This window comes from Abramis brama (genome assembly GCF_963993115.1).
Source record: "Abramis brama genome assembly, chromosome: 2".
Taxonomy (NCBI): domain Eukaryota; kingdom Metazoa; phylum Chordata; class Actinopteri; order Cypriniformes; family Leuciscidae; genus Abramis; species Abramis brama.
In genome coordinates, this window is record NC_139964.1 from 37,825,329 (window position 1) to 37,969,507 (window position 144,179).

Genomic DNA, 144,179 nt, shown 5'->3' on the forward strand with positions numbered 1-144,179 from the left:
GAACAACATGAATAATGGATACAGAAGCCTTTAAATGATACTTTAAATGAGAATGATAGGCTTCTTCCAAGTGCTACCTCACGCACTTTGAGTTTCTGTAGACATTGAGAATATTGAGATGTTGTCAATGTAATTAATTTTCTGATTAGTGGCATCAAAGAGTTCACCAGCATTTTGGAGCTGATCTGTGAATGGAATCTTAACTGTAAAATGATGGAAAGCTGTTACTTGTTTTCTGTGAATAGCAAGTATGATGTTTTTACCAGAAAAATCTACCCCGATCTCACAGGAATGCTATTTCACAAGGTGGAGATTTCTTTTGAATTTGTATGATTTCTAGAAAGAAAGAAAGAAAAAAACGATTTCCTTCTATGTTCCAAATAGAACAATAAAATGACATTTTATGTGTACATGGAATCACATGCAGAAACCACCCACTGTTTAGGAAAACTATTTAGGAAAAGCTGTCAAAAGATTAGACTTCCCAATAACTTCTCAATTTTGCTCAATTTTTGTTTGTCTTACAGTTTTTTACAATCACTTTACAATACAGTTACTATTTTCAGAACCTTGATGTCATTTTCCACAACTCTAGACACAAAACTCACAACCAATGATCAAAATGCAAATTTTTCAAAACTCTAACCCTTTTCTCAATTGCTTGATAAAATGATAAGTAACTGTTGCATTACTCTTAATGCCCAAAGGTTTTTTCCAAGATGTTTGGCTAATGAAAACATCCATTGTGATGTAGATGAGAACCTGTGGCCAAATCCACAACATAGAGTTGATGACAATGTAGAAGTACAGTAATCACTCCTGTTTTGTTTCTTACGGTACAAGCAAGCAAGTTGAGGAACACTGCATTTGATGTTTTACAGTACTGTCTTTTCTTTTCTATTTCATAGCTAATTATTTTTGCTTTGATTCAAATAAACCTATGTTGTGATTGTACTGTAGTGTTTTGCATCAATATATTACAAACTTTGTTCAATGATTCCACTGTGTCTGTAGTATTCTCTCTACTACTGCAGTACTCTTACAGAGATGTATTTACTGTACATGTAGTACCATAATGAAACCTGTATCACCTATTTTGTTCTACAATATTTAATGATTGTACGAACAATGACACAGTGAAACTATCGGTTGCTTGTGTGTGAGTGATCTATAGTTATGTTTCAATGGTATTTCACAGTAAATTTGTTTTTTGAACCAATGATTGTGAATGTGTGTTACACATTAAAGATGTGAATGCACAATGCAATGTTTTGAACATTAGACAGCCTGCGTTACAAGTGATAACCGTTTTGAGTTTTGTGTCTAGAGTTTTGAAAAATGACATCAAGGTTCTGGAAATAGTAGCAAAGTGATTGTAAAAAACTGTAACTTCAGGAATGTGTGCTGACCATTTCAGGTCTTCAATCCTATCATTATTTTTTTATCATAGTGAAATAGAAGTTTTATTTTTGCCAGGGCAATATAGGAGTGTGTGTGTGTGTGTGTGTGTGTGTGTGTATTGTAGATTGTCTTCTAATCTGGACATTACATGTGTGCAGCAGTGCATGCCAGTTTGCATGAGAAGAGCCTACATGAGCAATACAGCACATCCTTTCAATTTAAAAAAATCAGATCATATCATGTTAGCCATAGTAGGGAGGTGAGATTATTGCTGCTGGACAAATGCATGATTAAATTGAAAGCCACTCACCGAAGAATTGCCTCTATTCTAATATCATTTCCACATCCCATTGTTGAACTGCATGAGTGTGTGACAGAAGGTTGGCCTTCAAATATAGTTCTTACTCAAAGCTTTGATATTGATACGTGGATACACTTTGATCATTATTGGATGCTCTGTATAGGGTTTGACAGGTCAGCACTTGCATGCTTCTATATATCCATCAGGGACCTTCATTGGTGTGAATTATGAATGTGGTTAATTGATATCAGGCCATAACATGCATGAGGTGCTGGTAATCAATGAATTTATCTCTGCAGCATGATGGAGTAAGAAAAGAACAATTATATTTGTGTTTCTGACTGCTCTATGGCATTCCAGCTATCCTTTTTTTTTTTTTTTTATAACATTACATAATAGTACTCACAGTCCCATGCCGTATCTAACTATACTCACATGCACGCATCACTGAATTAAACAGACACAGAAATAATCTCTGTAACATCATAATGTGTGTAATCAAGTGTTTTGCTAACTCTGCACTCCAAGGAATCCAACTCTATTCTAACTGAAAACAAACAGCAGTGATTTAAAACAGTATACTTTTTTTCTTATCATAGAATTATAAGATACAGTCCTCAGTGCCTTAAAAAAAACATGCACTTGGATTTTGTACAAACTGTGTAAATCCCAATGAACATACGGTTTGTTAGACTTTGCACCATTTTATTCCTCCCCTTTGAGAAACAGATGTTGCTTGATTGACATTTATCTTATTCCTTGTTTGTGCATGATTAGAAGTGCTTGCATGTTCCACGTACAGTATGCATTCTGGTGATCATGCAACATACAACTGTTATCTGTAACTCATTAAAACTGTGGCCGTGTCAGGGTGTTAGAAAAGCCATGGCATCCAGGGAAATATTTACATGAATAGAGAATAAAGGGATTAGCATCCAGTGGGAGACAGCTGAATCAAACATGTCATTTAATACTGCTCTCTTGGTATTGCATCATTAATTTGCCATCATTTTGGTGCAACATCTCCAATACTAGAACTATCTCATAGTTTTAGTGAGTCAGTGCCTTGTCTGGACATATGTTATTCAAGAATTCTGTGACCATCGTAAACCTCAATGGAGCTCGGGCAGCTGAGTGAAGCGTAAAGACTTTCTCAACTGGAAGGAAATGTTCTATGTGCCGTTAGGCCCTATAATCCACACAGGAAAGCACAACAAAATTTAATAATTCTCAAGAAAGAGAAAAAATATTTGTAGTAAAAGCACACGTTTCGGAATTCCTCCCAGTTTTAGCATCGGTTTATGGCATTTAATAAGGTCACATTTCAAAGCAAAGCTATGAAGCTTGTAGTGTGTAGTTCAGTGTGCTTCTTACCAATATTCCTCTTGACCAAACAAATGTAAGATTAACAGCTTTCATCATGAACTTGTAATCATTTAACAGCAAAAGAAGGCAGTAATGCTTTGAGATTGAGTCAGAACACAACTCTCTTCAATCCTGATTACTAAGGCTTTGTTAATGTCTAAACGTGTCATAGCAGAGTGCATTTCTAATTATCTGCTCAGAACTATTACTGCAGTCATGGCTAAAGTCCCTTTTGATGGATCCACCAGACAGATTGGAACATTTCAGTGATGTGCAGCCCATTGGCTGAAAATAACTAAACCATTAGCTCTGAGAATATACTTATTTTAGCATTGACTCAAAGGGTTTTAATATGGCACCAACTATGTGGAGTGTGGTGTGCCGTGGTCATGGTCTGTTCTCACGTGAGCAAAGTGCATGCTAAATGGATATAGAAGGAAGAGGTGAGCAATACATTTGGACAGAGATGGTGTCCCACATTCGTTGTAAATTTGATTTGATTTAAATATTCTGGTTAGAATGATGCAGATTAACAATTTTATTTATGAAATAGGTGCACTAGCAAGGAATCATTTTGCTTAGGCATTGAACTAAAGTAACTTATAGTACACTTATTAAGGGGGACAGTCTCCTTAAGAAACATCTTTACGTCTTCTTAAACAAGGACAGAGGAGTGATAGCTCATGAATTGCACTAGAGCACTAGATCTCCCACTAAAATATTTATAAAAAAAATATTTCACAACTGTAACGTCACCAGCTGGAGTGCCCTTGAGAGCCACCAGAGGGCACTCCACACTATTATCACTCCTTCACAAACTACATTTCCCATAACTCACTGCCCGGACTCATCATCACTGATTGCATTCACCTGTGTCTCATCACCCTGTTAGTCTCAGCCTATTTATACCATGTTCACTCATTCACTCACTGTGAAGTTTTGTATGTTGTTGCACTGCATTTCCGAGTGTTTTCCCTGGTTTCAGGTCTCTTGGTTTTTGGATGTTTTGCCTGTTTTGTTTGTTTGTTTGTTTGTTTGTTTGTTTGTTTGTTTGGATGGCCTACCTGTGTTTTGACCTATTGCTTGTATATTGGATTACGTGTCTGGATTGCCCCTTAATTAAAGCTGCATTTGGATCTCAACCTTCGTGTCTCGGAGCAGTTCGTAACAACAACAAAGTTCAATCCTAATGTGATGTGATCTTACATCTTTTTTTTTACTCATAGATACTCTTATAATGAGAAGTTGTTAGTGCTTTTCTATGGCAACGGCCTTCCTTTGAGACTAAACTGTCCACCCAAGTCTCTATGTCTTCCAAATAGGGCCCTTTAATATGCAGCGTGCCGGGTCGAAATTTATAACGATTCGCCACACACCAGTAATTGAGCAATTCGTCTTTTTCCCAGCCAATAGAGTGCAATAATCTCTCCATATATAACTGATTCAGTAAATGCCATGTGTATCTTTGGCTGCCGAGTAAATGCATTTGCATTATAATGTGATGAGCACCTACAGAGCAGAGCGGGTATTGAAATATACCTCATTGCTCAGTGAGTCTGTTGATTGTGAATATCTTTTTTGCATTTGCTTGATGTTTTCTGAGACAAACTAGTTAAGTGAAGCATAATGAGGTTTGATCATTATAGTATTGATTAGGCAGACTCTATTATGCATGAAACAGAAGGTTTCAGAGAAGGGGAGGGTAGAGGCAAAGCTGGTGATGAAACTACTCTGCGAATGCAGCATACCATGAAATGCCATCATAATTAAAATCATTGTTGGTTACTTTCTGATATAAAATAAGAACAGATTGGCACTGTTTGCCTATGCATTGATTAAAAGCATTGCTGCAGTCACAGCTTTAGATCATTGCCTTCTTTGTTCTGAAATCTGACCTAAATCCACTCAACATGAAGTTGTCAAGATGAGCCGAGTTAAAGTTGTCATGCTTGTCTAAGAAAAAGGGTAGCACATCCTGACAGACAGAAAATACTAGAGGCGGAAAATACTACTATGTAATAAGATAAACAAGTGTGAAATTTTCCTTTAGTAGGGCACAGAATACCTTAACATAAACTCTAACTGCAGCAGAGCATACCTTTGTACAAAGAAGAAGTGTGACACTGGATCACAAAACCAGTCACAAGTCGCACGGGTATATTTGCGGCAATAGCCAACAATACATTGTATGGGTCAAAATGATCGATTTTTCTTTTATGCCAAAAATCATTAGGATATTAAGTAAAGATCATGTTCCATGAAAATATTTTGTTTATTTCCTACCTAAATATCTAAAACATTTATTTTTGTGAGTGAATGCAGCACAATCGCGAACATAAATGGACAACTTTAAAGGCGATTTTCTCAATGTTTTGATTTTTTTGCACCCTCAGATTCCAGATCTTCAAATAGTTGTATCTCAGCCAAACATTGTAATATCATAACAAACCATACATCAATGGAAAGCTTTCAGATGATAAATCTCAATTTCAAAATATTGACCCATGTGACTGGTTTTGTGGTCCAGGGTCACATTTCGTGAACCAAATAACTTTTTTTGAGTGTCTTGGGTGAGTGTTCAAACATTACAGGCTACTTTCAGGCTGACAATGATTAGTCTACAAAAGAGCTCTACCTCAAACAATTATTTTACATGACAGAAGTGTTCATTCAACGAAGGCAGGGGAAATTATCTGAGGGCACACATTGACCTTTGTAATTGACACAGTACACATTAGGCTATCATCAGTGCTCTTCCCATCCATCTGCCCTTCATCCACCCACACACAGCGCCTGCCTGCTCACACTTCAGCTGAAATAAGCAATTAGATCACCTGCCAGTAATATGTGTTCAAAACCTATAGCTAAAAATGCTCTAGTATGCAGTTGAATATGAAGGGGGGAAAGCTATTGCTATTCTTAATGCATTTTAATGTGTTCTACTGTGGGAAAAAGTTTAAAGAAATGGTTCTAAACTGGGGCCTACTTGGAGGCCAAGGTTGCCGCAAACGTAGCTATAAGAGATTTATCGGGACATTTCCTTTGGAAAAATACATTTACTACGATGTCCTCAGTGACTCAGATGGCAGAAGTCTAAAGAGAGTCTTATGTTGGTACATCCCAAAACACAACTCTTGTAATGCCTCTTTGGCGCAAACATCAACTCCAGCTAAATCAGCTAGTTTGAAGAGACTGGAAATGAGTGAGTGGATTTTTATCAATATAGGATGGTTGTTCTCACACGCTGCATACACACATCAGTGTTCAAACATCTTATAAAAGTGAATTTTGCATAATAGGTCCCATTTTAGGATGGAAACCACTGGTTTAGACACATAAATAATAAGAGTAGGCCTAACACTTTTTATTATAAGGCTTTTCCAATGAGTTAGCGGATAACATCAGGGGACACTTATATATAAGAATGGACATAATATTCAAGTCTTTGTTGTCTTTTAAAGCACAATAAAAGTAACTTTTAAATAAGAGAATGAATGAAAAGTGAAAAAGCAGACCAAAGCTCCCTGATGCCAAACTTTGGCAGCAGAGAGCTTTTGAGCTTATCGCCCAGTTCCAGAGCAATGGCATAAAGCTGGGAACAGGGTCAACGTGGCACAATAAACAGGAGTGGGCGCACACATGCACATGCACATGCTGCGCAGATGCACCCAGTCTCAGCTGTGCCATACACGCTGCCTACGGCAGCCCATGCCAGACACTGTCACTCACTGTAACACAGCGATGATTTCATGGGTAAATCAAAAACAGGCAGTATAAGCTCAGTGCGTTAGGCCTATACCTAAATACAGCATGCGTTCTAGCATTTGCCATCATGTATGACTTACGAGTTACATTGCACTTAGTTTTGACATTGCTTACTGATGCAGTCAGCTTGCAATGAGTGTATTATTACCCACAAATATTAAATATAACATCATGTCATGATATACTGAATATTAGCCATAATTAGACAAGTTTAATTACTCAAGTTGTTTCAAACCTGTATGAATTTCTTTCTTCTGCTGAACTCAAAAGAAGATATTTTGAAGAATGTCGGTAACCAAGCAGTTGATGTACCTCACTGACTACAATAGTATATTTTTTTTCCTACTATGGAAGTCAGTGGGGTTCCATCAACTGCTTGCTTACCGACATTCTTCAAAATATCCTCTTTTGTGGAAAGAAACCAGAGGTTTGAAACACCGTGAAGGTGAGTAAATGATCACAGAATCTTCATTGTGAAGTTAATTAATCCTTTAAGGTCATGACACAGGTGTTTATTAGAAAGATAACTAATGCTGATATTTCTAGAAATATATATTTTTCTGTAATCATCTGCTCACTGTTACAGGGTTGAATAGTAGTCAGTCATCCTCAACTGACATGTCCTGACCTGGACACATAACTTCCAGTCTTTTTAATAAACACTATGTCCATAAAATGTACATCTTTGCTAATAAAGCAAGTTGGAATCACATGGATGGAGATTGGCCAAAGAGGAATCCTCATAGAAAAGGGATGAATGAATGAATGAATGAATGAATGAATGAATGAATGAATGAATGAATTCGTTGAGTATATACATGCACATGCATATACAATTATTAAATCAAATATATTTTACAATTTTATTAATATAAACATATATCACTGTATTACAAATATAAATATCATAGTACTACTAACGACAATAATGCTATAATCTGGTATCCTGTTATACTCGATGCTGGGTTTTTAATCACGTGAGCAGCTCGCATAGTCAAAGGGCTGGCACGAGTAAGGGGAAGTATTCAAATTCAGATCTCTCTAATTGTAAGTAAGCGTTGCTCATGCCTGTGTGCGGTGAGAGTGGAGAAGCGCACTGTCAGTCAAGCGCGCTGTGTGGGGCGGTCTCTGCTCAGATATGTCTGAATTTGTCAAGAATCACTTCAGCTACCGCACGCTTTTAAACAGCACTCCATCTCTTCCAGTGCCGATACGAGGGAAGTGTTTCATATATGCTGTTTAGCTTTATAAGATTATGAGGGATTCCTTTGCGATTGCCGTGCGCAACGAGCCTACAGTGCATAGGAGTGAAGGAAGAACCGCTGGAGCGCTGTCCAGCGTCCTGAAGTCAAGAAGCCAGAAGTGCTGAAGAGAGCACAGGCATTCACAGAGGACTGTATGTCTATGCCGATCAAGTCTTGAGATGACTCGGAAAAGGCTGCGTTCTGTGGCTGTTTGGGGATTCATTGCGTGGGAAATAGGAATTCTTTTGAGGTAAGAGCAAATATTTTCCCTGGTGGAGGAGAGAGTAAAGATAGTATTTATTTATTTATTTATTTATTTATTTATTTATTTGTACAGTTTAATGTACAAGAATATATCTCGTCACCGCCGCATTCATAATGGCTATTGTAGGCACAGATAAAGTTTTTAAGCAGCTTGTTCTCAGTGTAACAGGTGATATCTTGTCATTTTCACAGAGTAACTTGGAGCTCTGGGATCCTAATGAAAAGTATTGTTCTTCTGAAGTAAAATACTTTTAATTATTTCTATAATTCTAAATGTTGCTATTAGGAAACATGTTAATGACGGTTTTGTGCAATAATATTAGAAATTTGAAAATATTAAAGGGAACATAAAACAAAATATAAAATGATGCAAAGTAAAGAAAAGGAAATAGGTATTTGTTTCATAGTAGTCTCTTCCTTTATATAGAAATAATTAATTGATTTGAATCTGAAAGGAGTAAATGGATTTTTCAAAACAGTTTAATTTTATGGTAATTTATTTTTGTACTCCTGATACTACACCCTAGTGGAACTTCTTATGAGTCCCAAATTATATTCATTTAAGCCCATCATATATCTATTAGTTTAGGTGATTATTTTTACTCTGCCGTACACTTTTTTCCATAACCCTTTCTGTCTAGTCTTGCAAGTAGCTTCAAAATATGAAATTGGCGTTCTGGGTCCCTTTGAACTGTACTGAATTCTCGCAATTCTTTTGGCTGATGATGCTATGAATTTTTAATGTTTCATTTGTCTACGATCCTTGGGCTCACGCAAGCGTAAAGTCTTGCATTATTGATACGTTGGCACTTGCAGTGTCTGTTCCGCCTTTGTATTGGGTGCCATTCTGTGCACCCATGAGGGAGAGTTTTTACTTATAGCCATCTAAGAGGAAGTTGTTTTCAAAGAAAAGCTGGATGTGCCTCATTCCACCACTCATAATTAATTACAATGTACAGGAAATATTCATCCTTGCTACCAGTCTTACTTTAGAATGCGTTATGTAAAACGTTGAGAAGAACTTTTTGCAAGAGCTACTCACCAATAAGATTTATCTTCAGAGAGGGCAAAGACTAGTGAATAGCTCGAAATGATGTGGAAAAGGATAATTTCTTTTTGATATCAGTCAACAGTGGCTCAGAATCACTCCACAACAGGTTCATTGCCAGCAAGGTGCTCAGAAGTAGTGGTCTCAGTGTGCTTATATCTTAATCAAGATCTTTGTGCAAAGATTGAATCTGCAGGCTCTGTATAGACTTCTCTTTGACTCTTTCTGATTTTCAAAGTTGATGGAATCTTGTTCAGTCTTATTAATGTGTTAATAGTGATGTGTATCCTAGCATAGCAGCACATTTGTCATTTTATTTGATTATTTTCTTTGATCTATTTGAATTAAAACACTTAAATCATTTAAATGAAAAAAATAATAATAATCCACTATTATATGCAAAGCATTATATACAGACTTTGTTGTACCATAAATCCTCTCAGCATATAACTCACTAAGATCTTCTTCAAAATTCAGATAATTTAATAGGGGATATTTTGATAAATTATCCGTCAACACCAGTGTGGCAGTGACAGTTTCCTGTGAAACAATAGTGAAAAGTTTCAAAATTAGCCTGATTAAGAAAACTCCAGTCCATAAGTTATTTTAATCCTTTACATTGGTCTACCATCATTTTACATTATTACTTTCACTGTCCTGAATTTTAATCTGATTTTTATGGGTTAAAACTAAAGCATAGTACAAATGAAACTGTTATTGACTATATGTGACCCCTGGATCACAAAACCAGTCACAAGTTGCATGCGTATATTTGTGGCAATAGCCAACAATACATTGGATGGGTCAAAATTATCGATTTTTCTTTCATGCCAAAAATCATTAGGTTTAAGATATTTTTTACATTTCCTGCCGTAAATATATAAAAAATATATTTTTGTGAGTGAATGCAGCAAAATCACGAACAAAAATGGACAACTTTAAAGGTGATTTTCTCAATGTTTCGATTATTTTGCACCCTCAGATTCCAGATTTTCAAATAGTTGTATCTCTGCCAAATATTGTCCTATCCTAACAAAACATACATCAACGGAAAGCTTATTTTTTCAGTATATATCTCAGTATAAATCTCAATTTAAAAAAAAATGACCCTTGTGAATGGTTTTGTGGTCCAGGGTCACATATTAAGAAGTTATATATATGGTTGAGTTATATATTAAACAGCCTAATATTTTGATTTCAATAACCAATTTTTTTTTATTTTTTTTTTTAGAATATACTTTTAAAAAAAATACAAATGTACAGGTGTAAATATAGGTGTAAACCAGAGATGATATTTACAAAACAACTATGGAGAAATTTGGCTACAATTTTACATGTGGACTACATATTTTGAGTGTGTTTTTGAAAGTAAAAATGATTTTCATGAGCGCTTTCCACAACTTTCTAAAAGAAAAAGAAAAAGGAAAAATTGTTTACATGCAAACTCCCAAAGCCACGTAGCACATCCTCAAACACATCAAAACATAAAGTCCTCACCACATTGCCACAGATGACAACACACATACATCAACAACTACAATCAAAAAACGGCCCCCAGCACGCATACGCTCAGGCATTCACACACTGTGAATGAGTACAGACAGATAGCTGTCAGTCTATCCTCAGAGAGGATAATGGAAAATGGCACAGTACAGTGTTGTGTTCTACACCACTCAGCACAGGTTTACATGCCTCTGCTTCATACTACAGTAGCTAGTCATTATGTGCCTCTGGGTTAACGAATTTTAATGTGTTGTTTTCTTCAAGAACATAAAGGATCAAAATGCTGTTTAGTACCCCAGAGTCTTTATGTCGTACCCTGTTTTGTTGGACGTTGAATATTGTCACAGTTTCTAACTTGTTGGTGGCTTCACGAATGACTAATACGATTTCTCAATAGCTTTAGGGACCCAAATAAGGGTCACGGACGTTAGCTGTCACACAGGAAATTTGTCACAAGAGCTATATTTCAGTATAAGGTTTTGAGTAAAAGTTAAATTATTCAAATGCTTTTTATGCACATGTTGGTTTCAACTGAATAATAAGCTAAAATGTAATTGCTGGCTAAAGTTGTTGGGTAAAAAATAAAAAACACATCAGCATACAATTAGGCAAGGGTCAACTGTATAATAAAGGCACATTAAAATAGTTATTTTCGTATATGTCAGATTGTATTGATTTTTAATGTGAGGATTTTAAATACAGTGTGACAACTGTTATTGGGTCATGTTGTCACAAAAGGTCAGCATGTGCATTTTTTCCCCTGAGCAAACACCATGAAAATGTTTGGGAGCTTTTTTTTTCTGTAGCCCAGACTTTTTAAGATATGTGCCTTTCTAAATATTAACTTTCAAAAAAAAAAAAAAAGAAAAAAAAAAAAACTTTCAATCACACTTTATTTCGATAGGTCACTTAAGACATTCTACTACAACTTTGCTAATACATGTTAACTATAGCAATCATAGAGTATTAATAGACTTTATCCTTAATATCTGCTAACACTTTATTTTGATCCTCCGTTCACAGGCATTCTACTAACTATAAGTAACTTTTCAATTATATGTCAACTTATTCTACTAACCCTAACCATAACCTAACAGTCTAACCTATCAGTCTGATATATTAGAGTTAGTTGACATGTAGTTGCAAATTAATGAGAGTTAGTTGTAACGTTATAGTAGCAAAGTTACTTAGAATGTCTAAAATGGACAAAAGGATACCTTTATCTGAGAAATATTCACTGCTGTACTAAAAAATACTTTATTGCAAATATTAACTTTGATGTGGATTGGTAAAGAGAGAACACTTCATCAATCAGAACTTGATATAGAGAGACAGGACAGAAGCAATTAGCATTTAGACGGACGATTTGAATTAATCTGCACTGACAATTCACAAAGACTGACTGTTGGAAGGATTGAAAAGTGTGTTATTATTAAAACTGACATTTCCATTACAGTTTCATGGTTTGAAGACTTGGATTTAATTATGTACAGCTATGTAATAGAAAACAAAAAGATGTTTCCTGTGGTATGTCTGTGTCTGTGATGTTTATTCATAAGTACTATTCAGAGTGGGGAAATACTGCATACGTAATTAATTAGAGAAAGACAGAGATTGTCGCTTTGTCAGACCTGTCTGTTTATTTAGGGACTTTTTGTGGCAGCAGTTCTGCCAGTGCCAACTCAAATAACTTGAATAGACAAGGACAGGCTAATGTCAGCACTGGACCAAAGACAGTGTAGGACACTGTGTCATCTGCTCCAAGAGAGTCTCACAATACACCCACCAAAAATATTTTGTATTTCGTATGTCATTATTTTTAAGTGTTATATGCCTAAAAATTCAGCTATAAAATTCTGTCACTAAGAGTGGGAGGGAATCAGATAACTAATACCTTTAAAAAAAAACTAATATGATCTTTAATGTGTCTGATGTTCTCTCAATGGTAGGATGTACTAGGCAGTTAGTAGTGTTAAAAAGGAGTGATGTGGACAATGTACAGTAGTACACTGTGGTTTTATATTAAAAACTACTAAACCTACATAAATGGTAACATTTTACAATAAAGTCCCAGGTAACATTAGTTAATGCATTAATTAACATTACCTAATAATGAGCAATACATTTGTTTCATTTATAAAAAATTCAAATGTCCATTGTTAGTTCATATTAGCTCAGGTATATTAAATAAAATGAACAGGTACAACTTTTAATTTGAATAATACATAAAATCACTTTCTGTGACATGACACATTAACAAGAGAGTGACACACACACACACACACACACACACACACACACACACACACACACACAAAAGCCATGTGTTTGTTCATATTTGCACTGCTCTTGGTTTCATTGTCATCTGCTGAAACGCTCATTGGAGCGGAATGTTCCAAAAGATGAGAGCGACCCCCCAGCGGGAAGAGAACCTCATCGTTTCTGTTTTCCTCCGGTGTACCTTTCACCGTGTGCATTAGGACCAACCGGCTCTTGTTCTTTAACAAACCGCTTGGCTTCCAAAAGCACTAATGCTCTCTTTTTCTCTGCCTTCAAGGGATATTTTAGTCTTTTTCTTTGAGCCCGTTTCACTCCTCTGCCTCCTGTGCCAGTTTGCGTATTGTAAAAGGCAGATTAGGTAGCTCCTGTTGCATTATTGATAAGATTTTGTCACAAAGCATTGATTGCACTTTGAGTTATTCTGCCAGCCCTGTTTCTCTTGAATACTTTCGTCAGAGTTTTTGAAAGATAAAGAAAGACAGAGGAACAGAGAAACAGAGGGAGGCCTCTGTAAGCAGCTTAAAAAGTTTAAGTTTTCAAAAAGCTTTTATCTATGAGGAAAATGTCGAGGAGTAAGATCCAAGAATGTTGATATCAAAAATGATTGAAAAGATAAAACATCTTCATTATCTGAAAGGCAACAGGGAACACTAAGATAAATACAAGAGTACTCAACAAGAGTTCTCTTTCAAGCATTTGAAAAAATAAGTTAGTAAGTTTTTTAATGTTTTGAAAGAAGTCTCTGATGCTCACCATGTCTGTTCTGCATTTGTTCAAAAATACAGTAACAACAGTGATATTGAGAAATGTTATTGCAATTTAAAATAACTGTTTTCCATTTTAATATGTTTTAAAATGTAATTTAATCCTGTGATAGCAACACTGAATTTTCAACATCATTACTCCAGTCTTCAGAGTCACATGATCCTTCAGAAATCATTTCAATAGGCTGATTTTGTGCTCTAGCAACATTTCTTATAATCACAGTTATGAAAACAGCTATATTATAATATTATATATGAATTGAATGCATCCTTGCGGAGTAAAAGCATTAATTTCTTTAATTTCTTTAAATCTTACTTACCTCAAAGTTTTGAACAGTAGTTTACAAAAAAAAGCTATGCTTACTCTTAAAATCCCTATATGATTCCTCATAAACGTCACAACAAACACTATTAATATGATCTCTCAGCAGTTATGCCTCTTACTAAGTGATGAGGCAGTGGTGCGGTGGTGACGTACAGCAAAAACAGCTTCCAGGTTACCTGAGTTATGCATGCTGGTCACAGTTTGCATATAGTGGCGAAAATAAGCTATAACTGTGACATTTAAGTTACCACCGTGGCAGCTGATGCGCGAAACGCAAATCTCTGTCACACATCAGTGTCACTGCTGTCACATACTGTGGAGTGTAAGTTCCTGTTTTTCTCAGCTCATGCTTAGTAAAGCTGCATCTACTCCCATCAATAAAAATACCTCTCGGCTGGGCTTGCAGGAGAGCTCTTCCCTGTCCACTTAACTTGTTTCCTGTTTCCACTTGGCTTGACAACACACACTAACAGACTAAACTGGGTGAAGTGTACATCTTGTAAGTCGGTATACAAACTAGAAGTACGGAACCGTGTTAATTTGATAAGAGCTATTCTAGGCTTGGGAACATGCTGTAGGTTTGAAGACCACTGTGAAATTTCAGGGACAATTTTTATAAATATTGTGCCGCGGTGATGCAACACTATGAGCAGCTAAACCCACAATCCACAGACATTGAATGGAGAATTGTGCATGTATCTACACCAGCCTGAGCAGATTAGAGCTTGAGCCACTGTGGCTGTCCTGATATAGTGTCAAGCCAACACATGTATTGCTGCTAGTAATATTTACAGTATATATAGCAATTTGGTATCAGAACATATTTTGATAAGGTTTTTTTTTTTAAATAAAGGTCTATGAGTGCTGTGTGACCGTACTTACTTTCTTACTTACTTACCATACTTTTTTATAAAGACCCAACAAACTATTTATTGTGTCATCTCAAGACATTTCATCTGGTGGGGGAACAATTTTTGGTAACACTTTAGTTAAGTGTCCAATTCTCACTATTGACTTGTTGTTTATTAGCATGCATATTACTAGGATATTGTCTGTTTATTAGTACTTATAAAAGCACATTTTAATGCCTTATTCTGCATGACCATATTCTACATCCCTTAATCCTACCCACTACCTAAACTTAACAACTATCTTACTAACTATTAATAATCAGTTATTAGGAGTTTATTGAGGCAAAAGTCATAGTAAATAGTTAGTTAATAGTGAGAATTGTGGAGGGCTGTGTAAAAATGTTTTGCGTTTTTATCTGTCCGTTGTGTGTGTGTGTGTGTGTGTGTGTGTGTGTGTATGTGTGTGTGTGTGTGTGTGTGTGTGTGTGTGCGTGCGTGTGCGTGTGTGTGCGTGTGTGTGCGTGTGTGTGTTTGTCTGTCTGTGTATGTGCACATAAAGGATGTTACATTAGAAGATGGAGATGAAAGGTGCAGATCTTTCTAGAGAGAGATCTCTGTGGTTGCATTGATCTGAGTATTGATGCAGTGTTTCCTCAGTCCAGCCTTTGTGCTACGGACAATCAGTCTGTTGTAAGTGATGGAAACAGAATGTTAAGTACTGTATGTGTGTGTGTTTAATGTAATATAAGTTAGGCTATGAGACCATGCAGACACAAGAGCTCAGTTCCAGAACAGAGTGGGCTTCCTTCAACACAATCTCATGACAATTCATAACTATTTTACATTTTGGAAAATTAGTTGCTAATTTGTATATTGTACAATCTCATTCATGTTTTTACATGATGGTTATTGGGGTTGATCTTAATGCTTAATGCTTAATGCTTAAAAAGGACAGTTCAATGTTCTGCAGAATGACAAATTTATGCAGTCGGCATATTAAGGTGAAAAGGAAATGAGGGTCTTACATAAAATATGGAGAATGAGACTGAGGATCCCAGGGTACTCTGGTCATTTCAGTTAGTGATGTAAAATTAAAGTACATCGAGGAGTGGTGAGCATATGCAATTACTTAAAAACAGAGTTTAAAATTGAATAACAGCTGTGTATGGACTTATCTTTACTAAACAACAGTCTCCTGTCACCATAAAAAAATAAATACACACAAGTGCTAAAGATTGAGAGCATGTAGAAAATCACCATGTGGAACACAAATGATTACTGTTAGCACTTGTCTCATAATAATAAGCTAGACAAAGGATTTGGACAGAGACACAGTAATCTGAAGCACAGAAAACCTTCACTGTCAACATAAGTGAAGCATCTTACAATTGTCATGTATGTGTAAGGTTAAGAAGAGAAAGAGTGTTTCTGTCACCTAATCAGACATGTAACATATTTGGGTTCTGGCTGATGGTGTACTCCAGTTCTGTAGATCTCTCCTGCTGTGGCGCTCCCATAGGACAAACATAGAAGGGAGCTTTCACACCTGTTTAGCACTAAAACCAGGATTTTTCATATTTCAATAAACCCAGACTCCACAGGGTGACTCTTGGAAAAAATAGGACAGTCTTCTAAATTTGGCAGCTGCTTTGAAACTGTAGCGTGCCAAGTCTCAAGCTACTCATCATAATTTAAAGGAGCTAACGACATTGAAGCTATTTAAGGAGAACATTTCTTTTAAGTATATATGATAATTTAAAAAATAATTACAGCCGTTTTTTATGACACAAAACAATGAGGGTTTTTGAAGGAGCAAACAATAAGAATTAGATTGACATCATATTTAACAGATAATCTTAAACTGAAAAAAACATATATATACACACTGATTTATATAATTGAGCTGATGACAGTGATTTAAAACAGCAGAATTTAACTAACTTTTTAGTTATGTTAAAGTGCCCCATTATGCTTTTTCAGAGATTATCTATCATGTAGTGTGTAATAGAGCTATTTGTGAATGATCAGAGTGCATAATAAATGGAATTTTTGTGTCCCAAAAGAAATAACCGATTCTGAACTGCCTGAAATGAGTCATCAGTAATTACAATCTTACTTCCTCAATGAACCTACATAGGTCTGTAACAAACAACATCTACTTTACCCGCCCTCAAACACTACAGTAGCTGAGGCCTGTAGAGTTTGGTCTGTGTTGAAAACACATTGAAAAGACTCAACATGGATGCTTTTTTACCTTGGATGCATGTAGACCTATTGTAGGAGGCCTCCAAAACAAAATTAGGAGCCTTTACAATACCGTAATAGGGGCACTTTAAAATGGTGGATTTTTTTTATTTTTTTTTATTTTTGTTGTCTGTTAATGTCTGGACTTTCTAATGCTACATATATAAGAGAGAAGGCAGTTGATGTTTAGCTTCACTACTTACAGTGAGGAAAATAAGTATTTGAACACCCTGCTATTTTGCAAGTTCTCCCACTTAGAAATCATGGAGGGGTCTGAAATTGTCATCGTAGGTGCATGTCCACTGTGAGAGACATAATCAAAACAAAAAAAAATCCAGAAATCACAATGTATGATTTTTTAACTATTTATTTGTATGATACAGCTGCAAATAAGTATTTGAACACCTGAGAAAATCAATGTTAATATTTGTTACAGTAGCCTTTGTTACAGTAGCCAAACACGGAGTTTGAGCTCCCTCCAAAGATTCTCTATTGGGTTTAGGTCTGGAGACTGGCTAGGCCACGCCAGAACCTTGATATGCTTCTTACAGAGCCACTCCTTGGTTATCCTGGCTGTGTGCTTCAGGTCATTGTCATATTGGAAGACCCAGCCTCGACCCATCTTCAATGCTCTAACTGAGGGAAGGAGGTTGTTGGCTAAGATCTCGCAATACATGGCCCCGGTCATCCTCTCCTTAATACAGTGCAGTCGCCCTGTCCCATGTGCAGAAAAACACCCCCAAAGCATGATGCTACCACCCCCATGCTTCACAGTAGGGATGGTGTTCTTGGAATGGTACTCATCATTCTTCTTCCTCCAAACACGTTTAGTGGAATTATGACCAAAAAGTTCTATTTTGGTCTCATCTGACCACATGACTTTCTCCCATGACTCCTCTGGATCATCCAAATGGTCATTGGCAAACTTAAGACGGGCCTTGACATGTGCTGGTTTAAGCAGGGGAACCTTCCGTGCCATGCATGATTTCAATCCATGACGTCTTAGTGTATTACCAACAGTAACCTTGGAAACGGTGGTCCCAGCTCTTTTCAGGTCATTGACCAGCTCCTCCCGTGTAGTTCTGGGCTGATTTCTCACCTTTCTTAGGATCATTGAGACCCCACGAGGTGAGATCTTGCATGGAGCCCCAGTCCGAGGGAGATTGACAGTCATGTTTAGCTTCTTCCATTTTCTAATGATTGCTCCAACAGTGGACCTTTTTTCACCAAGCTGCTTGGCAATTTCCCCGTAGCCCTTTCCAGCCTTGTGGAGGTGTACAATTTTGTCTCTAGTGTCTTTGGACAGCTCTTTGGTCTTGGCCATGTTAGTAGTTGGATTCTTACTGATTGTATGGGGTGGACAGATGTCTTTATGCAGCTAACGACCTCAAACAGGTGCATCTAATTTAGGATAATAAATGGAGTGGAGGTGGACATTTTAAAGGCAGACTAACAGGTCTTTGAGGGTCAGAATTCTAGCTGATAGACAGGTGTTCAAATACTTATTTGCAGCTGTATCATACAAATAAATAGTTAAAAAATCATATATTGTGATTTCTGGATTTTTTTTATTTATATTATGTCTCTCACAGTGGACATGCACCTACGATGACAATTTCAGACCCCTCCATGATTTCCAAGTGGGAGAACTTGCAAAATAGCAGGGTGTTCAAATACTTATTTTCCTCACTGTAGTTATAGCTACTCTCCAACACTGACAGTTATAGCAAACTGACTCTCTTCCCTGCTTATGGAGAGCATGTTCTGCCTGGCTGGAATTACATTTAGTGTTTGTGATGGACACCATCCAGAGAATCATATAGTGTCTATCTGATCCCGATTAAAATGATAATCTCTGCCCTCACATGTCTCTCTGCACTTACTCCTGGGGAGTGTTTTGGAAGCACCTTCATGTTACATTCATTTCAGTTGGAAAGCCAAAGTGGGGGAGGGTGAAATAATCACTAGAAGAAAGGCTCAAAGACTTTTCTTTTTCAGATTCTATCAAAGCAACCATGAATAAAAGGAATTCAGAATCAGAATCATTATATGAGCTGTATTGTCCATGTGTGCACAAACACACAAGGAAATGTGGTGGTTTCCAAGAGCTCTGATATATGCACTACTTGTCATAAGTTCATGGTCAGTAATATTTTTTTATTACTATTAAATAAATTAATACTGTTATTCAGCAAGGATGCATTCAGTTAATTAAAAGTGACTGTAAAGACATTGATAATGTCAAGATAAACATTTCAGATAAATGCTGTTCTTTTGAACTTCCTATTCATTAAAGAATCCTGAAATATATGTATCACGAAAATATTAATAAAACAACAACATTGATAATAATAGGAGATGTTTCTTGAGCACCGAATCAGCATATTAGAAGGATCATGTGACAATGAGGACTGGAATAATGGCTGCTTAAAATTCAGGGCCTATAATAAAATAGAAAACAGTTGTTTGATATTGTAATAATATTTCAAAAATATGACTGTATTTTTGATCAAATAAATGGTGAGCATAAAAGACATTTCAAAACATAAAAAAAAAAAAGACCTGGGTCTGAAATGAAGTACAAGGTGTCACAGTATGTTCAGTGTGTTTAGTTTTCATGGACTTTTTAATTTGTTTTCATTCATCTTCAGTGTTCCGTGTTCAGATTCCCGCCACTCGTTTGTCTCTGTGGTCACTGTCATTATGAGTTCATTTGCATCATCTGTGTGTCAATAATCATCTTGTTTGAGTCACTATTTATATGTCATTGTTTGGTCTATCGTTCGTTCACGTTAAATGTGTGTCTCTGCCCTTTATTGGATTATTGCCTGTTTGGATTAAACTTCGTAAAATTGGAATTATATTCTTCTGAATCTTCGTCTGTCTGTTTGCTACGCACACACGCTAAACAAACCAGAAGTATTCTTAATTTTAGAAATAAAGGATTTGGTTATTCATTTGTACTACCATCTGTTCCAGTTACTGCTGGAAACCCTCAGGCGATCATGTCTTCTGATCATTGTTTGAATCCATATGCTCTGGATTTCTGCTTCATTTTTATTTACTCGGTTTATTTGTTTGTTTATTTGTATCTACCGATCTACTGAACTGACGAGATTTCTTTTTCAAGTTCTTATCTGGTGTACAGTTAATTAAGTCTATAGGGGAGTCAACAAATTATGCATTGCATGTGCAGAACCATACACTGTAAAATAATCTAGTTTCTTATGAATATAGCTAAGAACAAAAAATCACTGTGATTAACATGATGGTTATATTGGCATTTATGTTGAATTCAAGCATGGTGGTTTCTTGTCTGTGTTCGTTATAATTTTCATTCTGTTAGACTATAATGACAGATTGAGATGTGCCACTGCCTTCAAGCAATGGAAGCCATTTCACCCAAATGGCAGTTATCTTTACTACCAATTTTGTGGTTGACCCCACACACGAGCACACCCTTTTGATTATTTTGGCAAGGGTGCGCATGCTTAATATCAGAGAGCAATGGGGGAGGAGAAGGTCTCTGATTGCTTCCAGTCTTGATCCAATTTAGCAGAAAAGTCAACCAATCAGTTGATGTGCACTCACAATTGCGAGAAAAAAGTCAGAATTGTGTGATAAAAAGTTGCAATTACCTTTTTTATTCAGTGGTGGAAACCGTTACGATCAGGTGACACTGATGGTGAGGATGAAGAAAAAGGTTCCAATACACAAAAGGTTCCAATACACAAAAGGTTCTTTAATAAAACAAACTCAAGAAGTAATCCATAAGGCTAATGACTTCGCAACAGCATTTATGGCATAAACAAATGAGCATACATTTACACATTCACATGATCAAAACCAGACACCAACTCAAAATGAGGAAATTAAATACACAAGGTGATAGAACTCAAATGACGAACAGGTGATGGCGAGTTAAATATGGAGACAAATGAGGAGCAGGAAACTGGAACAAAGGAAAACAGGTAACTGAGAGAAACAAAAGCAAAGTACCTAATAAATAATTTGTATAAATACGGAAATATCACATCCCAGTTAATCAATAGATTTATTTATTTATTTATTTATAAGAGTCAATTATTTTTATTTGATCATTTTTTACTTTTTTGACTCCATGGTTTGGAACCAGTCAGTCGTATCACTCTCTGAGTGAGGTATTATTTCGGCTGGCTGATGTCACTGGATTTTTAATTTAGATAAATAGCAGCTGTCACGGTAATACTCTGGGACAGGGTGGCAACACATTCCCATACAAATTCACTCATTACTCACTGACTATAAAAAACTAACTAGCACCTTAATAAGGAAAGACATATTAGCCATCAGTTCAGCACACTTCAGGCTGATGGCCAGTCTATGCCCGTCAGCTAAACAACACAAGTTCCATCAGCATCTCACACAGTATGCAACACAAATATGACAGTGGGCAACATTCAGAGAAGATGAACCACTAGAAAACAAAGGAGCCAAATTGTGTCCAGCCTCCTCGCATTAGCAAAGCAAGACAACACAGCGAGCACCATGCTGACAGGACAGGTCACACCGATCCAGCAGTTTAGCTGTGGTTTCACGTTAAGGGAAGCAGACGAGGGGTGGGGGAGCGGGTTGTTTGTCCCACAGCAATGACAACCCAATGAGACTGAAGCCTACAGGGGGTGACAACAAAACTGCAGCCATACTCCCCTTATACTAACTGGATGCATTTCACAGATTTGTTAGGCGTAATGAGATGGAAGATATGCTGTATATGGTTGTATAGTTATTGTGATGCAAGTTACTCTATGATAAAACAAGCTGATTGTTTGAAATTAAAATTAAAAACTCTTAATTTTGTGAATGCTTTTGTTAATGCTTAACAAAAAAGTCCTTCTGTACATATCATTGCAGTTTCCAACAGAAATGAACACTAGAGGCAGTAAAACAGTAAAAAAAATCACTTTTAATTGTTTTCATACATAATTATGATTACAGGGTAGATAATAGATTAATAAAGACTTGTTTTCACACGGCTCCTTGTACAGTATTGTGTGTTCTAACCTCAAAACACTTTTTACCATATTGCATGATTTGTAAGCAAATACATTTTGGAGTTTGCATCACTTGACCAGCTCCATATGTTCGGTTTTAATACTAAGCTTGCTCGGTAGCTGGTACAGAATTGTACTTGCGATGTGGAGAGTTCGGGTACAAATCCCGTGAAAGTAGAGTCACGTTAAAAGAGCTCAAAATACAGCTAAATTGCAAATGCAATAAAAACAACGTAATACAATTGCGTTTTTATGTCATATTTGCTTTTTGTTAACACTATTGGGTAGGTTTAGGGTTTAGTGTGTACGTTATTTTAAACCGTGATGGAGCATTGAGATTTTAGCGCCACTCACTGGACATTTCAATTCAGAACTGCGGTGATACGTACAAACACCAACGTAATAAAACATAAAAAACTAAATGTGCTTTTAGCGTGACTCAGTAGACATTTCAGTTTGAAACTGTTGCGAAATGTGCACGACGCAGCGTATTTTGCGTTTTGTAAAAATGTTTTCTAATGAGCCTGGGCTGGGTTTTTAACATTACATTGATAATAATAAGAAATGTTTCTTGAGCACAAAATCAAAATATTAGAATGATTTCTAAAGGATCATGTGACACTGAAGACTGGAGTAATGATGCTGAAAATTCAGCTTTGTCATCACAGTAATAATTTATATTTCTGTAATGACAACTCTGTTAGTGTTTGACATGGTAATGGATATGACAATGTCGAAATGTTTGTTCTTGGCAGAATAGATCTGCTATGCCGCTGGTTTTGCTGCTGCAGTTGGTTATTGCTGCTGCTGCAGAGCAAAACGGGACTTGCTACTGCCAATACACACACCACACGCTGCTGAGAGCAAGCAAGACATGCTTCTGCTGTACAATATAGCATACATGCATTACCCGTAGCAGATCAATACAGGTGGAGCTGGGGAAGGTGGAGGGTTTCTGAAAGCGCTCTGCACTGCTACAACTAATGCTGACAAAGTATTGAAGGCTGAGCAGTGAGCTCATTGGCTACTGAACCAATCAGCTGTGCTCTAGAGAATGATGTGAGTGCAAGCAGACTGAGTTAAGGACCAATCAGCCTTCACCATCTAGAAATTCATGACAGAACTTTGAATTTAACAATAAGCCCATATTAAAATAGAAAACATCTATTTTAAATTGTAATACTATTTTTACAATATGACTGATTTTATTTTATTTATTTTTTGTCTTTTTTTTTTTTTACAAAAAAATGCTGCCTTGGTGAGCATAAGCGATTTAAAAAACTTTCAAAAAATCTTACTAACTCCAAACTTTTAAATGGTAGTGTACATATACATAATTATACACATATACTGTATAAACATGTCTATAATTGGTAATATATACCTATACAATATTAATTAGTATATTTTGGTTATTCACATTAATTACAGTAAGAGTACACAGAGTGCATGCGGATGCCTGGTGCCAGTGAATAAGCAGAGCACAACCGAAAATAATAAATGTGTGCAACACATGCAAGCAATCTTATAATGCTGCTGTAACCTATGTAAATGAACAATACAAAACTATTAAATTACATATTTCAGATACAATCTATGTGGATGAATGTTGCGTGTGAATTTGAGCATAGTGTCTGCTGGCATTTATTCTTGCCTGAGACTGAATGTGAAGTGAACCGTGTGTGAATTGTAAGTGCTTTTGATTAAGTCAGAGCTGTCACAGTGTAAAGGTGAAGCTATAACTCTTCTTTTATAATGACTGAACTGTGAGCTGGTGTTTACAGTTAATTGTCTTAGCTATCCTGTTTCTTTCTATCATTGATATGCTCCGACAATCTGTCTCTTTCATTCTTTCCCTCTCTTCCCCTTCATCTCCCAATCTTTCATGTGGCCATGTGAAGACTTTGAAGTACTACTCTGTCCTTCTCTCGACTTATCTGTCATTCTGAACCTGTATCTGTCATTTCTACACTGTAAAAAAAAAGAAATTAGTGTAGAAATTACAGTATTACTGGCAGCTGCCTGCCAGTAACTTACTGTAGATTTAAATTGATGTTATTTACTGGCAACAGTTTGTTCAAAGTTAAATGCACATTAAACATTAACAAGTCTTTATCTTTACAGAATAAAACTAAAATAACAGCCTCATGCAAAGCATTCTGGGAACCAAAATCTGAAGGAAAAAAAACAGAAAAAGGTTGATGAAGATTTCTGGTTCCCAGAATGCTTTGCATTAGATTGTTATTTTATAGTTTTATTCTGTAAAGATAAAGACTTGTTAATGTTTAATGTTCATTTAACTTTGAACAAACTGTTGCCAGTAAATAACATCAATTTAAATCTACAGTAAGTTACTGGCAAACAGCTGCATAACTACAGCAATTTTTTTTACAGTGTATCTATTTTAACCAGTTAAAACCTTTTTTCAAAAGTCATATTCTGATGCTATGATAGCCATTGAGCTCACCCTTAATGAGAGTTTTAACCAAAGCAATTTTTTCAGCAATGAATACAACATCCTCACACACAGTCAAATCTATTCAGTAAATTTACAATGTATGTATGTGTGTGAGAGAGTAGGCCCTAACTTTAACCATATGCTATTTCTGTCAATGATTCATTTGTGCACTGAGGCAGAATGCAATCTACGGATGTCGGTATTCTCCCTTCTGGCTCCACACATGCACATTCACGCCATCTCCTCAATCCTCTTCGATCGGCTCCAACGTGAGCATCCTCTGTGACTGCCTCGCTCTGTTGACCACCATTGACGCTTCATTGGCCTGTGGTTTCCATGGTAACTGTCTCTAGGCCTCCTTTGGTATTGGTGGGAGGGAATGGGAGAGTGTCAAGGACAATATATCTGGGACTGCAGGAAACCAGTAAGACATTTGGACCCAGAGGTGACTCCTTCTAGGGGTTGTAAGAGCAAATCCATGGCTGGTGGCCTTCTCTGGTAGGGATGTTTCTGCCTAGACCAGGGAGAGAGAGAGAGCTGTTGCTGGAGGCTTGGCTTTTTCTGCTGAGAAGGAGCTTGGTAATTTGAGATTTGCACTTTCCTTACTGCTCCTGGGAGCAAAGGTGGGATGTGCACTGTTGACTTCACAATTCTGCATAGTCAGGAAGGCCCAACACGATGACACAATTCTCATAGCCAGAGGCTTTTACACAGATGCGGTTTCTGTCAGCTTCAGAAGCAACATCAGTGCTTGTTAAGTATGTGACACACCAAGCCAACATAAAAATAAAATAAAACAAAAAAACCTACCCAGCAAAATCGCCTTGCTGTGCTTGAATACACCACAAAGATAGCCAACGGCCAACTAGCGCATACATTCTGCGGTTGAGGAAATACCTTTCCATACCTGCTGGTGGCAGTAGACTGTATTTGTAATTCAAAAACGAAATTAGGACTGTGGTTATACAAACCATAAACAAAGCAGTGCTTACTTACCATTTTGAATTGAATTCATGTTTATCAGTTCTTCACTTTCTTCATTCCAGACAGCCATGTCATTATGAAAATATTTGTGTTTTGGAATACTCAGTTAAAATGAAGTTGTAAAATTAGAAGAGTATTCTGTGTATACCGTCTTGACTTTGGCATTTGCTTGCTTTCATCACTTTAGTTTTTCTACTCGTGCACTGGTTTGCTTTCACCATTAAGGGTACATTTACATGACAATGATGTACTAAAATAGGAAAAGTTTTCTTTGCACTTTTGAAAGGTTTCGTACAGACGACAGCATTGTCAAATCAGCGAAAATGACTAAAAACCTCTATAGTATGCATGCCAAGCCAGTTGACAATTTCACTTTGTAAAGAAACACTACGCGCCTATAGACTGAACACGTAATACGCAATGGATATTCAACATTGTCATATCCATTACCATGTCAAACACGTAATGTGCGCATTCGCATTAAAGTAGTTTACACGGAGATGGTAATATCGTTTTCAAAAACGTGCATTTTGAAATGTGTTTTCAAACGTTAGTGTTTTCATGCCATATCTAATTATTGGGTTGGACTTGTCGCCCTCAGTGTTCCTCGATATACTCGTGGTTATCGTGGTTACGCCCTAAACGAGTGAAAACAGACAACTGTGTGACAAAAACCAGTACATTGGTCCCAGATGTGGAAAGATATTAAAGGTGATTATTCTCTGCAGTTGGCATTGGAATAAAGGTAGAGAGTAAAATCATCATCCTCTATGCTGCTCCAGCCAAATGTGGAGAAACACTAAAGCCCTCTCAAGTCACTTCTTTGCTCTAAAACTGATTTAGTTTAGCTTAGTCTCAGAGCTTTGAAACTAAAACAACAGAACTCAAAGCCTTAGAAAAATGAGAAAGAGGAAACTGGTGAAGAATAAATGGCAACAGAACGCTCAGAGGGATGTCAGTGTCAACAGTGGTGAGCAAAGCTGATCTGTGCTGAGCAAAGCAGCCCCAGAGTTGTGAATGTGTGTGTTTGCCTCACAGGATGATTTTGCGTGACGGAGCAGCGAGTGTCAGTAATTTTGCGTCACAAGCTTTTAATCCTAATCTTACTGTCTGACCTTTGACCTATGTTCATCAGAAACTTAACGAGGTGCTTCAGTAGCCAGAAAGAAGCATTTCTGTACATATAATCTTGTCAAATTGCTTAATACATGAATCATGACACAGATTACACATGAAGCCAGATCATGGTTCGTGCTCAGTTCATTTCACTGGCATTATGTGAACAACCACACGCTGAATGTTACTTGTGTTTTATTTATTTTCTATTTATTAGTTTATATTTATATTTAAATGTTATTAATATTTTTCATTATATTTCTTATATTTTTCACTCAAAATTTTAACATTTATTTTAACACTCATTTTTTGCCAGCCTGTTGACAAATGATTGATTTTTGTGATTAATATTCCCTTCAGATGCTATTTCTGTATTTCATTCTGCTGTATTCTACATTACAACTATACTACAGTACTACAGATTATTGTTGAATTTCCTCATTTAATTCCAGATTTCCTCATATTTTGCAAAAAGTGGCCTGTGGTGCTCTATGTTTCAGATCGCCAGTGTCCTCATTTCCATATGATAATTGATAATGATTGTGTCAAAGGGATTTACATGACTAATAAATTATCCTGGATAATTATACCAGCAAAACTGACTGGATATGCTTAAGCTTGACTGGAAAGAGTTTAGGGAGTGAGGGGAACATACTTGAAGATATAAGCATATTACATTCAACATTTAGAAAATTTTGAACAATAGGGGCATCTTGTGCTTCTCTCACCACCTTAGATATATTGTGTCCACTACAGTGGACAGATGTGTAACTTTCACAAAATATATATTTTGTAAAAAGTATGAAAAAGACAGGTATGAAAAAGAAAATTTAAAGTATTTAATTTGTGATTTCATAATCTGTGCATTATGCTTATGCAACAAGAAGGTTTAAATATTTAAAAGCATGGATGTTCCTCATGGATATTTGTCCATATCTTTTCCCAGCTCCCTAGTGAGTATCCCTCACCTGATTAATTTAGGAAAAAAAGATCAATGAAATGTCAAGTCCACAAATTCCTGAAAATATACCTTGTGTTTTCATTAAGCCAAATCGATCAATAACATGTCCTTCCCACTCTTCAAAATGAGATTCACTGGCAAGCATTTGTAGGTTTCCTTACTTCTAACCACAGCCTATCACTGCTTGCCGTATGTGAACTTCTCTTTGAGGAACAGAGAGGTGCAACTGCATAAAATCCAGCATACACATATAAAAGCCAATCACTAAGAATAGCACCTTTCAACACTGGGGTAATAATCAAGACATAAATTATCACTTATCTGCAGCTGCCAATAGAACTTCCTTTTACCCCTGATCAGTATCAAGAGAAAGAATGCCTGACAAAATTATTCTCTTTCAGTCATTACTAAAAGGAAATATGGCAGCACAATTTTCCATTGTGCATCACAATACAGAGTTCTGTCTAGGGAGTTTGGCAGCATTACTTGTACACCAGCTGTTTATGTTGCATGTTAGCCATGTATGATCATATGCAATAAGTCTCAGATAAGCATATGCCATGTATTTCAAAATGAAATGAAGCTGAATGCTATTATTATTGTAATGCAACATATTACTCTTATAATATCTCTTTTTTTCAGCTGGGTATTATAGTGGTGGCATTAATGCAGTGCAATAACAAATCTTATCCACAGACATCTGTATACATTGCTAAATCCAAGATGGTAAATTTGTTATATATGTACCAATTTGAATGCAAATATATTTGTCTGTGTTTTTTTGTATTTATCTTGAAGTGAATAAAAGCTGCTTATTATACAGCCTTATCTAATGCCCCAAATGCAAAACCTGAGTATTTGATGTCAGATGACATTAGTATAGCCCCTTAAATTTGTAGCCTTGTTGACTGTCGTGGTTGATCTGCTAAAATCTCTCTCTCTCTCTCTCTCTCTCTCTCTCTCTCTCTCTCTCTCTCTCTCTCTCTCTCTCTCTCTCTCTCTCTCTCTCTCTCTCTTTAAGTTTGGTAACATCAAAAGAACAAGAAAACCCTCGAAGAAAAGCGGAATCCATGTCACCCTCTGTCTTCCTTGACAAGCTCATGGGAAGAATCTCAGGTTACGATGCCAGAATAAGGCCCAACTTTAAAGGTAGTTGTTCTTTTTCTCATTGAAAGGAATACATTTTGGTATCCACCATTTCTTGTTTTTGATTTGATATATTTAAAACCATTAGTTATAATGATCATTGGTGTCTATACGAGATTTATCTTTCATGTGGTAAAAAGCTGAAGCAGATGTGACTATATTCCGTTTCATGCTATGAAATGATTATGTAATAATACTGAGCAGCTCCTGGTTTCTTATTGCTTCTAGATGTTTCTGCTGTGACCCTGAATACATTCTTCCATGTTGTTACAGAATGGCCATGAACCCAAACGATCTCAAACCATAAATCAGCCTGAGCTTTCTTAAATTATTAAACTGGCAAAAGACTTCCCCTCAGAAGCTCATTTACAGAAGCCACTAATTCATAAATGTCAAGTAAAGGGAGTTTGAAAAGTAAAAAAAAAAAAAGAGAGGCAACGCTCAAACACAGGAACCTGACTTCGCTGTGTTTCAAACAGATGCATAATAAAGCAGTAAATGTATCCCCTGAGTTCATTGTACACATCAAGATATCAACTGTGTAATTATAGATGTAATTACAGAAATTAATTACATCTGTAATTACATGCAGGTATTTGTTAAAGCTACACTTTGTAATTTTTTAAGTTGATTCTTAGCAAAAAACACTTTGTTCTTTCAAAATGATATGTGCTCATTAATGTGTAATTACTTCTACCAACTAATCAAGTATTCTCGTAAGCGTAGAATCTGCCATTTAGAATACATACGAGCGAGTCGCTCGAATGGCGGCAGCCATGTTGCGCCTCCATCTTGAAAATACATTAGCCAAAGAGGGACATACCTGGAAATTCAAGCTTCGCCTTTCGGGTTTGTACACTCAGTGGCACCGTGACGAATGTGAGGGGGAGATTACTCGCAACTGCCGGCCAATACGGCCACCGTAGGAGTTAAAACGCCCTCGGATTGGGAGGGGCTAGAAAGTAATATTCAGTTGGTAGTCATAAACAATTTCACCGCTAGATGGGAGAAAATCCTACACAGTGTAGCTTTAAATATATGTACACCGTAAAAACATGATTAATTTAATTGTCAGTACATAAAGTGGAACCAAATGTTTTCTTCTCTTGTTTTTCTTGATCTTGAATTAACAATTATTCTCTGGAGCAAAGAATATGCAAAAGAGATAAAGCTGGATAATACCATTTAATAAGAAATTGAAAAAACAAAAACAAAAGTATAAACAGTTATATTAATTGAAGTATTAAATACTTGCATATGTATAACAACCTTGGTTAACCAATGACACTTAAAAGTCTTTTTAGAGGTTGTGGTGTATCATGACTGATTTCACTTTACTTTTTTACAGGTCCGCCTGTGAATGTATCATGCAACATATTCATTAACAGTTTTGGCTCCATTGCAGAGACAACTATGGTATGTATTCACAATCCAGCGATCATGCATGAGTTTTCATGCACAAATGCCCCATGGTGGTGTTTACACATTATAAATCAAAGCAATTATATTAGCACTGTGATGATTGTTTCTACAGGGTGTAATTAATGCACTAATAGTCACTAAAAGAGTGTGTTTTGTATGGAGGAAACGTTTCCTGCTTGCGTTCATGTTGTATTACATCTAAATCCAGATTGTGAGAAAGACTATAGGACACTGTCAGGAAGTGTCCAGTGGCTGAATGTCAGAGGGGACACAAACTTGCTTCCATCACCAGGCTCCTAGGAAGTAACCCTTTGTCTTTTGTTTCAGCCCTTGAAATCCTCCCCTTAAAGTGGCTAAATGTAGAATTCAGAAACCCTTGTTATTAGCGACACCAGTGGCCGTTACATGTGGAACTCTCTTGAAAACTTTTAGCACATTTTTACTATTACAGTTCTCAAGGTTTACTAATCATGAAAATTGTTGATTATAGCATTATATTTAGATCTATAGCATCATATTTAGATTGTGGTATGAAAGGTTGCAGCGGATGAGCATTGTAGTCGATCACAGACATGTTTAGCGCATGAATGCAGTGATCTCGTCATTGTAACTCGATTTCTGCACACTAACGAATGCTTAAATCATAACTAACAGTGCAAACACGATGTAAATATCAAATCAAATCAAATCAAATCAAGTATATTTGTATAGCGCTTTTCACAATACAGATTGTATCAAAGCAGCTTCACAGTATTAAATTAAAATAAAATAATACAACAAGGTTTGTTTCTAGTGGAATTTATTGATTGATAAAATAAAATAAAATATCCCCAAAATATCCCCAACTGAGCAAGCCAAAGGCAACAGTGGCAAGGAACCGAAAAAACTCCATCAAGTGACCTAATGGTGTCCTAAAACTCCATCAGGTGACCTAATGGAGAAAAAAAACCTTGGGAGAACCCAGGCTCAGTCGGGGCCAGTTCTCCTCTGGCATTTATGAACTAGAGGCCGGATTGTAGTTTGAACTGTAAGATTAAAAATATTATATGAATGCCTGGCCGAAAAGATGCGTCTTTAATCTAGTTTTAAACTGGGAGAGCGAGTCCGAGCAACGAACAGTATCAGGAAGACTATTCCAGAGTTTCGGAGCCAAATGTGAAAATGCTCTCCCTCCTTTGGTTGATCTGGATATCCTAGGTATGACCAAAAGCCTCGAATTTATTGATCTTAAAGAGCGCGATGGATTATAGGGCGATAGAAGATCCGTTAAATAGACTGGAGCTAAGCCGTTTAGGGCTTTATAAGTCAGTAGCAATACCTTGTAATTAATACGGAACTTTATAGGTAACCAATGCAGTGATGATAAAATCGGTGTTATATGATCATATTTTCTTGATCTAGTAAGAACTCTAGCGGCTGCATTTTGGACTAACTGTAGCTTGTTTATTGAGGATGCAGGACAACCAGCTAATAAAGCATTACAGTAATCTAGTCTCGAGGTCATGAATGCATGAATTAACTTTTCTGCATCAAAAACTGATAGCATATTACATAGCTTAGCAATGTTAATTACGCGTCATCCAATCTTTTATATCTTTAACACACTCTGTCAATTTGGATAATTTAGCATTTTCATCCGGCTGTGATGAAATATATATTTGAGTGTCATCAGCATAACAATGGAAACTAATTCCATGTTTCCTTATAATATTTCCAAGTGGCATCATATATATTGAGAATAATAGAAGGCCCAACACAGATCCCTGCGGCACTCCATAGTTTACTGGAGTTATGATCGATTTTTCTCCATTCAAATAGACAAAATGGTAGCGGTCAGATAAGTATGATCTAAACCAGCTTAATGCTTGTCCTTGAACACCAGTATAATTTTGTAGTCGATCTAAGAGTATTGTGTGATCTATAGTATCGAACGCAGCACTTAGATCAAGTAAAACTAGTATTGAGATACAGCCTTGGTCAGAAGCTAAAAGTAAATCATTTGTGATTTTAACGAGCGCAGTTTCAGTGCTATGATGCAGCCTGAATCCAGACTGAAACTTTTCATAGATATCATTTTCTTGCAAGAAAGAGCCCAGTTGAGCGGACACAACTTTTTCTAGTATTTTAGACATAAATGGAAGATTTGAAATGGGTCTATAATTTGCTAGATTATTATGATCTAATTATGGTTTCTTAATGAGAGGTTTTATAACTGCCAGTTTAAATGTTCTTGGAACATGACCTAAAGATAAAGATAATAATAGTTAATAATATTGAGGAGAGGCTCTTCCACTACAGGTAACACTTCTTTCAGTAGTTTAGTTGGTATAGGAATATATATTTTTTTTCAGTGAAGAAGTTCATGAAATCATTACTACTAAACTGTAACGGGATATTTTGTTCGGGTGACGTCTGTTTATTTGTTAGTCTAGCCACGGTGTTAAATAAAAACCTTGGATTGTTTTGGTTATTTTCTATTAGTTTGCGGAGGTGCTCAGCCCTGGCCGCTTTTAGGGCCTTTTTATAACGTGACATACTGTCTTTCCACGCGATTCTAAAGACCTCTAAATTAGTTTGTTTCCATTTACGCTCTAAATTACGGGTTTCTCTCTTTAGAACATGCGTAGTATTGTTGTACCATGGTGCTTTAATTTTCTCTCTGACCTTTTTTAATTTAATGGGTGCAACAACATCCAATGTTCTAGAGAAAATGGTGCTCATAGTGCTAGTTAGTTCTTCTAGTTCATCTGTTTGTTTGGGTTCAGGCAGCAGACAGATTAGATAAGCAATTTGAGAAATTATCTATGGTGGATGGAAGGATTGATCTGCTTGGTCGATAACGCGGCGCAGCATGACATATTACAGCAGTACGTAATATGCAAGTTACCAAGTAATGGTCAGTGACATCATCACTTTGTGGAATGATATCTACATCGGTTGGATCGGTTCCATATGATATAATTAAATCGAGTGTATGATTAAGACGATGAGTTGGTCCGGTGACGTTTTGCTTGACCCCAAAGGAATTTAATAAATCTATAAACGCAGCCCCTAACGCATCATTTGAATTATCTACGTGTATGTTAAAATCTCCAACAATTAATGCTTTATCGACATTGACCAATAGATCTGAGAGAAAATCTGCAAACTCTTTTAGGAAATCTGCGTAAGGCCCAGGCGGTCTATATACAGTAGCCAATGCTAGAGATAATATGGATTTTTTTCTAACATCTAAGAGCGTAACATTTAGTACAAGTACTTCAAACGAAATAAACTTATAACCCGTTTTCTGAGTAACATTGAGAATATCTCTATAGATTGTTGCAACACCGCCGCCACGACCAATCAGACGGGGCTCATGCTTATAGGAGTATCCAGATGGAGTAGACTCATTTAGACAGAAATAATCATTTGGTTTAAGCCAGGTTTCAGTAAGGCAAAGTACATCGAAGCTATTATCTGTGACTATTTCATTTACAATAACTGCCTTAGGTGTGAGTGATCTAATGTTTAGAAGACCTAGCTTTAAAAATTGTTTTTGTTTACTAATAGCAACATTTTCTGTTTTAATAACAATTAGATTTTTCCTAGATCCTGCAGTAGAATTATTATTTGATCTCATTAAACGAGGAATAGACACGGTTTCTATGCAATGTTCTACACTAGTATTTATATCATTTAAATTGGTGCATGAGAGACTATGATTTGGACTTTTGGTTACTAGTCATCTAATGGTATTTAACATTTTGGAGATGTTATCCAACAGAAGATCCACTCCGAATCTGCTTGGGTGTAAGCCATCAGCACGGTAAAGCCTAGGACGCTCCCAAAACAGATTTCAATTATTTACAAAGAGCAGTTTCTGCTCATTGCACCATGACATTAACCATTCATTTAGCGCAAATAGTCTACTAAACTTTTCATGTCCTAGTCGGTACGTGGGAAGCGGTCCTGACACAATGATCGTTATTTCAGGCGATGTGCTGCGTACCGTATCGATCAGATTCCTGAAGTCTTTCTTCAGAACCTCCGTCTGGCGCAGCCTGATGTCGTTCACTCCCGCGTGCAGGACCACAGTTCCGACGCGCTCGTCACCGTTCAGAATCTCGGGAACGCGAGCAGCGATTTCAGAAACACGAGCACCAGGAAAGCAGTGACTGTGCACCTTACTTTTACCTTTAAATAAGAGATTTGATAATTATAACGGCAGTTTTGGCAAGAGTCCATCACACTGTTTGATTGACAGCTCCAGCAATAGTAAAAGGAAGCGCTCTTTGATCACTTTCTATATAATTTAATCACAGATTAAATAACAAGTTATTTTCATCCTACTAAGAGAAACAATGTGAAGTTTGATTTACTGACAATAAATGATTTTGAGACAAAAACATCTTGACTGTATGCCTACATGAATCATTAGATATCAGAAGTCACTGGCGATTTTGGTTAGACATGTACACATAACCCATACATATCAAACGATCTGTAACAAAGCAATGTTGACACAGTAAAAACTTTACTCACTTAAGTAAGTGTGTTGCGCCGTTCCTGTCGGATCCAATATAGAAGGCACAGCATCGTTTTTTATTTTTTTATTTCAGGCTGTCTGCAAATCTAATGTAGTGTTTTTCCACAACCTGGCACTGCACAACATTTTGCACTCTTTAAAGGCATGTTTATCACTTAGTTGCACGATCCATTGTTAGCATCACGTCTGTTATTTACCTACTACTACTTGTAATCCTCGAATGAGTGGGCAGGGCTACTGAACTTTAGGGTTCGTGATGTCACCAACCCAAGAAGAAGCTTGTTGTAGTCCCTACCAGCCGTTTGTTGTAAAATAAAACATCTCCCTTTGCACTGAACTTTGAGCGTTGTAACTTTGCAGATGTTGTTTATACTCAAACAGCAACATTACACATTAACTAAAGTTAAAAAAGTGAAATCATATCAAGGACCCTTTTAATTCCTTAAATCGTTTTTGAGCACCATGAAATTTCACAACCTGAATTAACCTACCTTTGGCAGACAAATGTTATTCATATATTACGAAGCAGTGAAGACATTATGTATATTGACAAAATGTCTTCACTGCTTTGATCTGCTGATTTGATACTAATATTTCAAGACTTTTCTACATCAGAAGAACAGTATCAGCATGACAGACAGAGTAAGTGAGCGAGCGAGCAAGCGATCAGGTTACCTCCAGTGGTTCACAAGTTGAGCTGGAGACAGCAGTGTGGGTTAACAACAACCACTGGGGTGAATCACATCAGGAGTAGAGAAGAGACAATTCAAACAGCTGTTCATGCAGAAGAAAGCATCCAAGCCTTTAGATGCACTTGGGTCTGGATTGCTTGTATACAGGTTGCCATATATTTAATCCTCCAGGGAATCAGCAAATGAGTAGCAGAAAGGAGTTATTGTACTTACTTGAGCAGTTCATTACGTTTGTACATTATATGCCACCACGGTTGAATAGAAACAGGCTCCAGGTGTGGAACTCTGTGTATGTTGCGCTTTATTTATTTATTATTATTTTTTGTCTTTTTGAATATTTGGTCATGCCATACTCTGCAGACAGCCACATTTGGCATTTCACCCCATTACAACACAGATCTACACACAGGAACAAGGAAATGTGCTTTTATCTTACACAAGTGTCCCAACATTCCTGTCTGTGAATGCTCATGCTCATCACACACACATATACTGAGAGTGCCTTATCACCTTCATCCCTCTGCTTGCTCTGAATAAGTTATACACTGTGAGATGGCATACTCACGCTGAAATAATTATGTCTGAAGAGAATGTGCTTTTGCCAAAGCCTTTCCCTCACTCAGAGTGGACTTCTCTTCATAAATATCCAGATGCCTTAAGTTGTTAAAAAATACATTTAAAATGTAACTCATATAGCTAAAATTTTTCTCATACAGATTCCACTCCATTAGGATGGATAGACAATAGCTCTGTGGACTTATTGTGGCTATTTTTTTAACAGTCATTAAATATGTTTGTCCGACCAAATTTCAGTTTCAAATTTTCACTTTGTCTTTGTTCCGTTGGGTCGGATTGCTTTCTCACCACAAGCAAACCACTCCAGAGTTTGTTTTCAAGTGGGCCGAGACCACCTCATTCAGGCGATTTCAGATAGATTATTTTGGTGCTAATCCAAACATGATTTCCATGTTCATATGTGCCTAAATTAACCGAACTAAAGGAGAAAACGTGCAGAGTTCTGAAACAAATCCTCCAAACGATACAGGTGTGAAAACTAGAAACTAGATTTCTAAAGATTTTTCTTTTTTTCATTTAAAAATAAATAAATAATAATAATCAGTTCACAAATTTTTCAAAGAACACATTGTTGAGGTCTATCAAGAAAATATATTTCAAATAATATCTGTATAAATATCTGGATATGTTCAAAACTTTCTGGTATATTACACATCTTCAGGAGAGTTTCAATGTGCAGTAATAAACAACATCCTTTATGGTTGTCCTTGTCTATAAGCTTAACTAGGAGAGGGTGAAGAAGAGGGTGAAATGTCATGGAAAGGAATTCTCTCTAGATATCCCATATGTTACATGTGGATTAACCCTTCTTAGATTCACTGCCCATACCATCTGGCCCTTGGAGATCGCCTTCCCTCAGCATTAGGGCCATGGGATAATCCTAACATCCAGGAACAAAGACACTGCCATAACAGAACATTATTCTGGACAATCCTCAGTTCCCATTCAGACTGACAGCTGATATTCATAATGACAAGTGACACCATTTATATTTCTTCATATGCCACTTAGATTGTTCGCTAAAATGAAAGAAAATTAAAGGACAAGAGCATCTAAACATCTAAGGGATTCTCAGATGATCCACTGCTTTAATCTATTATTTCTTTATTGTTCGATTATGAGGTTATGAAGGTCTAACCTCAAGTAGTTGCTGTTTCAAAACAACATATTAAGGGATTGTTGTTGAACATGTCTCCATACAGATAGATTACCCTTTGTTTTTTCAGAATCCGGGCACATCTGCCAGTCCATGTGCTGATCTGATGAGCCCAGTTCTGTTTACCAGCTGATAAGAACAATAATCTCAAGATTATCGACAGTTTCATTTAGTGGAGTTAAGATGGTTAACCAAAATAAGGTTTTCAATTACATCCCCACATCGTGAAGATGTTTTGCACGTCTGGACTGATGTGAAACTTGATTTTTGCTTGTAAGTGCCACATTTTTATTTTTTGCCATTGCTCCTTTTGGCATATGCTTACAACATGCAGGCTTAGAGTTGCCAACAGTTATGCTGACAACATGCAGGTTGAGTGTTTCAATAGTCACCACCAAAGCAGGACTATCTGACTGTTACAGAAGCCGCAGACATAGGGAGATGTGATAAATCGCTGGCTTGTTGGCACGGGTGCAGATTCCCCCCTCAATGCCATTGAGTCCCGCTTGAGTAGGCAATCATAGAGCAGATGTGTGGAGATTGCCATGGAGCCACTGAAGGCCTGCAGCGGGTTGAGCATTCGCAGATGCGCTGCACGGGTTCAATTAAGCTCCTCCACACAAACCGCAAAGAAATGTGCAGAGGACAGAATTAGCTGCTAAGTTGATGACAAAGTGGGCAAGAAATTGACAAAGAAGTGGTGTGACATCTATAATGAAATTAAGGCATGCTTCATCAGCTGATGTTGGCCAATTCAGTGATCTGTAATCTGTGAGTATCAGCTATGTTTCTGTCAACAAACCACTACAATTAGATGTTTTGGGAAGTGGAGCAGAACACAGATGCTTTCCTGTTTGTGGTAATCACCACGCTCCATCCTCAGCCTTGAGACGTTTGCATGACTGCTGACAAGTTGCGGATCTGACACAGTTAACTGTGTTGCACCTATTCCCCATATGGAACTACATGAGCAGAACCTCCTTTCAATATCCCACCACTCATGCACTCAGACGCACAGACCTTCTAATGAAGTTCTTCGAGTTTTTTAGAAATACAGAGATAAGATATGAAAACCGCCCGATTCTCTATCCGCCTTGCTGCCTAACTAATTATATCACCCACGCGCCGTCATCTTCCATTCATTATTAGTGACTGCTCGTCTTATCACTTTCAGGCAAATTCAGTCTGACTATAGTATATTCTAAAAATTCTGAACAAAATAACTATTGTTGTCAAAAAGCACAAGTTTCACTCTCTACTTGGATGCATTTTTTAACATTTTCTTTCTGCTTTTATTAGTTTCAAATTACTGTAACTCTGTCTGCAAGCTTATTGTTGAGGTTCATTAAGGTTTTTTTTCTTCATTACTCATGCAATTCCGCCAGGCCTCTAGGCAAATATCATGAAAATTATGGCATATATAAACTGTATAACATTTTCCCCTCAGTACTTTAATTTAATATGGGATGTGGGCTGTGTCTCAAGACAAATAATAGCATGTCTGTGATATGTCTCTTCGTCAAATTGACAGAGAGAAAAAAGATCCTGTTTCTCAGACATGCACACATATAGTTTTAATATATTTTAACAGATTTTTACATATTCAACAAAGCATGACAGCATCTTTAAAAAAACAAAAACATTTAGCTTCCTTGTCTGTTACGTTTCACACCATATACAGCAGGACAGGACAGAACAGATCTGGGGTGCGTTTCCCAAAAGCATCGTTAGCCAACTATGGTCGCAAGTTCCCTCGTTACCAATAGAGTTCAATGGACATTGCGATGAACTTGCGACCATAGTTGCCCAACGATGCTTTCGGGAAACGCACCCCTGGGCTGCATTTCCCAAAAGCATCGTAAGTCTAAGTTGATCGTAAAAACGATCGTACGACTGATCTTAATATTATGGTCTGTTTCCCAAAAGCATCGTAGCTTAAGTAGCACTTGAAAATCTTTGTAGATCTAGGAGTGCTCTGGAGTAATCGTACATCCCCAAGTGCATCGTAAGAAGACAGATTTATGAGGACACATGCAGGACAACCGGCAGATTACACCTTTAACTTTATTCAAATGCAATGTGATTATAATATAAGGTTTTGATTGTACTTTATTGAACACTTTATTACTCTTTTTTTGTTGTTGGTTAAATTAATGTATAAATTAAATAATTAAAAAGGTCAGAAAACAAAACAAAAAATAGAAATAATTTAATCTAATAATTTTTATCAAAATTAAATGAATGAAACAAAAAAAAATCCTTTAAATTTGTTAAAAATAACATCTTTGTTTCGCTCTATCTCCTCTAAAAGGACATTAATTTCATCTTTTTGAAAGGTATCTTTTCTTTTCTTTCTTTTTTTTTTTTTTTTTTGTTCAGCCATTTTGTCAGTGCCTCCGCCTGTAGGTGTTTTATATAGACTTGTCTTGATTGCTAATCCACAACAGATGACAATTATTAGGTTAAACGTTCAGAATACGATTCCATATAAGGTTATATTTCAGCACTTCGCGAATGGACAGCGACTCTTAAGTAGCACGTACAGCGCGTTCTCGCGCGTTCATGTTAAGTACATTTTTGGGAAACGCTCGTGGAATTGCTGCGAGCGTTCGTAACCTTGCACGTAGAAAGCGCTCTTAATAGCTAAGATACATCGTTATCGGGAAACCCGGCCCTGGTTGATGTTTGAGTTTTGACATGCCCAATGATTGGATTGGAGAAGTAACCTCTTGGAGGCATAACCTTTGCTAAACTGCTAAAGATAAGATAAAGAAAAGATATTTTATCTAATCTAACTGTTGGCAATAACAGTTGGCTAAACTCACAACATCAAACTGATGATATTACACACCTTATCACAGTACAAAATCATTAATTATTTATCTAACGTGGTGGTTTTCAAACTTGTAGCCCATATTTAATGTAGTCTGGGTGGTACTTGTTTTACCCTTGAAGGTTTGTTCATGATTTTCAGAAGAGTGATGTCACACATATAATTGTGAAAATGTAAATAGCAGTGCATTGAATGTGTAAGTCTCACACAGTGTTTTGCTGTACCGTAATTTTTAAGTAATGATGCTCATTTCCATTCCTAACTTCCAGCAGCTGTGCATGCTTGTACATGAAAGTACCTATTATGTCTGATTTAAAACTGGCAGAGAGGCCTGTTTCAACTCTTCTGTGCTATTTGCCTTGACTGATGTTAAGCACTTACTCGTCTCTTAGGATTACAGAGTGAACATATTCCTACGGCAGCAGTGGAACGACCCTCGGTTAGCTTACAGCGAGTACCCAGATGACTCCCTGGACCTGGATCCCTCTATGTTAGACTCCATTTGGAAGCCTGATCTGTTCTTCGCCAACGAGAAGGGAGCGCACTTCCACGAGGTCACCACTGACAACAAGCTCTTGAGAATATTCAAAAATGGAAATGTCCTCTATTCAATCAGGTGAGACTCTTCGGCACCAGTCAGAATTACCATGGGTCATGGAAAGCATTTGAAATCAATAAATGAAATGTCCCAAATTATTTCGTTTCACTGAAATGTAATTAAACACTGCATTCAACCATTTCAAATTCCAGCATGTGCTTTGTCCATATAGAGCTGTACTATCAGTAAGATTAATTATATTTCAGCTGAGAATAGGTTTCTGATATTGATCAATATTGATGGTCTTCAATTCAGTCTCATACACACTTATTCAACATGGTTACAATTATCATATGTGACCCTGGATCACAAAACCAGTCACAAGTCGCACGGGTATATTTATGGCAGTCGCCAACAATAGAGTGTATGGGTCAAAATTATCGATTTCTCTTTTATGCCAAAAATCATTAGGATATTAAGTAAACATCATGTTCCATGAAGATATTTTGTAAATTTCCTACCATAAATAATAAAACATTTATTTTTGTGAGTGAATGCAGCACAATCGAATGGACAGCTTTAAAGGCAATTTTCTCAATGTTTCGATTTTTTTGCACCCTCAGATTCCAGATGTTCAAATAGTTGTATCTCGGCCAAATATTGTCCTATCCTAACAAACCATACATCAATGGGAAGCTTATTTATTCAGCTTTGTATAAATCTCAATTTCTTAAAAAAAAGCATACATACTCATAAATTAAATTACCAGTCATGACAAAAGAGAGGTAATTTCTTCGGCAAAGCCTACGATTAGAATAAATTCTTGTTGATCTTTTTCACAATGACTGACTATTCACAAATAAATTTGTGTAGGTAATAACAAATTTAACAAAATAACTGCTGCACTAGCTTCTGAAAATGTCAGTCTACAATCCATAGTAATGAAATATCTCAGCTGTCACAGACTTGAGTCATTTAATATAAATTCCCCTTGAACCCTAAAGTGTAACTAACCCCTAAACAAATGGCAGGATAAACAATGTCATTCAACATCAATCACCGCAGTGAAGCTATAAGAAATAACATTATTGTGGCAGCATGAGGGTTGATGGGTAGTGCTGGAGTTAATAGTGAGTGGTAAATTATGTCAGGCTTTTGAGAAGATATGACGGAAAGCTGAGCAGATGTGAGACGGCAGAGGATTCACTCTGACTGAAATTCACGTGGTGCCCTGAGGGAGAAAGAGTGTAATTAAAACATGGCCAATCTGCGGCTGTCAGACTTGTCTCTCCTCTGCTTTAGCCCCGTTCAGAAATTCCACCACTTAAGCAGCTTCGGATGCTCAAAGCCCCCCTCTTTGATTCCCTTCTTTGTCTGAGCTGTGGATTTTCACAAACATTCAGAAAATGTAAATTGAATTGCATTTGCATTTTCTTACCATGTTTTCTACTGTTTATTAAAACAAAAGGCGTTTGTATGATTTATAAAATCGATTCTTTTATCCCATTCAATTTTTAGATTGACACTGACACTCTCTTGTCCAATGGATCTGAAGAATTTCCCCATGGATGTGCAGACGTGCATAATGCAGCTGGAGAGTTGTGAGTAATCTCGTATGACCTCCTCTCATCAAGAGCTTGTTATGTAACTCCCCCCACCCCTCGTTCAGATTTGTGTGGAAAGCAAACTGTGTTTCTCATTTGATAATGTAACTTCAGCCAGTAGCCAGGATGAGGTTAATAGTAGATTTGATGTGAAGCATGTCAGGCTTTAGCGTTTACCTGGCATGATCATGCTAAATTATGTCATTCTATGTGGGAAGGACCCTGAAGACATCTGGCCTGTTGCCTTAAAATCATCACGTAGATATACCATCCTAGACAGTAACTTAAGGACTCTCTATCTATCTATCTATCTATCTATCTATCTATCTATCTATCTATCTATCTATCTATCTATCTATCTATCTATCTATCTATCTATCTATCTATCTATCTATCTATCTATCTATCTATCTATCTATCTATCTATCTATCTATCTATCTATCTATCTATCTATCAGTCTGAGTACTGTGTGCCTGGTTAAAAATTAGTGAAGCTAGTGGTCGAAGTGTAATTCATTGGTAATTCATTCCAAGAGCTTTCTGTCGACTTGAAAACATGCCACATCTCCCTCGATCCCTCCCATGATGAGTGCTCTGAGCTGGGTTTGAGGCTTTTAAAGAAAGGCCCCATGTCATGGGGAATCTGTCTTCACAACTGCATATTTTAGAGTGGCCCTGTTCATGTTGCTATGAGAGTTGCTCACTGAAAGGCTCTTGACGATGCGCAACAATGTTAAATGAGGAGACAGTTTCTGACACAAAGACTGTCTCTGTTAGAAATAGCTTGCTCGTTCAATAGAATAGAATAGAATAGAATAGAATAGAATAGAATAGAATAGAATAGAATAGAATAGAATAGAATAGAATAGAATAGAATAGAATAGAATAGAATAGAATAGAATAATGAGCAGATTCACCTTCCCTCCAGTAAAGTGGTACCACCAAGAGAAGCAAAAGTGACACTAGAGCTATATCAAGAAACATCACACCATACATTTTTCGTTGCAGTTGCAGCCCTGAGGATATTGTGCTGGTGAATTACTTAATGCTTTGTGATATGATTTGTCTTAATGAAGCCTTGCACTTTTCCAGTATGTACTGTAGTTAGCATGCTTTATGCCTGTATGGCTATAGTTCAGATATATATTTCTAAGTCAGCAAATTTGTATTAAAAATCACATCAGTTCCACAGTGGTTCGTGCACCCTCTGATTATTTGATTTTCAATGTAAAAATAAATAAAGAAAAAACAAGAAACTTTTTTCCCATTTTTCGTTTTAGTAACGGAATAACAAAAATTCAGCCAGAGCTTAGGGTTGTTTGTTTTTTTGTTTGTTTTCATGGATAAAAATTAGTTTACAGGTTTAATATTTGATTCAGCTGCATGGGCGGCTCTTAAACGGCCCTTTCGTCTGATTCATCCTCCCTGTCTTCTGTACTGCAACCAAAGCCACTTTAAAGGGATGGTTCACCCAAAAATGAAATTTATGTCATTAATTACTCACCCTCATGTCGTTCCAAATCTTAATTTGTGTTCCGAAGATGACCGAAGTTCTTACGGGTTTGAAACAACATGAGGGTGAGTAATTATAATGACAGAAATTTCATTGGGTGAACTAACCCTTTAAGACAAGCCTTTTGCACGCACACACACACACACACACACACACACACACACACACACACACACACAAACACAGGAAAGGAGACGAGAATGCATTTGAATGGATGTCAGTGGATAAGAGGATTCACTACATTAATAAACTGCTTTTGTGGGGTAACAGCTTATCATTTAATTAATCAACAGCCTATCAGCTAATCTTCAACATGTTTTGCATTTGTTTTGGATTGATATATATATTTTTTGAATTTACACTGAATGAAAAAGTAGCTGTTCTTTAAGAGAAGTCACAGACCATTTTGCGACAGGTTGGATTCAGTTTACTGCAATTTTCATTGATTGGTATGCAAACAGGTACATCCCAATTTGCATACTTAAAGGAATAGTTCACTTAAAAAAATTAAATTTTGTCATCATTTACTCACCCTCAAGTTGTTTCAAATCTGCTGAACAGAAAGGAAGAAATTTTGAAGAATGTCGGTAACCAGACAGTTGATGGACCCCACTGACTTCCATAATAGGAAAAAAAAAATATATATATGTAGCAGGGTGAAGTGTATCTGTGTTGATTATTGGCCAGTGTCATGTGAAACCATTGAACCTATCAACAGTCTGGTGTCATGGTATAAAATGGGGAGGTTGTTTGTCACTTGGGATGCGTCGTCGACACCCGTACCGCCCCTTTACGGAGGCCGCCATTTATGAATGGAGAGTATGAAGTGCTGTCTCGGTTCTGTGCGGCCGTGCACAGTCTGCCCCGGGCTTTGAGGTTGGTAACCTACGTCTGTTTTGAGGATTTTCATCAATGGAATGTGTATTTACTATTTTGAGTCTGTGTAGTTCATTGACGAGCAACCGGCGGTATGTTGAGGCCAGCGAACACGCATAGTGCTGCGCTGAGAACGTTTCCGGTATGTATGAGAGCCATTCGCGTGGTTTGTCCCTTTTATTGTTTTATTAGTAATTTTTTTCTGTTTCATGTTCGACAGATTTGAGTGACGAGAGCAAGGGTTTCACCTCTATATTGCGGGAAGAGATGCGCGTCTGTTGACGTAACGCACTGCTGTCTTGCCTGGGCTTAGTTTTGTCGTCTTTTCGTTGGAGCGAACTTGAACTTGCATAACAGCGAGCTGGGACGATTCCTCGCCGCAGTGTGCGAATTAACGTGGAAGTGCGGCTGTTTCCTCGCTGACTTGTTCTGCTCTTTGAGTGTGTGTGCGGCCGATCGTGGCATGTTTGTTTTATTTTGATGTGTCTTTTGGTTTGTTTCGAATTTTAATTTAGATTTCTTTATTTTTGTCTTGTGCTCATTTTTGCGTATTTTGTATGTAATTTATTTTTCTTTGTTTAAGTTTAATTAGTTTATGTTTTGTTTGTGTATTTTTATTTATTTAATGTTTGTGAACTGACGGTGTCCTTTCTTTTTTTCTCGTAAACAACGTGACGAAGAAAGTGTATTGAGGAGGGGTTTATAGCTGCTGTTTAACGGGGTTTACATTGAGTGCTGTGTTTGAGTGACCTGACTTCACCAGAGCGGGTGTGTGTGGATATTAAGTGTGTTGTGTGAATTGAGGGTCACAGCAGGCCATCTCCCTCCTAATTAAGCTTTCTTGTGTATTTGTATTTTTGTATTTATTTCTTTATTTTGAAGTTTTGTAAAGTGGTGTTTGTTTTCCTTTTTCTTTTTGACATGTGAATATTGAGCCCTTGATGTTAATGTATTGATGGTTTTAAATTTTGTATTTGAATAAAGCTGCCTCATCATTGATATTCCCTGGCCTATGTCTCTCTGCTTACCCATTTCTTTTGGTAACGAACCTGTGCGCTCCCTGATTTGGGGCTGATAGTTCCCGGTATATACCGGGTGGCGTAGTCGAACGTTATATAATAGTTTCATACAGTTCCCTCAAGTACCTGACGCCACTGGCTACATTTGGCGTAGTGTCGGCAGGGTTTCCATATTTTGGGTGAGCTTATTTTGAGAAGTGGGTCTGGGAGTAGGCTACTTGAGGCAATATTTTATATATTTTTTTACTGTTGGTACATTGTATGTTTGAAGTTTAATTTCTTTTTGTTTTTCTTTTTTTTCTCTTTTTTTTCCTTGTTTTCTCTTTTCTTTTTTTTCTAAAGGCAAGGCAGCAGTGTGTTTGTAAGTCCCCTCTGTTGGTGACTCCCTCTGCATGTGGTAAGTGTGTAGCAATGGAAGCATGGGAAGAGATTAGGCTTCGCCCTAGTGTTGAACGGGGGGATTGCACTAGTTATATTTGCATTGCGGGAATTATTTGGCTGTTCTCAGTCATATGTAGCCGTCATGGCAGAGCACTGTAATCAGTGTCTCGTGTTTCCCGTTGTGTGGCCGTCATGGCAGAGCACTGTAACCAGTGTCTCGTGTTTCTCGTTGTGTAGCTGTCATAGCTGAGAACTTGTGTATCACTTGTTCCTCATCGTATAGCCGTCATGGCAGAGCACTGTAACCAGTGTCTCGTGTTTCCCGTTGTGTGGCCGTCATGGCAGAGCACTAACCAGTGTCTCGTGTTTCCCGTTGTGTAGCTGTCATAGCTGAGAACTTGTGTATCACTTGTTCCTCGTCGTATAGCCGTCATGGCAGAGCACTGTAACCAGTGTCTCGTGTTTCCCGTTGTGTAGCTGTCATAGCTGAGAACTTGTGTATCACTTGTTCCTCATCGTATAGCCGTCATGGCAGAGCACTAACCAGTGTCTCGTGTTTCCCGTTGTGTAGCTGTCATAGCTGAGAACTTGTGTATCACTTGTTCCTTGTCGTATAGCCGTCATGGCAGAGCACTGTAACCAGTGTCTCGTGTTTCCCGTTGTGTAGCTGTCATAGCTGAGAACTTGTGTATCACTTGTTCCTCATCGTATAGCCGTCATGGCAGAGCACTGTAACCAGTGTCTCGTGTTTCCCGTTGTGTGGCCGTCATGGCAGAGCACTAACCAGTGTCTCGTGTTTCCCGTTGTGTAGCTGTCATAGCTGAGAACTTGTGTATCACTTGTTCCTCGTCGTATAGCCGTCATGGCAGAGCACTGTAACCAGTGTCTCGTGTTTCCCGTTGTGTAGCTGTCATAGCTGAGAACTTGTGTATCACTTGTTCCTCGTCGTATAGCCGCCATGGCAGAGTACTTGTAACAAGTATCTCATTCGTGTTTCTTGTGTAGCTGTCGTAGCTGAGAACTTGTGTATCACTTGTTCCTCGTCGTGTGGCCGTCATGGCAGAGTACTTGTAACAAGTATCTCATTTGTGTTTTTCGTTGTATAGCCGTCATGGCAAGAAGACTCATAATAAGGTTCCCCCTTAGTGTTTGCTGGGACCCACGGCAGAGGTGAGTCTCTTGGGGCTGGGGACTAATCGTCGGGGCGACGATTCATAATGTGGGGGTGGAATGTAGCAGGGTGAAGTGTATCTGTGTTGATTATTGGCCAGTGTCATGTGAAACCATTGAACCTATCAACAGTCTGGTGTCATGGTATAAAATGGGGAGGTTGTTTGTCACTTGGGATGCGTCGTCGACACCCGTACCGCCCCTTTACGGAGGCCGCCATTTATGAATGGAGAGTATGAAGTGCTGTCTCGGTTCTGTGCGGCCGTGCACAGTCTGCCCCGGGCTTTGAGGTTGGTAACCTACGTCTGTTTTGAGGATTTTCATCAATGGAATGTGTATTTACTATTTTGAGTCTGTGTAGTTCATTGACGAGCAACCGGCGGTATGTTGAGGCCAGCGAACACGCATAGTGCTGCGCTGAGAACGTTTCCGGTATGTATGAGAGCCATTCGCGTGGTTTGTCCCTTTTATTGTTTTATTAGTAATTTTTTTCTGTTTCATGTTCGACAGATTTGAGTGACGAGAGCAAGGGTTTCACCTCTATATTGCGGGAAGAGATGCGCGTCTGTTGACGTAACGCACTGCTGTCTTGCCTGGGCTTAGTTTTGTCGTCTTTTCGTTGGAGCGAACTTGAACTTGCATAACAGCGAGCTGGGACGATTCCTCGCCGCAGTGTGCGAATTAACGTGGAAGTGCGGCTGTTTCCTCGCTGACTTGTTCTGCTCTTTGAGTGTGTGTGCGGCCGATCGTGGCATGTTTGTTTTATTTTGATGTGTCTTTTGGTTTGTTTCGAATTTTAATTTAGATTTCTTTATTTTTGTCTTGTGCTCATTTTTGCGTATTTTGTATGTAATTTATTTTTCTTTGTTTAAGTTTAATTAGTTTATGTTTTGTTTGTGTATTTTTATTTATTTAATGTTTGTGAACTGACGGTGTCCTTTCTTTTTTTCTCGTAAACAACGTGACGAAGAAAGTGTATTGAGGAGGGGTTTATAGCTGCTGTTTAACGGGGTTTACATTGAGTGCTGTGTTTGAGTGACCTGACTTCACCAGAGCGGGTGTGTGTGGATATTAAGTGTGTTGTGTGAATTGAGGGTCACAGCAGGCCATCTCCCTCCTAATTAAGCTTTCTTGTGTATTTGTATTTTTGTATTTATTTCTTTATTTTGAAGTTTTGTAAAGTGGTGTTTGTTTTCCTTTTTCTTTTTGACATGTGAATATTGAGCCCTTGATGTTAATGTATTGATGGTTTTAAATTTTGTATTTGAATAAAGCTGCCTCATCATTGATATTCCCTGGCCTATGTCTCTCTGCTTACCCATTTCTTTTGGTAACGAACCTGTGCGCTCCCTGATTTGGGGCTGATAGTTCCCGGTATATACCGGGTGGCGTAGTCGAACGTTATATAATAGTTTCATACAGTTCCCTCAAGTACCTGACGCCACTGGCTACATATATATACTATGGAAGTCAATGGGGTCCATCAACTGTTTGGTTACTGACATTCTTCAAAATATCTTCCTTTGTGTTAAGCAGAAAAAAGAAATTCATACAGGTTTGAAACAACTTGAAGGAGTAAATGATGACAGAATTTTTATTTTTAAATGAACTATTATTTTAAGCACTATTCTATGCTGTTTTGTAGTACAAGTAGTTTGAATAGTGCATGCGTAGTGAGGCAGTACCACAGAAAAAAACAACCCTCCCCCCACACACACACACACACACACACACACACACAAAAAATATATATATATATATATATTATTTATAATAAAACTTACGTTTTCACAGTAATATTTATGGACTTTTGAACACTGCAAGGCTAAGCTGCACTTTATGTCTGTGTTTGGAATCTTATTTTGTGAATAAGAGGTTGCTCTCTCTAGTCTTTAGAATACCTGAGACACAGATTCCGAGTTCCGCTGCAAGTTATTTTGCTTCAAAGCGGCAAAATTCACCAAAAGGCCAGAACTAGGCAACTAGGGCACTGATCATTTTGTCCCAACAATAATCATAGAACTTAATTATCAAATGTAAGAATATTTATTTTTTGTGTTTTAGAAGTTGCATTCAAGGTCCACGTGGCTAAAATGTGCTAAAAGTTATCTCTTGGTATTTCTCCTAGTTGGCTACACAATGAATGACCTGATCTTTGAGTGGCAAGAGAAGGGACCTGTGCAGGTGGCCGACGGACTGACCCTCCCACAGTTCATCCTCAAGGATGAGTCTGATTTAAGATACTGCACCAAGCACTACAACACAGGTAATTTTCAATACATGTCATACAACAAAATTTAAACTGATCAACTGCAAATGCTCAGCAACATACAGTATATTATTAACATGACACAGGCTGAAAAGGAAAATTTATAACTTTTTCGATTTGCAGTTCACTGCCTGAGACTTGCTAATTGTATCAGTTAACAAAGTAAATGCCCAGTATTTTACGTAACACATTTGGCTTAGTGTCCTTGAAACAAACCCAAATATGCAATTTAGAGAAAGTTATCTTTAAAACAAACAAAATAACAGCAAAACTAGTTAAAACTATGTTATAAAGACTAAGGATTTCTAGGAAAGATCTTTAAAAAACAGACAAAATCAGGACAAGCTTGTAAGCTCAGTATATCGTCAGTGCATTGCAGAATTGTACGTATCTCTATTTTACCCATCATCTTGTCAAATATGTCCTTAAAGACCAAGCTCTCATTAGCCTTGTCAGATGTAATTGAAATAATTATTCAGTACTCTTACTTTTAATTCTGCCTGTGTTTGAAACATATTACAGTTATATCAGTAGTATACCGGAAGACCACACAATACCGAGGGAAGAGGTGTGTGCTGGCCTTTTGCCTCCCTGTGTGTTTTGCCTCAGAGGGACTTTCTGACAGGATGAATGACAGATGCTGGTGGGTCAAGGTCAGGTTGCCTCAAACAGTTTTGTGTGAGAACAAAATGAGAGAGAGATCACCTCTTAAAAGACTGGAGAGGCAAGAGAAATGGAAAACCGCAGGGAAAAAAGAAAAGAAATATAGAATCGGGAGGGTACTGTAAGAACACTGAAATTCAAAGGTCTTTTTTTTTCGACAGGAAATCTCTTGGCAGTTGTGTTCAGGGCACTGTATGCTTCTATAGACCTCATGCACCAGAGAAACAAGCATGCAGCCATCTTGATAATTTTGTGTTTTAACTTCCATTTTTGTGTTAGCTCTGTATACAAATATATATGTATAAGGCATCGCTGATAAAGAGTAATTAGCTGGTCAAGTGGATTTACTTATTATAGAGTTACTGACGAAAGTTGCCATGCCTTGTAATGTTTGAAGCAGTTGTCAATGTTAGTCGACCGGGAAGATTTTTAAATGAGGGATTCATTCATAAATCCATAAGATCTTACCTTTCTGCTGTGGAAATACAAAGCGGAATACAGAACACAACGAACACAGCGCTGAAAAGGGGCGGAGCTATATAAGGTCTATAGGGAGCTACATGTCAGTCATATTATTCCCTGGACTCCGTTCAAATTTCTAACTCAGTAATTAAATCAATATTTGCTCACAAATGCATATTGGTACAGTGAGGAAAATAAGTATTTGAACACCCTGCTATTTTGCAAGTTCTCCCACTTAGAAATCATGGAGGGGTCTGAAATTGTCATCGTAGGTGCATGTCCACTGTGAGAGACATAATCAAAAAAAAAATAATCCAGAAATCACAATGTATGATTTTTTAACTATTTATTTGTATGATACAGCTGCAAATAAGTATTTGAACACCTGAGAAAATCAATGTTAATATTTGGTACAGTAGCCTTTGTTAGCAATTACAGAGGTCAAACGTTTCCTGTAGTTTTTCACCAGGTTTGCACACACTGCAGGAGTGATTTTGGCCCATTCCTCCACACAGATCTTCTCTAGATCAGTCAGGTTTCTGGGCTGTCGCTGAGAAACACAGAGTTTGAGCTCCCTCCAAAGATTCTCTATTGGGTTTAGGTCTGGAGACTGGCTAGGCCACGCCAGAACCTTGATATGCTTCTTACAGAGCCACTCCTTGGTTATCCTGGCTGTGTGCTTCGGGTCATTGTCATGTTGGAAGACCCAGCCTCGACCCATCTTCAATGCTCTAACTGAGGGAAGGAGGTTGTTCCCCAAAATCTCGCAATACATGGCCCCGGTCATCCTCTCCTTAATACAGTGCAGTCGCCCTGTCCCATGGGCAGAAAAACACCCCCAAAGCATGATGCTACCACCCCCATGCTTCACAGTAGGGATGGTGTTCTTGGGATGGTATTCATCATTCTTCTTCCTCCAAACACGTTTAGTGGAATTATGACCAAAAAGTTCTATTTTGGTCTCATCTGACCACATGACTTTCTCCCATGACTCCTCTGGATCATCCAAATGGTCATTGGCAAACTTAAGACGGGCCTTGACATGTGCTGGTTTAAGCAGGGGAACCTTCCGTGCCATGCATGATTTCAAACCATGACGTCTTAGTGTATTACCAACAGTAACCTTGGAAACGGTGGTCCCAGCTCTTTTCAGGTCATTGACCAGCTCCTCCCGTGTAGTTCTGGGCTGATTTCTCACCTTTCTTAGGATCATTGAGACCCCACGAGGTGAGATCTTGCATGGAGCCCCAGTCCGAGGGAGACTGACAGTCATGTTTAGCTTCTTCCATTTTCTAATGATTGCTCCAACAGTGGACCTTTTTTCACCAAGCTGCTTGGCAATTTCCCCGTAGCCCTTTCCAGCCTTGTGGAGGTGTACAATTTTGTCTCTAGTGTCTTTGGACAGCTCTTTGGTCTTGGCCATGTTAGTAGTTGGATTCTTACTGATTGTATGGGGTGGACAGGTGTCTTTATGCAGCTAACGACCTCAAACAGGTGCATCTAATTTAGGATAATAAATGGAGTGGAGGTGGACATTTTAAAGGCAGACTAACAGGTCTTTGAGGGTCAGAATTCTAGCTGATAGACAGGTGTTCAAATACTTATTTGCAGCTGTATCATACAAAGAAATAGTTAAAAAATCATATATTGTGATTTCTGGATTTTTTTTTTTAGATTATGTCTCTCACAGTGGACATGCACCTACGATGACAATTTCAGACCCCTCCATGATTTCCAAGTGGGAGAACTTGCAAAATAGCAGGGTGTTCAAATACTTATTTTCCTCACTGTATATATATATATATTTAAATTTATGAATAACACTTCCTCTATGCATATTCCACACTGCAAAAGTATGTTTAGAAAAAGTAGAGAAGAAAAATCACTCACCAGAGATCAATAGACCCCAAACTGGTCAGATATAAATTAATCTAAATATATATATATATATATATATATATATATATAAATCCTCTGCAGGAAATATTGTAAAAAAAAAATATAAAAAAAATAAATAATAGGACTGTGTAATGCATATGGTTTGTGCAATTTAGAGCTATTAACATCAAAATCATTTTTATTATAAACGTACCATGTCATTCAAGTTGTTTCATTTTTACTTACATCATGAGCATAAAGTCCAAAAGCTATTACCATCTACCAAGGTCGGATTGGATTTTTACTTTGTTCTGTTATATTTGCTTATATGATGCTTAAACCCATTTTATATTTTCTTGTTCTCTCTCTCTCTCTCTCTCTCTCTCTCTCTCTCTCTCTCTCTCTCTCTCTCTCTCTCTCTCTCTCTCTCTCTCTCTCTCTCTCTCTCTCTCTCTCTCTCTCTCTCTCTCTCTCTCTCTCTCAGTTATTTGTAAGTTATTTTACAATGCTTTGTTTATCTTTTTTAATACAACTGCGATTAAGTCTACAAACAAGAACTGTGCCAAGAAGGTACAAGAAGGCTTCTAGCAAAGAAGGCATGGTAAACTCAACTCAGCTGTTGTGTTGATTTAATGCTGCTGTATCTTCAGCAGGGTGCTGAAATGTTGTCAAAATGTCCTATCAGAGCAGACTAATTTAGTAATGTAATCAGAGCTGACAAAATCGTGACTTTCTCTCACAGAGCAGTGATTTAGCCTCTGGCTTTAATAGTGCCCCACAATATTTTACATCAGGGGTCTTTCACCTTTTTCAAGACCTCTTTTTGACCTCTTCCATATGCTTAAATTTGTACAAATCTTTGCAGTAATACTACAATTTATGCATTTTTGGGTATTACAAGTAGAGTTTAGTAGGATTTTGTCTCAGTTTGGCTTGTACAATCAAATTGAATAGATCAATTTTACTATTTGAATGCATTTTTAGAGTGATTCATTCAAACCAACCTGTATACAATATATTGATCTCTTAACATATCCGCTGCAGGCGCCTCTGATTGGTTGAACACCACTTAGTGTCCAATTGCCTGTTGCATTTTTATAGTAAGGAATCAATAATTCAATACTTGATCTATGGCATCTTTCAAGTCACTGACAATCCACAGATGTCACATTGTGAAAATATACTACACTTTCTGAACATGCTGGTATTGTACGTGGCAAAATAAGACTGGTGTCTGTGAGATAAACATACTGAGTAATAATCAATGCCTCTTTTATGCAAGTAGACATTTCTTTGCAAGCATGCTTTCCCTATGGAGTTATTGCATAAATGTAATGTAGATTTACAACCCTTGAAATTTACCCAAAGGCCTTTTTACAATCTTATTGCTCATACAACCAGTCCCAGTTGACCTATACCAACAGGTACAGGGGGCACATTAGATGCTAAAAATCACATTAGCCTTTAAACACCACAATGACGTTTTACTTTCACCATCGGTTCATTAACACTTCTTTAAATGTGATCTCCCCTCTCCAGTGTGACAGGATGGACACAGGGTCTTCTGCATGATTGCTCACACATTTCCTTCTCTGTCATAGTTCAGCCCACTCATACATTTGCTCAGAGCTGCATGTTCCATCAGTTGAGTCATGAGGGATGTGAAATAACCACATGGCACAGCTTTAGTGATGTCACAGCGGGTTTTCATCCCTGAGATAATGCAGATCAAGCCAACCAGTGAAAGGATTGAGGATCCTTTGGGTTTCCTCGGTATGTAAATTAAGCAGTGTACTAAAAAATTAATCTCTGCCTGAGCTCCAAAAAATAAGGATTGTTTTCTGCAGGTACTGTAGTCTTGAACTTTCTATTCATCAAATAATCCTAAAAAAATCAATCATGGTTTCCACAAAAATATTAAGCAGCACCATTACTGTTTTCAAACATTGATAATTAATAATAAATGTTTCTTGAGCACTGAATCAGCATTTTCAAAAGATTTCTGAAGGATCATGTGACACTGAAGACTTTAAGTAATTGCTGCAGAAAATTCAGCTTTGCCATCACAGGAATAAAATACATTTTAAAATATATTAAAATAAACAATAAACCCCTAGAGTCGCTGTGGAATACTTGCGTCATACTTCTGTTTTCTCAGATCGGATTTCTGATTTATCTTAAAACGATTCCATTTACACCTGGTCACATAAATGTGTTTTTGCGAAACGGATTTAAATCCGATCTTCAATTCTCGCGCTATGTGCAGATTTAATGGAGTGCACGTCACCGAAGCAACAGATATGAGCTGCATTTTATTGATCATCAGCTAAAATTTCAAAATCAAAGACAGCAGTAAGAGAGAGCAGTAACAGCCCTGGTAAGATCATTTAGTTTCTTTACTTTTAATGATGATGACTGTGTGTTAAGCATCTGCGACTTACTTTCACTTTGATTTTCGCTAGTTTGCACGTTGTCTTGATGAATATGCTCAGCTTCTCATCTGCGGTAATGCGTGTTCCAGTAGCGTCGTCATATCTGGCAATAACATACTATACTATAAGACTATAACACGCTCTCACACGGTTTTTATTTATTTTTTTAACATTTTTGGGAGGAGTACAATTTACATATGTGGTTTCAACAACCAGATGCGTTTACACTTGTCCAGTTTCGTCTGGAATGCGTCTCAGACCTCCTCCTGAAGTGGTTTGAGCGATCGGATTCAAATCCGTCTTCAATGCGTTTCGGAGGGCATTTACACCTGGTCTTTTCACGATCAGATAGCTATCCGATCTGAGAAAACACATGAAGTGGCCAGGTGTAAACACAACAGCCCCCATGACAAAAACATACGCACGAAAGCCGAAAACAAACGCTGGTTGGCCTCTCACGTCCATAGACAGTATATAAACGCTTTCGTCCAAATTTGAGGAAGGGGTGGGGGAAGTGACGTATGCCGTAAAGCAGTCGAATTTTGTAGTTCTTTTTGTGCTCGGGTTACTACCCGAACCCCGAAGTTACGTAGTGCCAGTAAAAGCGATACAGACCCCGTCAGGCTATGGCAGATGTGTCATTCAACCTATTGTAAGCCGATGTACCATCACAAGGGTCTTGGAAATATATTAGGAAGGTTGAAAAGCTACATAGTGTTCCTTTAAATTGTAATAATATTTCACAATATTACTGTTTTCACTGTATTTTTGATCAAATAATGCAAGCCTGGTGAGCATAATTCCTTATCAATTTATATATCATATATCATATTTAAATATCATAACTTTTATAAATTTAATTGTACAAAATAAATCAGTAAATAAATTCCAACAATTTCTTAGCTCAAACAGTTAAGTAGTATGCTAACAATGCCAAGACCGTGGATTTGATTTCCATAGAATGCATAAATGAATGAATGCCTTGAACATCATGCGATGCATCTGAAATTATGAAACTCCATGACAGCCACAATGTGGGTTTACGAACACGTTGATGGAAAATTATGGCATATGACTTTACATTTCCAACACTATTAGAAATCATTCATACAATTCATCAAAACCTCATACTAGCCACCTTGAAAACATGACCTTGAGGATTTATTTAAATCACCAAGCAACAATAATCATGATATTGGTACATCTGTACATGAAAGTCAATTGCTTATGTATGAAAACAAATCTATCAATGACCATAATCTCTCTCACACTAGGGTAAAAACATTCTACTAGAAAACAAAACAGAGCTTGTTATTATGACTACTGTTTATGACACTCAGTATTGATTAACATTAACTGTTAATGCTCATGATGAGGACACCAATAGCATTATCCTTCCTCTCTGCTCTAGCTATTTTTCTTTGTATGGTTGACATTATGGCTGAAAAACCGGGGAGGTAAATGGATTATAGAGCCCATTGATGTTCATATTATGTTAGCATACCCTAGTAGCATATTTTTTCCACTAATTAATTTTTAAATATTACTTATCCCGATCCCTGAAATAAGATAAATTATGGAAAATATGGGAGAAATTACACATAGGCTATGTGGTTGTCCAATCGTTTTTTTACCCCAATCCATTGTAATCTATCTGGATGATTTATTCTGTTGAGTTCTTTCCTGAGGCTGCAGCACATCCCACTTCCGTCATGGGAACGCTAGGTGATGTCAGGCTCCATAACACAGACTGTATCCTGGATTTTGTTCCTTTCAATTCCCTCTTCCTCCTGTTGTTGTTTCTCTCACCTCTCTTCCTTAGTCTCTCAGGTGCTTTATTCTTAGTTCACCTCAACCACAGTGTTGACAGCTCCAACCACCCAAACTGCAGAGGAGACTAGAAGTGTGTGTTTGTGTGAGAGTGAGCAGGTTACATTCCAGAGGGAGCATTTCTGTCAAATATACTCTTTAGAAGCAATTACTTGTTTAGGCACATGTATAGTTTTAAGCAAGCATTCATTATGCGATTCTTTACATTTACATTTAGGTTTACAGATTTTTCATTCATGTATTGACTTTTTTAAGTGTATTTTTGATACACCCCCCAACCCCCCTGCACTCTGGTTAGAGAGTAGGACAGTCTGGAATATTACCAAGCAAAAATCTCTGCGGGAGTTTGGAACAAAAGAGACAGAAAAAGTGAAAGCCGTCTCCCTGCTTTTCAGTAAAGACGAGCCTTGCAGAAATTTGTTTTGAGAGAGGAAAAGGCTCAGTTGCAGAGAACAAAAAAAAAAAAAAAAAAAAAAAAAAACCAGACTGCAGCTGAAAGCTCTCAGGCGTTTTAAGTAGGTGCTCTCTACCTTTCATGCGGATTATGTGCATAAATAGAACCGTCTGTAATGGCTGTCTACAATTGTTCCACAACCACATATGAAACAAATATCTGCTTTTAAATGTAAATTAATAGTACACTTTCAGTTTGTGGCATCATGGTTTTGCAATGTGTTGGACAACTTACATTCCTCATTTCCAAAAAATAAATAAATTTCAGACTAAATATGTAAGACCCAAATATAGGGGAGCGCGGGGCACAACCTAACACATTTGGGCTTTGGCTCAATTATTTAAAAAAATAATTAAGTTAAATTAATGTTTTTTTTACACAAGCAACATACACATCTCTGCTACAAGTTTTTTTTCTAGGACCTACCATTTTCGTACAGTTGCACTGAAAGTGACAGAAGTGCAAATGTTACAACTTACCCCATATGCGTTAATTGTGTTGTGTTAATTGTAACAGACAGAGGGGTTAGTTGTAACACTTGTGTGTAACACACATAATTTAGTACTATTTTATCTGTATAGTTTGATATTGTTTGTACATCTGTATAGATAGATATCCATTCATCCATCCCTCATCCAATCATCCTTCTATTATGGATCAATATCATGGATAGAGATATATGAAAGGGCTGCACAGTTTTGCAATAAATAAAGAAATAAAATCATAAAATATTGTAATTGCTATTGAATTATATTTGGGTGTGGCAGCTGCAAAATTATTATTAATAATAACAGTAATAATAATAAAAACAAGCTCAAAATCACATTTTAAAGGGTTTATTGCATGAAAAAAAAGGCTTTTTAATAAATAAACAAGTGATCAATGCATAGTTTACAAATATGAAAAAAATCATACTTGTTTGTGAAAGTCCAACAAAGGTAAATGTGGCAAAATAAATATATAAATAAATACTCAAACCTGAAAAGTTGTGTGGCTCCCTGTTTTCATTTTATTATGGTTGTACACTTGGCGGCTTAGTGATAACACTGTGCTACAACTAACCCCGCTGTGTAAAAAATAGTTTAAGCCTAGCTAATATAGTTGCTAGGAGTTGCTGCTATGTTTCAAAATGGTGCTATGTTTTAGCCAACAAGACAGTGATTAAGGTAATATAAAGTTAGATTTGGTGACGTACACACCCAACTCAGAAACCGAAAAAAACGTATGATGAAAAAATGTACTTGCATGGTGTCAAAACACTCTTTGTCCAGAATCTTCACGAAATCTTATCAAAACTTTCCACAAATCCGCGGGAGACCGTCTTGGCCGCGAGAGAAAAAGAGCGAAAACACAACCTGCTTGACCCTGACTAACTATGTTACATTTAACCCCGCGTTAGGTTGTGCCATGCGCTACCCTAGAATTATTATTTTATTTTTTAAATCTACCTTTTACATGTTGTTGTGGGAGGCCTCAAATGCAGAAATACATGGATTTATATTTTTTTTACATTTTTGTAAGTTTTTAGGGAAATTTTGCAATATTGCAACGTTGTGCCGTTTGGGTAGCAGAATTTCAGTCATTTCCCTCACTGTCTGATGTAGTCAGATGTACTCTTTGATGTAGTCTTTACCACAGTGTCTGCCCCTATTTTGTTCATCTTCTGACACAAACTTTCGTAAATACTCCAGTGGTGTATGAAGGGAGACGGCATCATTAGTGATATCCTGACCTGAAAAATCAATGTTGGGACTGATAAAATCCTTTTTCAGCCAGTGATACCTGTCAAGGGGCATGGTCTGTGTAACTACTCGCTGGTTATTAAACAGTCCACGCTTCCGAAGTACTGATGTCCATTTTTTGTTTATTGAAGAGACACCGTGAAAACTAGACACAAAAGAAAAACAAACCATAATTTACACACAACACCACTACGGACACAAAACCAAACATAATATACAAAATATTAACAGTTTTACTGTATTCGCCTGGTAACCAGCAGTAGATTAAGTCAGGAGCACTAACATGCGTATCTGAATTCACATCTCATTCAGTTGACGCTAACACGTCCAGGTGAAATAAATCAGCACGGGTCACATGACACTCAACTTAAATAAACTGAATAATAATAAAGTACAAATGACAAACCAAAATTATGACATTATCATAATACACAGAGATACACATTTAAACTATAAAGTCAAAAAATAAACATTAACCACCAAAATCACCAAAATGTCATAACCCACAGCTGACTTTCCAGTGTCAGCTACAGTCTGTGTTTTTGAATGACTTGATTTTGTTATCCGCATAATCATCAGATGGATGGTCACTGGGTTGTTTATTTTCCTTTTCCAGTTCACATCATGCACTTTGTAGATAATGTCTTTCCTGGCTGGTGGTTCTGAAATGAAAAACAAAAAACAAAAACAACACTGGTTATTTTCCATATCCCAATCAACACATTGAAAGAATTCTCACAGTACCGCCTGGCTAGCTTATTGTGCCCTCTACTTATCATGCTAATAGCATTTATAGCTCCCACATTCCAGAACATTTGTCCCTCATGCACAAGGAGATATTTGGTCAAACAAGCAAAGCCCAGAAAAGAACCAGACCAATTAAGGTATATTTTATAAATGATAAGACACAGATAGTTTCAAATATTGCTACACAAATACTTTCAAATTCAAAAAAAAAAAAAAAAAGTACTCCCTAATTCAACTTGAACTTATCATTTAATAATTTAATTTGGATTAAAACTCAAAATTGTAACAAAGAAGACATTTTAAAATGTGTGAATGGTCAAACACATTATGTATGTATTAGTATTTATTTCACATGGAGCAGGCGAGAAGTAAAATTCATGTAATGTGAAAGGTGCACAGGTACATTTTGTTACCCCTTTCACCCAGTGTTGTAAAATTACAACATTGACATTACAAGCTCAAAATCTAATATGATTAAAGCATTCAAGAGTACCTAAATATATGCATGATCTTTACTTACTTGAATGTTGATTTATTCAGTCCAGTAAAACAAGATGATGTGCTTCAAGGCAAGTTTGCAGGTTGTGTGAGTTCATGGCCAGGTGAACAGGCCTAATCACAAAATATTCCATCCAATAGCATTTCAAGGCAATAGGACCTATTAGTTGTGTAAATGTGGTCTTGAGAATGTAGCTTAGTAGCAAAACCCTTATTTATATTTTTTCATATTATGCCATTCTCAGAAAAAAAGGTACAAAAGCTGTCACTGGGACAGTACCCTTCAAAAGGGTTCTAATATGTACCATTTAGGTACTAATATGTACACATTTGGTACCAATATGTACACGTTTGGTACCAATATGTACCTTTGAGGGACTTATATGCACTCTTTAGGTACAAAGGTGTACCTTTTGTAAAGGTACCGCCACAGTGACAGCTTTTGTACCTTTTTTTCTGAGAGTCAACTTTATTTCCTGCTAGGCAAGTTCACATGCATCGAGGTACGTTTTCACTTGGAAAGACAGATGGGCTACTACCTGATCCAGATGTACATTCCCAGCCTGCTCATCGTCATCCTCTCCTGGGTCTCCTTCTGGATCAACATGGATGCCGCTCCTGCCCGTGTCGCCCTGGGAATCACCACAGTGCTCACGATGACAACTCAGAGCTCTGGATCCAGGACGTCCTTACCTAAGGTCAGAGTGCATAAAGCACCAAAGAGCGAGCCTTGCAGCATCTTCAAAGCATCTCTTTTCCTGCCATTCATTCTCAGTTATCATTTATTAATGCAGTCCACAGTAGAATGTGTAAATGCGTCCATGTGTGAAAGCAGGCGTGCAGTGTGTATTGCATATTAAAAATTCATAAATGCTACATTGAGTTATGTAACACAATTAAACATTCCAGCAAATAGGCTTTTTCACCCGGCAGAGATAAAATTATCTCTGATTCATAGCGGTGATGAGGACAATTGTCAAGGTCCCTGTTTTGTTCAATAATAAAACGACTTGGCTGTAATGCAGGCTGTAATGAAAAAGCCAAAGGCTAATTAAGGTCTCTGAGAACAACTGTTTTTGTGTGTTTCTGCCATGCAGGTGTCCTATGTGAAAGCTATTGACATCTGGATGGCTGTGTGTTTGCTATTTGTCTTTTCTGCCCTGTTGGAGTATGCTGCGGTCAACTTTGTTTCACGGCAACACAAGGAACTCTTACGATTCCGACGGAGAAGGAAGAAGTCTGGAAAGGTATGGACTGAGCTGAACTGTAACAGGCAATCTGTCACAAAATAATGCAAAACACATCTGATTAATGTGAACCCACATTTATGATAAGATGTAAATTGCTTCCCTGTGTTTTGAAGGTATGTGACAATACAGAGTTCTCACCTTTCATGTTGATGTGGACACATACAAGTCAGAACTCAAATGTAAATTATTTTTATTCATTATCCATAAAAAAATCATAAGAAATTGTGAAGCAAGTATTTATGAGTGCTGATGACGACTGCGAGTCTGATATCACTTGTATAAAAAAGGAAGTTAGTATTGAGCAACATTTTAGACACTATTTTGATTTACTTTGTTTGATCTTGCTCCGTCAATGAAAATAGTTCCAGTCAAATCCACAGAAGAATCGTTGCAACAGTGATGCTGTCGTTGTCGTTTTGTTCTTAAATGATTCTGTGTTTTAGAACAAATCGATTGGATGAATGATTCAATGACTCACTCATATAGACAGTCACTTGTGAGTGGTTTTGAATGTGGCGGTTGAATATATGATTAAATAGCTCAATCATTGAATGAAATTATCTGGATTCATTTATTATTTGTCGCCACCTACTGGCGTAACAATGTAACCTGTAGAAAGAGTCACTGACAAATACCCACCAATGCACATACTGTCTGAAATACCCCAACAAATATAAAATTATCCAAACAGTAAAAAGTTCCCGTTCTGTTGATCAGTTATTTCGGCACTCTAGTCACTCTAGCCAATCAGATTTGAGGACCAAAACTAATCGCTTTATAAATAAATGAATTAAAATATAACTGATATTACAGAAACAGCTTTTATATTTATTTTTGCTCTGCCAAAGAAAAATATTTCCACAAGAAGCAGCACTCTTGGACTGCTAGTTCAATCAAATTAATGGACCTGGTATATGCTCTTGTATAACCTTCTTGAACTTGGGGTTTAAAGATAAAAAAATAATAATAATAATTCTCGGAAATATAAGTGGCAAACACACCCTTTGTCAAGTTAGATTAATGGTAATAAAGGTCATTTATGACAATTCACCTTATAAGAAGATTAACTGTTGCATAAAATATGTCTAAAAAACAGAATCAAATAGAGTACCATTCAAAGCACTAAAGTGAATTTGCCCTGTATGAGGAGAAACTGTCACTGCACTTGAACTTGACAGCAACTGAAGCAGATGATTGGGAGACTGACAGAATTTGTGTGCCTTTTAGACTTTGCTCAGATAAATACTAAATACACAGTCAAACACAGTTTAACTGATTGAATGTGCATGTTCTGGAAGGCATGTTGAGTTGATCTGATGCTACACTGAACTATGATGTTAAGTTTGAGCAACATGTAAGGTCACATTAACAACAGTCTATCATTGATAATGCTATTTATTATATAGCATATAGTAAAAAAAAAAGGTAGTTATTTGCATCTCTTAGTTAAAATAAGCATCTGGAATCACATTTGTTTACACTGGTCTCACAGAAACACCCACATTGTTAATCCTACACATATACAACACTGCCCCCTAGAGGACAGAAGTATTCAGTGCATTTTTATGGCATAGGCTACACAGCAACTTTATAACCAAACATATTTCAAACAAAGGCTAAATCCTGCTGAACAGTACAAAGGTCACATTGCCATTTTTTTGTCTGTATATATGTTGTCTTATTGGAGTGTATTAATATTGCATGTGGGCAGGGGTGTTATTTCCCCTGGCACTATGGAGCTGGAAGATTATTGACTCATGATATGCTTAGCCAGTGGAATATTCTGGCAATTTTCATAAAGAGAAAAAAAGAGGTACAAAGTGCATTAAGTTTAAATGACATTATAAAATGCATGTGCAAGCAGTCCAGGCACAGCCACAATATTGGATGCTGCAATTTACAGATGAAACCACTTGATTTTTTTTTTTTTTTAAATACACATTTTTCATGCAATTTCATTATTTTACAGTACATGCCTGAAATAGTTATTTTGATTGACACTTACTGGTTAATATTTTTTATTTATTTTTCAATTATGGACCATGCATGATATCCTGCATGTGGTAAGCCATTATGTTTTATTAGTTTGCATGCTTTGTGTTTCTTTCTCTCTTTCAATCCCCCTGCTGTGCTGAAAGACTTTCGATCAAACATTTGATGAGGAGCTTACCGAGTCATTGCATCGTATCAATGGCCTACGCAGTGCCGAGCCTGTTTACGGATCAATGGGCCAACTCGACGAATCCAATGACTGGGTAAAGAGAGAGCGCACAGCACTTCATCTCTGTCCCTTCGGTTGACTGATGAGATCATGATACAGTCACTCCTCTTCATCCCCTTCTTCCTCATGTTCATTCAGTGTCCAGCCCTCATGAAACAGCATGTCACATAATTTTACCATTTAGTACTAGTGATCATAATGTTAACTAAATAGCCACTTGAGTCTTTTATAATGATAATGGATTCATTTGATTGCATCTTTTTTCCATTTTTGGAACCTTACTTGAGGTTCAATTTGTTAAATTGGATAATACATTTGGTATCATGAACTAACTTTGGATATTATTTTTAGAGCATTTATGTAAGTTAATGTTCATTTCTACATACAGTATACACATTTAGTCGTATAATTTTAACATAGGCTAAATCTATTTTGAACGAACATGAATTAACTGTATACAATGGTATATTTGTTTACAACTGTTTTTAAATAAACCAGTCTATTTAGAGATAGTTATGACATAATAAATTATATTCTTAAGAAAAAAAAAACATTTGAATCTAACATCTGTAGATTCCCCCAATGTGTTTATTTTAAGATAATATACAGAATCATTAAAAAATTCAGGGTCAATAAGATTTTTATTGAGCAAGGACACATTAAACTGACTAAAAGTGGCAGTAAATAATGATTTCTATTTCAAATGAATGCTGTTCTTTTGAACTTTATATTCATCAAAGAATCCTGAAAAAAATTCCACAAAAAAAAAAAAAAAATATTAAGCATCTCAATAAAAAATGCTGAGCACCAAATCAGCATATTAGAATTATGTCTGATCATGTGACAGTGAAGACTGGAAATTTAGCGTTGCCATCACATTTGAATTTTAACAAAATTTTAAATATATTAAAATAATAATTTTAAAAAATAGTTATTTTAAAATGTACTAATATTTCACAATATTACTATTTTTGATTAAATTAATGTAGTTGTGGTGAGAACAAGAGACTTATTTCAGAAATATGTATATAAAAAAATAACAATAGTATATACTTTATCACTTTATTAAACCACTGGGGCAGAATACCAATGAATGCAAGTAGCATCAACTAAATAGACAAATTAAGATAAATGTCCAGTATCACTGAAATAATGACTTTGAAATAATACAATTATATTTCCACCTGATGTCACACTCAAGATGCATCACATGTCTCGTTGCCCAAAATTCAAAATTCAGTTGTATGCTTACTAAATTGTTATCTTCCAGCAAATGCAACATACCCATCTTTCCTTATGTTTTATTAGTGGGGAAAAAATAAGTACAAAATAATGTTTGTGTTTTATGGGTTAGACTTTTCCTCTTTCTACCAAAGTCTTCTTTATTTGTCTGAAAATCATTGCTGACAACAGGACAGAAAGCTAATGATTTTTGTAAAAAAAAACAAAAAAAAACTAAAATGTGCATGCTAGCAGGGCATTATTTTGCCAGAAACTTCCCAGAAGTCATTTAAAGTGTTACGAACATCTCTTAAAACTAAAACAGAGTGCCAACACTAATTTACTGTTCACATTATTATCAAAATTCCCTATGAGGGAAGCAACAGGTTTTGCGAATGTAGGACTACTAGAGTAATGATTGCTTCTCTTTTTGTATCCTTTCCTATTGCTAAGGAGGAGGATGTACGGGAGAGCCGGTTGAGCTTTCCCAACGCAGGGAAAGACGGGGCTGTGCCCAAAGCCGCTAACAATGCGGCCCCAACTCCCTCTGACCCAGCCCTTGCTGCCAGCAAGAGTCATGAGGAGATGAGAAAACTCTTCATCGACCGAGCCAAGAAGATCGACACTGTGTCCCGTGCCGGATTCCCACTGGCTTTCTTGTTTTTCAATATTTTCTATTGGGTTCTGTACAAAATCCTACGCCACGAAGATGTGCACAAGCGATAGATGGAACATGGCGTGATGCAGATTGGGAAGTACTGTAAGTAACACACAGTAAAGCTGCATCAATGAACTCTGATGCTATTAGTCCTGTTCCTGCCATGATCTATGCTGAATTTTGAAAATGACTATGAAAAACTGTGATGTCAAGGACCGGTGGTTACTTTCAATAGTTTGTTTGTGTTGTGCACTCATTCAAGGACACTGCGCTCGCTCACTATGCAATGGATAGGCATCCGTAAGGCCTCTGACACACCTGTCCTTTAACACAGGAGCACAGTCCGACACCGATTACAGCCCCTTTAGAGACAGATATGTGTGTCTTGCACTGGTTTTGTCAACTCTGTTGTCTTACAGCTTCACTGCCAATGTTCTGTGTTGTATATTTGATACACAGCTATTAAAAAATGGCAAGTATATATCAGAGTGCAAGAGCAGAACTGTATATTATACAAATTTCCAAACACAATATATAATCTTGATGATTTTATAAGTGTGGAATTGCTTTTGTTAGCATTTGGTCAGCGTATTTTACCCTTGATCATTTTGTCCTGACCTGATTGTTGACCAGCTCTAGAAACCAGCATCCAGGCCAAAAACATTCTGAGCTAAATCTCAAGAATGACCCTGAACCAGCAGAGAAGACTATTCTGTTTACAGCTATGAACACCTTAACATTAACTGCTTCAAGAAAACACATTTCCAAAACTTTAACGGGTAGCGTAATGTCAGTAACCATAGACTAATTGAAACCATTCTACAAGTCCAACTGAAGTTTCTCTCAAACAAAAGCAGTGTTGTTCGAAAACCATTGCAAATCACTTCAAGCTAATGATGCCACTCCAAAATAATGCGGCTGGGAGTGAATTCTGTCAGACATGTGTTGCAAATTCGTGAATGGAGAAAAGAAGTGGGCTGGAGTCTCAGCCAATGTGTTTTCTGAGAATACTCAAAAAAAATTGAGTGGATTTAAACTAATCTAACTGCATGAATGGTGATTATATGGCAATTGATTTTGAAAAAGGAGCTATTAAATTCAACTAAAAGAGAGATCCATATTCAATTTTGCTTCTAAGGATATTTTAATGATCCATAGGGTACTGAAAATGTATTTGAAACAATGTTTAACAATATTATCAATATTTATTTTTTAGCACTGAAACTCAGAATTATCTGTTCACTTATATTTTCTTTGAATACTGTTCAAAACAGTTAAAATACTGGGACCAGACTTTATTAAACTGTTTTTTTGTTTTGTTTTTTTTTGTCATGATGATGATGATGATGATGATGATGATGACGATGATGATGATTTTGGAAACCTTGTCTGGGAGAAATGTAGCCTATTTCCTTTTCTTTGAAAATAAAAGTAATCTGCTGGAAAACTGTGCCATACAAATGATCAAAGCATATCTAGTCTCACACATTTCTAAGAGAAAATAGAGCTGTGATGTTGTTTTGAACACCATCTGACATCATCATTTCACACACATTCATCATGGAATGGATAAAGGAAGTTCATAGACATTTACAGTATAATGCCAGAGCAGTAATTTGTTTTGTACATATTAATATGTTAAATGTTATGCATGAACTTAAGTCTGTTGTACTGCATTTTTTAAATGTGAATCTGACCTGTCAGTCCAAATGTTCTCGCTGCTATCAAAAGAGAGTTGGTTACAGGTGAGACGCATATGTTCTTCCATGTACATGCAAATAGGCTTCTGGTCACACTCCACTTTACAGTGTCCACATATAGCCTAGCTAAGTCAACAGTTATAAAAAAATGCCACACAAAACAGTTTGTCAGTATTTAAACTTTTAACATGAACACTGTAATGTAAAGTGTAAAGTTCCTTTTTTTAGGTTTACTGAGGCGCCCTCTGAGAAAGACTGAAAAATAAAGATGTTTATAAAAGCATCACTGGTCTCTCGTTCATTTAGGTGCGTTCATTGTCTCACTTTACGTGTGTGTACTTGTACTGGATTCGACTGCTGCCGAGGGCATTAAAGAGCTATAGAGCGCGGCGCTCACAAAAATGTTAGTAGGCTAATCATCTTTTGGGGGTAAATGATAGTTTGTAAAACGACACCTGGCCGTCTATGTTTACTGTAGTAATACTGCATCTACACGCCCCCATCTGACTGTACGCCTACATAAAGCAGTGCGCGGTGCGTCCGGCGGTGAGCAGCATGATTCTCCACGGGAAAGTGGCTCTGGTCACCGGCGGCGCGCAAGGCATCGGAAGAGCCGTGGTGGAAGATCTCCTGGGGAATGGGGCGAAGGTTTAGCTTTCTCAAATTTCTATATTTTTTTAAATGGACATGTTAATGCGGATTTATCCAATTAACTACTGGGAAAACTTGTACAAATCTAAACTATTTTGGTTGCCTGTTTTGTGGCGATTTTTCCCCGTTTGATCATCCATCATTTGGTGGCTTTAGTTAGTTTACTTGTTTTAGCGTTACGTTATTAATTTATTTACTTTTTGACAATTCAGGTTGCATTGGTAGACCTGAACCAGTCTGTGGGAGAGGAATGTAAAAGTGATCTAGATGGTCAGTTTGGAGAGGATAACTGTATTTTTATCCAATGTGACGTGACGGACTCGGGGAAACTTAAAGGTAAAATCATACTTTTTTACTTAGGCTTTTACTTATAGGGCATTTATCATCTTCTCTGAGGTTGGAATCGTTTTCTTAAACGAAACAATGATCCACTTCTCATTTGCGCACCTGTATGTGAAGCGCATCTTATTCCTGAACAGAGTCTCATTGTTTGGAATGTTAATTAGGTCATAGTAGACCTTCATAAGGCCCCAGGTCAACATTGAAGAATGTTATAGGTTTTCTGAAGTTTTAACACAATCAATGCTTTGTCTTTTGTTAATATTTCTCCAAGACAAGGGTTTATGGGTCGGTGGTGAGGAGATTGTTCATTCCTGTTAGACTTGTTTCTAACGACATACTTACTATAGAGTTTAATCAAATGTTTCTTTGTGGAATGCTGCAGCTGCAAGTCAGGTGAGGGCACATGCAGGCTGACACTGGCTGTATTTCAAAACCTAGTGAGCTGCCTACCTGGATTGCTCATTTTGTTTTGATACGGACACTTTGTACTGCTGTCAAAAGTGGAACTATTGTTATTGATCAAAACATGAAAACTGTTTTTCTTCCTTTAGATGCCTTTCAAAACACAGTAGAGAGGTTTGGTCGATTGGATATTGTCATCAATAATGCTGGAATCAACAATGAGAAGAATTGGGAAAAGACCATTGAAGTAAATTTGGTGAGTTAACCCTTAAATGCATTAATGTTTTGCCAATCATTATTACATATTCGGGTCTTTAGAGACCCGGATCTATATCTAACACAGATGAATCTCTACCTGTCGCGATAACATAAAACTCTCCTGCTATAACAATTACAGAAGAATTAAATAAAGCACATTTTGTTACCTTTTGGAGCTTGGAAGGGTTCAGTTTGAGCAGATGTTTTAGATCATCATCACTGTCCTCATCAGAACTCCTTTCCCAGTACATTCAGCATCTGGCTCATTTTCGCAATCTCAAACATATTCTTAAAACGATCATTTTCAACATCTTCAAAAATCATTTTGATTGCTGACAGCTTCTTCACCAGATCCACAATCAAGTGACAGTGACTCTAATATTTGATTGCGTTTAGTACTTGTAGTAAATCGCTGAGCCATTTCAAGTTTTGCTGATGATACTTCCTATTCTTTTGTTTTCTGCCTGCGGTAACTATGATTGAAACGTCACTTCATCATTGTGTATCAAACATTGCCACTTTGTAGAATAAAGGTGAATTGCACTTATTCAGTTATCAAAGATTTAATTATTTTAATTAATTTTAATTAATTATTCTATTTTCTGTACAAAAAAAATAAAATAAAAATACACTGTTACACACCTTGTGTCTTTAGCGACCCTATACAATTTTTACAAAAAATGAATTGGAAAACAGGCATTCTTTTATAATTTTTTCTTGTTATATTGTTTATAATTAATTGATTGAGGAATACTAAAAAGATTGATGTCTAACTTTAAAAAAATGAATGAGGAAGAGGGTAGTGAATGACGTCCCGGGTCAAAGACCCGAGGTATGCATTTAAGGGTTAAAAATCACTTTTACAAAAAAAAAAAAAAAAAAAAAAAAAACACTTGGATAGATCATGCCAAACTGTTGCATTTCCACTTAACCTCATTTCCTTGAACACATGATTTACACAGATAGTGTGGATAACGTTTTGTGCCTTAAGGGCACAACATTCAACCACACTTCAGGAAAGGAGTTACAAATTCACAAAACAGTACTACACCACCTGCTTCTAGTCCAAAAGATTTCACAATAGTACCATGAAATGAAATAATCTACAGATCTTTAATATTATTCATGCCCTGCAGAGTGATTTCATAATGGACATGATGCAGTCAAATAATGTGTATTTATGTTAGTTCATAATAGCAGGCCAATGTCAACATAATCTCACTCTCCTAAGAAAACATCTGTTCACTTTGTGCTAGTAGATTTATACAACTGTTTTCTTCCTCAGACATCCGTCATAAAGGGGACATATTTAGCACTAGAACACATGAGTAAAGAGTATGGAAAGGAAGGAGGGGTTATCATCAACGTCTCATCTATGGCAGGTAAGCCACTGATAACTTTATTGTGTGTCTAACATATGTGCCTGTTTTGAAAAAGTAAGCCTAAAAGTTCATAATATAGCCTGTACAGAGCATTGTGCTTAAGAAGGTTACATAACAGTATTTTTATGATCATTAGCAAACTATAGAATGAGTCAAATGTTTGCTCACACTAAAGTAAATATATGTGTTTTGTTCTGTCTGTTGGCAAGGATCTGTACCGACTTTTGAAAAATTACACAAGCACAATTATACCTAAATAATAAATTACATAATAGATGCTGTGCAGTTACTGAAGATTACAGATAAATGACTTGCTTGATGATTAAGATGTAAAAGAGTCAAAACCTTTAGAATAACAGGTCATTTGGGCACACCTTTTTTTCTAAGAATGTAGTTTTAAATGAACGCAAGTAATATGAACAAAACGACAAAAGAGCATGAAGCAAAAAATAATAGCAGTATGCCACAATGAGACATTTTAACCTACAAAAGTATCTGCTTAAAAATGCACTTGGATGAAATGTGATTGGAATTATATACACTCACATGAAATGAAAAGGCTGACAACATAATGAAATGAAATGCAGCTAGCCATGTACAGCACAAACGTGTTAACAATTAACAATGTATGTAAGTTAGTTGAGACTGAATCCAAGAATCAGCTTATTGTTAATAGACAGACCAATAAAATAAAATAAACACAATGTTTTTGTATGATGCAGCAGAATTTGATAAACAAACTTAATACAACCACCACAGTAGGTGGCAGCATTAAAGTTTCACTATTATGCTTTTTCGGATATTACCTTTCATGTAGTGTGTAATAAAGCTGTTTGTGAATGTAAAAGGTCTACAAAGTTTCAAAGATTAAAATGCATGATACATGGAGTTATTGTCTCCCAAAAGAAAGAATCGATTCTGAACTGCCTGAAACAAGTCGCCAGCAAGTCCAGTCGTTGATACGGTAAAACCGACACCATCATTACTGTTTGTATCATTGTGTATAAAAGTGCTGAAGAAGCCCTCGGAACTGAAATTCAGATATGGTCATGGCCGTTTCGTTTTTTGACACGTTGTAAGAGGTAGACCTTTCACAACAGAGTGGGCCAATTGACCAATCAGAGCAGAGTAGGCTCTCGGAAAAGAGGGGTGAAAATAGGAGAGACTGAATCCTTTATTGAACCATTTCAGACACTGTGAAAAAAGAGGTGATGCAGCAATGTATATTATGAGAAAATTCAAGTGTTTTTTTTTTTTTTTTTTTTTACCTTGGATGCATGTTAACCTATTGTAGGAGACCATGATAGGGGTATTTTAAGTCCAAGACTCCATCAAAGAAGAGCCAGCATAAAGTAAACAAAAACTTTTTGGTAACAACCATTTCAATAGTCTCTGGGAAACTGCAAAGTGTGAGACATTTCAAGATCTGTCTCACACTAATTATTTACAGTACATTACTGGGACACTCCTTCCTTTGAAGTTGTATAACCCATGTGCTCTATCTTTGCCTTTGTGACTATTCACACAAGCAAATCCAAGTTCATACTAAAAAACACACACCAGATTTGTATTTAAGCACCCCAGAAGATGGAAAAAACTGCTGTAAATCAACAGCATAACTATTATGACAACAAAGGGAAGGCTATCCGTCTTCCATCAGATACCTGTGTTGTGATGACATTGAGTTGTTTAGACATAGACAGACTGATTCTGGGCACTGTTTTGAAGATATGAATATTATTTTGTATATATACGTGTGTGTACATGGTGGATGATGAATGTTGCATGGCTGACAGTGAACTTGTTATAACCCCCAACATGCTCCACAAGTTTTTAGACCTTTGGATTTGAAACAGCCTTTTCATTTCCCTGAGAACTGGGATAAAGGATGGTTTATTTCTATCACTGCATCTCAAGTTTCTAACTAATGTAACACAGGTGATCATCCTTTTTTTTGGTGAGTTGTTAAATGGAACAACTCTCACTTTGTGACTATTTTCTTGTAACTGGAGATTTATACTCTTTTGAATTTTGTTGAGGGATCTCACTTTCTCTCATTGCCCTCACTTCCAAAGCTGGAAGCTTGATATTGTTGCTGTTTAACCACACATTAAATTGTATAACTTTGTGTAAGAAAGTAACGTTAAGACTAAGTTAAAATATAGGCCTGCTTCACCCTCCTTAAACACCAATGAATCAGTATTAATGTTGACAGTACATCAAATAATTATTCATCAGAAACTAGGAAACAATTGAACAAATTAAAAAAAATAATTTATTATTGTAAATAAATAGTTTGTCTTATACTGTACCTGTACATGTTTTCATTATTGCTGTGAGCAAATCTCATAAACTGTGAGGGAAAACTAGGTTTCCCTGAGTTGCATCAGATCCAGTTTCACATCCACAAGTAGCAAATGCAATAAATTAAACAGAACTGATAAGGCAACGCTATCTCACGACCAATTCGTACAAATTCGTACGAGTGATAAAAAGGTGGCTAATTAGTACGAATTCGTACGATTTGTCTAAACCCACGTGATGGGTAGGTTTAGGGGCTGGGTCAGGGGTAGGTCATTCGTATGAATTCATACAAATTGGGCAATTCGTAAAATATGTACGATTTAGCAAAAATCTTACTAATTCGTACGAGTGAGGTCGTATGAATTTGTTCGAATTAGCCACCTCGTAGAATTCGTACGAATTGCCGTGAGATCAGGCTGGATAAGGCTATAAAAAGAACATTATAAATATAATATGAATTATATGATTATGATTTGTCCTCAAACCATCCCACAGAACAGCATGGAGCAAAAGTAATTTTAGTATTTAATATAGAGATCTCTATAATTCAAACTACATTACTCTTTTGGGAAATAGATAATCATATGCATCTGGTTTTAGAGCATATAGGGGGCGAGAGCTGAAATAAGTAACTTACCACGCTGAATGGAAACATGTCATTGTAGTAAGACTTCATTGTTTGGTTTACTTTTTATTAGGATCTTCCCCCTTACTTAACATGTTTACCGATAAGAAATCTTGACGACTGTCTCTGAGATGTTAAAACAGCCAGAATGGGGAACAGAGCCTTCAAAGTGGATTATTCTCTGGATGTGCATTACGGTTGTGTTTAGATTTGTTCATCCAGAACACACAAGAATTGTTTAATTGTAAATACTGTCTCAGCTATTTGCCCTTGGCGTCCCTTGGCTGCCTCAGTTTGATGCGGCTTGTAAATGTTGTTTATTATAACAAAACCTCAACGCTCTAAGGAAACATTGTTCTATTTGACTTTATGTTGATGTTTATTGCAATATAATCGTTATTAATATTCATATATATATTTATATTCATTGTATTGGGAAAAATCCAGGTGACTTTTCCACAGAAATTTGTATTTTCATATAGGTCAATAAACAACCAAACTGCCCTATAAAGTTTAAAGCAGTAGTTTAGGAAATTCAGCTCTTTATGTTTCTAAAGAGCCACTTTAGTTTAAACAGACTCAACAGCCATTAGGATTTTCATACTTGAATTAAAGGAGAAATCCTCAGCCTTGGAAGATCCAGACATTTTCCATGACGAAGGAATTGGAAGTCATTCACAGGCTTTGTTTTACTACAGCCTCAATAAGATGAAAACATTGCGCCTTCATATAACAGACTCTGGTCGGTTACAAAAGCTTTAATTCAGTCACATGGGATGATAATGTGGTAACCCTTCCTTTTACAGTCCCCTAATTACTAGGAATTTACCTGGTAAATATATGGTAAGTTATAGTTGGTTATTGGTAATTACCACAGGTAACAAGAATTTAAATGCAGAGAAACTACAAACTAATTACTAAGTATTTACCTGGTAAGCATATGGTAAATTATAGTATTTTAGTGTGTAATTACTTAAGGTGATTAGTATGCAATTACAGAGAAACTACCAGGGAAAAAAACACCACTGTTAAATATCAACTCAACAAAGTACTGTGTACTTGTTACCTGTTTAGGTTGGTAATAACTCAGATTTAATTGTGTACTTCCTCAGAATGTAGGCAGCCAATTTTTAGAAACACCTCCAGTATTACCCATCAATTCAAGTTAGGTGTGTACTAGTTATCCTAGGGTTATGTTGGTAACAGTCCATGTTTATTTATTACTACCTTGAAATTAAGATGGTAGTTTCCAATAAATTACCTTGTCTTACATAGTTGTTGTTCATTGTTACACCCATTTATAGAGGGTTTATCAAATAATTTACCTTACACTTACCTGGTAACTACCCCGCAGGAACAGTTTTCCCTAATGTCATGGCACATCTTAAATACTGGGTATGTTTTTGCAGATGTTTTTACAATTTACTCTGTAAGTAAAGTGCAACTGTACTGTAAAATGAAGCCGTGTTTATTTCCATGGTATTACCGGAATTGTACCATATAACCTGATCATTCCCTTTTCCATATAGTCACACTTTTTTACCTTGTATGTCCTGCAACGTTACCAAGGAAAACATGACAATTTACTCTGTAAGTAAAGTGCAACTGTACTGTAAAATGAAGCCTTGTTTATTTCCATGGAATTACTGGGATCTTACCCTATAATCTGATCATTCCCTTTTCCATAGTCACATTTTTTTTACCTTGTATGTCCTGCAACGTTACCAAGGAAAACATGACAATTTACTTAGTAAGTAAAGTGCAACTGTACTGTAAAAGTAAGCCTTGTTTATTTCTATTGTATTACCAGACTCTTACCACATCCTTTGCTGCTTAAACATTTTTGAAATCACAAACTTTGATCATGTGTGTTCTGCAACTTAACTAAAACATTCCCGCCTGGTCTCATTAATAAGTAGTATTAATACGTAATTTTCAAAGATAGAAAACTACATAGGCTACAATTATGAAGAAAAACAACATAAGTGTAATCACAATAATTTATTTATTGCGAAAATGTCAAAACCGGTACCAAAAGTCGTTCACATGACGATGTGTTGCAGTCACAGTCCTCTCTCTCAGTATATAATAGTTTTGAACGAGGTACAGAGCAGAATTTAAGTTATTAATCCATGAAAATGTTAATCCGGCTTCCCTCTGTGTGAATGCGCGCGCGCTTCTCCATTTCAAATGTAGTTTACCAACTGAAATACGGCATGTTGCAATCTGTGACGAACATGGACGAACAGGTGAGAGCCAATGAGCGTTTGATATCACTGCCGTAAAACATGTCGTAACGCTTCTTGAGGGCGCAATTTTTGAATTTGAATTCATCACGAGTGCGGGATTTGACACGGACTGCGCTGCTGTGTGATAGCCTGTGAAATGGAGATGATCACTCACTGGATAAAGGGCTGAATTTGGATCTCTTTCTTGCAAACGTATGGATTCTAAAGATTTGGATTATATCAAGTATAATAAAATTGATGTATTTTGTGAATTTATGTTGGTGTAGCCTATTATTGTTCTATTGGAGAAAACGCATTTTGTGTCTCACTGTAAATAAACTAAATATTAAAATGGTTAAACGATTAAATAAGGTATTTTTAAGGTTTTAAAGTGTATTCTTGTTTAACTGCATGTAGGCTAATCGTTTTTGTGCTGTTAATTCGTAAACATTTTACATTTTAGTGCTGTAAATACGTCAGTATTATACGTTTCTGTGTGTATAAAACGTAAGTAAATGTACGGTAGAATTACACTTTACGTAAAAATACACACGTATTCTCATGAGATCACGTTGAACATTCTCAGTAAGTAAAGTGCAACTGTACTGTAAAAGGAAGCCTTTTTATTTCCATGGAATTACTGGGATTTTACCCTATAATCTGTAATAGCTACAGTTACGTAGCTATTAGATTATAGGGTAAGATCCCAGTAATTCCATGGAAATAAAAAGGCTTCCTTTTACAGTACAGTTGCACTTTACTTACCGAGTAAATTGTCATGTTTTCCTTGGTAACGTTGCAGGACATACGAGGTAAAAAAAATGTGACTATGGAAAAGGGAATGATCAGATTATAGGGCAAGATCCCAGTAATTCCATGGAAATAAACAAGGCTTCATTTTACAGTACAGTTGCACTTTACTTACTGAGTAAATTGTCATGTTTTCCTTGGTAACGTTGCAGGACATACGAGGTAAAAAAGTGTGACTATATGGAAAAGGGAATGATCAGGTTATATGGTACAATTCCAGTAATACCATGGAAATAAACAAGGCTTCATTTTACAGTACAGTTGCACTTTACTTACTGAGTAAATTGTAAAAACATCTGCAAGAACATACCCAGTATTTAAGATGTGCCATGACATTAGGGAAAACTGTTCCTGCGGGGTAGTTACCAGGTAAGTGTAAGGTAAATTATTTGATAAACCCTCTATAAATGGGTGTAGCAATGAACAACAACTATGTAAGACAAAGTAATTTATTGGAAACTACCATCTTAATTTCAAGGTAGTAATAAATAAACATGGACTGTTACCAACATAACCCTAGGATAACTACACACCTAACTTGAATTGATGGGTAATACTGGAGGTGTTTCTAAAAATTGGCTGCCTACATTCTGAGGAAGTACACAATTAAATCTGAGTTATTACCAACCTAAACAGGTAACAAGTACACAGTACTTTGTTGAGTTGATATTTAACAGTGGTGTTTTTTTCCCTGGTAGTTTCTCTGTAATTGCATACTAATCACCTAAAGTAATTACACACTAAAATACTATAATTTACCATATGCTTACCAGGTAAATACTTAGTAATTAGTTTGTAGTTTCTCTGCATTTGCATACTTGTTACCTGTGGTAATTACCAATAACCAACTATAACTTACCATATATTTACCAGGTAAATACCTAGTAATTAGGGGACTGTAAAAGGAAGGGTTACCGATAAGGTTGTCATGAACATTAAAGAAATAGAAATAATGCTTATTTTAGCCATGTACTCACCTTCATGTTTCAAACCCATGTGTCTGTGAAAAAAAAAAAAAGAAGATATTCTGAAGAATTTTCACACAACTCTTTTACATACAATGACAGTTCATAGTGATCTGTTCCAAAAAACTTGCAAATAAAAAAATACAGCCAAAAAAGCACTATGAAAACAGTCCATATGACTTCTCCTCAAATGTATAGGGAATATATTAAAATTTTTGTCGTTATTCCCTAACAATTGTTGTAACTTGGGAACTGTTGAGTCAACGAGTTGAACTAGGGCCAATCCAACCAAATTAACAAATCCTGATCTAGTTCTCGAGTTAAATTCACTGACATAATGATTCAACCGCAGTTAACATCTCACTCATCTCATTTCTTCTGAAGTGACTTAAATTTTGGCCTGTTGCTCACACAAATACCATATGGTTTTAGAATACTTGGAGTATAATGCTCAAGTCACATATGCTACCTTTATGGTGCATTTCTGGAGCTTAAAAGACATGGTCATATGGAAAACCTTTAAAAAAATATATATCTTTTTTGGGGGGGGAATTAATGTTTGTTTTGTTTCTTCCCAGCATTTCTCCATTCTCCTCACCAGCCAGTGTACACAGCAACAAAGTATGGTGTGATTGGATTTTCACGAGCCATAGCTGTGAGTACATCAATCCTGTCTCATCAGTTTATTCTAAGTAAAGTTTACCGTAACCATATGTAAATCATTTCCTTAAAATATGGTACATTCCAGCTGACTACCAAACCGGCTGACCCAGTGCGGTTTAAACAGCCCAGCTTTTCCCCCAAGAGAGAGTAGTTGTGTTTGCTCACAGATAGGATCGCATACTCGTGTGTGTTGACGCATTCTTTGCGCTGTGTGTGTAATTTAGGCTGACCGTGTTTGGACACGTTTTGTTGTCGGCAGGACGCATCTGAACAGGGCAATTATGGAGTGAGGATCAACACACTGTGCCCAGCCTTTGTGGACACCCCACTACTTCGCACTGTGGAGCATGAGGAAACAATGGGCAAGTTTGTCAAGTACAAAGATGAATTCAAACAAAGGATCGACAAGTATGGCGTTCTTAAGTAAGCTTAGCTCAGTTGAACTACCTGTTTCTTCTGTATGGGATTGTTTTAGTAGTTTTGCTTTGTTTGTTGTATTCAGTCCCTTGAATAAACAGTTGTTTGGGCAGACAGCAACAGTGTTCTCTAGAAAATGGCACAAATATGTTTCTAGTCCAGACCTTTACAGTTCCAATATAAATAGTGGATTGAATGCTTTCAAATCTTTAACCCTGCCTTAACTGGGAAATGTAGACATTCCGTTTTGCACCACCCATGGATTAAATGTGGATTAGACCGCATGTTTTGCTTGCACTATTTTTGACGTGCTTAAATTTTAACCAAATCAAACACCTCCACCCCAACTAATCATCTACAGTATTACATAGATGATACTTTATTTCATGCCTCTGCATTTTGCCTCACTCGCACTATTATTCTGGTGCTGGTGGTGTATCTGAGGATGTTTTATTATTTTTTTCCCTCTGAAATGTCTGTTATGTGGTATCTGACTGTCTCAAACTCTCTGTAGACATAATGAAGGATGTGTTATTTGAGGTTACAGTATGTTGACAAGAACATAGAAAAAATAAGTTTGAGGCCAATAGGCCAACTGATTTTACAACACAATAAAATTAATCGCCTTGCTATACCAGTGTTTGCATTATAAAATTCCACTTTCTTTGCTGAAATGTGTTAATTTCACTTAATGCTGCAGGACAAAATAGTAAAATGATGTTGTGTCTGTGTGTATATCTACAGACCATCTCTTATTGCTGAAGGAATGCTGCGAATCATAACAGACGAAAGCCTAAATGGAGCCGTGATGAAGATAACCTGTTCTAAAGGCATTCACTTCCACACCTATGAGCCTCTTTCAGCTTGAGAGTGATGAACAATCAAGCCAGTCCTGTTTATTCCTCACCAGAACATTTATTTTATTGAAGTCCAGTGCAAACACCTCAAAATAAATAGGGAGGGTATAGATTTTGTAAGAGGACAGTGTTTTCTGTTTATCATTTATCAGTTTTGAAAATCAAAAAGGATTGCATACTGGTGTGCAGGCCTCTTTCTAAACCTGTTTGTTTTTTGTAATGCCCTTGAACATTATTTTGTAACTGCTTTAACTGTGAGTAATTGCTTTTGAGAAAAACAACAACAAAATCATATTTATTATTAATTCATTACTGTTTTGTGGCTATCATACCTCAATAGTGCTCAACCAACCTTTTTTGTTTTGTTTGTTTTACACACATATATATATATATATATATATATATATATAGATAGATAGATAGATAGATAGATAGATATTTGTGAGAGAATATCCAAGGTTTTTAATGTATAAATCAAACAATAAACTTCTGAAAACATAAAGCAAATCATTTCTTTAGACTTTTGTTTTCTTTATTTGTTTCTTGCAGCTAAATTCCATAGTCTCTGTTTTACCAAAACGTAACCTAAAATCTACTTGTCGTCTTGTAGACTTGGGGATTAGCTCCTGTATAAAATGTTCTTTTGTATACAATGTTCTTATTTTTCATTTCATTTGTTTACACTTTTTCCTGCCTAATTTATAAGTTGCACTGTTCTGGAATGGAAAACCAGAAACAAGTGTCACCTGGCAGCTGTGTTTACATCCATGAAGTCCTTATGTCCGGGAATCTGCACATTTGCCTCCGCTTACCGCATTACCAGAAATAGATGAGCCCTACAATTTTAAATTTGGTAACACTTTATTTCGATGGTCCACTTTAGACATTCTACTAACTACAAGTAACTTTGCAGCTGCATGTCAACTGACTATCATTAGAGTATTAGACTGTCTGCTTAATCAGCCTGATGTCATGAAATGTGTCCACGCATTGTATTTATTGTGCAATTTATACGAAAAAATTTGTTTTTACGTGCATATGACTCACAGTTTATGCGTGCACATGATACGCACTTATGGCGTGTAATACACACGTACCCACACCACTAATCCTACCCAAGGGGTTTAGCCTACAGTGCATATCATATGCACATAAAAACTCATTTTTGCAAATAAATTGCACGATAAACACAATGCGTGCTAATGGAGACACATTTCATGAGATCGGGTTGGCTTAATATTTGTTAACTCTTTATTTCAATTGTCCACTTTATACATTCTAACTACAAGTATCTTTGCCCCTGCATGTCAACTAACTCTCATCAGTATTACTGTGTAATATTTGGTAACTTTATTTCGATGGTCCACTTTATACATTCTAACTACAAGTAACTTTGCAGCTGCATGTCAACTATCATTAGAGTATTAATAGACTATACTTAATATCTGCTAACACTTTATTTTGATGCTCCCCCAACCATATAACCCTAACCAAACAGTCCACTACAGTCTACTCTGAGAATTAGTTGACATGCAGTTGCAAAGTTTATTATAGAATGTTTAATGTCCCATTAAAATAGTGTAACATTAAAAATTAGTTAACGGGCAAAAGCTTCCTCCTATTTTCAGCAATGCCATTTCATTCTAACAAGCTGTTTGATATACACTGTAAAAAAATCCACCTGCCTCATTTCAATTTAAATTATACTAAACTTACTTAAAAAAATCTAATTGAATCTTGTATAACTTAAAGTAAGAGTAAGCATATGTTGTCATGATTTATTGATCATACATTTTTATAAAAATAAATATTTTCCATAAATGCACGGTCAATCTCCCTCGGTCTGGGGCACCATGCAAGATCTCACCTCGTGGGGCATCAATGATCATGAGGACGGTGAGGGATCTTTCCATAAATGCAGTCAAAACAAAAACATATTAATTGCAAATGGTGCCGTGATGGTACATGGAATGCATCACTTTATCTTGATCAATCAAAACATGACTTATCTGTTTTAAATACTTTAGGACTTGTGTTTTGTTGTATCATGACATCAGTACAGTGACTTATCTGTTTTACATACTTTAGGACTTGTGTTTTGTTGTATCATGACATCAGTACAGTCACCAAGTCTACACTAAAGTAGTTTCATAAATAATATAATGCCCTAGTTGGTTCATAAGGGTTAAATTTGACAAGAACAGTTCTAAGAGTGTCCGACTATTTCGCAGAAGAGAAGAAACTTTTTGAGTATCACTATAACTTTACAAATTGTGATGAATCATCACAGAGATTACCAAGAATGTGACTCTTCTTGATATGACAGCAGATAATGACAGCAGATACAGATATGAAAGTCTATGAGGGCTGCATGGAAGGGGGATGTTTGAATGATGACTATTTGATAGTCAGAGCTAGTCAAGAATCTTGAGGAATTCTTAAAGGAAGTGTATTTGTTCTATATTCTACAAACATTTCCTCGTTGAATTATTGTATTAACCACAAACGTGTTTTCATCATATAATCAGTAAAAAAATACGTATGCAATAGTTTCGGTAACACAATAAACAAACAATACAACACTTAAACTTGGTATATGTTTACATAGTTTGTTCATGATCACAGTAACTAATGCTAACGTACAGAATCTTTTGTATTTTGTATAATTTTGTATAACGTACTTGTTGCACACATAGGTTGTTGGACTTCTCCATTATGTCTTACAACTAGGCAAACAACTTTTATCAGTAATTTGAATGAGAGGAGACCAGATGAACCAGGCCACTGAGATCACAGTGAAGGCCCTGAGGGGTGGGGTGTGATTACAGTTTAAACAGATGAGAAAGCTTGGGTAATCACTAGTACCTCTGCCGAAAAATATGCAGCTCGGTTAGCACATTGTAGGCAGGAAGTTGTGACATGAGATAAACGGTGTGTTGAATTACTTGCCTCACTGTGTGTCAACTGTGTGTAATCAAACACGGTAAAATATTAATTGAGTTGTTTTTTTTGTTTTTATCTTTTATGCTTCCTTGTGTCTTCAACATTTAGTGTGATCTCTGCACAGGTTTAGCTTTCGGTCACGCAAGGACCTTTAACACATGTATTTGGTGTAATCTTATAGTATTGGGGGGGTGGATTGAGGGGTGGGGTGGGGGGTTGAACATGAAAAGGTGATCATTTGATCTGTCATACAATCTTCAAAATATCATCTAAAAGTTATTAATTTTACACAAATAAAGTCTAAATCTCTGACAGCGTGTTGATAGTTTATTGGCACCCCCCTCAGGACAAAATCCAAAACAATGCTCATATATATATATACACACACATGTATGTATGTACAGTGGGGAGAACAAGTATTTTATACACTGCTGATTTTGCAGGTTTTCCCACTTACAAAGCACTTCTGTCTGTAATTTTTATCATAGGTACTCTTCAACTGTGAGTGACGGAATCTAAAACAAAAATCCAGAAAATCACATTGTATGATTTTTAAATAATTAATTAGCATTTTATTGCAAGACATAAGTATTTGATACATCAGAAAAGCAGAACTTAATATTTGGTACAATAACCTTTGTTTGCAATTACAGAGATCATACGTTTCCTGTAGTTCTTGACCAGGTTTGCACACACTGCAGCAGGGATTTTGGCCCACTCCTCCATACAGACCTTCTCCAGATCCTTCTGGTTTCGGGGCTGTCGCTGGGCAATACGGACTTTCAGCTCCCTCCAAAGATTTTCTATTGGGTTCAGGTCTGGAGACTGGCTAGGCCACTCCAGGACCTTGAGATGCTTCTTACGGAGCCACTCCTTAGTTGCCCTGGCTGTGTGTTTCGGGTCGTTGTCATGCTGGAAGACCCAGCCACGACCCATCTTCAATGCTCTTACTGAGGGAAGGAGCTTGTTGGCTAAGATCTCGCAATACATGGCCCCATCCATCCTCCCCTCAATACGGTGCAGTCGTCCTGTCCCCTTGGCAGAAAAGCATCCCCAAAGAATGATGTTTCCACTCCATGCTTCACGGTTGGGATGGTGTTCTTGGGGTTGTACTCATCCTTCTTCTTCCTCCAAACACGGTGAGTGGAGTTTAGACCAAAAAGCTCTATTTTTGTCTCATCAGACCACATGACCTTCTCCCATTCCTCCTCTGGATCGTCCAGATGGTCATTGGCAAACTTCAGACAGGCCTGGACATGCGCTGGATTGAGCAGGGGGACCTTGCGTGCACTGCAGGATTTTAATCCATGATGGCGTAGTGTGTTACTAATGGTTTTCTTTGAGACTGTGGTCCCAGCTCTCTTCAGGTCATTGACCAGGTCCTGCCGTGTAGTTCTGGGCTGATCCCTCACCTTCCTCATGATCATTGATGCCCCACGAGGTGAGATCTTGCATGGTGCCCCAGACCGAGGGAGATTGACCGTCATCTTGAACTTCTTCCATTTTCTAATAATTGTGCCAACAGTTGTTGCCTTCTCACCAAGCTGCTTGCCTATTGTCCTGTAGCCCATCCCAGCCTTATGCAGGTCTGTTTTTATCCCTGATGTCCTTACACAGCTCTCTGGTCTTGGCCATTGTGGAGAGGTTGGAGTCTGTTTGATTGAGTGTGTGGACAGGTGTCTTTTATACAGGTAACAAGTTCAAACAGGTGCAGTTAATACAGGTAATGAGTGGAGAACAGGAGGGCTTCTTAAAGAAAAACTAACAGGTCTGTGAGAGCCGGAATTCTTACTGGTTGGTAGGTTATCAAATACTTATGTCATGCAATAAAATGCAAATTAATTATTTAAAAATCATACAATGTGATTTTCTGGATTTTTGTTTTAGATTCCGTCTCTCACAGTTGAAGTGTACCTACAGTATGATAAAAATTACAGACCTCTACATGCTTTGTAAGTAGGAAAACCTGCAAAATCAGCAGTGTATCAAATACTTGTTCTCCCCACTGTATGTATGCATGTATGAAGAACCATTAAATTATTTTCCAAAACATTATTTATTTGCATTTCTCTATCAAAACAGAAAGAACCACTACTGAGAAACCATGTTAGACAGAAATTGCTGGTCAAGTCCAAAACAAATGTTCTGTGGAAAAATAAAAGAGTTTAAATCAAATCTTGTTAAATCTGTGTCTAATTGAAATACTCTTGTGAGGCTGCCGTTGTGTCATACTGAGTCCCACAGTCTGTGTGGACATCTGGACAGTACCGCATTCTAACAACATCTGTGAACATTTGTGTGCACTTCATTATTTCATTACTGTTTAAGTATATTGTTGGGTATCAGATCCAACTAAGGATTCAAACTCCAGTGTTTGTATACAATGTTGCTAAATTCTGCTTTTCAAATAGGCCTTCTGTTTGTGGCATTAAAGGCAAAAAAAAGCTAACACTGAAGCAAAAATTTTATTGTGGAAGTTGCTAAAGATACAAATTGTACTGTGAATTATCATTTTGTTAGAGATTAATGTATTTCACATGCATCTCTTCGGGAGTTTCATATTGTGCAGATGTCTAGACCCACTATACTTCGCTGTTTATTTGCCTAGATGCTTTGTGTGTAATTCTTCAGCAGTCCTGGTGGGGCTTAAGTTTTTCAAACATCGTTTACAACTACAAGCAACTGTCACCCAGGACAAATTACAGAGTAGGCCGAGGGAGCTATAGTACCCCCATGTCTCTGACTATAAGCTAAGGGACTCAGGGTGACCTGACAGCAAGAAATAAGCCATTTAAAAAGTTAAATGGAAATAGACCAGTGAACAGCACTTAAATGTGTGCCAGCACTAAAAGTACCTTCTAAATATTTTATTGCAGCAAGCAGTTCTCATTGCTATTTCTCATAAATGCAATGTTGTTTTCTATCACAGACCAAATTTTGAAATTGTGACCTCCTCATGATGGTATTCAGTACATATAAACTGCTCACAAAATATCTTTGAAATGACAGATTAAAATGACTTAATCACTATGAGTCACTATGCTCCACCGTTTTCTTTTTTTAAAGAATCTAATTTTGGGGTCACACTGACCTTGGTCTGAGGTAAAACAAAACTAGAATAGAGTATTTGCAACAAAGCAAGCTAAAAGCTGTGATAAGACACACCCCTTCACCTCAGATTAAATGGCATACAAAACGTCAGGCCGGCCTGCATATTCTCTATATGCCTCACTCCCTTGTATCACCCGTCCAGCGAATTGAGGTTTCCAGCTCTATTCTTGCTGGGGGCAAAGCCTGCATCAGCACAGGACAGGAAAGGATCGAGAAAGGAATAGTGTAAAAAAACACAGCCAATTAACTGCTGGTTTTGAAACATTTAATAGTGTTATGGTGCTCCTACTAAGCAAACATCTGTTTTCAAATCTCTTACTGGGAAAAGGTTTGGCCTCACAGATTTGATAGGTTTTGCTCGATGAAGTGTTGCATTTTAATACCAAGAAATATATATATATATATATATATATATATATATATATATATATATATATATATATATATATATATATATAAACAAATTTTTACTTTTTTCCCCAACTTTTTACTTGGCAGCAGGAAATAATAAAAAATAAAAATAAAACATTTCAAAAACTTTAAATATTATATAATATTATTCCTATTTATCCCTCTTACTGATTTGTATTTCAATTTATGCATATGATTGCTTCATGTTTTATTCAATTACTTTTACTTTCTGCAGAGAAAAAAGAAAAGAAAAAAAGAAAATATTGATTATTTTGTATTTGAATCACTTTCCAGTACATATAATTAATTAAAGGGGTGGCTGATTATGATTTCACTTTTCTAACTTTAGTTAGTGTGTAATGCTGTTTGAGCATAAACAACATCTGAAAGTTACGACGCTCAAAGTTCAAAGCAAAGGGAGAGATTTTATTTTAAAGAAATTTATTTTAAGGACTACAACAAAGGCTGGTAGGGACTACACGACATTCCTCCCGGGTTAGTGACGATCACCAACCCTAAAATTTGCATAAACCCCACCCCCGGACCATGATTTATAGATGATCAAGACAGAATATGCTAATCAATGACTAGAAGATAACTAAGCTACATAAATTCATTAACTAACCATTCAGAAATGTTGTCTATGTTGTAACTTCTTGAGTCTCTCCATCTTTGTCTGACTCCGGTTTGAACATAAAAGGCTAAACGTTTTTGAAATTTTCAGTGCATGTCTGTGTGAGGTAAAAGGACACAAACTGTTGAAGCTCCGCCCTCTGTGCCGGGAGCAGCAGCTCATTTGCATTTAAACAGACAGACACAAAAACGGTGCGATTTTGCTCACCCTCAAAAAGTGACAATTTTAACGTGCTTTATAAAAATATATGTGGGGTATTTTGAGCTAAAACTTCATATACACACTCTGGGGACATCAAAGACTTATTGTACATCTTGTGAAAAGGGCATTATACCACCCATTTAATTAAATAAATATTATAATTATAAAAAATATTATAACTATTATAATTAAATTAATCTTCAAGTAAATACACCATCTGTAGCATGAAATAAAACACACACACGCACACACACACACACACACACACACACACACAGTGAAAAGTCACAAAATAGCTGAACAAACATATACATGATTTCTAAGAAGGAAAAATCTAGATGACCCAAAAGTGTCCTCCCTTGTCACAAGGAAGAGGAAATGTGCAAACAAGCCATTATTGTTGGCAGAGAGGCAGACAAATCTGAGATAAGGAAGAGGTGTTTAGTTCATATATTCTTTACAGACTATGGTGGGAAAATTGAACACAATATTCTATTTTCTGCCAGTTCCAAGAGTGCATACAGGAGATATCTTCAATGTAAACACAGCAGGGACAGTCTCTTGGGATTGTGTCTAGGCATTGTAAACTCTGCTGCTTTTGCACACGTTTCCAAATACTGCATGACCAGCCTGATATTTGAACAGAGCGTCTGAGATCTTTATCCTCAGGTGATGAAGACTAACTTCTAAATAACTTCTAAAATACGTTTTGCACAGATACAGAATAAGATATATACAGCATAGAGAGCGACTTGTGGATAGTATCACTGTGTACATTCCCACTGGTGTTGCTAAGGACTTGAGACTCAATCAGCTCGTAGATTTACCGAGCGCCCCTATGTTTATTTTACATCAGGGGAGCCAAGTGGCCCAAATACTTGCCTATGTGCTCGTTTCTAATGATACGATGTTATTGTAGGGCTTCCCATGAGCATGTGAAAACTGTTTTGACTGGCAGGCAATGAGGTCTTGGCGGCTGACCAAGGATAATAACTCGGCTCCTATTGGCAAAGAAAATAAGCATTGAGAGTGGTGTAAATTTGTAATCAAGAGACGCGGAGGAAATTCTTTTCGGAACAAAACAATGAAATAAAATGAACGCTAATTTAAGAGGTTAGCAAAAGAGACTCCCAGAGAAAAAATATTTAGCCCTTGAGGCAACATAAACTTGTAATGCAGTTAGCTGTATATTATTAATTTAAAATGTTACACCAATAAAAAAATAAAAAAAAGTACAATCAACTTGTATGTTTAAGTCATTTCAACTTAAATTACATTAAACTGACTTTAAAAAAAAATGAGTTCTTGTATAACTGTTGAAAATGGTTTAACTTATTTTGATGAGTTAAAGCAATGTAAAAACATATGTTGTCAAATTATTGATCATATAATTTTTTACAGTTTTATATCTGTATATATTGTACTTTAAAGTCTCACTAAATACTCAGCTAACAAAATATGTTCTAATGTTCTTTGCTTATGTTCCCCTTAAGTTTTGAAAAAGTCATTTCTGACTGCTCTTTGAACATTCAAAACATCCAAGTTTCAAAATGTTTTTCTGGTTATGCGAACATTATAGAAAACATTAAGAGAATGTTCCATTTTATAATTTTGTTCTCTAAACATTCTGAAACAAGTAGTAGTCATTTTAATAATAAAAACATAGACGAATGTCTACCTAAAATGTTTCAATAATATCTAAATAACTTTTTTTTTTGTGCTAACGATTTGAGAATGTTATTAAAGCCCAGATAACTTTGAGCACGCTCTATTAACATTACAGGAAGAATGTTTTGTTCATAACTTTGAGAGAACCTTGTAAGCTGGGTAGCTTTTTAATGTATTAAAAACTCACTTCAGCTTCATATGGCTGAAAGTCAAGTGAACTCATCTGTGATTCTAATTATATCTCTTTTTCATTTCACTTTCTTCATCTCATTTACTTATGCCCTCCAACCTTTAAAAATGCTCTCATTAACTTGAGTGATTAGCTCAATTAGCCTTGTGCTCCACAAGAGGTGCAGATGCCGGCATGTCCGCGACAAACCAATCAGGAAGGTAAAGAGTTCATAGACATGCATGAGGTCCTGCTAATTAGGAGTGAAAATGAACCTAATGTGTAGGGATATGGAATGGCGAGGCTGGTGGAATGGAATGAGGGGAGCTTGCATAAACATACACGCTTTAAAAAAGAGGAGGAATGCAAAAAGTGTTCCCTAACACCCACTTCACCAAGTTGTTTCTCTCATCTCCTCCACCCCTCTTTCAGGACAATGATTAATGAGAGCAGGGGATTACAGCAGCACTAGAGAGCAACGGAGCCGTGCTCCCAGTGGCCAATCAACAGAACCTAATGACACATTCATTATGAATGGATCCCTGTTCTCATCTTTCATTCCTTTTTTTAAAAATAAAGTCCCAAGCAGGATTATTATTGCAATCATCAGACCTGGTCTAGTCTGCTTCTTATTCATATCATTGCAACACATTACATCATGGTCCGGCTCCAAACTCTCCAGTTGCAGTAAAAAAGCAAAGCAACGCAAACAGATTTTATTTTATTTAGCTTGATTAATTGCTTTTTCTTTACATTGGATAGTTTTGAGGTTGATTTGATGTCAATATCATTTTTTGCTTTAAAGCTGAGACCAAACAAAATGACTGCTGAATGCTGAATGAAGCCTCGATGAATATTTTACGAGCCTAATAAAATAAGAAAAGATCCATTCATTTTTAGCTCCACAGCAAGGCCATTGACTAAATTAAGAATAAGTTCTGGTTCATATTGCATGTTTTTTGCAAGAACCATCTTCTCATACAGGATGAGACCACCTGACCTACTGGAACTGTACACTACCATTCAAAAGTGGTTTTGAAAGAAGTCTCTTGCTCGCCAAGGCTCCATTTATTGATGCAAAACACTGTAAAAACTAATATTGTGAATTATTATTACAATTTAAAATAATTATTTTCTATTTTAATATATAAAAATGTAATTTATCCTTTGATGGCAAAGCTGAATTTCCAGAAGCCATTAATCCAGTCTTTAGTGTCAAATGATCCTTCAGAAATCATTTGAATTCTGATTTGGTGAATTCTGATTTGTAAGAATAATTTCTTATTATTATAAACGTTGGAAACAGTTGTGTTGCTTAATATTTTTGTGGAAACTGTGATATATATTTTTTTTTTTTTTTTTTTTTTTTTTTCAGGATTCTTTGATTCAAAAGAATAGCAATTATTTTAAATAAATCTTTTGTAACATTGAACATGCCTTTACTGTCACTTCTGATCAATTTAATGACACTCTCTGAATAAAAGGAGGCTATTGATTTCTAAAAAAAAAAAAAAACTTTTGAGTGGTGGTGTGAAAATGTCCAACCACAGTTGAAAATGTAAAGAAACAAATGACAACACTAGTTAATGCCAGTTTAAAAGCAAAAAACATATATCTCAAAAGTTAAATTGCTACTAAGGCTATGTTCACAGTGTCAGTCCAATTCCAAATATTTCTGTATCCGATTGGAATCGGAACTAAATTATTGACTTTCCACACTATCTGGCTACTATCCAGATGTTCGGATCTGATTTGTGTGTCCCGTGGAGCTCTTTCGTTTTCTGGACCATCTGCATTGTTTTTTTTATGGCAGTAACGTTGTGTTAGTAGGCATACAGCAAAAACAACAAAAACAGCAACATGGCAATGTGTAGCCACGTCACCTCGTGGGATGATTACGTCGTCAGCGGCAGAAATGTAGCAGGCTCTGCATGGGTTCTACGGCTTTATTCTATGTTGTCATCCTCACCGCCCGTCTTACAATTGAACATGTCTCCATTATATTGTAATTTTCTGCTTGATCGGAACTTTTCAACAACGCAACCTTGTTTTTCTGGATGTTACCTAACATCTGACGTAAGAAAGTGACATAAACCATGCGAAATCAGATTTCCATAAATGCGATTTAAACAGAACGGATTTCAGAACGGAAATCAGAACGGATTTCCATAAATGCGATTTAAACAGGTTTTCAAACCACATTATGATTGTATCTCAAAACGGATTCCTAAAAATTGCATGATTTTTTTGCCGCTCACTCTTGCTAAATATGATCGAATTCCAATCAGATGCTCAAAAATCAGATTTTAGCTGCCAGTCTGAACGAGGCTTAAGTGGCTCAAAGAATCCACTTTTAAGTACCTGGTATTCCCAAAGTTCTCACTCTATAAATCCAGTTTCTAGTTAGACTGATTTAAAAAAAAAAAAAAAAAAAAAAACATCTACTCGCCGTGGCTACTGAGAAACTCGCATGCAGTCTCAAGGAGATAGCAGAGCAAAGGTTAAAAAGTCTTTCCCATTCACATCTGGCCCCAGCCAGAGGCCTGTTGATTCCACAGGGGGTTTCTGGGGCCCAGGTTATGATGTTATATAGCAGAGTTTGTATATGGGTCAATGACATATAAGCTTGTTCACACTAATGAAAAAAAACTTTTAAAAATGTTGCTGTCTACCAAGTTCTTAGAAAAAATCTAAAGTCATTCAAATATTAATAAAAATTAAAGCAGTTTTGTTAAAATGCAGACAGCAGCAAAACCCTGTATTGTGGCTAGTGGAGACATTGTGCATCCCCTTCACTTTAGTGAGGTAAAACTGTCCATTGGACACACATCAGTTCCCAAAGAATCTGTCTGAGCATCTCTTCCAACTCTCACTGCTATTCAATACACACACACACACACACACACACACACACACACACAAAAGTCACAGGTATGCTGACTAATCACACAAACACAAGCACACACACTCTCCTTCAACATAATTACAGCGGTGATCTGACCTTTCTTTTCCTCTCCATGACTGTTTTGTGTCCGACTGATCTCAACAGAGCAATTCCCATTGTGTCTGCACAGCATATATAGGGCACTGAAATGAAAGTCTGGAAGAACGACCAGAGGTCAGTGTTGTCAGAGAGAAAATCCACTGATGAAAAACAGTTTTACATCATTGCCTTGTACAGAAATATGAGAAGGGTAAAGCTGTCCTGTGAGACCAACAAGTCAGACCTCTGATGTATTTTTGTGAGACATCGCTTGGTCAAAGTCAGATCTTTCATGTTTTTTTTTGCTTTGTTTTTTGTTTTTAACGCAAACTGAAATCTGATGAATGTGATAACTTGTGCAATGACACCCAACACCAAAAGGCCATCCAAAGGTCAATTGAAATCTGAAACATGCTCAAATTACTACCAAACATTAATACAGAAACTGCTCTTAAAAATGCATTCATTAACTCGAGGTTAAAGGAAAATTTTGTGGGGAAATGGCCCTCTGCCTGGATCAGTACAAGAGATGGACCCTCAGGTAAAGTAATCATTCAATAAGTTCTACAAACACTCCCTCATCTGTCATTGGTCGAACACACACAAGAGAGTCACATCCCTAACTCATGCCAGGCAGTTACTTTCACAAGCGTGCTACTTTAACTACATTAAACATCATACATTCAGACTTTATTCCCCTTTTTCAGAGCATGTGCTAAAGAAAGAATCGTACAATAACAAATACATGCCATTAATATTAATGCACATACATCAATATTAATGCACAGACATCACCCAGTCATTATACACGTTTACTTTACCTGATATTCAAGTAAATGCACAACTGTTGTGTGGCAATGGGCTGGGAAGTCTGGAAGAACGACTTCTTCGACTTGCTTTCAGAGTGCAATACAAAACACTGACCACAGAGGGCGCCATAGACTAATTCACCATTAGGTTTTACTTGGGTAGCAGTGACATCTAGAGGACAAGACACTTTATTTGCATGTCAATGAAACTGTAGAATCAATTGGAAGGCATAAGGTAAAAAAATAAATAATAATAATTATATATATATATATATATATATATATATATATATATATAGGCATAAGGTGAAATATTGTTCACCCAACAAATAATAAGAAGAATATTTTCCTCACCCTTTACTCATTCCCATCTTGTACGTTGTTGTTTTTTTCAGTGGAACACTTCACACAGCTCGTTTTCCATAGTGATCATGTAAGTCAAGCTCCAAAATGGACAAAAATATATAGAAATACTATAATTTTAATACAAAAAAAAAAAAAAAAAAACCTTGTATGAGGAACAGACTGACATTTAGGTGTTTTTCAGTGAAAATCTCACTTCTCAAATCAAACTTTAAATCAAATATGGTGCCACATGTGAGACTCACATTTGATCACGAGACACAAGAACCAATGACGACTGATGATGACATTGACATCCAACCAGATGTGATGCGCAGGCGCCATATGTGATTTGAAAGCTACAGTGTTGAGCAAAGTTTCCACTTAATTACAATTTTGTTCTATTGATCACAAAGTCTGTCATAAAGTCAGGAAAAATATAGCACACAAGTCACATGGTCTGTTATTATGATACTTTTTTTCCCCTTTTTGGAGTTTGACCGCTTCTGATCACTATGTGGGTTTACTGTATAGTAAGAGCAAAGCAAACATAATTTATAAACTTTTATAAACTTAATTTTATTTACTTATTTCTCAGAAAACTGAAAAACAACACACAGGTTTGGAACAATGTGAGGGTGAGTAAATGATGACAATTTTTTTTAAAACTTGGACTGAGATCAAATTCACATTGTCGGCTCTATGTTTTGCAGAATGTTAGCTGTATCCTTCATCCTGAAATGGGAAAGGAACAAAAAATGTATTGATGTGCAGTCTTTGTCTAAGTGGCAATTTTTCAAGCGAAATATTAAACTATTTATTACGTTTTATAAAAATAACAACACTTACATGTAAACTATTCTGTCCAGCCTTTCTTTAAAATTCTAAAAAATTGGAAGAAAAATATACAATAGTTATTAAACAAATTTCTCTTGAAAATAAGATGAGATAATGGATGGATGGATGGATGGATGGATGGATGGATGGATGGATGGATGGATGGATGGATGGATGGGTGGATGGATGGATGGATGGATGGATGGTCACCTGGGTAGCTGTTGGAGGAGAACTGGCTAGAATATGCCCATTATCACTGATGTCAGATGGTGGTTGAATCACAGTAGAAAAGCCACTTGCAGATACTTTAACAGATACACAAGAAAAAGAAAAATATTTGAGATTTTATGAATATTTCATTTACTTAAATTGTTCAAATTATTCAAATTAAAAAGCATTGCAAAGTACCTGTATTCTCTTTAAGTTCAACCCTGCCTGAGCTGAAGACCCCATCTTGTGAAGTTAGACCCTATAGTAGAAGAGAAAACTTTTGTGAGCACCAAATAACACATATATTTATATTCATTACTTCTCAAGAGATGCAATGCCAACTTGCCATTTTAAAACAAATCACAAAACAAAATAACACACCCATGAACTGTTATATTAGGATATTAAATTGCAAAACAGTTCTGTTTTCCTGAACAAATCAGTTCCTGTAGACTGGAATCTGACCTCTAAAGTGGTTTGCAGTCTTCATAAAACAACTTATTTTCCATATGAATTTTCCGACTGCGAAACTGAAACATAAGAGCTTTGCTATAGTGTGTGTATCTGTGCTGACTGCCACTGCTTTTCATCCCGTAACGCAAGCTTGATCATCAAAGTGAGTTTTGGGAGAAAACAGCATTATGCCACAATTGCAAAATAAATTGAAATTTAACTTCCAAAAAGATGTTAAACTCCCCTACCTGTGCTGAGGTCAGTGCCAGCCTGGTCTCCAGCAGCAGCACGCGACTCTCCAAGTTCTCCCACTGGTTGCTCTCGATGATAATCTTGCCAGCCAAACTTTTCTCCAGAGCATGTATCCTGTGTTCCATGAGGCCCAATCGCTGCTCCAGTCTGCCAACACTCTCCAGAAGACTTACCTCCACGCCCCTCAGCCGGCTCTCTAACACACAATCCTAAAGAGACCCCATGTGCATTAGAGTGGATTGAACAAGTTCAGAATTTTGCACAGATGCTTGTGTGTAGGAATTGGCAATTAGAGTAATTGTGTAGTTTAGTTCCACAAAACACACACAAAAAAGAGCAAATGATTACCCAAAAAATTTAAATAAAGTTACAATGTGTATGACGTACACTACCGCTGAAAAGTTTGGGGTCAGTAAGATTTAAAAATAATAATTATAATATATAATAAATTGATTTTATTCAGCAGGATGCATTAATTTGATCAAAAGTGACAGTAAAGATATTTAAAATGCAATAAATACAATAAAAATGCTGTTGTATTGAACTTTCTATTCATCAGAAATTCCGGAAAAAATGTATAACGGTTTCAACAAAAATATTAAGCAGCAACTTTTTTCAACATTGATAATAAGAAATGTTCTTGAGCACCACATCAGTATATTAGAATGATTTTTGAAGGATCATGTGACACTGAAAGTAATATATATATATATGATGCTGAAAATTCAGCTTTGCCATTACAGGAATAAATAAAAAATTGTATCTATTATGAAAGAAAATAATTTTTAAATTGTCCTGATATTTCACAATATTGCTTACAATATTAGTTTTTACTGTATTTTTGATCCAAAAAATGCAGCCTTGGTGAGCATAAGAGACTTATTTCAAACACATTTTGAACTGTAGTGTATGTTAAATGTATATTTTGTTTTAAGCACCATATTGTTATCAAATAAATAAATGAACAAATTATTTTTAAAAAAACAACAACAAGATTTTCAAAATATTCTAAAAAAAAAAAAAAAGTCTTTCTATTAACACCATGGTCTGCTGTGGAGAAAATAACACTGCAACTGCTTATGATAAGAGACCAAGTTTCTCATAGTACTTTCTTTCGACCATTAAAGCTGACTAGTTGGTGCATAATGTGCTCTCAACTAGCACCTCCCTGTGTGTACATGTGTTGCAGGATGCGCACTCACAGTTGAATCTGTAGGTTGAGGCGAATCCTCAAGATCCTCACTGTCTAACTCCCTCTCTTCTGTTTCCTCTTCCTGCTGTGGCTGCTCATCTGAGCAGCGTCTGATCTGAGCTGGTGCTGAGCTGCTGCCAAGATGCCTTTCTACCAGTGGCTGCTTCTGAGGTACCTAAGAGGGAAAGAAGCAGATATAATAACAATAATTATTATTACCATCATCATCAAATCAATTATGTTTATTTTACTGTCAATTATGTTTACACTTACTGTCAGGGCTGTTGACACCAGTGAGTTACTCTCAGGAGAAGGGATCTCATTTTTAATGCAGCTCTTCAACTGAGGCCTCCTCTTTGGCTTACTGACATGCTGTAAGACAATTTGCTGTTTATTCAATTAAAATATAAAAATATAAATAATAAACATAAATAAATGCAATATGGCCAATAACCAATAAATGTCTGATATTAAAATTCGATCATATTTTCTCGAAATAGATTAAAACTAAAATAATTTTAAATGCTATAAGTGAATTTAGGCATCAGAACAGAATTATTATTTATTTTTCATATTTACTTACTGTTCAACAGTACGTAAATATGAAAAATAAATAATTTTGATATTTGCTAAAGATTACATTTAACAGTGTTATTAATATGTTAAAAATGTTATTTAATATTAGTGTTTTTAAAGATTAACTTTAAGTGACAGATGACAGCAAATGTAAAAACGTAAAAGTAAAAATAGGGTAAATGAGAATGCAAAATTAATTATCGAATTTAAAGGGTTAGTTCACCCAAAAATGATGTCATCATTTACTCACCCTCATGTTGTTCCAAACCTGTAAGGCTTTTGTTCATGTTCAGAACACAAATGAAAATATTTTTTATGAAATATGAGATATTTGAATTGAGCGGTTTAGTCCAAATTTTCTGAAGAGACATAATCACTTTATTTGATAAACAGATCGAATTTAGGCTTTAATTCGCATATAAACATTCATCAACTCACACATCAGTCGTGGTAAACAGAAGCTCTAACATGCTTGCTTGACGTGCAAGAACCAATGAGGTTCATTCCCGTGTGTTACGCAGCACATTTGAGCTTCAGCAAGAACCAATGAGGTTACTGTTTTAATCAGTTACGGTTGAGCTTTTGTTCATGATCGCTCAACAATGTTTAAATGTGAATAAAAGCATAAATTCAATCTGTTCATCATACACAACGATCGAGTCTTTTCAGAAAATGTTGACTAAACCACTCAGTTCATATGAATTAGTTTCTCTTTATGAACTTTTTGAAGTGTCGTGGTAGTGGTAGTTGCGTAGACTGTCAACAGCGGGATTAAAATCTTTCTATATAGATTTCATTCAAAATGTCTCATTTTTGTTCCGAATATGAACAAAAGTCTTATGGGTTTGGAAAGACATAAGGGAGAAGAAATGACGACAGAATTTTCATTTTTGGGTGAACTAACCCTTTAAATAAAACAATCTCTAATATTGGCTGATAACTGAAATGGTACCTATTTCGCTATCGCTATATATCGGTATCACTTATCTCTATATTAGAAAAAAAAATGTTTGAGATACCTTGCTTTCTTTTGTCAGTTCTTTGTGCTTGTTGAGAATAAGGCCAATGATATCACAGAGAATGGTGACTTTTCTCTCAGCAAAGCCAAACTGAAGAAACTGCTGTTTGGTCAACAACGGCTTATAGCTGAAAACATCCCGCAAGACCTACATTTTAAGAGATTTTCCCATGAAAATGCAGATACAACAAAAAGAGTACTAAACTAAATATTACAACTTCAGGGGTTTAACATATTAAAGGACTTGAAAGGAAATTATCCCCTCAGTGGATTAAAATCACAAACAAAAAATTGATTTGTAGAATTTCTGGTACAGGAGGAACTCCAGAGGAGCCACCAAGACTAATCTCAGGAGGACTAAGCCAGATGTAAACAATGAGCTGAGGCGCAAAGGGAAAAATGATGACTGGAAAAATATGATAGAACTGCTAAACATTACTTTCCTGTTACAACAACTCTAATTTTTAGCAAATGCCATCGAGGCCCTAAAGGTAATATACTGGGACCACTAATTCCCCCCAGAATATTTCACTTGAGCTGCAGTCTGACTCTGCAGATGATCCTGGGACGAAGACCAGAACTTTTCGAACTGCACGAAAGGTCAATGAACAGGAGGAAGTGTCAAAAGACAGATCAGCTCTTCAGTCCAACGGTTAAACGTACAGAATGAGCTTTGAGTTAATCTGAGATCAGATGACTTGGACCAACATGAAGGCAAGCCTCCGTTTGTGTTCTCTCACTGCAGGAGAGAGATGTGAGCAGATCATTTGAATTACTCAAGACTTGGTGGAGAAGAGCTGCCAGAACATCTGAATGCCGGAGAATGGGCCTACAGATGCTCCGAATCACAGAGCTCTGGAAGAGACCTGCGTTTCTGATTTGGGGGTTAAAAAACCCTCTGAGATCAGGGACAGTGCCAGTAAATATGGCTATTAGGCAACATAAAGCATGGCTTTGTAAGTTTAATTACATGTGAAATTGCTTTTCATAAAAAAAATCCACCTCATTAAAGGCGACGTGAAAAACATTATCATTGACTTGGTTCGGTCATAGCTCTAAACTCTATCATTTTTTACCTCAAAAATGAACGTTCTGTCCTCATAACTGAAACAAAGCAACTCCGACCACTTTGATCCATTTAAAACAGCCACCTCCTCAAAACCACTAGCTCTTGAATGAAACGGCAAACAGTTTATAAAAGTCAAATTTAAAGGGGCTGCAATATCACAAACATGCACGCTAATAAAGATCTGTTGTTGATTTCAAATGCAAATCATCCAATAGCTAAACCATGTTAGCTGTATTAAATAGCCTTTTAACTGAACTGTGATTCAATTTGTTAAACACAAGAGTTTAAAGGGATAATTCACCCAAAAATTACAATTATTTACTCACCCTCATGTTGTTTTAAACCTAGGTATACGTTTTTTGTTTTTCTGTTGAATGTAAAATAAGATATTTTGAAGAATGTTGGTAACCAGTTTTGGCGACCACTGACTTTCATAGAAATGACAAAAAGGAACACAGAAACATTTCTCAAAATATCTTTCTTTTATGTTCCACAGAAAAAGAAATGAAGAGTTAGCAATGACAGAATTTTATTTTATGAATTATCCCTTTAAAATATATGCATCCTATTCAATAACAAGCTACATAAAAATAATATTTAATAAGCTACATTCGTGCAATTCACCTTGTAAACATTCTCAATAAATCGTAAATCATTCATTCCGGTTAATTCCACACCATAATCGACCAGGTGCTCGGTGAGTGAGGGGGAAAAGGACGTGAAGGTAAAGCTCACGATAGGAAGACACGCTGATGGATCTCCCACAGCCAATCTGGAAGAGTAAACACAAGCACAACATCAAATTATAAAGCACTTGTACTGACAAACAACTAAAAAGTGTTACAAACTCAACGCCATATATAGGTTTTAAAACAAATAAAGTTTTGTAACATGTCTGCAAGCCATTTTGAGTATCGTGCTGGAGACAAATTAAGTCATTTTTCTGGATCATCTCCAGCACGTACAAGCCAAACGGATCTGTCTTTCAGAGAAGAATGTTGTGTTTGATGCATCTCACATCAAAACCTCTTCACCGAGCATCTGATGTGCAGCTTGAGATCCTGGTGGAGGAACGGAGCTGGTTTTTGTAAAGCATGTTTACAAAATAGCTCAGCATTGGAGAGGCTCGGGACAAGTCTTCAACTTCCCAAACTTCAAAACAAAATATGGGACATGAAACACTGGCAGACCCCCCTTTTGGATGTTTACGCGAGTCAAGATGTTTAAAGTCTAGGTAGGCCAAAAAAGTGGGGGTAGAATTGGAGGGCGTTAATGTCTAATGAAATACATCCCGCATGTCATCTCTGCTGACTGCATGTGAAAAATGAATTCAGAAGAGCTATGCATTCATAAAGGTTGGGAAGTGAATGAGACTTGTATCTATTGTCAGTGTGGTCAGATTTTACTATAGGAGGAGGTCTCCTTATTTAGGCTACTTAAGAATATATCTAAAAACCTACTTTAAGCATCAAAGGCGTTTCAATCAGCGTTTTTGAACAAATCTCTTGAATGAATGATTCAATGACAAATACACTTTTAACGTTACCGTAGACATTTTTTTATCCGAACTATAAACTTGCATCCCACTTGTGTGATAATTTGAATATTTGTAACACAGAAATAACGAAACTGTGGTTAAAAAGCCTGTTCGTGAAGTTGTTTCATACCCATGCATGACAACTGCTCTCCCCGGGTCAGCGGCAGCGCAAACTCAGATTTGAATGTTCCGGTGTGATTTTGTCAAAGGTTTAATAGACACAGGCGAATCATTGCCATTTAGGAATGAGATTGTGTGGGTGTTTGAATCGAGATTGTGATCTTTTAACGATTAATCGTTAATCTAACCTAACCATATAAAACTTTTTTTTCTATTTCCACACAGCTGATCAACTGCTTCACACAGCCACTCAGCTAGCCAAGGCCTCTTTCTTAATCTCTATCAAAGGCCTGGACTCATTGTCAATGGCCTGATGTTCGCTCATAACATAGTGTTAACTTTTATATTATGCTAACCATCATAGGACAATTAGGCCTTCCTTTTACCCCATCCACATTCGTGACATGCAATATTTACAAACTGTAAAGCATGGTGCTTGCAACGCCAATGTCAAGGGTTTGATTCCCAGGGAATGCATGATCTGATAAAGTGTATACAATGTAAGTGCAACACACAAGAAGAGCAATATCTACAAAGGTAGCATGTACAAAATCAAAAGAATCTTAAAGTGGACATAAAACAGAAGTTGCTATAGTGTTTCCTTCCCTATTGTGACATATGAATGCAGCGTCTCGAACACGTAAAAAATGTAGGGCGGGATGTACTTTTGCCCATTGGGAATTGATTGGATGGTTGTGGTTTGCTATTGCTGTGTTCTCATGAGAAGAGAAGAGAAGAGAAGAGAAGAGAAGAGAAGAGAAGAGAAGAGAAGAGAAGAGAAGAGAAGAGAAGAGAAGAGAAGAGAAGAGGAAGGGGAAGTTATTTTGATTAAAGATTATAAGGGCAGATAAATTTAAAAAAAATAATAATAATAATGTGCACAGATCAATCATTTATAATAAATACTGCAATATTCCATGAAATAAATATGACTTGTACATTTTGATTTCATGGTGACTTTTAAGATAAGATTTAGAGTATAGACAATAATCTTATTTTATAAAGTGCTAACATGCATTCAGTACAAGAATGGAGATTTATAAAATGCTAACTCTGCCATGGTGCATTTTGAATTGCTGTATTTCCATGTGAATAATTTGGCAACTTTTATTCATGATTTTTTTTTTTTTTTTACATGAATTTTATTCATGTTTAAACCATCCTTGCATATATATACAACTTAAAATATTTGATTGAACTATTTGGTTTAAAATCCGTCATACCTTTGATAGTCCACTTCTCTCGGATACTTAAGAGAACGGAGAGAGGCTTCCAGCTTTCTTAGACTTCCTTTCAAATCACCAGTGCCCATCATCTCTAATGTCAGAGGATTTCATTAGGAGTCACAGTACACAACAAGTACATATTTTGCATTAGTTGATTAAATTACGCACTTATTTGCGTTTGTAATACAGTAACAACTGTCTTGCCGATGGTTGTATTTTATAGTTAAACAGTTATTGCTAATTCCTCCCTTTTGTTTTTGCCGCTGAAATATCCGGGTTTGTTTGTATTGGTTTCTATCTCTATGCACCAGGAGACGACGGGTCAATCCTTTGTTTCACTTCTACACATTCTTGTCTTAGCTTGCTTCTTTTAGGTTTTAGAAGCACATACAAATTTGTTAATGCAATTTCATGAAATTATTAATTTACTCATGCATTTTAATTAATTCACGCATGTATTAATGTATTTATTTTTATTAACTTCAATCCTTTATTCATTTTATGTATGTATTTTATTTTATGTTATATTGCGAACATGACAGAAAACATTTCGATCGAAAGTGCAACTGTATGTACCTGTGGTTGATTTACTCTGAGCGATTTGCGTCACTTCCACCAATAACAAGAAACGTCAGTCTGGCCAGAGTGTTCGAGGAGGCGGAGAGACAGACGGGAGGAGCGAGTGGACTGATGAATGATAGTGTCACAGGACTGTCTCACCTCGATCAGCAGCGTTGGAGCTGTCAAGATGGCTGTCCTGGGCTCTTGTTAAAAGACTGAGATGATTTCATCCGTGAGACACTGGCAGATCACTAGCAATTCATTTCGTCGCGGCGGCGGTAGAAGTATTTCATATACACAGAGGTGGGTGGTGCTGCCATAGACATAATACATGTCTATGGGTGCTGCTGCTGCTTAGAGCGATTGACGCTGCGAAAACAAAAACAGAAGCGTTTTACCGCAACAGCCAATCAGAGTTCGAGTTTATGTGTCAAACTGGTATTCCAACCAATTGTTTTAGAGCGAGGCGGGACTTTGTGCTTCAGACAAACATGATAGAGGACCCATTGCTTTAAAAATACAAACGGTAGAAAACCTCGATTTGTACGTCAGTCATCACACTAAATAATATATGTTTTTATAATTCACAGTCTCAGATGTTGTGCTAATATTGTTTTGTACTTTTATAATGTGTCAGATGAGTTCTCCTTTGTTCGGGCAGAAATCTGAAAGGCTACTGATACAATGCAAATAAAGGCAGACAAATTAGGTTAGGGTTAAACTACGTTTTAAGTACTTTTCAATTGACCTAAAATGTATTTTTAGATCCTGTAAATTGTGCTTTTGTGATATTCTTGTATAGATGTCCTTTCCATCTTGTATTGTCTCAGTTTACTGTAAATATTTTTTTTTTTTTTTTTTTTTTTTTTTGTCAAGAGTAACACAATTAGAACATGCATGGAGTTGCCAGACCTGTTTGCTTTCACTTTTAATAGAAAGACAAGAGTTAGATGAGCTAATCCACCATAAATAAATAAAAAGATGTTCATTATATAACTTTAATAAGCGCAAATGTTTTGTAATGATTTAAGAACCGCTTCTGCCCTTAGGCAAAGCAGAGGGAAATTGCTTGTTAGAGTTCATTGACCTTGTTCAGATTTCCGTTCCATGTTTTAAGCAGGTCTAAGAATTCCCAAGCTCCTCCTACAGAATGCCAAGGAGCATTGCGTCAGTCCCGAATAAGTAATATGTCAAGATCATATATGAAAAAAGCTGTCATAGAGACTCTGCGACAAAGAAAGTGACCCGAGAGAGCATTCAAGAGGCCATTAAAGACAAGAATAACAAGGCTTCTCATAGACTGAGATATGTTTTAGAGAGAAAGGCCCTTGGAGGGAGGGAGTCAGACAGGGCCACATAAAAAGGCTTAATGCATATCTCAGAGAGAGGATTAGGCTAGTGCTACTGCAGTGGAGATAAAGCTGCCATCAGGGGTTTTATTTCCCAGCGGACTACTGCATACTAGCACTAAAAACAGTTTCCTTTGGGCTGTTTTGCTCTGTCGGATAATGCAAGGATTCGGGGACCTAACAAATGATGTGCTGAGAGTTTGAGGCCTCTGGATTACTCTGGTTTAGTTTGTAGGAAAAGAAGGCAGAGGGATAAAAGGCTTAATACATAACGCTTTCCTTTAATAATAAATAAATAAATAAATACAATATGAGATTATATGATTTACAAAAGCTCTCATTGAAACGGAATAAAAGCAGCTTGTGCGTATCAAATGTGAGCGCTGAGATTACATCAGCTTCTCCTGCCTAATATATATGAAATCAAAAACAGAAACTGATCAAAGACATGAACTCTTAGTAATCGAAATCTGTGGCGTGTGTAGTGTACTTCAGTTTTTTACAGAGAGTTAACAGGTCTACAGCTCAGCAGTAATGCAGGAACTGAGTGAGTCTCTTATGCTTACTAGGGCTGAATTTATGTCATGTAAAATAGAGTAAAATATCATTACAATTTAAAATAACTGTTTTCTATTTAAATATATTTTAAAATGTAATTTATTCCTGTGCTGGCAAAGCTGAATTTTCAGCATTATTACTCTTATTACTTCAGTCAGTGTCAAATGATCCTTCAAAAATCATTATAATATGCTGATTTGGTGCTGATTTGATTAATAACGTTTCTTATTATCATTATCAGTGTTGAAAACCGTTTTTGCTGCTTAAACAGTGATGCATTTTCTTTCAGGATAGAAAGTTTAAAAAGTTAATTGATTTGAAATAGAAGTATTTTGTAACACTATAAATGCTTTTACTGTCACTTTCAAACAATATAATGTGTCCTTGCTGAATAATAGTATTAATATCTTTTTTTTTTTTTTATCTTACTTACCCTACTTACTAACTTTTAAAATTGTATCATGGTTTCCACAAAAATATTAAACAGCAAAACTGTTTTCAACATGATAATAATAAGTGTTTATTGAGCACCAAATCAGAATATTAGAATGATTTCTGAAGGATCATGTGACACTGAAGACTGGAGTAATGGCTGCAAAAAAAAATAGCTTTTCATGTAGTGTAAAGTTGGTGTAGTGGATTTATTTATTTTTTTCTCAAGCTACACAAACTTGTATACAAGTATACTATTTTAATGCATTAAGCTGCAATGACATTTTTTCAGATCTGCAGATGGGTCAGGTTCTGTGGAGGGTGGTGAGGAACCAGCAGCTGCAGCAGCAGTACAGTGAACAGTGCTTCCTCCAGCAGGAGAGAGAGCAGGGCCGAAGGATGGGTCCCCCGCTGTCTGAACCGCTGCAGCAGCGCCGTACGCCACAGTGCCAGGTCCCCGGCTCCGACATCAGCCACCTGCTGCGCGTCCGCAGGGGCAAAGAGGAGCAGGGCTTCATCGATCTCGAGATGCTGCCGCCCGAACTCAGCATCACCATCCTCTCCTACCTGAATGCTACCGACCTGTGCCTGGCCTCCTGTGTGTGGCAGGACTTGGGCAATGATGAGTACCTGTGGCAGGGGTCAGTGATGCGTTTAGCTTCCATATAAAATATCATCTCAGTATTTTCTCAATAATAATTCAGGGAGAACTGTATAAGGGAGGATAATGTTTCTTTCAATGGATTCGATGCAAACTAAACCGTATTCATTATTTCAGCTCTTAGATTTCCCACTATTATGAAATGAATAAAAAACCTATTTTTCCACTAATTGTGCGTTTTATATTTTAGCATTCCTCCTATTCAACTGCTTTGTTTTTCTTTGTCTGCCCTCTAGCCTGTGCAAGTCCACTTGGGGTCACTGTTCCATATATAATCGAAGGCTTCCATATGGATTTTCCTATAGAAAGCTCTACATGGAATTAGATGAAGGAAGTTTAACCTTCAACGCCAACCCGCAAGAGGTACAAAAACTACAAACTTTTGTTCTGTCTCGCCACAATAATGTCTCTGTAATTAGAGACCGAGCCGTTTAATGTTTAAACGGGCAAAGAACAGAGAAATGATCATAGCCACAGTGTGCTTTGGAAACACAATTCTGACCAACCTCAGCTATGATTAATACGCCGGTTTCCTCCTCCACCCTGTAAATTCCCACATAACCCGGCAATGCTCATACTGCAGACTAAATATATTATTTTTACAAGCTCACCTAGAATGAATAATGGTCCATGACATAGGCTTTTAGACCACAACCCGGATTAAAACGAAATGAATGGCTTTTCTCTCATGCAAGCTGCTCTTAAAACATCATTTCTGTTCAAAGATGCATTTGAATGTCTTGACTCCCCCTCGCTCGTGTCTTAGGTTAGATTAGCAAAGCTTTAGCTGTCCACTTAAAGGACATGCGATAGCCTTGCTCCGGACTAAACCGCGGTGTCTGGCAAAAAAAGCTCGCCCCCTCCTTCACTTTTTCCCCTAATCCCCACACCCTGTTTTTTGTGGGTTCTTTCATTCAGGGTATCAGTTACTTCATGTTCAGAGGTATTCTTTTGGACCACCCGAAGGAAATTGCCAAGTTTATATTCTATACCAGAATGCTCAACTGGAAGATGCTGCGGAATTATCTTGATGAACGGTTTGTTTCCTAATTTTGTCTTTCCCTTTTATTATAATTGTGTATATATCTCACACACGTCTGTGTGTGTGTGTGTGTATACATGCATATCTCAGTGTATATAATATTCTGCTACTGATGATAACTAAAAAATGTTGATTAAGTTTCCCGTGATTGCAGGCGAGATGTCCTGGATGAGTTGGTCACACTTCATAATTTTAGTAACCAGTTCCTCCCTAATGCACTGAGGGACTTCTTCAGACACATTCATGCCCCGGAGGAGCGGGGCGAGTACCTGGAGACCCTCATCACTAAGTTTTCTCATCGTTTCTGTGCCTGCAACCCCACTTTGGTCCGGGAAGTGGGCTTAAGTCCTGGTGAGTGAACTACAGCAAAGTCATTACAGATGCCAGAACGGCACTTATACTACGATGTGATTTAGTGTGTAATTGCTACATCAAGATCACGGTGGTTTGCTTTGCTCGGTGTCAGACATGTACAGCACGTCACAAGCGATGTTCACAGATTTTTGCCATAGGCAACAATTAAAGTTGAAGTACTGGTTCTAATTGTGGTACATGCAAATCACAACTTGCAGGATTATTGTCGTGTTCAAACAATTGATTTGAATCAACCATCTTTTATTAGCTGCAGATCTGCATGATCTTGTCTTTGTATAGAGCAACATGTGAGAAATCCTTGTACTAACACTGCCGTTTGCTTCTAAAGCCGAGCTAAGCCCGCTGGCTTAAAGTGTTAGCAGAAGAGGACCCTGTGTTGAGTCCAACCAATCAGAGTTACCGCCTGCAATAACATGTGACTTGTAGTGCATGTGTGCTACTGTACAAGCAGAAAGATTTATTATAAATTACTGACAGAGTTCAAGCCGAGTTGTGCTCTTCTCACATTGTTTCCATTTCAACATATATGTATATATATTGGCAGTCAAAAGTTTGGACTAATTAATTAATTAATTAATTAAATAAATAGAATCATTAATTAATACATTTATTTGATGAAAAAAAAATGCAGTAAAAACAGAAATATTGTAAAATATTCTTATAAAAATAACTGTTTTTTCATTATTCCTGTAATGGAAAATCTGAATTTTTATTACTGCAGTCTTCGGTGTCATGATGACCTTGAGAAATCCTGAGTAATGATCTTTTAGAAATCATTCTAATATGCTGATTTGTTGCAAAAAAAAAAAAAAAAAAAGCATTTATTATTATTAATGTTGAAAACAGTTGTGCTGCTTAATATTTTGCGGAAACAGTGATACACTACCATTTAAAAGTTTGGGGCAATTAAGTTATTTAATATATATATATATATATATTAATACTTTAATTAAACAATTTAATTTATTAATACTTAAATTTAATTTTCTATTTCAAATAAATGCTGTTTTTTTTCTTCTTTTTTTCTTTTTTCTATTCATCAAAGAATCTTGGGGAAAAAATGTATCACAGTTTCCACAAAAATATTAATAAAATATAAAATATAGTTTTCAACATTGATAATAATATGAACCATTATTAACAATTCAGCAACAATAATAATTGATACTAATTGAGCACCGAATCAGCATAGTAGAATGATTTCTGAAGAATCATGTGACACTAAAGACTGGAGTAATAATGCTGAAAATTCAGCTTTGCAATCACAGGACTAAATTACACTTTTAAATATATTCAAACAAAGAACAGTTATGTTAAAATGTAATATTGTGAAATATAATTACTGTTTCTGCATAATGCAATTTTTTTTAATTTGAGGTAGGAATTACAACTTTACAATGAAAAATGACATAAACACACCCCTCTCTCTCTCGCTCTCTCTCTCTCTTCGGGTTTTGCAGATGCTGTGTACGTGCTGTGCTACTCCCTCATCCTTCTCTCCATCGATCTGACCAGCCCTCACGTAAAGAACAAGATGTCCAAAAGGGAGTTTATCCGAAACACACGGCGGGCTGCTCAGAACATCAGCGAGGACTTTGTAGGCCACCTCTATGACAACATCTATCTGATCGGCCACGTGGCGGCCTAGGCACTACAGCGCTTGACGCGTCAGAGAGAGCTGGCACGTAAAGCATTAGCAGTGCACTAGGAAAAATTCCGCTTGAAGCTGGAAGAAACACTTTCAGAACTCATTTTAAAATGAAGTCCTATGAGCTCTAGATATGATGTGCTGCATTACAGACGTGGAGGACAGCCACAATGTGAAGAGTCAGTGAAGCAAGTCTAGCAGGCTAGCAATGGTAGCGACAAGGTTTACCTACAAGAAACTGCTTAAACATGCAAAACTATGTAGCTACATGAAGATATATGAGATAAGCTATGAAGTCAGTTAAAGCTGAATGTAGACTTAATGGGGCTTGCGTCATATTTACAACGACATCTATTTTCTTCCTCATTCTAATTTGAAAACCTCTCAAATGAATGTCAGCTTTTTTTGCCATATCTACAAAATTCAGGCAAGTCTAAGACATTCAATCTAGTCACTGTGATATCAAAGGATTGACAGGCTGAAATAGCAGAACTATTGAAAATGAACAAAAGCATTTTATTTTAACTCTGTGTGCACTTTCGTGTTTTAGGAGGCTTTGTGTTTGTGCATTGTCACATGTCTCATCTTCCTTGAGAAGAGCAAAACCCTGTGAGACATTGTATGCACTGAATTTTTACCACGTATGTTTCGTAGGTTTGGTACCTTTTTTTTGGTCATCTTCCTTTCTAATTTTTTTTTTTTTTTTTTTTTTTTGCATGTAGATATTCTGTTAGACCGTTTCCCAATCCTATATAAATTATATACATGCAAATAATTCATATACAAATCAGCTATCATCATGTATCATCTGAACATTGAGTACTCGAGAGAAACTTTTCCAAAAAATGAATTGGACATCTTGTCTTTTGGTTAAGTATTTGCTCTGTTCATAAATGTGGGTAATTTTTTTCTTTCTTTTATTCAGATTTGTCTTTTATTTAGATTTTCTACAATTGGGTGCCAATAGAGAGGATTAAATACTAAACAAGATACACAATAATAAGGAATGATACTATTATTCACACGCTCTGCATAGTTTAATTTAATGTTGGACATTTTATTTGCACATAATGTATATATTTAAGTATAGAGATTTATAAACATTAAAATTTATTTTGGAGTATTTTAACTAAGAGTTGTGGTTTTTCCCCTCAATTAAAAGAGTTCATTCTCGTTTGCACTTTTTTGGGGGGCATATTTACCATGTCACAATGCTACATAATTCTGACCATTGTTATCCAGTGCTGAATTAACTGTAATTTTAATAACAGATTACAGCTCCTCTTTCCCTGGTTCTTTTTTTTTTATTTCTTTTCACTATATGCTCAGAATTCTTTTGGTATTTATCCAGAAAATGCAATTCTATTTGAGCAAATCTGCCTAACTAGTTAAATAGCAGAAGGAATGTTTAGTATAGATTTCAGAATGATAACACTGGACTAATGCACTTATAGATTGTATCAAAAAAATAAAACTTTGAAAGTCACTGCTTGCATAGTCACGTGTGCATGTGTGTCCACTCCTTAGCAGATCAAAAGCAATGCATTTATTTAAATATGACATTTTCAAAACTTATGAATTTTGAAATTGCATTAATTGATTAATGGAATTTACATAATAAATTGTGCGACTACCTTTATTAAAACAAGCTATTTCAAAGTAATATGAGATTATTTCTTCCTGGAAATTAGAAAAAGCAAACATTTGGTTCTGACAAAAGGAAACTGTTCGCATGGTTAAATGCGATTGTTTCAAATACTTTGTATAATGCTTTCAAAATGATTCTGCGTGAGAAAGACGTCGCAAGAATTATCGTTTCCCAGTTTATGTTTGGCGGGCAAATGAAGAGATTTAATGAGACTTCACTTTTAAATGGAAGTAGGCTACTGATTTCTGCTTGAAATTGAATACCAGTAACTGATTGCAGATTATTATGCAGTAGACTGGGGCTAGTTGACACAAACAAAAGTTTGCAACTCACTAAATATAAAGTAAAATTGTTGTGAAATGTATCCTCCAAATTAAACTTTCAATATAGCCTACACAAACTAACGAACATTTGGCTAATGAAGGTAGATTTAACTGAAAATTCTGCGCTGTTTTCTAGTTGGGGCGAGTTGTTGTGTGATAAATGTTATACATGTATGAGAACAAAAAGTTGTTTTTGTAGCCACAACTTTTAGGCATATGCGCCCATAAATTATCTTTAAAAATAAACCTATATATAGCCTACTCTAACAAATATGTACAAAGTATGACAACTGGCCTCGGTTTCCCCTACTTCTATAATAAAATAAACTACATATGATTCATTTTATTACTTTGCTCGACCTCTAATATGTCATCAACCAGTTCAGTGGTGAAAACAATAAAAGTTTTATTCAATCAAAATGCATGTTATTTGTGCAAGTAGATAACCTATAGCAACAGGCCCATACTTTTTTTTGTCTGTTTTGTCCATGGATTTATCAAAGGCATGTAGTTAAAATGTTGTTTATCTGAGGTGACGTTATGTTTCTCAGGTCTAATGGCAGAGTTGTGGCTATAATTTGGCATGATTGATGAAGTCCTTGCATGCCTTCGCTATGACTGCATTTCATCAATACAACTGACTCAACAGCAGCGCGAGCCTCTCTGACGCCTGAAATTGCGTCTGGTCTACCTGACACCCCAGAGAAAATGCAAAGACCTTGTGATTTTGACACTTCTCTGTTGACGGAGATATGGGAACACTATAGCCTTGTAAAAAAATAAAAAAAAATATATATATATCATAAATGTTCTCTTAATATTATTTTGGATAGGCTATGCTTCTTCTCCTGGGAAAGTGCTGAGTATTTTAACAGTGTTACCCTCACGCAACTCGTTCGTCGACATGAATGCCAAGCAGATGCCAAACGTCATGATGCTCAAAAAAAAAAAAAAAACCACAACTGCCTAACCAAAGGTCCCCGCTTTTATAGATGTCTTGAGTAATTGGATTTTTTTTGGTTTTAGTTTAATATTAAAGTTTATTGTCCATGGAAAAGGCGAGTTCGACGTAGGCGACATCTGCTGTCTTTGAAGTCGATAAATTTGACATTTTCTGTGTTGAAAGACAGGGGCCATTGATGCAGATCCAATGGAGACAGGGTCACAATGAGCGTGTCTGCTTTTTTCGGTTTTAAACCATGATTTACCCTGGATATCGTCTAAATTTGTTTCGAATAAATGAATTGGAATTCAAAAGCCAAATGCATTCTTTATGATCTCGTAGTCACTAGCCTATAGGCTATGTGAGTTTTGAAATAATCCTACGTAAATAATACAAATAGCCTATGGATGTGGAGGTATGGCTGATGACGGCAGGTTGTTTAGGCTGGTCCTCTAGGTGTCCTCCTTTATAATGCGGGTATAACCCAGACTCTATGATTGAGGACGGGACTGCCCCTGTTTCTATAATTGTTTCCTGCAAACCACCCCCACCATCACCCGACCACCGCCTCAAACGCAATAGGTTTCTGTACTAAATAATCAAGAATTTCTGAGTGAGTGACTATTTGGGTTGATTGGCTTCCTTGGTCATGTGTCATCGTTGAGACAATGCGATGAATTACTTTTTCAGTGCTGAAATGCAGTCTGGTTTGCTGGTCTCCCATCACGGTCAGGCTGGTTTTTACAAAGGTTAGGGGCACTTTTAAGCACGACTTTTGAACATCAGCTTAGCCGCTGTTTGGCTAATTTAACCATGTTTGGTTAAACTGTTTAAACCAGCTAAAACCAGTATAGGCTTGTTTTACCCAGCAGGGTGACGCTTCTAAAAATCCTACAGAGAAGGATTTAATACAGGCCTGCCCTAATTTAGCTTATTAAAATGTCTTACCTCGTGTTGGTTATGCTCATTTGGATGCAGGAATTTAGGCCAGTGTGCAATCAACTGGTGCTGATGATGGACGCGCCTGCAACTGCAGCATTTCCCTTTGCAATGTTGCCGCATTAAATTAACCTTATATTAAACAGACTCTGCATCTATCCCTCATAGACCTTAAAATCAAATAAGGTCAGTAGCCTATATCCAGATAAATAAAAAAAGTCTGTAATATCATGATATATATTGATATATATGGCCATGCACACACACACACACAAAAGTATTTGCATAGACCTGTAAAATGTAGTCAATCCTAAAACTGTGCAGTATTTAAATTGATCGCTTTTTAAATAGCCTAATGATGAAAATGAGTAAAACATAGCACTGAGTAGGCTAATTCACGTTTGGGTTAACAGGAGGCTTTTTTTGACAGACCTAAAGACAGACTAGTTATGCTTGATTCAACTTTTTATAAAGGCACTATCAAAGGGTAGGACTGTTTCTCAGAGGAGTAACATGTTCCTTTGATCAAAAGGTTTCTAATTTATGAGCGCACATCATAAGATCATATCTAAGATAACAGTGGAGTTGGATATGAGCTTCCCAAATGAACTGAACTTGTTGCCTGTCTCAGGTCCGTGATGCGCAGATAGAGTCTTCTGTCATTCACACTATAAACGGCCTTCACGGAACGGCACAGGTGTGCCACAGCTGTGAGTTTGTGCTAGAAACCAGTCGAAGAGCATCAAACGCTCCTGAGAGCCGTTTCTTTACCTGTCTGAGGTGAGCTTTTCATGTGAGACACGGACAGACGGCCTTCACAAGCACGTTGAGTTATTGAAACCCATCTTAAATATTATCGCAGGTTTGTTTTATGGTTTGTTTATGCACGAGGCCGTATCTTTTTGACAGGGGCTGTCCACTGTCACATCATGCCATACAGGACGCTTGACGTTTGCGGGTGTCTGACACTTGTGGGATTAAGAAAAGAGTTATTCCAGGACCGCAGAGCCGATGGAAGACATTCATGTAGAGCATGTCATCTTATAGGCTACAGGTATAGGCCTATAGCCAACCACTGCACTAACTGAACCGCTGCGCGTTGCTTTGTGGATTTGAATTGATAGCCTCATTATTTGCACGGAATTGTCAAGGAATGCCGTACAGTCCATGCAAGGAGGGTGAGTGATTAAAAATGTTTATGTTCACAAATGAATTCACATTATCTTAGCATTATGAGAGCACCCTCCTAAGGAGATATTTACACTGTAAAAAAAAAAAAAGAAGAAAAAAAAAGATATCATTGGGTTATGACAACACATGTTTTGCATTGCTTTATCAGAATAAGTTAAGAAATGTTCAACTCTTTTATAAGTTATAAAAGAGTCAACCATTTATTTATTTTTAAGTCAGTTTAATGCGATTTAAGTTGAAATTACTCATATGCCTATATGCTACTGTATCTCTGGGTAAAAATATAAAGAATATACAGAATGATAATAAAAATAATTACAATTTTTTTATTTGGTATTACAATCTGAGTTGTATTTAGATTTGTAGATTAATATGTCAAATTATATGGTAGGCTATCATCTAAATCAGTGTGTTCTCTTAAATAATTTGGTAGCCATATAAATGTAGGTTATATATAATTAGGTAATATATAAGCTTTTCATCAGCATGTTGTAAAACATTAAAATAGAAAAATGAAATATAACTACTGTGGAATGACAGTATTATTTTTACGTAGGCTATATGCTATTTAATTAACAGGAGACATTCGTACCAACTTAAAAATATAGATGTTTATGATTGATGTTACAATTCAATATTGTGGCAGATTATCTGACGTTTAGGGAAATGTAAATTTCTAAATTCTGATAAAAAATTTTATTGCAACACTCTCAGGTCTCCCTATTATAGGCAACGAAATAAACTTAAATGCAATTAGTTAATCTCATGTAAACCAGACAACAACATAGTGCATTTTCAATGAACTCATGTTTTGTCAAGCCATATCAATGAATGAATGAATGAATGAATGAATGAATGAATATAGGCCTATATGAATTAATGAATATATATGAATGAATGAATGAATGAACGAATTAATGAAGAAAGAAAGAAAGAAAGAAAGAAAGAAAGAGAAAGAAAGAAAGAAAGAAAGAAAGAAAGAAAGAAAGAAAGAAAGAAAGAGAGAAATAAATAATACAAAAGTAGTTTGGATGTTCTTCTGCATATCTGAATAAATTATCTGAATAAATGTTATGCTAAAGCGGACAACATGGAACAAAGCGGGTTAATATGTTTGCCTTTCCCAGTAACCCACGCCCTATAGAGATCACCGTGACCTCACCGCGTGTGGATAGCTGGGAACTCGTTTGGAGAAAGCAGAAATCATCTCCCCTCAATGCTGGCCTGTTAATCAACAACGCCGGTGAACTTGGGAAAACCTTGGTGCTTAAATGTGCAATATGGCGCGAGAGCCGTAGGGCCAGCGGGGTCAGCCCCTCTCCGCGATGGTAGGTGTCTGGCCCTCCGGCTCTCTGGCTACAATAATATCCAGTGGCTCCAACGCTGAGCCTGGATAATGCATCTGTCCAAGACCCGTAATTACAAGATCATAACATTTCCCCAGCCAGCACCCGACACAGCACTCGGACCCCCTTCATAAGCTGCGCTCATTGCGCCAGTGTCAAACTGTTTGATCTCTGGTGGCAGCACTGCTGGAAACACACTACATTCGCAAGTTCACTGTTTTGATAACCGACACAGCTATTGTTGTACACAGCCGTAGGCCTACTATTTGATACTGTAACTGCATGGTTTTTTTTGTTGTTATTGTTAGATATTTTGTTTATTTATCTTTTACCCTAAAAATTGCGCACTACTACTAATGCATAATTGTTTGCTATTTTATCTGCTCAATTTCAGTCTTTAACTTTGTAGGCTACTTCTAATAAGGATTTAATTTCATAGCCTAACCAATTTTCTTATCAAGCTGATGATCATAAATATGCTTATCTCGTCTGCTAATATCAGCGCACGGATTTCAATTTGGCAGTTTCATAAGGTTTTCGATGTCGTTGGTTTTAGGTGAATTGTGATTGTTTGATTGCATTATTATTATAATTATAATATATTATTATTATTATTATTAGGCTATAGCTTTTTTTTTTTTCAGTGTGCAACACTGTGGAGATTTGCTTCAAGTCTTAATTGACTATGAACCCTCCCCATTTTCACACATTATATACGTTGTAAAATAAGAAACCAAGTTAATAAAACTCAGAGGTGTGTGTGTGCGCATTATGCACGAAAAGCACATTCATAATGACTTAAGAGGACAGAGCGCCAATAACGACACATGGCTCTTGAAGCCATTTCTCTTTCACGTTTGATCACGATTACTGTCGTCCTATTCAAAATAAATATAGTAATAATCATGTTATGTGGTACTTATTAGACATACACATTTGTCATGGTGTTTATCATTGTTAAACTGACAAAAAAATATTAGAAAAAGAAATGAAATAGAATGTGTCAAGCAGGTATAGCCTATCTTCGTGCGTTCATATTTAACACTATAACAACTATAGGACACATTTAGTCTACATAAAATGCCTAAAAAATATATAATTAATTACAAAGCTATAAGTAGCCTAAAGAAATTTCGCAAAATAATTAAGTCTCTAGGCTATTTCATACTAAGCGGTATGTCTTTCGTTTAGTAGCCTACTCAATTTATCATACGTCATAATTTGTTTACGCATACATTTTTGAGGTGAATTAACTGCCAGCAATTTCCGGCAAACGCGAACTGATTACATTTGCCTTATATTTGTACACCTGTAAATCTATATTTGGGACGCAATGTAAAGTGAAGAAGTTTGCAGTGGGCATCCATCATTGTGCATTGAGAAAGAACAGGTCCTGCTGCAGCTCCAGCGCTCTCCTTTATGGCTTCATCGAGGATATTGAGTAAGAATGTCAAGAGTGGCTTGTCTAAAACATTTATCACCAAAGATGAAGAGTACAAGATCATCACGTAATCGCCGATGATGCCACAGACTTCCAATTAAATGAGATAATAGCATAGCCTATTTAAATACCTGAAAGAAAAGTGTGTTTTGAATGCTTAAAAACAAATATAGTAATAATCATGTTATTAGACACACACATTTGTCATTGTGTTTATCATTGTTAAACTGACAAAAAAAAAAAAAAAACATATAAAATGCTAACATTGTAAAATAAGCAGAAATGAAATGTTTATTAAATATGAACAAAAATATAATAAGTGCATATCCAATGTCCAAAATAGATTATAAAAGCTCTTTCTTTCTTTCTTTCTTTCTTTCTTTCTTTCTTTCTTTCTTTCTTTCTTTCTTTCAAATTACATTAATTTACAAATGGATTTAATCATTGTTTTCATGAATGTGTATAATCTATGCGCGTGCAATTTTCTTCAAGATCAAAACCAGGGCAAATTAAAATATATTGGCTGGGCATAATATTCCTTCATCAGGGCGAGCGGGACATTAGTAGAAAGTATGACATCCATGCCCTTTACGGATTAGGTTTTGTAAAGTCCGTAAATTCGTGAAAGAAAAAAAAAATATTCAGAAACAATGAATCTACACTGTAAAAAATTTGCTGTAGTTTTGCAGCTGTTTGCCAGTAACTTACTGTAGATTTAAATCGATGTTATTTACTGGCAACAGTTTGCTCAAAGTTAAATGAACATTAAACATTAACAAGTCTTTGTCTTTATAAAACTATAAAATAACAACCTAATGCAAAGCATTCTGGGAACCAGAAATCTTCATCAACCTTTTTCTGTTTTTTTCCTTCAGATTTTGGTTCCCAGAATGCTTTGCATGAGGCTGTTATTTTAGTTTTATTCTGTAAAGATAAAGACTTGTTAATGTTTAATGTTCATTTAACTTTGAACAAACTGTTGCCAGTAAATAACATCAATTTAAATCTACAGTAAGTTACTGGCAAGTAGCTGCCAATAATACTGTAATTTCTACAGATTTTTTTAACAGTGTATGATTCTGTGTCTTGGAAAGGAATATGTCATTTAGAGCGGTATTCATAATTGTGGATTTGTGCTGAAATATTTGTAAAATATGCTACTGCACTGACAGTAGGCTACATTTGTTTTTATTGCCCCACTTTGTTATTTTGCAACAGTTTGTTAATAAAAATAATGGTGGTATTTTTGTGATAATTTTGTGTAATTTTGTATTGTCTTTATCTTAATGTAGCAGTAAACTAGGCTATTACTGTTTTATTTTAATGTATTTAAATTATTAATACCCAGTCATTATGCTTAGAGAAAAAAAAATCCCGAAGAAACACAGAAAATAGCATTTACTTGTTGACCCTTAATGAGGATAATTAAAAATAACATACATGTTTCAAAAAGATCATAGGCTACTGCATTGCTTTATAGTATTCCGGTTGTAACTGCCGTGATAGAACTGAATTTCCTTTATAAGCAAACTTTAATTAATTACAAAAAATCGAGCCGATTATTCCCTTGCACACATTTTATGATTAAAAAATATGACAAAAATGTGTTTATTTTTCTCTTTTTTCCACTTTCCTTTCAGTACTGGGTTAGTTAATATTGCTTCGGAATTTGCATCTAGGCTATGTATTTCAAGCGCATGCACCACTGACGCATTAGATAACTGAGAAGTTTCACTGCAAAGCATTCACCTGTAGCATTAAGACCATTAAACCGCTAGGTGGAGATAAAACCCCCTTCAACCATGTGGTTCAGTGGAAGGCTTTCAAGTGCCTGTCTTTAACATCCCTCTAGGCTGGATCAAAATAAAACCAGGTCACCATAAACCCACTTGCATGTGAATGACACTGAAAGAGAAAAATAAAACTAGATGTTATGCAGTCATATACCCTTATAAGCTGCTCCCCTGGCACGTCAACCTCAATGATCCAGAGACATTTATTTTCTATCACATCATGCAATAAAGATTATGACAGTGCCTGAGAAATCTCCAAAGTGTACTCCTTCACCCCCACCCCCACCCCACACACACACACACCTCAGAGTTCCCTCTATGTTTTCCAACAAGACTTGCATACTTACAGGAAAAGTTATCCCAATGAGCCCTCTCACTCACCTCTAAGGGTGCTCTGGAAGTGGGTTAGACTTGAGAAGAACCCAGGTGGTCACATGAAGTCTACCCAGCTGCATTCCCCCGCCTCTTTGAAATGTACAATGTATACCTGAAAATTAAAAGTTGATAAAACATTAAATTAAACATTAATAAAAATACAAAAAGGAAATGAGCTGCATTATTGCAATAATTATTGTGGTTCGGATAACATAATATTTTGAATTTCTATTTATTAAACCAATCTCATTAATTGTATTAACTCAAATTTTAATCTCAATGAACACAACCAGATAACTTACTTTTTTAAGTTAAACCAACAGTACTTTTTTACAGTGTATAACAGCAACACGTTAAATGCTAAACTAAACATTCTTTATTTTCAGAACAGAAACTACCTTAAACATATGCGTGGCCGGTTCAGAACACCAATGTGTGTGAATGAGCTGAGTTATGGAAATACAACTCTGAATGAAGGTTCTGCCCAAAGCCTCTATATTTTCAGTATATTATGAACAGGCAGCTAAATCTCTTAGCAATTAAGCTGTGCTCAGCATCAATCACGTTTCTCGTCCCATTGGCCACAGTTTTATAGCCGCTTCAGACACTAGCTGCTGAAAAGTTAAAAGTGAAGCCCTGTACCTGGATTATGTTGCCTTTTGATGTTTTTCTCTCTCAGACGTCCCTGCAAAAGACGTACTTACACACACACACACTTACACACAGACAGACAAAAAGGCCCCTTCTGCCATCTAAAGGCCAAAGAACAAGACAGACCACCAACAGCCACAGCATAGACTGTTAGGCTTTTATGGGCCTTGACCGCCTAGTGGCTTAGAATGCATCGGGTTCAATATTTAGTTGGTGACGGGAGGGGGAATCAGTTGAGTCAGGTATACTATGGCCTCCAAGGCCTGGGGGAAACACCGTGAGTTGTAAATCCGGGAGTCCATGAGGCCTTTTTATGGTGCTATATGAATGAGACTTGGGTCAACTTTCAATTCAGAAATAAAACAAACTCAGGCTAAAACGTGCTTAAAAGCACCGCAGCTTTTGTTTCGGGCCTCATTCCAGACAAAAGCATCAAAGAGGACAAGGAACTCATTGTGCGACGTCCGCCGAGACAATTGAATTGTGTACGATGGCTAGGATCTGGTGACAGACGAGTGATTTCATGGAAAAACAGAGGGGAAACAAGAAGGAGTAGAGAAGGGAAACTAAACTGCCCTTTTGAAATGGGGGAGGAGTGATAGAAAAAGGAAAAGAACAAATGACAAATAGAGAGGAGATAAACCACACTCCCTACTGACACACATCCAGGTCACTGCCTCTATAACAGTATCCCCTGTGCCATGGGGTCTTTCCTCCAGCATGGCGTCGTTTGATACAGAGACCAGGCCTCTGAAGCAACAGGGTGCCGACCCAATCACAGACTTCGCCCATCCCCTTGGGTTACTTTTGGCATTCACTGAAAAAAAACAGATGGCGTCTTGCATTTACCAGCTCGGCTACAATGAGCGTAAGGGATCTGTTGTGTTTTTCAGCCTGTGATTGTGCTTAAGGCTAAACTCTGAACACAACAGCACAATTTTAGGCAAGACGGATTCTTCAGTTCACATGAAAGAAGCAAATCCGCATCCACTGGGTTTCCGAAACTCTGAAGGACTACACTTCCCAGAGGTCTTTGCGAGTCTGTAAAGTAACAACACTGTTGAAAGCTTTGGAGGAGACGCCAATGCTAAGCAGAGCTGCTCAAAAGGGTGTTAGCACCTGGGTGGTAAGGCAACTTTCCCATGTCATAACAGCTCTGGCGGTTTCTATCACACCGATTACAAAGCTGTAAAAATACTTGAAATGCACTGCATTAAAACGCCACCGGATTTATTACACTCAGTGATAACGCAACCTCTGTGTTCGTCAATACGCACTTTGCGACACGTTGACTGACAGGTCCAAGTATATGCTGTCAATACAGAACAATAGCCATGTCTTATTCAAAGGGCCGTTAAAAGAGAGGATGACATTGACCCCGACACCTCTCTAGACACTTGAAGGTGATACCTTGATCACTTCAGATTTGTCTAAACCCATAGAGAAATCACAGAATAAAACGATAAATTGAATAAAAAATGCAAAAAGTCATTAGCATGACTCAAGGAGAACCATGTGGTCTTAATGACAAAGCCTCTCTCTGTAATGACCTTAGTTAATGGCTACATTGCAAAGGGGCCCCATGTCTGCGAGACACAGACAGGAATGAGATGACAATAAGAGAGGCCCAGGCAACCAATCAACCACTGAGAACGATACCTTCTTAAAATAGACACGTTAAAGAGAAGCTTTGGAAAACAAGCTGATGGTTACAAAATCATTTTGTCTACTTGATTAACAAAATTAAAATTCCATTACAATTGGTTTTGATGGTCTTCATGTAACACACAACTGTGGTATATTTGAAAAACCATTAGTGTGTCAAATTCACTCTGCATAGTTTTACATTAGAAGACATGGCAGTGAGTGGAAAGGGAAAACGTAAACCCCTAATTCCTACCAAACAAGCTGTTTCTCACTTTTGGTTTATGGGCAGCACCACACACACACACTCAGGGTAAGGCTTCACACCTCATTAGCTGAAATAAAACCCATCCAAGCATTTGAACGAGTTAGGCCAGGGCATTTTTACCTGCCGTTGCAATAATAAAGTAAGTTTTGTGTGTCAGTTTATGTCCCAGCTTTGACTTTCAAACATTAAAGCTTAATGTTTGCATTTAAAGGGATTGTTCACCTAAAAATAAATATCCTGTCATCATTTACTCACCTTTAGATCAGAATTACTTTCTTTCTTCTGTGGAACATAGAATGGAAATCAATGGAAATCAACAGACCTTGGACCGACGTTGAATGCATCAATGCATATTGAATTTAAGACGAAAGAAAACAAGGCTGTGAGGGATAGACTTGCAGTCTCTACAAAGGCAAGCAATTGTATGAAGGTCCTAGATCACTTTTTATTACTTTTTATAATTTATGTAAAACTGTTTAAATTAATTTTTGCCTACGGCATCCTACTCGGCATTCAGGTTTGGAACGGCATGAGGGTGAATAAATGACATATTTAGGTAAACCATCACTCAGTGTAGAGTGTTTCTAGAAATAAAGTGGCATTTTTAATTCCTGTTTTCTATGCTTTATATTTAGAATAAAAAAAAAGGCCTGAATGTGTATAATACAACATATTGTTTTTTTGGTTTTTTTTAAGACTAAATAAGTAAAATACAAGCAGGAGTCGGATACATATCTCATATAATCTCAGTGAATGTGATTTTATCACATAGTCATACATTATCTATTGTATTGATTGCCATTTGAGACATGCAATGAAGAGGTAGATGTGAACAATCTGTAAAGAGTCAATTCTGAATATATTTCATGCTATAATTGTGTACTAATTATCAGAAGCCACCGTCTCACTGTGGGATAATTTGTCATGGAAAACTGTCTCATTAGGCCGAAGACTAAAACAATCTAACTATCACATTTTTCTTTATCACTGTGTGGTGTGTATGCTAGCGGATATGTGGGATTTCCTGTGGCTGTGTATCTTCCCAGTTTTAACTGTGTTCATTCTCACTAAGGTTAATGAAGTGTTCTTCAGTCTCCAGCATGCTTTCCCTTTAGCAGGCAAGAAAGAGAGGGACAGAGAAAAAAAGAGCGATACTTTTAAGGACAAAGGCAAACTGTGCCTGATACATTATAGATACATATTAATAAAATAAGAGAGATACAAATAAAAAAAATTCCCTCGTTTTTTACACAATTCACATTGTTTGAATATCCCACACTTTTATAGCTCTGGATAAAGAGATTTACGGCTGTGTGTTTCTCTGGGTTACATAGCCTTTCTTATTGCAGGGTGAAAGGTCAGTGATAATGTGTATGGGATGAAGCAGAGATGAAACACTAAAGCTTGGTTATCTCTGCGGCCCGTTTCCCACAGTAGATATGTCATAGAGGGCCTCTTTTTCCTTACCTTCCCTGACCCCTGCGCTGATGTGCGCGCCTGGATGGTTTTGTCATTTGTTGTGCTTAACATTATAGACATCGTTCACCACCAGGACAGGACCAATCTTCGCTCGGTGCAGAAATGGCTCCTGCTGAAATGTTTCTGATAAGTGTTGATGTTGGAATGCTGTCCACGCTGCAAAACTGCTGACCGGAATTACAAAGCAAAGTTATTTTTATTATACCCTTTATTGTTTTATGTGAATTACATTATGTGTAACTTTTGTGCTAGAACAATCGTCAAAAATATATTATATGGTAGCATATATATATATATATATATATATATATATGCTACCATATAATATATTTTTGACGATTGTTTTACTGATGTTCTTTCTTTTTTAGTTCTGAATGTGTAAAAAAAATAAAAAAATATGATTTTTGTAAAAAATAATTATATATTAATATTACTTTATATTATTAATATAACATTAATATTCTGTTTCCTCTGACTTACCTTTTTCGAAAAATCTAAACTGATCACAGTTGTAACACAGTCATTATTTCAAAATCTGATCCCATGCTTTCATTAATGTTATACACATTTCAGTCCACATAATCATTGTTTCAAACACAAGATTATTCTAATCTTATTATGTAATCTAATATGTAATGATTCTAATATGTAATGTAATAATTCTAACATTTGGTTTAATCACCAAAACACAACAGTATGATCTTCTTTCAAGTTAGTACTTTTAACAATCAAAAATCATTTAATAGCAAACAATGCAAAATACATGTTTCAAATCACCCTTGTTGCTAAAATAATTACAGTAACAGGCTATAGATGCCACATTAGAAAATACACTTACATTAACATGTAACATAAAATCCATAATGTTTGTAATAGTATTCAGTGTGTTATCAAAAGGTGTGATGAAGTTATGAAACTGCCATGAGGTTTTGTGCTAGAACTGAGTTTGCTGGCAATACAGTAAATGTTCTCACTGTCCCTTATTACTGAATCTATACTGTAGTTGACTTTTACAGATGAAGGGAGTTACAGTAATGTGGCAGTCTTCCACGGTAATCTGTTTACAGTATCACAGCATACAGCATACATATGTAATGTAAAAAGCAGTTTGATGCCATCTGTCTCCCTTCTACCAATGCATCTCTGATCAATCTGATGTTATACTACATTACTCTATCCTGCTCTGTTCACCAATTGCAAATCTCTCTCTCTCTCTCTCTCTCTCTCTCTCTCTCTCTCTCTCTCTCTCTCTCACACACACACACACACACACACGCATGCATGCATGCACACACATTTTGAACATAGTGGTGGTTATTATCTATAAATCACTTATGTAAAAAGAATTAAATAATTCATTAATTACATTTGGTTATCCATATTGGAAAATGCAAACAAGTTCTATAAGAAGTGTCTATGGAATCAATATCTATAGAAATCTTTAGGTGTACCAAATGATTCATTGATTGACCATTAAGTTGGATTAAATAATAGACAAATGTATTAAACTTAACGAGAAGAGATGCAAATTAAAAGTTTGATAGTAAGAGCTTTATGAAAGGCAGTTACTGTGAATGAAACATTTATATAGATGCAACACTTATTTTGTGTTGTGAAAAGGATACTTTGTGATTTTGTGTATTGTACTAACACAATTGAAAACATGTTCTGTTGTGATATTAGTACTAAGAGTTCTGAGAATGTACGCCTTATTTGAAAATACCAAAGCGAATAATAAAGCTTTGATAATATTGAAGCAACTACAAAGCAGATTTGTACTTTTCAGACATGTAAACTTAATTTGTTATCCAATAGTAACATAGTTTCTGTATCAATTTGATCTCAGCAAAACATACTGTAGAATAAAACAATAAAATACAATAAATAAACAAAATGCACATGTACACCAATTAAAGAATGTTAGCATGTGAAAATGTATGGCTTTTATTTATTTTATATTATATCATAAGATTAAATCTATCATACTCCAAACATAATTAACTCAGACAGACAGATCAGACAGACAGAAGGTAGGTAGGTAGGGATAGATAGATAGATAGATAGATAGATAGATAGATAGATAGATAGATAGATAGATAGATAGATAGATAGATAGATAGATAGATAGATAGATAGATAGATAGATAGATAGATAGATAGATAGATACACATAGATAGATACACTGTAAAAAGTGATCAGTTGATTTAACTTAAAAAAATTGAGGAAACCCACTGCCTTCAAATTATTAAGAAAATAAACTTCTATGCAGTATTTCTTTTCCCATTGCCTTTACAAAACTATCAGTATATGCCATGCCATGCCATCCCCCACTACAGAGCATTCCAGGTAACGTGGAAGCTAATGAGTGAGTCCAGGCCACATTAAGTGCATGCTGCATAGGTGCTGTACAGGGATGAACAGATAAGAAAAAGAGATAGGAAGTACCTCATACAGTGCCTCTCTTCTCTCTGAACGAGCTGTTCTCTTTGATTAGTCAAATGAGTGGAGCGTCTGGTTGTGGATGTTAACGTGATTAGGCCTTTGCTCCGATGCCTTGATGTCACATACCCTAAAACCAGAGGCTTTAGCGGCACTGAAGGCCAGCTGGTAGATATGTGGCTGGATTCTGGACAGCAGGCTGGGGGTGAGGACAGCTGTGGATGGAAATAAGAGGGCTCTTAAAGGGCCATAACTGGACCACCCATTGCTCTTATGCCTTTGAGTAACACTGAACAGGTTACCATCAAATTTAATTCTCACAACAACAAAAAAAGAAGATAATTCTGTCATCATTTATTCACCATCATGTCATTCAAAACTTGTATATCTTACTTTCTTCTGCAGAACACAAAATATATTTTGAATGTTGAATGTTGTCAACAAAACAGTTTTCGAGTCCACTGACTTCCATTGTATGGACAATAATAAAAAAATAAAATAAAGTAATTGAGCGACATGAGGGTTTGATGATAGAATTGAAAATTGACATTTACAATTTGCACCGTGCTGCCAAAAGCTATGTATAATAAACAGCAAAGTAATTCAACATGATGCAGTCTATATAGGGTTTAGTATTACATTTTTATAAAATCTTGTAAAAAATTCCATGTGATATTGCATGTGACATATGAAATGATCAATCTTTTATCAGTATACCCACAATTTTAAATAACTTATTAACAATTACCTAAACTGAGTTATTTGGTAATGAATATAAAGAACAAGAAATATATTGGTTAATAGAAAGTTCTTATTATAGAGCAGGATTTCAACATATTTTCATGCTTTTCATTTACTGTTGTTCTTAACAGAATGCATAAAGGGGGTCAAATTGACCAAGTATGCTGTGATTTTTTAAATGTTTTATCAAAGAAAAGATTTAAAGTTAAAATTATTTATTCAAAAAACTTGTTTCTGACCCACATTAATGCAACTTTCATATTTCTTGGTCACAGGACGGAAAAAAAATATATTTTTTGTATCACTACTAAGGGGGATAAACTGACCTATATTCATTTCCTATGGATTTTTGACTCAACGCAGTCTTTTTTGATACATTTTTGTCAATAATATTATTTTATTTTAAAAATCTTTATTACTTAAAAATCTTTTGTGACTTTTTTTTATTTTATCTGAGCTAATTATTTGCCTCAGCAAACTGTTTTAATATGCCTATATAATATGTGAAAAGTAGAATGAGAAATGAGTAATTCACAGTATTCATAAAACAGCAGACAAAAAAGTATCCGGATGAACTACTACATACCATTTCCGCCAGGATTCTGATGTTCATGTGGAATGAACACTATTCATAGACCATGGGAGAGCAATTGATAAACTACAGAACTCACTCTATAACTCACATGACAATGCTATTGAGGCGGATCTAATACAATCAGATTGCATTCACACTAAACACATTCATGCTATAATTTCCATACTAAACACATCTTGTATACATCGCTATACATCACTATACACTATACATTTCATCACTTTTGTAACAGAGATGACGATCTTCATCAAATGTAGAATCTACTTAGACAGTGTATGCGATTTCAAATGCAATGAGTAATGAAAGGCAGATTCAGTAGTAAATATTTTATATAAATGTAACTTTATTAGTATCTTGGAAACACACACGTCTACAAAGCCTTGTGCACTCAGAATAATATGTTCAATATATAACTGTATTTATTTATTTTTTTGCTGCCAATCCATATTAAGTGACCTACTCAAATAGAGTAACAAACAAATATTTAGTTGTCAAAATGTTTTTTATCACTTACAGCATCAATAATTCATTTTTATCAGCGTACTATATAAAATATAAACAGTAAGAATGATAAAAAAAGAACACTGGAGTTTATTGGCTGTGATGTGGTATTTGATCTAAATGCTGTCATTGACAATCTAGGAAACTGTTAAGGCTCCATGTTTCCATGTGTAAATCGTAGTGGTTCTGCACAATGGCCACTCTGGTTTCTCCAGCTCTGAGGGCCTTTTGTATGGGACTGTGTGTGTGGGCACACAGGCATCGGGCACACCCTAATACTGTCCGGGACAGCGGTCGTCTCCAAGGCTATTCGTGCAGTCACAAGCAATTAGGGGAATCATCTCTCTGAAACACAAAGGTTAGCAGCATGCCAGCTTTCATCTCCACTGTCCCTCTCAGTCTGCGGGTGGCATTGTCAAAGACAGCCATTATCCGGCCTCTCAACTGCCTGGCCAGAAATAAATGATATTGTTGTGTCGAGAAGTCTCGTATACCGCCTGCAGAGGACTGCCAGAAAGCAATCGAGGATTTCCCTAACTGCGGTGCGGGAAGCATTTCTTCATCTTAAAATAAATACAGTTAGCACGGACCCCGTGTTTAGTGACCACTGATAAGTAGTCTGCGTGTGCAAGCGTGTATGTTTTGGTCAGTACGAGTGCCCTCTTCCACTTGCAGCATGATACAGTACTGTATGTGAGAGGGCAACGTGAGGAGCAAAAGGGAAGCAGGAAGCTATAAATCAGAAAAACTGCCCGACCGATTGCCCTCGCTAAATCAAATCAGCGAGCAAATGCTTGAATTCTCTCCCTGTCGCCCTAAGCCGATTTCAAAACCGGCTCCGCAAGACAACGTATCAGTGAATGAAGCCTCAGGACTGAGAGAGGACGTCCAAAGCCAGTCCAACGAACACACGCGCGCAAACTCAAACCCTGACCAGGCAATCGCTGACACTCACCAGATACCCAGCAGCCCCGGTGCTAATCTGTTTAGCCTCAGCCCCAGTGTGGTTCTGTGTAGCCATCGGCTTTTGTTTCGGCTTTGTGAAAAGAAGAGCTAACCGAATTTTGGGATGGGTAATTGATGCCAGCGTATATGGTTGTTCTTGGAACAGGACAGGGGAGAGAGTTGATAACGTGGTTATATTGTATATTCAACGATTAATCGTAATGTGAAACAGACACAGTGTCATAGCTGACTTTGTTATTTGTCCATTCTGCATAGTGTAATGCGGTCTGCCTGTGATTTATTGAATCAATGCCATGATGTTGCTTTTACCAATCTCATAATGTTTTTTTTTTTATTATTATTTTTTTTTTTTTACCCTTCAAATAGCCATTCAAGCCTCCGTATATAAAGTTCTTGGATGGAGATGTTTCATTTACTCTAACGCGTCTGTTGACTTTTAAGAGGAGCCGTAAGTTCCTAATTTCCAGACCCCACTCCTTCTGTGAAAATGTGCTTTTAAAAGTTTGCATTTATCAGTAGTTTTGGGAGAACTAGGTTTCTTATCCATATCTCAGCGAAGAGAGGGATCAGAGGTCAGAGTTCACCTTGTAGTTCCTAAAAGTGATGATAGGCTCAGCAAGGCTCTGATAAGAAGGAGCCACCAAGCTCTGCGTATTCTGGAGCCATCAGGCCAGAGATAAAGGGAATTTACACTCTGATATATAGATTTTAAAAAATATGCTTGAGATACTTATTTGACATTTGAAGATTATCTTAATCTTAAAAATTAAAATGTAAATAGGGCCTGTATTTTATAGTGCATCCACAGAGTTTTCTGGGGTTTTTTTTTTTTTCTCTCTCGTTTCTATTTATTTTAAACCGCCACACAAATTAAACACACACATTAAAAGGTTAAAGTATTCTTTCTGACAAATATGGTTTATTGATCTTATACTATCAATGTTATTATAATTTTGTATTGTCAGTTTTGTTCCATGTAAGAGTCATTAGATGAACTGTGTTTCTGTTCCAGAAAGCTGCTGATTAAACTGTATTAAACTGTTTGGTCTGGATTGTGTATTAAGTGTCATAAAGACAAACAGGAAACAAGGTTCAAAGAATGTAGACTCTGCAGAGAGTGGAGTTTTATGTGTGTGTGGGATTAAACAATCATTGAAACACATCCAATAGGGCTTGACTGCAATTTTTTCTTTATGCAAAAAATACCAAATAAGAAAAAAGACAGTATAAATAATAACTGTAAATTACAGGACAAACATATTTGCATATAAAAATTACCTGTATGCACACACAGCTGCGGTGACACTGTATAAATAAAACAGTGCATCAGTGTGCTACAATTTTCTTGAACTAATTTGCCTCATCTGAGTGGGGAACAGTAGCTAAAAAAGAAGGATAAAGTTATGTGCAAAACGTTTTGTTAATGTTAATGGAACAACACCTTAGTCCGTTCACATTGTCTTCAGTAAATGTTTTGAGTGCAATATAAATATGGAAATAGTCTGCAGATCAACAAGCAAGGTAACTAAGGAAATATTTACATTTGGATGGCTCTAAGGGAAAGAGGCAAAATGCCAGCAGAGCCACGAGTGGTCAGTAAGTTGTCAGCTCTGCCAGGTATAATGTCTCTACCCAGCCTCTGCACTACCCGAAGACACTGCCGAGTTTAAAAAGTGGCAGTCTCAGGACAACAGCTCTGAGTAATCTGTGGAAATGTTTGCTTTGAGATACTCTACGCCATGACAGATCATCAGAGCTCATTACAAAGTATGTTTAATTTAGTCAAGGCAAGGAGTGATATGAATATATATATATATATATATATATATATATATATATATATATATATATATATATATATATATATATATATATATATATATATATATTATTATTATTTTTTTATTTTTTTAATATAACCTTTCATCACTTAAATTTCTGTACATAATAAAAATAAACATTTAGTATCAAGCATTGCATTATATCTTGTAATTTATATGACTAAGCAAAATTAAAATGATAAAATTATAATAGTTTTTCCGATTTTATACAATTTGTATATTTTATTTATAAAATAATATATTTTGGAAATGTACAATTTATGCATCGGTGCAATATATATTTTACAATATTTTACTACACAGCTGTTGGAAATACAAATATTCTTGCTTTGAGAACATGAAATTAATATAAATATAAACATTAAATGTATATTTGTTTCATGTTCAACTAGTTTTAAAAAAAATCATGTTTTGTTCAACTCCTAAGGAAATAAATGTTATATAAATATAAATATTTCCCTAGAAGTTTTAAGGGGGGTTTTTAATCACTTTGCTAATTTCTGAGAATAATTATTTCCCTAAAATCAACTTGAGCCCGGTAAATGCCTTTTTATTGTAGTTTCGTGTTTTACAGTCGGTTCATTTCTCAAACTCAGTGGAATTCATATCTTTGCAAGCAATAATCTAGGCAATTAACCTGTTCAAACTGTTGAAAAAAGAAATACTGTAAAAGCCTAATTAAATTAATAATAATAAAAAAAGACTACGTCCTTTTGAAGCTCACATTTGCTCACATTTCCTTACCTTTCCCACATTTTCACTGTACGTTCACAGTGAACAATACTGTACATGGTACAGCTGCACCACTATACTCAAAAATGGTTTTGTCAGGTATCTTAAAGACACTTCAATATATTAAACCACATTTTCATGGTAAAGATGACATGAACACAAGATAAAGATGTCATAGGCAAAGGGTTTTCATGGTCCCTGGTTTTCATTTACCAAAATATGCTGGAGACTGATGGCCAATGTCATAACACCAAACCCCATACTGATTTATCACCTAATCAGCAGCTAAATGGGAAAAAACAATGTATCATTGTTTTTGGAACGCTATTAAGATTTGGAGTTCTTCATGTGTACTCACTTTGTTCTCATACACACATATTGTGGTGAGAGCACCAATATGGTTCTGATTTGGATGTTCTTCCATCTCAGACATTTGCTCTCAAAGAGAAGGGCTGCATTTGAGGAAGAAAAAAATATATATAATTCAGGTGTGCCAGCTTAGAACTGCATGAAGGGAAAAGGCAAATAAGAGGAAAAAGCTTGAGTGGAAGAAAGGAGAAAGAGAGAAAGGTTAGCGGTTGTAGAAATAAGAGAGGAAAGGAAAGCGAGAGACATTTTAGCTTTTCAGATAAAAGCGCGGCACACCCTGTATCCCCGGACATTTTTATGACCCCCTTTCAAGATTACTGTGCAGAAATACCGCGGCTCATTTGGAAATCAATTAGCCGGCGGGGTGATGAGGTGTAGGCCTCTCTCAGCCTGACACCCGCTGTCCCCGAATTATTGTCAGCACTAGCGTGGCTCACACCCACCTCTGCTTTTGGGCATCTGGAGTACACATGTTGGCTCTCACTGTCTGAAGGCCCCTCTCCCTGAAGCAGCTAAGCTCTCCACACCAACAGTGAATCCCTTGCAGCACTATTGAGATTAGATGAACATTTTAGCGATGTGATAGAGAACCTCTCGATGCTTTGATCCTCTAGCGGATAATATACACGAGCGGCGAAGAGTTAAACACGCAGACTACTGCAACACATCTACAACTCATTTATATTTCATGCTGTCGGGGCGGCTTTGGAAAAACAACCACAGTTTGCATTTTCGAGGTTTTAGAGATAGCATAAAGCAGATGCAAACTGAAAAACGAAGCATTTCGATAGGAAAACAAGGGAAGTGAATGTCAAGCACTTGGCTGAGGATGTTGTTCTACAGTAGGAGTTTGGTTTCAGGATCTCAGGCAGATATGCAATAAATGTCCCTGAATGGGAATCTGTTTTCTCAGTGTAGTGAGGTCACCACCGGTGCTGGGGGTGCCAGGGCCACTGCTGCTGGCCTGCTGTTTGGAATAATTTAAACTCCCCCCTCACCCCACCACCACCTCTTAGCTTCCACCCGGTCTCCCTCCCCTTGCTTGGGCACTGCACGCAGATTAGGACCCAGCTAGGTGCCAGTGTTATCTGTGTTAGTGCAGAAAAGGTTACACTACACTAACAAGAATGTCCCTGGTCATGCATGACAAAGTCCAGCTGCCTGCTATCCAGCAAACGCTGGCTCGATGTTCAGAAGGTTCCACTTAAAAGCCCCTGGCGGGGGGGTTCGGGATTGGGGCGAGCTGGAGGCGTCTCTGGAGATTACGGACTCTAACTAGCCGTTTCCACCTAGGAGAGGAATGGACCGGCTCATCGTGCTGCTATTGGCCCGCGTTCACTGCCGTAGTTTGGGCCAGGCAGATGAAATCATTTACCTTTATAACCTCTTGAACTTTTATGGTAGTTTTTGCTTTGTTCGTCAATGTACCTCAATGCTCAATGCTCAGTGCTGAATTAGTTGGTGTTAAGGCTGTAACAAGAACATGAACAACTTTGAAAATGTCATTTCTTCTAATCCAGTTGTCTTATAAATCTGGCATTGTATATTACAAATATTGTTGGCTCTGACAAATTGCTTTTGTTCCTCTTTTGTAAGGTGTTGTGAATAAAGGCATCTGATCTGCTGAATACATAATTGCAAATGTAAATGTAAAATAAGAATAAGAACAAATACCTGTAAGGGAAACACATTTAAATAATGTTTGATAAATAAATAATGTTTGACAGACAATAAATAAATAAATAAATAAATAAATAAATAAATAAATAAATAAATAAATAAATAAATAAATAAATAAATTTATTTTACACACACACACACACACACACACACACACACACACACACACACACAGCCATGTTTATGTGATTTGTGAGGACATTCCATAGGCGTAATGGTTTTTATACTGTACAAACTATATATTCTATCCCCTTACACTGCCCCTATCCCTAAACCTACCCATCACAGGAAACATTCTGCATTTTTACATAAAAAAAAAACACTGCTTAGTATGTTTTTAAAGCCATTTGAAAAATGAGGACCCCCAAAATGTCCTCATATATCACCTATTTTCCCGAGTGTCCTCATTTGCAGGTGTGTTATCATAAAAATGTCCTCAGTTGTCATGAAAACAAACTCACACACACACACACACACACACACACACACACACACACAGAGAGAGAGAGAGAGAGAGAGATTTACAAATTCAAAGCATTTTCTTCACTCTCCTCCCTTTTGCTAAATTTCCTGTTGTTTCATTTTAAATCAAACTGCGCTGATAAAAAGTGGGCACCATTGCAGACGGCTAAATGATAGATGCCGGTCTTTTGTCACCATAGCCCTTGTCACATGACCAGTTGTACTCTATTATCCTGTCAGGCTGTTGATAATGGAGAAGATTGCTTGTTTAGACTATGTAGTGACTCCCTTTAATTCACCATGGCTCCACAGTGACACCTTTAAATGGTCATCATTGGAAAATCCACATTTTCCAGAAGGACTTAAAACAACAGGAGCCTGGCTGGAGCAAAATTATCTCCTCTTTAGGCCTAATTACCTCCTCAAGTTTAATCTGCAATCTGCTCTGAATTCATCCCATTGCTGACCAGTGAGTGGTGACTGCCAAGAAGAACTACTCAAGAGAGATACGTTTCAGCTATTAGACAAACAGAAGAAAAATAATGTGAATGTGAATCCTAGAAAGTTGTGAATCCATATTTTATTATTCTACACAGTCCATATGAGCATCTCTGAAAAACAGATGATCTTTTGATCTCAGAACGATCACTCATTTGAATCTGATCAGAGGGTCAGCTTTAGAGCAGCGATATGTAACGGCCACATCACAGTGAGTGACCTAATATGTTTAAAAACGATCCAAGGCAATAATAGGAAACGCAGTACAGTGCTCCATTGTCTGAAATGAAGCAGCAGCTTGTCTCCCAAAAGGCCTTTTGGAGTCCACCATTCCCCACTCATAAGGTCATCATTGTCAAAATTGCAAAAACCGACAGTTTTTCCCCATGACATATAAATCACACTCAATTTTGAGAAGCTCAAACAACATCACAGACCTTGATCTCAGACTGAGGGTTGGTTCCGTCTAGTCGCTCTGTTCCCTCCGTCTACCGAACAGCTGTGATTTAGGAAGTGATGTTACTGAACAGAACATTTGCAGTGGAGGATCCAGCGTACCTTAGCCAAAATGTGCAAAGTGCTACTGACAGCTAAATCAAGCATTGCAGTGGTTAGAGCTCTGCAGAAAGTGACAGAACTTAACCGCAAAATAATGTTAATGTGGAGTGGTTTCTAAGCTCTGAGGCCTTGGGAACTGTGTCTTTTAAAATATTTGTTCTGGAAAGTCATATTGCAGAATATAATCATTTTAGGGGGGTTTTTCTCAATACAGGCATGGGATCTCAACACTGAAGTGACACCAAGGACACCAATGTCCAACAAAGTAAACACAGTGACTCTTGTTTCTGCATCAACCTCCATCGCATGGAAATGTCGCCATGGAGATTCCATCTGCGATCATCTGGTCATGAAGAGTTTATGTTTCCCTACAATTATAACTAATTTTTTTAATAGCGACTTCTCAACGGCAATGACAGACTGCAGTGCTGCTACACACTAAACTATTTCCAAGTTTAAAGGGGAATTAGCGGAGCTTTGTGTGGTAAGTGACTTCATAATTCAGTTATTTTATGAACAAGCAATTACCTGAGAGAACTGATAGCCTAATACATCCAGTCACAACAATAGCTAAAGATTGCTTCCTGGAAATGCTAACAGAACCGTTAGCTTACATCTAAAACTCAAGTGGCAAAACATCTCCTCTCTATTGTACTAACAACAAAATATGAATGATCAATGATCCTTTAAATAAGCTAAAAGGCCCATTAAGCAAATCTAGATCAACTACTTTATTCAAATATTCATCAAAATGCAATTCATCCTTACAAGACAAGACAACTGTCTTGCTATCATGATGAACAAAGCGTAATTAAAAAATAATAATAATTTTGTAAAATACATCCTTTTAAGTATTATTTATTTTGTCCATATACTGCTTATTAATAAAATGCTTGTCTGTCAAAACAAATATGTGTGGGGCAAACCCTCATAATATCAAGGTTAGTAAATAAATATCTTAAAATATCAGATAATTTGACATTTTTATGACAAAATCTAATTATATTTATGAATGATTAATTCATATGTTATATTTTGTGATATTTAATGATTTAACCTTTATAGAAATATTATTAAACATCAAAGTTTTTAAAGTTTTCGATGTGTACACGCAAATGTTTCCAATGTGTAGGAAAATGTACCTTATTTACAGTTACAGTAAGTAAGGTGTAATTACAGTACCTAATTACAGTAATTTATTTTTACTTGATGGTTACACCACATGACATTTCAAGAGTCATTAAATATGAACTTTTTGTCAAAACAGTATTAAAAGTTTATCAAAGCCATTTGAAAAATCAACATGAACGCAAAGAGAAAATGTCTAAAAACGTGGCCAAAACGTCCTTTTCTTTATTGTTTTCTTTACTCTTATTTGCCATTGACCCAAATAACAACAGCCCATAGAACAGTGTGACTTATTGCAAAAACAATTTTCTCTGAGTTCGCACAGCTCAGAATGAGCATCACATGGCACTGCTTTGCTATACTGTAGAAGAGATTTAATGCAATGCAGAGTGTACTGCGTTTTCTCCTGTATGAATGATAGAGGCTGAGCTGTGTACATACAGTAGATGGCAGCTGCTTCCTGTAGCATTAAAACAAAATAAACCGCTTGACATTCAGGAGCTGTAATTCTTTTGCTTGTTAAATTTCAAAGCAGCTCGGCTGTATGGATTAGACAAGAACAACTGCCGCAGCCATTTTTCTTTCCATGGCACGCATCCTCACACGCTTAAAATTGTGAGTGATGCTGGAACAACAAGCTAGCTTAGTAATGTTGATGTGTGCATTTGCGGCATGTGCTTTTCTGGTTATACATTTATCACCATTATAATCTGATTGGAGTAACTGGATCGGCCACAATAGTTTCTGATTAGGATTTGTAGAATCTCATGCTGTTTAAGAATCCCATTTGTCACATAAACACGCAATCATCTTCAAGCCAACCATCCATTGGAGCACACATGTGCTTTCCTCAATGTCCGAGATCTGCTTGCTGAATTCCGGCACCTTCAGCATAAAAGCAAATGTTTATCCCGCTCACTCAGTATTTCACTCTACAGCATCACTTCAGAGAAGCCAGATGCCAGAGGTTGGATTCACCGTCCGGTCATCAGACATTGACGGAGAGATGAAAATAGGGTCAATCTCCTCACAACAAAAGCGTGGCAGAGTCGCAGCCGCCGATACTCTTGGAGATCAATGAGGCCTCGCCAGAGTCCTTTTCTCATAACCTTAAATCACAGGTTCTTCAAAGAGCCACGGATGGGGCTGAAGATCCATGGAATGGGTTGAGGGGGGGGGGACAGTGGCCTGCAGTGCCCTGGATCAGCTTGCGTTATCTGCCCTGGTCAGCTTGACCTCCAGGATAGCCCATCTCACCCTCCAGTCTACCGCACCATAAATTCACTCTACACACCGTTAATGTTGCAAACTGGGAGCGAGGTTTCAGACTTCAGCGCACAAGTGTCCATAAAGTGTGCGAAGGAATGTTACACATTTGCTAATCAAGATGGTGCTGTTCATGAAGGTGGTCACACAGGGTATGGGGTAATATGTTCCCTATAAAGATACATTTTCTGTTTATAGTATTCACCCTAGGGTTTATATCCCTCTTAAACCCTTGTGTGAACATTCAATGGGGTTGGAAATTGCAGATTGCATTTTATTTATTTATTTTTTATTATAAACGATAATAAGCTTAAAGGGTTCTCTCAGGCATTTCATATATTGAACATTTTAGGGGTTTCCATCAGGGGAACTATATATCTTTATAGAAACCCATTGAACATTTTTTTCTAAGAGTTTAAGGTTTTTTTTTATTTTTTATGTCTCTTATGTTCACCATGGGTGCATTTATTAGATCATAAATAGAGTAAAAGCAGTAATATAATTATTACAATTCATAATTATTCTCTATTTTAATATATTTAATCCTGATCATATTCATTCGATGGCAAAGCTGAGTTTTTCAGCATCATTATCCCAGTCTTCAGTGTCACATAATCTTTTAGAAATAATTCTAATATGCTATTATGATACACAAGAAGGATTTCTTATTATGTTGAAAACAAGTGTGCTGCTTAATTTTGTATTTAATAGAAACTGTGATTTTTCTTTTGAAATGAGCATTTTTATGTAAATAAATTTTACTCTATAATTTAGAAATGAGGCATTTCAATAATTGACTGAAAACCCTTTCATTGCCATTAAAGAGAGATTACTGAACCTAAACATAGTATCCTGATAAAAATGCTAATTTAAAAGACAAATGTCACAGACTTAGAGGTTTTTGCATATGAAGTCTCCTTATGTTTATAATTATGTCTATTATATATATATATATATATATATATATATATATATATATTAGGGCTGGGAAAAGATTAATCGCGATTAATCGCATCCAAAATAAAAGTTTGTGTCTACGTGATATTTGTGTGTGTACTGCGTATAATTATTTTGTATATATAAATACACACACATATGCATGTATATATTTAAGAAATATTTGCATGTATATACTGTATATATTTATATATAATTTATATTATATATAAATTTTATATATAAATAACAAATATTTCTTAAATATATACATGCAAGTGTGTATTTATATATATACAAAATAATTATACACAGTACACACACATATATCACGTAGACACAAACTTTTATTTTGGATGCGATTAATCGCGATTAATCTTTTCCCAGCCCTAATATATATATATATATATATATCAACTTGTGAACAATTCATTTGTGCAACTTAAAAATAAAAAATAGGATCACTTTTTGGTTTCATGCCACTTTTAAATTCTTTGAAACAAGTTTTTTTTTTTTTTTTTTTCTATTATGAACCATTTAATAAACTGTACTAAATTTAATTTTTCAATTATTCAATTAAGTGCCATGGCTCCTAAAAATACACTGGACATGAACTGCATACTCCCCTGTGAAATCTATACATTGGTGCAAGCATAAATCTCAGTTGGAGTCATGGACTCTAAACACAAAATAAAATCCCTACCTGCTTCTCACGACTTAGCGTGCGTACGTGCATGTCTATGCATGACATAACGTGGGAAAACCCAAACAGAGATAGCGGCGCGAGCCGGTGGCATCCTCGCAGCAGGGCCGCTGGGCCCCTCTCCCCCTCAGAAGCCCAGATACTAATGACGACTGTTAACATTCCTCCCTTCAGCCTCACATGTGTTCTGGCGTCCTGAAGAGGGTTCTAGCACCGCTGACAGGTCAGAGCTTTCTCACCTGCAGTCCTAAGCTTCAATGCACGCAAATGCTGCTTGTTGGGCAAAGGTCAGCAGGCAGTCCAGTTGATGGGTATTGTGTATTTACAAGGTGGTCACTTGTTATACTGATACATTTTTGTTGCTTTTTTATTTTCTCCAAAATAAAATGCATTGGTATGTATTTATGAAGCACAAGCAGAATGACTTTCTGCGTTATCATTCATATATATGTATGTAAATTGTAGCGTTTAAATGAATTCAAAACAGAAATTTGTACTGGTCGCGCTTTATGAATAAGTTTCATTACATATTTCAATTATTGATTTTTCCTTATAAACACCAATTCTTCATGATCTAGAAAACAGCAGTGCATCCATTTCCACCTCGCAAATTTAGCACTGAACTCTGATTGTTGTTAGACTTGTTTTGAACGGACTACTTGCTGTGGGTTTCATGACGCACATTCAATTTGAAATATTGCAACTCATTTGTTTCTGGTTACGTGTGTTTACAATCTGCCACAGTTGCCTAGTTCCCGAATCGCAACTTCTAATGAATGTTTGCAAGCAGGTTTTCATATCCAGATATTTTCAGTGACAGAAGTGTGCAGCACCTTCAAAATTCAACGGAATATTGCATTTTCCAAGCTTTCCAGTCCAAACGATTTGAGAAAAGCAGTGGCTGGTACTGTACATAGGCCTACACACCAGACCATTTCACTGCTTCCTCGAACATTAAAGACTAGTAGTCAAAGAGGTCTGTAATAACTGGAAAAAAGCTATCTGTTATCCTTCCCATTCATCTTAATGGCCTGTTGCACATTGGGTGCATAATACATGGATAATCAGATTGAAAGATATAAAGTATTTATTCTGGGTAGTTTCAGCAACTACCAGAAGGGGCTAACTGGACCTGGCTAACCAGCCAAATTCTGACCTCTTGTTAGAAGCAAACATTTCACCACAGATCAGCTTGAACCACAAATCACAGAGTTGAAGGAGACTAGGATTAGGTAATAGGATTAGTGCCAGCGCACTTTCAGTAAAACAATGCAATGCTCCACTGTGTGGTAGAGTGTTGAATTGACTCTAAATGTATGTTTTCATTACTATTTTGTGCAATTTAATTGACAAATATTTCTATATGTTGACATGTAAATGACAGATCATTGATAATCATGTCTGTATACACAGCATATGTAAAAGTAGTAGGACTGCCAAATCTAACACCTTACAGTTAACATGTCAACAGTTAAGTTTATTGAAATATTCAATCTTTTTATTCAGTCTGACATTACAACTGTTGCATACTGTCTGATTTCTAGATTTCTAAAGATTTCTAAAATAACTGCACCAGCACCAGGATGCAATGAGCTGATTAAAAGTGTCAGTAAAGACATTGTCGCAAAAACATTTCAAATAAATGCTGTTCTTTTGAACTTTCTATTCATCAAATAATTCTGACAAATATATTAAGCAACACAACTGTTTTCAACATCAGCATATTAGAATGATTTCTGAAGGATTATGTGACACTGAAAACTGGGGTAATGATGCTGAAAATTCAGCTTTGCCACCACAGTAATAAATTACATTTTGAAACATATTTAATAGAACAAAACTTATTTTAAATTGTAATAATATTGAACAATATTACTGTTTAATGTATTTTTGTATCAAACAAATGTATCCAAGGTGTGCAAAAGATACTTCTTTCAAAATAATGAAAAAACATACCAACCCCACATTTTTAAATGGTATTGCACACAAAACTTATCAGTAAATGATGGAGAAAAGTCTTCTTATAAACTGATTCTCAAATCTATATGGGACGTTTAACAAAAGCAAAGAAATTTGCAGTGGTATGGTAGAATTTTATATTATCATTCAATATTAAACAATATCACCAATATGTGAATCACACTATTAATTAGAATATATATTATTTGCAAAAAGTATATTATTTATGTATTAATGCACTACATTTGGAAAGGAAAAATATAAATTTCATGAAGTGCAGCAGTTCTGCAATTAAAAATTGGTCACCTTAATGCCAAAAACATGATTTTTTTGTGAATTGACAGCTATAAAAAGTAGAAACAACCTGCCTTCCTATGAATAACCACATGAATATTGTTATCTAAAAGAGCCATAATAAGTAAAATGTAGAAAATGTTGTGCATGTAGTCCATTCATTTACATAATTACTTCTTTACTATCTGTTAGACCATGTTTGTATTTCCATATTCCATCAGTCAGCATACCAGCAGATAAAGGTACTCTCAATCTCCTCTCTGACTGAGGCCTCAGGCATCGTGCCTCACGCCACATTTCTCTTTACCAGTGATCTGCTTTAAAAATACACCGCTGGTTTGAGACACGACCAGTTACAGACTAATGATCAATCACGGACTGGACGGCCGACTCCCAGGACTCAATTTGCTCGCGGCAACAAGCGTTTTATCATAATTACTAATCAGCCACATTCATTGAGGCCGACTGAGAGAGAGAGAGAAAGAAAATGGCAAATGTATAAGTGAATTCATAATAGAACTAGAACTTGAAGGTCTAAGACTCGTGTTTCCAAACGACACAGGGTTCCTGAGAGCTGTTGTTGTTTGCAAGGAGGCAAAATGTGACAGAACATGCAGCGCCTTGGCGGGCTGTGATCTTGTGTCCATGTTGGCAAACAAGGGAGGCAGACAGGGCGTGACCTTTGACCCCTGCCTTGTGCCTTGTCAAACAATCCCTCCTGTTGGGAGTAATTACTGCACTGAGAGGCCTCTATTTTAATGTGCTGCAAGGCTTTTTCAGTCACACCCAGATTTAAATAGCATAGAGCTGTTTATAGAACACGGAGAGACTCACAAGAGGCTAATATGCATTATTTGTGAACACATGTAAACATGCGCACTCTCCTTTGAAAGAATGCCTATGTTGTTTGAATGATGCTTTGGTCATTCAAAGGACATTTTTAAACAAGTGTTAGGATTGAATTAGGACATTCAATCGATTATCATGTTTTAAAAATTAAAATAATTACACAATATGGTGATTCAGTCATCAAATTAACTCCAAATAAATGCATAAATCTTATGAATGCAGAAAATATTTTCTGAGAAAAGCCCTCGCATTAAGATAATTCAAAAACTTTACATTATTATATACTGCAAAAAATGATTTTCTTACTCTGTATTTTTGTCTTGTTTTCCAGTACACATTTCTAAACATTTATCAATCAAAGACACATTTGTTTGAGAAGCAAAATGACTTAACATATTAGTCTTGACTGACTTGTTTTATGAAAAATGAATCAGAATTAAGGAAGTTAAGGCTTAAAACAAGAAAAAAGAATCTGCCAAAGGGGTCAGAAAAATAAACTTAATTCAAAGGGAAAACAAGATGATTTTTCTGACCCCATTGGCAGATATATTTTCTTGGTTTCGGCAACAACACACTTAATTTAGATTTTTTATTTATTATTTGTTTTCAGAAAATAAGACAATATCAATTAGGTTTTAAATATTTGTAAAGGAAAACAAGACAAAAACACTGAGTAGGAAATACATTTTTTGCATTAAGACATTAAAAAGACATTAAAAAAGTGTATTTTCCATGTAAAAATTCCAAATTCTACACAACAATCCATCTTGTTTGCAATCGATTTTAGGGATCTACATGTGCAAACATAAAACATGATCGTTTTAATGAACTGTTGTTCTAGTAGAAATACTCTGCCTTCCTATCAATAACTATATGCAAATTGTTATCTAAAAGAGCCATAACATATAAAATGCAAAAGATGTTGCTCAAGTACTTCATTCATTTAAAAAAATGTCAATATAATTTCCATATAAAATTCTGTATCCTACAGTCCAAAACAATCTATTTTGTTTGTAATGGATTTTAGGGATGTTTTTGGCCATATACGCAGGAAACATTTAGCATTCCGTGTGCGCAATTTTGTTCATTGTTGGTCTATACATGTGCTGACAGACATCTTTGGCTTTCCAAAAAAAACATTTTCTTTTATTATTTGCTCTGAATTAAATCGACATCCTTAATATGTTTATCCTAAACATGCAAAAATCTTTATGTGACTGATGTTTGCTTTTTTTTCTGTCTAAGTGCATGAGTGCATGTTTTAAATGTTTTGAAGCTAAGGTCAGATGACTGACTAATAATGGCCCTGTGCATCTGCTCTTCGCGGATTTCCTTGAGACAAGAAGGAAATCAGGGCCATTAGAGCAATAAGCATCCATTTGTTGTTGTAACGTCTAATAAATATGGCCATTTAGTCTGTGCGCTGAAGCTCAGGCTCCTTGACACTCATCAATTTTCCTAGGCCCACGTCTGATTCCCTGCCAGCAGTCTTTTAAACTGTTTGCTCTCCTGACAGCGCTATCCAAGAAAACTTCTGGAAGCTCCCTGAAATAAACCACATTTCTGTGTTTCCATATTAGACTGATATACTAGTGACCAAAATCCGAAAATCTGCATAAAAGGTCCTAAAAAGATTTACTCCCACGGAGCTTCCAAGTGACTCTATAGGAGCATGGTTAGCTAAAAGGAACTTAAGCTAAAGACCCTTTAAAGCTGATAATATTGACTCTATACAGCAATTGACTCAAGTGCAGTCAATTAGCTGTGGTCAGAGCTAATGTGTGACAGAGTTAATGCACCATGAACAAAGCCCGTCAAGCGCCCATGGGCTTCAGTCGGGGAGTGAGTGAGTGAGGGGCCCAAGTGCATCCAGTGTGGGCTCCCTCGCTGTAATCTGTTTTAGGAGAAACAAATGGACAAGATAAGTTAATTTGGCTCAGAGGCCACCCCTCCTTGGAGCCCTCAGGGGCCGTGAGATGCTCAAGAAAAGGTCGCCTCCAGGACTCTTTACCCACTGATTCGGCACGCGCCTACAGACGGCGCTGCCTGAAACTTTGTTACCTTAATCCCATGTAGATCTAAGCAGCTATAGTGATTGAGTTACTCCTTTGTTTTTGATAGAAGATAAGAGAGCAGAGAAAAGTAGGAGGACAGGTTAAGAGACAGTCCCATTACATTTAATAAGAGCTGCAGGAACACCTGTTGCTCTAAGCCATAGAGATAAAGAGAAAAAGAGAGAGGGAAAGAGGTTGTATGTGTGTGGCTTGTGCATGTTAAGATCTCTGTCCCAGAGGGCAGTCAGCTGGCAGGGGGCAGATGTCAGCATTAGCCTCTCTGACCAACAGCACTTTCACCCTGACACACATTGCCTGAGGATGGGAGGGATCTCAGAAACACGGAGATGCAAACAAACACACACTTAATGCACACGTCCAATTGGTAGCAATGAAACACGAACACCTGGAGAGCAGGTTGGTTTTAAGTTATACATAACATGATGACAGGTGTTACATAATGTGTTTTAATGGACACATTCCATGAATGTTTACATTTGTAAAAAATTAGGGACATTTATCCACTGCATTTGTGCACACTCCTCATATATATCTACTGACATACAGTTGGAACTTTATTTGGTTAAAATGATCATGAATAGTAATTCTAAATAAATTAATATAAATTTGTAAAAATATAGAAATAATTATAAATTATATAGAATAATATGCATTTGTGCCTGTGGCCCAAGACATTGGGATAGGCTCCAGAATCCCTGTGACACAGAGGATAGGCGGTTATAATATGGATGGAATATGTATTTGATTACAGATGTAATTTTTTATTTTTTTTACATTTTTAAAATGTAAAATTTTCATAAAATAATACTTCTAACTGAAAAATTATAAATAATTATAAATGATACAACTTTTTTTATTATTATATTATATTATATTATATTATATTATACACACACACACACAGCTCAAACGTGATGCATAACACAAGAATGAACCTCATTGGTTCTTGCGGAAGCTCAAACATGATGCGTAACACACAAGAATGAACCTCATTGGTTCTTGAAGCTCAAACGTGATGCGTAACACACATGAATGAACCTCATTGGTTCTTGCGGAAGCTCAAACGTGATGCGTAACACAAAAGAATGAACCTCATTGGTTCTTGAAGAAGCTCAAACGTGCTGCGTAACACAAGAATGAACCTCATTGGTTCTTGCGGAAGCTCAAACGTGATGCGTAACACACAAGAATGAACCTCATTGGTTCTTGCGGAAGCTCAATCGTGATGCGTAACACAAGAATGAACCTCATTGGTTCTTGCGGAAGCTCAAACGTAATGCGTAACACACAAGAATGAACCTCATTGGTTCTTGAAGAAGCTCAAACGTGTTGCGTAACACAAGAATGAACCTCATTGGTTCTTGCAGAAGCTCAAACATGATGCGTAACACACAAGAATGAACCTCATTGGTTCTTGTGGAAGCTCAATCGTGATGCGTAACACAAGAATGAACCTCATTGGTTCTTGAAGAAGCTCAAACGTGATGCGTAACACACATGAATGAACCTCATTGGTTCTTGCGGAAGCTCAAACGTGATGCGTAACACACAAGAATGAACCTCTTTGGTTCTTGAAGAAGCTCAAACGTGCTGCGTAACACAAGAATGAACCTCACTGGTTCTTGCGGAAGCTCAAACGTGATGCGTAACACACAAGAATTAACCTCATTGGTTCTTGAAAAAGCTCAAACGTGATGCGTAACACACAAGAATGAACCTCATTGGTTCTTGCAGAAGCTCAAACGTGATGCGTAACACACAAGAATGAACCTCATTGGTTCTTGCGGAAGCTCAATCATGATGCGTAACACACAAGAATGAACCTCATTGGTTCTTGAAGAAGCTCAAACGTGTTGCGTAACACAAGA

General features: G+C 36.5%; 4 protein-coding genes across 8 annotated transcripts; 3 read left to right on the forward strand and 1 right to left on the reverse strand.

Annotated features, from left to right (window-relative positions):
• Window positions 1–7,855: 7,855 nt before the first annotated feature.
• Window positions 7,856–67,669, forward strand: glra3 (glycine receptor, alpha 3). Of its 2 annotated transcripts, XM_084095524.1 has the most exons (10): window positions 7,967–8,326; window positions 28,929–29,056; window positions 30,402–30,469; window positions 40,653–40,876; window positions 42,317–42,399; window positions 49,490–49,627; window positions 60,820–61,034; window positions 61,434–61,583; window positions 63,725–63,841; window positions 65,482–67,669. In XM_084095524.1, the coding sequence occupies exons 1-10, from the start codon at window positions 8,256–8,258 to the stop codon at window positions 65,752–65,754; spliced, it is 1,467 nt and encodes a 488-aa protein (XP_083951650.1). In that variant the 5' UTR covers window positions 7,967–8,255; the 3' UTR covers window positions 65,755–67,669. The 2 variants fall into 2 exon arrangements, with proteins under 2 accessions (XP_083951651.1, XP_083951650.1); XM_084095525.1 differs by lacking the exon at window positions 63,725–63,841 and having other exon boundaries at window positions 7,856–8,326.
• Window positions 67,670–67,926: 257 nt separating this feature from the next.
• On the forward strand, window positions 67,927–79,563 carry hpgd (15-hydroxyprostaglandin dehydrogenase). Its single transcript, XM_084095743.1, has 7 exons — window positions 67,927–68,034; window positions 68,250–68,373; window positions 68,931–69,037; window positions 70,325–70,421; window positions 77,932–78,008; window positions 78,276–78,439; window positions 79,178–79,563. Exons 1-7 carry the CDS (start codon window positions 67,942–67,944, stop codon window positions 79,299–79,301), a joined length of 786 nt encoding a protein of 261 aa, XP_083951869.1. The 5' UTR covers window positions 67,927–67,941; the 3' UTR covers window positions 79,302–79,563.
• A 13,538-nt stretch (window positions 79,564–93,101) lies between these two features.
• cep44 (centrosomal protein 44) lies at window positions 93,102–101,990 on the reverse strand. Of its 3 annotated transcripts, none has more exons than XM_084107220.1 (11): window positions 101,628–101,990; window positions 101,049–101,142; window positions 98,793–98,940; window positions 97,101–97,247; window positions 95,779–95,877; window positions 95,516–95,680; window positions 94,310–94,522; window positions 93,807–93,867; window positions 93,609–93,703; window positions 93,411–93,445; window positions 93,102–93,296 (listed from the first exon to the last, which is right to left on the reverse strand). In XM_084107220.1, the coding sequence occupies exons 2-11, from the start codon at window positions 101,138–101,140 to the stop codon at window positions 93,248–93,250; spliced, it is 1,104 nt and encodes a 367-aa protein (XP_083963346.1). In that variant the 5' UTR covers window positions 101,141–101,142; window positions 101,628–101,990; the 3' UTR covers window positions 93,102–93,247. The 3 variants fall into 3 exon arrangements, with proteins under 3 accessions (XP_083963346.1, XP_083963344.1, XP_083963345.1); XM_084107218.1 differs by lacking the exon at window positions 101,628–101,990 and adding an exon at window positions 101,220–101,370; XM_084107219.1 differs by lacking the exon at window positions 101,628–101,990 and having other exon boundaries at window positions 101,049–101,370.
• Window positions 101,775–109,163, forward strand: fbxo8 (F-box protein 8). Of its 2 annotated transcripts, none has more exons than XM_084107222.1 (6): window positions 101,775–101,915; window positions 104,244–104,592; window positions 104,849–104,975; window positions 105,531–105,649; window positions 105,809–106,005; window positions 107,490–109,163. In XM_084107222.1, exons 2-6 carry the CDS (start codon window positions 104,252–104,254, stop codon window positions 107,675–107,677), a joined length of 972 nt encoding a protein of 323 aa, XP_083963348.1. In that variant the 5' UTR covers window positions 101,775–101,915; window positions 104,244–104,251; the 3' UTR covers window positions 107,678–109,163. The 2 variants fall into 2 exon arrangements, with proteins under 2 accessions (XP_083963348.1, XP_083963347.1); XM_084107221.1 differs by lacking the exon at window positions 101,775–101,915 and adding an exon at window positions 103,036–103,508.
• The last annotated feature ends 35,016 nt before the right edge of the window (window positions 109,164–144,179 follow it).

Excerpts from the sequence above, each read along its gene's own strand:
- glra3 (XM_084095524.1), top strand. The coding sequence starts at position 8,256 with ATGACTCGGAAAAGGCTGCGTTCTGTGGCTGTTTGGGGATTCATTGCG. Across the intron at positions 8,327-28,928 it reads GAAATAGGAATTCTTTTGAG|TTTGGTAACATCAAAAGAAC; the intron begins GTAAGAGCAAAT and ends TCTCTCTTTAAG. Across the intron at positions 63,842-65,481 it reads TCGACGAATCCAATGACTGG|GAGGAGGATGTACGGGAGAG; the intron begins GTAAAGAGAGAG and ends CCTATTGCTAAG.
- hpgd (XM_084095743.1), top strand. The coding sequence starts at position 67,942 with ATGATTCTCCACGGGAAAGTGGCTCTGGTCACCGGCGGCGCGCAAGGC. Across the intron at positions 68,374-68,930 it reads GGACTCGGGGAAACTTAAAG|ATGCCTTTCAAAACACAGTA; the intron begins GTAAAATCATAC and ends TTCTTCCTTTAG. Across the intron at positions 69,038-70,324 it reads AGACCATTGAAGTAAATTTG|ACATCCGTCATAAAGGGGAC; the intron begins GTGAGTTAACCC and ends TTTCTTCCTCAG.
- cep44 (XM_084107220.1), bottom strand. The coding sequence starts at position 101,140 with ATGATGGGCACTGGTGATTTGAAAGGAAGTCTAAGAAAGCTGGAAGCC. Across the intron at positions 93,446-93,608 it reads CTCCTCCAACAGCTACCCAG|AATTTTAAAGAAAGGCTGGA; the intron begins GTGACCATCCAT and ends CCAATTTTTTAG. Across the intron at positions 93,297-93,410 it reads CTGGACAGAATAGTTTACAT|GATGAAGGATACAGCTAACA; the intron begins GTAAGTGTTGTT and ends TTCCCATTTCAG.
- fbxo8 (XM_084107221.1), top strand. Across the intron at positions 105,650-105,808 it reads CGGAATTATCTTGATGAACG|GCGAGATGTCCTGGATGAGT; the intron begins GTTTGTTTCCTA and ends CCGTGATTGCAG. Across the intron at positions 106,006-107,489 it reads GGAAGTGGGCTTAAGTCCTG|ATGCTGTGTACGTGCTGTGC; the intron begins GTGAGTGAACTA and ends CGGGTTTTGCAG.